General features: G+C 38.3%; 2 protein-coding genes across 3 annotated transcripts; one reads left to right on the forward strand and one right to left on the reverse strand.

Moving 5' to 3' along the window:
* The first annotated feature begins 1,584 nt into the window (after positions 1-1,584).
* REV3L (REV3 like, DNA directed polymerase zeta catalytic subunit) lies at positions 1,585-84,881 on the forward strand. Of its 2 annotated transcripts, XM_087718638.1 has the most exons (33): positions 1,585-1,825; positions 16,328-16,517; positions 19,635-19,709; positions 21,382-21,542; positions 24,019-24,109; positions 25,216-25,310; positions 25,720-25,824; positions 27,108-27,192; positions 27,276-27,415; positions 29,070-29,174; positions 32,131-32,365; positions 33,203-33,339; positions 34,939-39,034; positions 39,834-40,720; positions 50,142-50,230; positions 51,085-51,210; positions 51,499-51,697; positions 54,398-54,489; positions 55,153-55,280; positions 62,975-63,090; positions 63,700-63,818; positions 65,963-66,081; positions 67,380-67,521; positions 68,021-68,265; positions 69,604-69,712; positions 70,759-70,965; positions 74,561-74,670; positions 75,146-75,260; positions 77,974-78,111; positions 78,303-78,493; positions 80,274-80,520; positions 81,165-81,374; positions 83,800-84,881. In XM_087718638.1, exons 1-33 carry the CDS (start codon positions 1,687-1,689, stop codon positions 83,938-83,940), a joined length of 9,384 nt encoding a protein of 3,127 aa, XP_087574764.1. In that variant the 5' UTR covers positions 1,585-1,686; the 3' UTR covers positions 83,941-84,881. The 2 variants fall into 2 exon arrangements, with proteins under 2 accessions (XP_087574764.1, XP_013910613.2); XM_014055138.2 differs by lacking the exon at positions 55,153-55,280 and having other exon boundaries at positions 54,398-54,509.
* Positions 84,882-86,628: 1,747 nt separating this feature from the next.
* On the reverse strand, positions 86,629-99,280 carry SLC60A2 (solute carrier family 60 member 2). The gene is made up of 4 exons (XM_014055139.2): positions 98,861-99,280; positions 95,026-95,194; positions 92,512-92,628; positions 86,629-90,138 (listed from the first exon to the last, which is right to left on the reverse strand). The coding sequence occupies exons 1-4, from the start codon at positions 99,170-99,172 to the stop codon at positions 88,925-88,927; spliced, it is 1,812 nt and encodes a 603-aa protein (XP_013910614.2). The 5' UTR covers positions 99,173-99,280; the 3' UTR covers positions 86,629-88,924.
* Between the last annotated feature and the right edge of the window lie 5,122 nt (positions 99,281-104,402).

The raw sequence follows: 104,402 nt of genomic DNA on the forward strand, positions 1-104,402 counted from the left end.
AAGTGACAATAAAGTTATTCAACAATACCTTACAAAAGCATTGGCAGTTCCTAAATTTTTTTTAAAAGCCAGAGAGCCTTCAGCTTGTATATATTAGTGGAAGATACCAAATACCAAATTAAGGTATTGGTTGCATAAGCAAAAAAATTAATACATTATTCCAAACTAGAGAAACGTAATATTGTTCTGTACAATGCCTTGGTTATCACAGAATGTTCCTTTTCTTAAACAAAGGCAGAATATCTGTATAGGTGTACATTAAGTGAAAAAGAGTCAAGAAAGAAAAATAGATATAATTTGTGGTGAATATTTTTTTCCTTATAGCAGTAGAACAGATTTATTATGGAATCACTAAGAATTATACAGCCAGATGTTTCATTCTAAATTCCGATAAATGGCTGTAGTTCGACGGTCGTTGTGCCAAAGGGGAAGCCAGATGGCACTTGACCCTTTCTAAATCCTCAGGGTACTTGGCTCCGTAATGTAGCGGAATTGGAAAAACCATTTGTGCAGGCACGCGTCGCTTTGTTGTAGAGAAGATATTCAGCGCGCGCGCACCCTCCCATGAAAAGCCGATCGCCCCGCTGATCTGTCACCCCAAATGGCAGGTTTCAGACAACCCCCAGATCAGCGTAGGCTCTAACAACTGTACCGCCACCTGGCTGGCGGCCCCCAGTCTAAGTTCCCGCGCCACCGCAGAACAGCTGTCAGCGCCCAACTCCGCAGCTGGGGGGGGGAAAAACGGGCAGCACGTTCCTCTTCCGCAGCGCGCGGCTGAAGCGCCGCCCTTCTTGCCACTCCCGCCTTTTGCGCGAGCCGCCGTTTAACAAGGCTGCGCTCCATTCATCTTTCTCTTCTCCGGCAGCAAGAGTTAAAAGGGAGGGAGGGGCGGGGGAGAAAGAGAAACGCGCGCAGGAAACGTTGCCCGGTCTTATTCTCCCCCCCCCACCGTGCCGCTCCTCACACAATTTCCCTCTAACGCCTTTCCAAGGAAGGCACACCTTCCTTCCTTCTGAGCTAAAGGGGCTCGACGTCTGAAATGGCGGCTGAATAGCATCTCTTATAAGTTACCAGTCCCGTCCCTAATCGCGACTGCGCTCTCCGTATAACTTTTCCCAGCCCTTGGAGTTCGAAAGCCGAACTATCGATAGCAATGATTCTCTCTCTTTAAACCCAAGCATACGCGCCAGTTATAAAGTCGCCTTGGAGCTGAAGCTCGTACGCAAGTAAGAAGAGTCCAATCTTTTTCCCTCCCCAGCACCCCCACCCCGTCTATAACCCTCCACAAGGTGGCCGTCACGTGACGTCATCATCATGGCAACAACAACCGCAGCCGAGAAAGCTCCAGTTCTGGCGCTGTTCCGCATACAGTGGTGTTTGCTCACGACGAGCCGCGCGTTCTAAAGAACCTCATCCTGGTTGGCGCTCAATCCTGGTGACAGGAGAGAGTTGGGGAAAGCAAGAAAAAGCGGAGACCCGGCGTCGCGCGTGCGCGTCTCGCTCTCCCCTCCCCGAGGATTGCCCGGCCATTGGTTCGGCCGAGCGCGGGAGCGCGCGCGCGGCGGGCGTGTTGAGGAAAGAAGGCGGGAGTTGCGCTCTCGCGCTGCGGACGGGTGCGCCGAGCCCCAGCCTCGGGGTGCGCCCAGTGGTCGCCCTCAGCGGCGCCTCTCCTTCGTGGCGGCGAACATGTTCTCAGTGAGGGTCGTGACCGCCGATTACTACATGAGCAGCCCGCTCCCCGGCCTCGACCCCTGCCAGTCCTCCTTTAGGGAGGCCCCCGTGAAGAAGGTGCCCGTGGTGAGAGTCTTCGGTGCCACTCCATCGGGTAAGGACGGGCGCCCGCTCGCTCCGGGCAACGCCGAGGCGAAGGAGGCTTTGTTGGCTCTGGGGACCCTGCTTGCCTTCTACCCTTTCTTTTCGGGAGCAGTTCTGATTTGGGGGAGAGGGGCGGATGGACTAGGGTTTCCCGACCTCCCTTCTCTTTCTCTCTTCGCCTTCCACCTCGCGACGTTGACGCGCTGCAGCGGGAGCCTCCCCTACTTGATCCCGCCGTCGCTACTGCGGTTGAGCAAACTCGGTGGTTCCCGGGTGCCCCGCCTGGGAATCGCGGGGAAAGGAATGGCAGCCCCTTTGCACGACTGAGTGTTGTGCCGGGGAGCTGACATGTGAACCGCGCAAAACGCGTTTCCCTGGTTAGGGACTGCGCCGTGTGACCCCCAGTGGTGCAGCCGGGAGATGGGTTGAGTGGGAGGGGGGAATCTCGGCGTGTTTCTGTGTAAAGAGCACACACTCCGTCTGTATGCGTTGTTGGAAGCGAGTGATCGCCCTCCACTCCCGCCTCCGTGTATTATAATCATAATGAAATCCAGCTGTATAAATACTGCTTTTGTCTGATGGCAGTACTAAGCTATAACTCACCTTGGCTGTCGTCTCCCCCCCCTTTCCCCCCTTCTTCAAACATAACATTCGGAGCTACAGTGTAGAGTTTCTGTTTCTGGCAAAGCCTATAGTGTTGAATGTGCTTTAAAATGTATTATTAATCCCAGACAATAGGAAGGAGATTCTTAATAACTGATAAAAAAACATATTTAAATTGCTATCCTAGAAAGATCATAAAATTATCAGGAATATATATGTCTGCTCTAAGAATGATTTTAACACCTAGGCACATAGGTTTTTTTAAAAAAAATATTTTGCTCTTTAATAAAATCTATATAAGACCAATATTATTTTGGTTAATAATATGCTCGTATGCTTTTAGCCAACTATGTTTAGCAAATGTCATGTAAATCTTCAAAAAAACCAGACAAATATTCTCTCTCTATCTGTGTGTATGTGCCCACATGCATGTGTGCGTGCATGTAAATACTGCTGGGCCAAATTTGTGACATAAATGGAAACTGCAAAAGAGACATGCATCAAGGCACTCAATGTAAATATAAAAAAACTAATACTGATAATAGTGACAGTTTTTAATAGCACATTGCCTATATTTGGTTATTTATTTGCTGCTTACTTCACTGTGGGACTACTCTAGGCAGTTCTAATAATTACTATTTTGCAATTTCATTCCTTAGTTCTTGTAAATGGAAAATATTTGCATAGTATATAATACTCAGTATATTATTCCTAATCTTAAAAAGTGATAATTTTATAAAAGCAGGCTGGTTTTTTTGCATCTAATTGTAGTTTCTTATAAAGCATTCATTTTTTGAAGTCCTGCAGTTGGTTCTGATATTTCCCTTTGGGTAAATTGTATTTGTCACAAATCCACTTAACAATAGCAGCAAGTGTTAATTCCACAGGTGGGGATTGCTTATGTTTTATTCACCAGGGCACAGAAAAGGGGGGGGGGGGTTGTAACAGGAGGAACAGAAGATATTCTGCAAAATAACAACAGCCATCAAAGGTAGCGATAACATTATCTCATACAGCCCATTGGTTGCTTTGGGAATAAATATATTTATCCCCTTTCTCTCACTCTTGTTTTTTTTTTTAAATCAAAGGAAAAAAGTATCTTAATGCTTCCCAGGAGAAAAAAGTACAAAAGCAAAAATACCTCTCTCTTCCATACCTCTGCAATAAGTATAGACAGATCTGTGCCATGTATGAACTGGCCAGTAGCATAAGTTTTGACAAGTAAGTCAAGATAAAATGATCCTTATCCTGGAGTGTATTGTTAAGATGCAGGAGGGAGTGTATCAGTAAGATGCAAGGGGAGGGGGATTTAGTAATAAATTGTAGTCTGAAAAACATGAACTGTGAAACAAAATCAAATAAGTATATCAAAATATTTAGATAAAACTTACACAAATAGTATTGTAGAATAAAAAAAATTAATATCTTTCATTGTAATTCTATTTATGCATACTTGAAAAAATATTTAACTATTCAGCCAGATGTACTCCTAGGAATTTTTTTAAAGTTTATAAAAATCCAAAAGGTTTATTCTGAGAAGAATTTGGTTTTCTTAAAACTACATGAAGAGGTAACACAGTAAGTCATAGTTCCAAATAAATATATCTAAAATTGTCATAAAGAGAGTTAACCTGGACAGTATATTTATCATGGGGAGGATGGTGTTATTACCCTATATATGATATGCAATCAGTATATCTCTTCTATATATTTTCATCATCTTTGCTTCTTACTACTGTATTTAAATAGTGATTTATAATTTATGAATTAATATACACTTTACATATTGTCCAGTAAGTACCATGGGACCAAAAGACATTTAACTAGATTTTATTTTTAGTTACCTGCCAGATGTGATTAGTCGGTATTTTTTTACTATCCAATTTTGGAACAGATTTAGTATCTAACTAAAATTGCCTACACTCATTCTAGTTAATGTTATTAATAATCCTGAAGCGTATGCATTCCATTCATTTAAACTGATTTTATTTTATTTGGGCAGAAGAGAAAATTACCAGTCGTGTTAACAGAAAATGATAAATGAACTATATATACTATTATCAATTGTTCAGAATATTTAATCAATAAAAATGACACTAAATCATTTTTTAAAAGTTTATGCAGTTGAAATAAATTGCCCGAATGAGATTTAGCAATGATTTTTATATTTAAATAAAGGTCCAGAAATAAACTGAACCGTATGTGAAAATTCAAAATTAGTTCATTGAATTTATACTGTGTAAAACTGGAATTGAATTTGACTAGAAATTAACCCTAACAAATAAATGTAATTCTTCAGGTTTTCCTCTTTTTTAAAAAATGTATTTCAGATATTTTATATATAATGTGTAGTGGTCTAACAATGTATAGTGCTTCTGAAAAATTTGGGTTAAAACTTGAATTTCTATAAAAGTGTTTATGTCACTATGGCAAATATAATCATGATGTGCAAGATTAACCTGAACTTCTGGGACCTTATCCTCACTATATTTGAAATGTTTATACATTGACTAAGAATAAAACAATAAATATTTGGCATAGATTTTTAAAAAACTCAGATCAACTTTATCATTATATCTTTTCTGGCAGCCTCTTTCTTTGACCTACCTTTGGTAATAAAGCATTTACCTTGTCTAAATACAACTTATACCTGTGCTTCTAGAAGACCAATTTAATAGTACTTCCACAGAAATGCTTCTATCTTGCCTGCTTAAGGAAATAGAATTAATCTATATTCTTATATTGCCCTTTTTACCTGCAGAGCAGCAGTCTTACCTCCCATCTTTCCAGTTTGTCATAAAACATAGGAAATATATGCTCACCCTCCATCTGAGCCAGTCAGGAATAATCTTAATCAATTTTAAGATCAATTCACAGGTAATCCTTAGATTATGACTCTAATTGGGACTGGAATTTCTGTCACTAAGCAAAGCAGTCATTCAGCAAAATATCACATGACCACAAAGCAGTTTCAGCACTTCCAGTTGTCATTAGGGCCTCACATGACCAGGGCTTGTAACCTGCTGCCAGCTTCCCCATTGATTTTGCTTGTCAGAAACTGGCTGGGAACATTGCAAATGGCAATTAACCCTTAACAGCATGGCCAAGATGAAGATGATACTACATTCCATCTCCCCAGTAGACTATCCTCCCTGTCATACTCAATGGTATCCTTGGCTTCCTTCTCCTTGGTGTTGCCTTGCATTTCTTTCTGTGGAAGAACTTCAAGCCCTACAGTACAGGTGCTCTGTCAACACAGTCAGAGGTGGCAGTGAGAGGGAGGGCCAACTCCTCTGACGTGTACGAAGTGCCTCCACTTCAACTCTGCCACCCACCTATCTCTCCCCTCTCGTCAATTTCTGCCCTTTTGATCACCATGCATAGCATGGCAGAGATGAAGACACTGCTATATTTTGGTACCACTTGTCTTTGCTCCCATACTGCCCCTCAGTGTTGCCTCTGAGCCCAGCATTGACAGAATCCCCGTATCATGGGGTCTAAGGGTGGCTAGCATTGATGAGCGAATTGGAGACAAGGCAAGGGGATGGCAGAAAAAAAAAGACAACAATAACAAGGAGGAGAGGAATCAAGTTTTTGCAGCATTAGGAGCAGAATACAGCGGCATATTTATTCTGCCATTCTGTGCAGGGTGGCCAAAAGGCAATGATTGGGGGGGGGGAGACAGGTGTGTGTGAAGTTGAAGTGGAGACAGTCACACAGGACAGAAGAATGTGACCATGGGATACTGTGATAGTTGTAAATATGGGCCAATGGCCAAGTTCCCAAAGTTTTATTGTGTGTCCATGGGAACCCTGACATAGTTGTAAGTGTTAGGAGTGGTTGTAAGTCCGTTTTTACAGTGCTGTAACTTCGAACAGTTGCTGAACAAATGGTTGCCTTCTGAGGAGTGCTTGTATTTCTTTATCATTTAAGGCTGTAGCGGTTGTTAAATCAATATTTTAATATCTCAGCCTTTTACATAGCAATATTGGATTGCATTCACTTAATAGTTAAGTATTTTTGCAAGTTTATTTTTATATCCTTTAGATTTACTCCTATATTTCAGTTTTTTAATTCATTGTCTTTTACTTTGCAATTAGCTTAGACACTTTTAATATCATCCTTTTTATCTCTGTAACATTTGTCATTGAACTTAGTTCAGTTTTTGTCACCAGTCATAACAATTGTTGTCATTTGAAGAAGATAGGAAATGTATTATTCTTGCTTTTGTTATAGCAATGGACTATTACATAATGTATCCTCCATAAAATAGTGATAATTTCTTCCACAAAAAAAAAAAAAGCAAAATCCTCCCTCTTCCTTCCCAAGCTTTCACATCACTAAATATTTTGCAACCTTTTAAGGAAGATAATGGTTATATTTTTGGAATTTTATCCTTCTCTTAAACATATTAACTGACTGATCTGCTGATAGAAGTCAATAAGCTAAATAGCATATCCAGACTAGTCATATAAAAAAGTAATATGAACAATAAAAGTATTAGAATTTGAAAAATTCATTTCAGTGGGTAATAGCCAGAATTGAGATAGCGTAAAAAAATGTTACAAGGTCAAGGTACCAAAATTGAAAATCATCTTATGTGATCCTATAACATGTTGAAAATCGACCGGAAGTCACCATTCCCGAACTTCCGGGTTCCCCATAGGGCTGTTTTTCGCCCTCCAGAGGCTTCAGGGAAGCTCCTGAAGCTGCCGGGGGGCTGTTTTCGCCGTCCCCAGGCTCTTAGAAAACCTCTTGAATCTGGGGAAGGCAAACAAATCATGCCAAAAGCGGGTGCTATGGTGCACACATGCTCACTGGGTCATGTGCGCATGTGCACTGAGTCGCACGCATAGCATTATGGGCATGGCACACCCACACATGACCCCCTGCTCTCCCCTCGCTTTTGGCACGGGAGTCAAAAAAGGTTAGCCATCACTGCCATATAGCATTTAAGCAGAAGAATGCTTACTGTGTTATAAATGGTGAATTAAAATTTAAGTTTATTTTCAGAAAAATATGTGACTTTTTTGACAGTATAATAAATGAAGTTTGTTACTGCCTCCTTCCAGGTTGTTGTTTTTTTATTGACAATGTTGCCAAGAGTGGCATTCCAAAACCCACTCCCCATCAAAAACATTAACCAAGGCCATCCCTATTACATTCAGCCAGAATCAACATTATCATTTACTGAGGCTTGAATTCAAAAGCTGATCAACAAAACTTTTTATGGTTGCTGTATCACTATTAACTGTTTTAGGTTAATTGGTCTTTAATTACATAGTACTAATTTTGCTGAAAGGGATGTTGTGGCTCAGTGGCTAAGATGCTCTGCTTGTCAATCAGAAAGTTCGGCAGTTTGTTGATTCGAATCCCTAGCACTGCGTAATGGAGTGAGCTCTGGTTACTTGTCCCAGTTTCTGCCAACCTAGCAGCTCGAAAGCATGTAAAAATGCAAGTAGAAAAATAGGGACCACTTTTGGTTGGAAGGTAACAGCATTCCTTGCGCCTTCAGCGTCTAGTCATGTCGGCCACATGACCATGGAGACTCTTCGGACAGCATTGGCTCTTCGGCTTTGAAACGGAGATGAGCACCCCCTCCTAGAATCGAGAATGACTAGCACATATGCGCCAGGAGAACCTTTACCTTAATTTCGCTGAGATCTTTTCCCTTTCCATTTTTCAGAGGTTCATGTGGTGTTACAATACCTACTTTTCCTTCATTTCTAATAGGCAGTTTATTCTTACCAGCTTTACATTTTGAATTTCTTTTTATGAAATCTTTATTGAGAAAATTGGATTGTTAATATTGACTCTTTTTTATAGGGCAGATGGACTGTGATGCTCTATTCACAGCATTACATCAATTCTTCTTCAGGAGAGTTCTAATAGTAATTAAGCTGCCATAAAAGAAGTGAATGCAATTTTAAAACGGTTGCAGTGTCCTAGGGTCATCTTTTTGCGACATTCTGAGAAACAAAGACAATGCGGAAGCCAGATTCACTTAACAACTGTGTTACTAACTTAACAACTGCAGTGATTCACTTAACTGACGAGAAGACATAAAATGGGGTAAAATTCATGTACAAATTCTTGCTTAACAATGGAAATTTTGAGCTCCATTGTAGTTGCAAGTTGAGGACTACTTGTATTTAGAGAGGAATCTATAGAAACAGTTTCTTCATGAAAACTACTACAACATCAGCATATAATCATTTTTTAAAACAATGATAAATACAGGATACCTTCTCTCCATCATTTATAGGTAACTGCAGTTGTTATGTTAATTAACATGGTTTTTAAATGAATGTGTTCTCCATTGACTTTGCTTGTCAGAAACTCACAAAAGGTGATCACGACCCCCCACATGACACTGCAATCATTATAAATATGAGTCAGTTTCCAAGTGTCTGAATTTTGATAACATGACTGTGATGCTGCAATGATCATAAGCTGAAAAATGGTTGTGTCACTTTTTCAGTGCTGTTGTAACTTCGAATGGTCACTAAATGAACTATTGTAAATCGAAGAGTACCTGTATATCTTAATAACTTCCATGCAACCTAGTATAAACCTAATCATTTCATTTTCTTAAGAAAGTTAGTAGTAGCAGAGAAGAAAAACAAATCGTAAGAAAGTAGAAAGGGATTTACATTCTTGGCTAAAGGCAAGGAGCGTGCTTTTGTTTTAGAGTTCTGTTAACAGTTTTGAAAAGAATAGATCTGTCAATTAGGAGAGTTAGATACAAAGAGTAGAGATGCAAAACCTGAATTCATAAGATTGCATGTTGCCTGTGAAAAACTTAGGTGTAATCTCCAGGTCTCTTTAAAAGTTTACCTCAAGTTGCTTTCTTGCTCCAGATGAGTTAGGCCCCAAACTCCACCTGTTTACTACTACAGAGAAAAGAGCTACATTTGAATTACCTCTACAATCAGGTGTAGTCAGAAAAATTCAGTATAGCCACAAAAAGTAATCTTAACAAATACTTCACTTAAGTACCCACAAGAATCCTGTCACTCCTGTTACCAGCAAAACAAATATAAAAATATTGCATGTTTTTTTTAAAAAAATGGTTTAAGATTTCTTAGAACCTAGGTTTTTTTACTAGTAATATAAAAAGAATCTAAAGCAACTGTATACATTTAAATAGAAGAACTTATGAATGCTATGATTTTAATATTCTTGATACATTTGTATAATATCTCCCTTTCTGCTTTACCTCATGTTTCAAGTATCTGTTGATATTTTAACATTATCTAGATACAATGCAGTATCACAATAAAATGAAGGAATTATATGGCATTCCCCATCATGAGAAAGTGCTTAAATCTGTGGATTTAATTTCCTAAAATTTCCTAAATAGCAGTGTTGAATATATGGAAGTTGAAATCCACTTATCCAGTTGACCAAGCTGTTAAAACTGGTTTCTTTGGGCCTTTTAATTTAACGTTTAACATGACAGTGTGTTTGCTGTTGCCTTAATCTTGGGGGGAAAAGTTAAAAGCTAATTTTTTTCTTTTTCGACAGAATAAAATTTTATTTCTAGAATTACTATACCTGTAGCAGAGTTAATATATAATAATAAAAATACTAACAATATTAAACTGCTGTTTCTACAATGTGTATATAAAATATTTCAGATATGCATGTAAAAAATTAGTGTTCAGCAAGGGCTTGTGCTGTATAGCAATCCATATTTGAAGAGCAGAATGTGACTCAGAGCTCCCACAAATATACATGTAGCAACTGTTGGGAACATTTTAAACCAAATGCATATGTTCACAACAACAATTGTGCATGGCCAGAAAGAGATACAGATATTTTAAGGTGTTTTTGACAGATAAGTCCATGTATATTCTGAATCATATTTTGTTATTTGAATTCAAATCTCTACACAGTTCTAGCAGTTGTTTGTTTTCCTTTGAGCCATGATATAGTAGCCAAAAAGTTGCTGGGATTGTCTGCAGCTGATTTCTTTCTCATCTTTGTATACATATTTGTTACACTATATTTATTGTTAGATAGTATAAATGAAGCCCTTATGATTATGTTTATAGATTTAGCATTCATTCATGATAGAAAAAGATTTTTTTGTCCCAAGTAAAAGATGGTAGAATGTTTTTGGATATTTCAGTTAATTGAAATGAACAACGTTTACTTTTCTATAATTTCTATGCTTCTCATTTTATCAGTAAAAAGTGCCTAAATTAACAATTAAAGCCTGTACATATCAAACATTAAAGCTCTAAACAGGCCAGATTACTCAAAGCAAAGTGAGGAACTTGTAGTTTATCAAGTGTGGCTTTATTGCTGTGGCATAGGATAGCATTTTGTTTATAACCAAGGTGGTGCAGTGGTTAGAGTACAGTACTGCAGGCTACTTCTGCAGTCTGCAATTTGGCAGTTCAAATCTCACCAGGCTCAAGGTTGACTCAGCCTTCCATTCTTCCGAGGTGGGTAAAACGAGGACCTAAATTGTTGGGGGCAATATGCTGACTCTGTAAACTGCTTAGAGCTGTAAAAGCACTGTAAACCGGTATATAAGTCTAAGTGCTATTGCTATAACTATCCTCAGTTTAAAATCTTGTTTGATAATATACCTGTTTTGTAAAATATTTACATTTTATAAAGAATTACATTTGGGGTATTATATCTAAGAATCCAGGGGATGGGGGCAGGCATCAAATAATACAATAAATCCTCAACAGTATTTCAGATGGAATTACCAATATAATTTCTTTCTTTGATTAAGATGCTCTTTTGAATTTTTTTGTAAATTTCCCAATATTAATTTTGCTTTTCTTGCTATGTGTGCTTTAGAACAAAAAAATTAGAGATTCTCACTACATTATCATTGTGTACATATGAAGTGCTCTTGAATTGCAGTCTAGAGGAGAATCAAAATTATCAGTATTTACTAGGAGTTATCCCCTTTGGAATACACTTAATAATTGTTTGCTCGTGGGAAAGAATGATCCCTTGATATTAAGAAACAGATAACACAAGAAAATGCAGTACTATTTGGTTTAAGGTAAGCACCTTACCTTACGTATCTTAATGTTTAAATCTATTCAGATCTAGTTTTGTCACTTTTAAAATATATACACAATAATCATATAGATGTTTCACTTAAATTGAAAGTGATCTTTTTCAGTAAAAATTTCCTCAGATTGAACAAAAGGCAGCCAAATTAATGTCTATGGTTGAACCTTACAAAGGGCAATCACATGACTGCAGGATGCTACAACTATCACAATTGCAAGCTCTGATTCTAGTCATGACAATGACATGCTGCAATAGCTGCATCTATGAGGGCCAGCTGTAGGTGCTGTCATAACTGCAAATCATTGCTAACCAAGTGGTTGTTAAGGGAGGACAACCTGTAGATCAGAGGTGGGTTCCTACCTGTTTAGGCGAACTGGTAGTGGAAATTGGGTGCACCCCACGTTTCCCTCCCTGTCTGCCCACCGCTCAGTCGCCCCACCCATCCAATGCTTGCCCCACCCACACGACGCTCACTCGCTTGCTTGATGTTTGCCCCACCCATCTGAGCCCTATATAGGCCTTTGCCACATGGCCCATTCTCCAGCTATGTGCCTCGCCCACTCTGCTCAGCTCACCAAAGGTAAGTAAGCATGCTGCCTGACTGTCTTAGGTTGAGGACTGGGGCCCCAGAGACACGCTATTCCCTGAGGCCCTGGAGCCACCGCCCACTTTGGTCAGGTCAGGGAATGTGCAATTCCCGGCTCCAGCCTTGCCCCCTTGCCACTGCCTTCTTGTGGCTCGCCTCAGCCAGCTTGGGGACTGCGCCATTCCCCGGCTCTGGCCTTGTCCTGGAGCTGCCTCCCTCGCTGCCCCTCCCTCCCTGTGGCCCTGGTCCTAGTCCCACTTCTGAGCCACCGCCTCTTTCTTCAGAGCAGGCTACTTATCTTCTGCAGTGGCTGGTCCAGAGTCCATCGGATGGCAAGCTGGTTGGAGCTGGGAATTGGCTGGCTGGCAAAGAAGCCTCCCAGCTGCCCCCTTTGAGAGCCATTCACTTCCAAACCAGCCGCTGACTGCTCTGCTCCCACCACTGTCATAGAAGCCACTCTCCACCTCCCCAGGCTAGGCCCGCATCTCATGCCAGACCGAGACCGCAGCTGCTGTCCATTTCCTTTTTCTGCCCGGCCAGCGGGAGAGGTGGCAGCACCGGTCAGGCCGCTGGTTCTCAAAGAGGTGGCTGAAAGGGTTCTTTTCCACCCAGTCCCTTGCTGCAGGGCGACGAAAAGTCCTCCGGTCGCTGCCACCATCTTCGTGTATGTGCATCCTTCTTACCTGTTGCAGGACTTTTCAGCGCTCTGCGGTCAGCGGCTGGCTTGAAATGAACTCTCTCAGCTGCCTCTTTCAAAGCTGATGGGCTAGACAAAGGGAGCGGACAGCAGCAGCCTTGGTCTGGTGCAAACTGCAGGCCTGGTCTAGGGAGGCGGGGAGTGGCTCGCCTGGGGGGCTTCTGCAGTGGACACGGGAGTGCCCCTTCTCACCTCTGACGGCTGCCCCCCCAAAAAAAACCTTGTCAAAAAGTCCCCAAAATTTTCCCCACTTGTTTGGTGGGTGTGGTTCGGTGGTGGTAGCCATGTGATTGCCTGTGCGTGAGTGACATCAAGTTGGCCACGCCCACTCAGTCCCATGCCCCCTAGCCACGGCCGCCGAACCAGTGGCAAAAATTTTTGAAACCCACCACTGCTGTAGATGAGTTGCAGTTACAATAAAATTTAAGGTACAAGAAACTAGTGTACAGTATTGTTTTTACCAAACTGATGCAGTGGCTCATTGAATAATTTTTGTTAGGGCCTAAGATTGCAATACTTACTTTTTAATGCTTTCAGGAATACCAGCAACTAAATAAGCCATATGTGGTAGGCAAATGTTAGTGCCACTACTGAAAATAGATGGGCATGGCCTGGTCCATGTGTGGCCAGCTCGATGTCGCTCACATGGGCCGGGTGGTGTTGGGGAGGAAATCCAGAGGTCTCTAATGGGTGAGGCGGTTGGTGGGAGTCTCATCCCACAGATGAGGTGAGGTGAGGCAATGCAGGGGGTCGGATGGGGGTGGGGTGCTGCAACCATGAGGCAACGCAAGGTGCGGGGCAGGAAGTGCCAGAAACTGTCTCTCATCACGCATTCACTGCCCTTTGTGTGCGGGGGCCGATGTTTTCTGGCAGCACTGGCAGCCTGCTAGCCACTTAGCAAGCATATTCTATGGCTTCGGAACCTGCTCCACTGGACTGGCTGTCCCAGCAGTACACACGGCAGCAGGCAGAGGCAATGAGGAGGTATGCGATGGGGACTGCTGGAACGCTTACTCTATCCCACTCTGTTTTTGCTTGCGTTTGGAAAGCAGGTCACTGCTGGTCAACTCCCCCCCCCCCTTTTGCAGGTCTTGCCTTTGACAGGTCTTGCCCCTGCTTCTGGAGATTCCACACACACACACCCGGGCATGCACACAACACAAATACATGCACAGAGGCAACAATGGGGCGGGGTCAAAATGGGAAGTCTCTGGCAAGTTCAAAACTAAAACCTGCGGAGCAGTGGCTTAACTTTTTGTCCACCCTCCCCTCAGTTGCCTCCACACCTGCTGCCAAGAAGACAGTTGTGCTTCTGCCTTCCCCCACAATGCCAGAAGTCACATGCCACCGCCGCTCGCCTGTTGTGTCCCCCACCACAGTCTCTGTGATCTGCCATCGCACCTGAATGGCTCCATTGGATGTCTGAAAACAGTCCATTTCTGGCCTCCGGAGGGCCTCCAGAGGGTGCAGGGGAGGCCATTTTTGCCCTCCCCAGGCTCCAAAAAAGGCATGCACGCATACACAGGGCTGTGTGTCACACATGCATGTGCAGGGGCATGGCCCAGGATGGCATTAAATTATGGGGGTGGGCATGTGAGCGCACACACATGCTTTTGGCACCCGAGGTGAAAAAGGTTCGCCATCACTGTTCTAGTGCAGTGATGGCGAACCTATGGCACACGTGCCAAAAGTGGCATGCAGAGCCATTTGTCCGGGCATGTGAGGCGCTGCCCTATCAGCTGGCCAGCGTGCATGCGCACGCTGACCAGCTGAGTTTACCCTTTTTTAAAGGCATTTTTCTCCCTCCCCAGGCTCCAGAGGCTTTATAGGAGCCTGGGGAGGGCGAAAAGAGTCTCCCCGCCCTCCCTGGAGGTCCTCCGGAGGCTTCATGAGCTTCCGTGAAGCCTCTGGAGCGCAAAAAACTGGCCCTATGGGCAAACTGGAATTTTGGCAACGGACTTCCGGTTTGCTTAGAGGGTCGTTTTGACTGCTCCAGAGACTTCAGGGAAGCCTCTTGGAAGTCCCTGAAGTCTCTGGAGCAGTCAAAACGACCCTCTAAGCAAACCGGAAGTCCGTTCCTGAAATTCCGGTTTGCCCGTAGGGCCGGTTTTTTGCACTCCGGAGGCTTCACGGAAGCTCATGAAGCCTTCGGAGGGCCTCCGGGGAGGGTGGGGAGAGTCTTTTCACCCTCCCCAGGCTCCTATAAAGCCTCTGGAGCCTGGGGAGAGCAAAAAAAGCATGCAAAAAATGGGTTGCGCCTGTAGTGCGCGCATGCACACTGGGGGGGGGGTGTCACACATTGCATTATGGGTGTGGCACGCCTGCACACGATCCCCCCTGCGCTCCCCCCACTTATGGCACATGAGCCAAAAAAGGTTCGCCATCGCTGTTCTAGTGCATAAGTAAACTGGCGATAAACATATATAACTTTTTATTTATGAAGTAAGGCAATATTTCACAACCTAGAATTATAGAATTGAAATACAGTATATCTTTAAGCATTAAATTGAAGAAAGCTCAATCTTAGTCATATTCTAAATAAATTCTGTTTATGACTTCTGCCTAAATTAACTGATACTTCTTAAAATTTTCCTGTACTAGATTTTGTGTAAGAAATCTGTTTATATTTGTTTGATATTTCACTATGGCATTTAAGGCAGAGTTCGCCAACCTTTCTGGCTTTGAGGACCAGTTGGAGTGGGTAGTAGGGATGGTTCCGTATGAGGGGCGGGCAAGCATGCACAGCTCCATTTACTGCTTATGCAAGTTGGGAAGTGCACACATGCATGGTCACCCACTGATTTGGGTGGCCCAGTTTAAACAGCTCACAGCCCGGTAGAAGCCCAGGTGTTGGGGACCCCGATTTAAGTCCTCCCTCCCTTTTTATTTTATGATCTTCTAAGAGAGAATCCATGTCCTTGTTTCTTTTTTTCTTATGGGAAGTATTGTATCTGTTTACATTTATTACTTACCCAGAATCTATGGGAATAGGGTAGTGCAAATATAATAAATAAATAAAAAATATTTATGCATGCTGTTTTAAGAATCAGAGTACTTTAATTATTTAATATACTACATTAATAATTTAACATTATTATATTATTGCTTTAACTCTGATTTTTAAACTGTTTCAAAGCTTTTATGGAAAGCAAAATATATCATACATTGGCAAAAAGAGAGGCTTCTTTAATAAATGGCAGAGGAGTTAGTGACATTCTACATTAGTAACAAGTGTAATACTTTTGCTATTTATTAAAGAAGCTTCACTTTTTGAGGCATCTTTTGAACTCTGGATTCTTAAAGGAATTGCATTTTAATAGTGTCCTTTAAAGCAGCCTTATTCTTTAAAAAAAAAAGAAATGGACTGCTTTAATAAATATCTGAGAACTGCTGTTCCTGTGTAAAGTCTTAAGTACCCATTTGGAATCATTTGCAAAGGGTAAATAACTGCAGTCTGTAATGTAGCATAAATAAATAGTATATTTATATGTGGATATTTCAAACCTGCTTTAAGCACTTATTTGAAAGTTATATCTTTCTGAATTTTCAGAATTATTTTGAACAATTTGTTTCTTCTTCAGGTCAGAAGACTTGTCTCCATTTACATGGTATTTTCCCTTACTTGTATGTGCCATACGATGGTTATGGACATTTGCCAGATAATTATCTGCGTAGTTTGGCATTCAGCATTGACCGGGCACTCAATGTCACTTTAGGAAATCCATCTTCTTCTGTTCAGCATGTGTTTAAGGTGTCACTAGTATATGGAATGTAAGTATTGATTTATTTTTTAAACGTTGTTAAATAATACAATTATTTTTGAGAATAGTTAATCTATATACTACTAAAACTCTTTTGCTTGTTTGTATGTAACTTTCAGTTGGGCAAAATGGCGTAGGGCAACAATTTTTGAATTGAGGTACCTCAAATGGACTAATTTAAAGAATACACCCTCAATTGTCCTCATCAGATTGAGATTTCAAGAATCTCCAGACCTTTTGTAATGGCAAAATTGTGAATGCTATAGTATTATCTGTTGTACCTCCACAATCACAGGATTGTGATTTCTGACACTGCCTGCTAGCTTCACACCAATAAAGTCAATGGGGGAAGCCAGCTGGAAGTCAGAAATAGCTCCCACTAAGTTTTTGCCCCCTTGTGGTCATTCTGATATTAGATAAGGAAATATTTCTGAAAGCATGTTTCAGTGGGTCATGGGTTGTCTGTTATTTGTATCTGCATATACAAAACAGACTCCCACTCTCCTCATAGTATTCTGTACTCTTCCTGGATGCTATCTCCACCATATGAGATAGGTAAGACCAACACTCCTTTACTGTAGCCATACCTGCTTTTTAATTTTCACAATGAACCAACTCCATTATTTTTTTTCTAACAAAATTGGCTGCAGTGTTTTTTGGTATAGGTTGGAATTTAACTTTTTAAAAAGCAGCAACTGAATAAACGATCTTAATTACTTTTTTGCCCTTGTTTTTAAATTGAGGATTTTAGAGGTGGAGAGAGAGTAGGAAAGATAATAGCTGAAAGATTACAATTAAAATACAGAAGAAACATGGTAAATGTCATTTTTGCATTGATATGCATATCAGAATTTGAGCCTCTTAGATCTCTAAAACCTAGAAGAAAAAACAGAAACTAAGAAACCCATAATTGCAAGCTGGGAATGTGAATGCACATTTCTCCACAACATGATAAATCTTGAATTAGTAACATTTTTGAGCTAAGAAGTAAAACTAACATATGTATTAGGCTATGTATTAGGACTATGCAATACTTCAGAATTGATTCTGAAAATATATTTTGGAGCACAGAGAGGAACAAATGTAATTGCAGAGACCATCCTGAGGAAAGATATGTCTGCTTTCTGTGAATTATGCTGTATTATTTTCTGCTGTTTCTAAAATTGATTGTGTAAAGATATGTTTAATTAATTGATTCTGTTGCTTCAGATGATAACTTTTGAAGCATTTTTTAAACGTTTAACCCAGTTCTTCCTAAGAGAAGGCATATGTAATTATACCCTTCACCACTGTCATCTATTGTTGTAACCTTAGAATAAAAATACAGGGATTACCAAGGGTTTTCTTTGTGTTCTAATTGTTCCTTGTAGCAAAATATTTTAAGTGTTTCAAGCTTTCTTCAGTCTGGAATATAGAGCACTCTGGACATTCTGAGTTTTGTTTTGAAAGAAAGTTCTGATGAAAGTTGTTTGTCCTTTATGCAAAAAAGCAGCTTGTGTACACTCCTTTAAGTGTTTTGATGCATGTCTTGATCTGTTCTCTCTTGAGAGATTATGAGATGAATAGGTTTTTTTTAGGGTATTTCAGCTCCTTTCTTCTGTATTTCTTGTGATACCGGTGTAAGAACTGCACAACTGAAGAAAAAAATAAAGCTTTCTTGAAGTTGAGCCCCTCATGCCTGGTGATTTTATGGATAGATTTTCAGTTTTGCAATATTATAGAAATATTGTAATGTGTCATTGCCTTCTTCCAAGCTTCCTTATGTAGCTTAAGGGTTCTTATATTCCTGCTTAGCTTTTAAGTCCAGGCAAGGTTAGTCAGGGGTTGGCAGCTACAATGGCTGAGCAATTGAAAGAAATTGTGAAAAAATAATTTAATGTGAGAATTAGTGGAACAAATATTTTTGTTCATCTGTTTGAGCCAAGACATTATGGAAGGATCGTGATGTGGTTTTGGTTGGTGTCCCTGCCAGTGTTAAAAGTAGCTGATATTTCAGCCTTTTCCCTTCCCCCTCAGTCCTTACATTAGTAAAGATATCTCATATCTCTTAATGGAGACAAACTATGTTTCTTAATCTTTCCATGTAGCTTAATAGTGGTTTTAAAGCTATAGTTTAAAGATTTCTTAACTCTTAAATGAGAGTGCACTTTATACTTCAAAATTTCCATAGTTTGTATAGAAGATACATTGATTTATGTTGTCAGAGTTGATCAACAGTTTAGGTAGGTTAACTTTGGAAGAATGTTATTAAATTTATACATTTATGAAACACCAGTATTTAAAAGTAGAAATATTTCTTTTGTAGGGCAAAATAAACCTGGGTAGAAATTTCAAGTTGCTTCAAATTAGCAGGGCTGTCATTTATGGCATTCCCATAATATGCCATACTTGATCATTTATTTCAATTGTTTTATTTGCATGTGAATAATCTTGGGAATTAATGTGTAGATTTATTCTAAAAGCCTTAATTAATAATTTGGAATTTAAGTAAAAAAAATGTGGTTGCCATTCCCTACCTTATTATTAGGGCTACTATGTAATTGCCCTTAGCTGCACGATAAGCAAAAAAAGTATCCCGTCATCTGTATTTTTGGAAAGGCAATAAAAAAGTATGCTGATCTAGCTGCCACAGTGTTCCAAAATAAAGAGCTTGGGGTGGGCCATTAGCATAGTTGTGTATGATAGTATTCGTGTACTATGGCAATGTAATAGCCAACTAATCCATGTTCTCTCTCAAACTTGGAATTTCAAAGGGTACAGAGATCATTATTTAAGTGTCGGAATGATGTCTCCTCACTTGTGCAAGCACTATAAAAAGCTTTATTTCAGATCATCCATTAGTAGTTCTCACTTCAGATTGAAAGATGATTAATACACACTCAAATTGTTTCTGAGAAATGAAATAATAATTGATCTTTCATTCTGTGTTACTTCGTATCTGACTTGCAATAAAAAAAAACCTATAAATAATATGTACAGGTGAATCTCAATCCTAGATTGGGCTGTGATGGGAAAGGTTCCTATTACTCTGCTGATAATTATTTAAGGCATAAGGCATGACTTCATCAAAGTGATTATTTGGAGCAGGACAAACCAGAATATAATATACTGGATTTTTGTTTTCCAGGCCTTTTTATGGATATCATGAAAAAGAAAGGCAATTTATGAAGATCTATCTTTACAATCCTGCTATGGTAAAAAGGTAAATATTTCTTTTGTTAGTACTTCCATGGTATATCTTTTTATACAGAGACTGGAATGAGGGCTGACACATCATAATTTTGAATGGTTGCTGAACAAATGATTGTAAGTTGAGGCCTATTTGTACAGGCTGAAGATTACCTGTACAGATAATATTTGACTTTTGACAATAGTTTGGATTTACGATGGCTTCGGAAAGACTGTATTATCACCTGTAAAACATTTCTGGCAATTGTAAAATGTTTTATGATTTGTTCAACAACTATGATTTCAACTAATGACCATGTGATTCATTTAATGACCATTGTAAAAATGGTCTTAAAAATCATGTGATCTGGTGGATGCCTTAACTTAAAACTTGCCCAATTTTCCACCAAAATTCTGATCCCAATTACACTTGTAAGTCAAAGACTACCTGTATGCACAGGGCTACTGTGAACTGTAGATAAATTCTTAGTACTTATATACTACTCCATATTGCTTAATAGCACTCTCTGAGCAGTTTACAAATATCACCCTATTGCCCGCAACAATCTGGGTCCTCATTTTACCTGTCTTGGAAGGATGGAAGGCTAAACTGGTCAGAATTGAATCCTGGGTATGGGCAGAATACTGCATTCTAATCTCTGCACCATTACGGCTCCTAGCATGTAATACAGATATCAAATTTGTTGCCCCTCTTTTACCCGCGCTCATCCCCAGGTAGTTGGTTTTTGCTAACATTCAGTAGCAAAATATGGGAAGGCTTAATTTGCATAATTAATAGATAATCTTAATCTCCAAAAGGATAAATGCAATGAAAAATTCTGCTTTCATCAATGCAGTAGCATCATTGCTGTGCTTCTTGCACCCCTTGGCCAATAGAAAAAAAAAAGCTTTAAAAAGTGCCGTAATGCTGAATGCTGTTATAACAATAACTATAATCTATGATTTATTAAGATATACACTATTGCAAAATTTGCGCTTATTTATTATTTTTCCACAGATTAATCTGCTTCAGTCACAAAGAAGGCATCTCTACTTGTTTCTGCTTTTAATTAAACATGGCTTTAATTATGATGAACTCAACAAAAGTCACAACCTGTCCTTGAAGTTATGACTGCCACAAACACAGGCCCTCAGTAGACACATGACAGCAGTTCAGAGGCTTGACAACTGGTTCTCATTTACAACCAGTTGCAGCCTCCCACTGCCACATGACTGTGATTTGCGATGGTTTTGTCATTTTGCAGCAAAAATACCCACCCATTAGATACATTGAATTTGCTTAATGAACATGTGATTTGGTTAATGATTGCAGTTACTCACTTTACGAATGTTGTAAAAGTGGTTGTAAAATCAGACTAAGTCACTGCTGATGACTGCAACAATGTAGACCAAAAATCTGGGCCCAGTTGTGGTGGTTAAGTGAGATCTACCTGTATGCAATTTCTTTTTGCTCAAAACAAATATTTTGAACAGCTAGACACAGACATCTGTAGATGCCTCAAACACATGTGTTTAGGTTCATCATATCTTGTTTTTACTATCTAAAATGTTATATGTGTAGGTGAAATTCTTGGTACAGATATCAGAAAACTGCTATATTCCATTTATGTTCAGTAATGTTCCCATGTTTAAATATTTCTTTAAAAATAATTTTGAAATACTACTGATGATTTTTTTTTATTTAGAGTATGCGAGCTTCTACAAGGTGGCGCTATAATGAATAAAATTTACCAACCTCATGAAGCTCATATTCCCTACCTCCTTCAGCTCTTTATAGATTATAACTTATATGGAATGAACTTAATCAATCTGGCTGCAGTCAAGTTTAGAAAAATAAAGAAAAAAGGTATGCAAGTTATCTCAAACATATTCAGACAATTTAGCCTCTAGAATAAACTGTAAATTATGGATGGTAATTTAAAGAAAATAATGGTTGCCTTTGTATTAATTGCTTACGTTCCACACTATGCTCACCATTAATATCTGCTGGGTGCATAATCCAAGAGTCTGTTTTCAGAATAAGAAATTACAGCTATAATGTCTGAGTATTACTTCTCCATGCTTCTTTTTAACTTTGTATCCCTCTTGCTGTTTTAATGAATGACACAACAGCAATACCTCATGCATAAAACATAAGCACATGACTTCCTGAACGTAGTCGTTGTGATTACTTAATCAACCATGGTGTACAATAGATAAATGTAAAACATAGATACAATACATTAGTCCAGTCTGTGTTTAGTTGTCATTTGAAAGTGAAATAAAGAATTATTACTTTGGGTCATTTTCTAGGGATCCCATAATGTACATAGTTGTTTAGGCTCCTTTCCCTTTGCTTTCCTAGGAATAGTTGTCAGGTACAAACAACCACGCTTGAAGAGTTCAATCCCTGTGATATCTCAGTACTGGAGTCAGACTGGGCTCTGCTGTTCTTCTGCAGGGTGCAATCCTCCTTTCTCCATTCTCCATCACTTTCATTGTACTGTGGCTATTGTGTACTATTTTGTAAGATTATATAGAAATTAATATAGTGCTATCTTCTAATTTGAGGAAAGAGCTGAGTCTTTATTTCTGCTGTTTGACTGTTTTCTTTCTTTTGGATCTGCAGTTTGTTTTTCTGTTACACCTATCTTGCAATAGTTCTTCATCTGATGTCTATAATTATTAAAGTATTCTCTAATAGATGCTTCAGGTACAACAATGTTTTTTTCATAATCACTATTCCATTCAGTGTGTTTTGGACTTAGATAACAACCACATTTATTGTTAAGAGATTTCTCAAAATAATTTTTTTATGTGTGAAATCACTGATGAAAATGGGCATTTCATTCTTCTGTCAGAAGCCAATAGTGGGGAAAAAATATTGAAGAGCACTTTATAGGTTTCTGCAGTTGGTTGAAAAATGGATTTAGAATCTGTTATCTCTTTAAAAAATATAAATATATCCTCAAGTCATATTGCACTTCTGGTGACTTCATTAATGTAATTTATTTGGTTACATAAGAGAGGTTTTCTACAGGTTTCTCGGTCTGTCATAATGGACACTACAGCTAGATTTAAGGCCTGGAAATGAATATATACATAATTCTAAGGGTGCTGTGGGTGAGAAAGAAAGTGATTTTTTGTAAGATATATATTATACCTGAATATTGCCAATTTCTTAAAAGCCATTTCCTGCCAGAATTTTCAAATCAGTTATATATAGGTTTGTGATGCAGTCATAACAGATATGGCCAGTGCTGTACTTCGGCTTGTGAAGAAATACATTAATTAATTATAGCTAGTCCTCACTTAATTATCACAGCTGGAACTGGAAACTCTGTCCTTAAGTGACACAGTCCTTAAGTGAAAAATAACTTGACTGTACCAGATTTATGATGCCACTTCTGCCACAGACAAGCAAAGTACTTATGATCATTAAACAAAATATCATGATTGTGACTTGTAATTTTACTGCCAACTTCGCCATTGACTCTGCTTATCAGAAGCTGGCTGTGAGGTGCACAAATATTGGTCATATTTATGCAGGACACTGCAATGGTCATAAATACCTGCTGATTGTAAAATGCCTGAATTTTGATCGTGACCATGGGGAGGCTACGATGGTCATACATGCAAGGGCAAGTCACAAAGTTAACCTTTTCAGTGTCATCCTAATTTCGAATGGTCACTAAATAGGGCAGTTGTTAAGCAAGGACTGCCTGTCATAGTACATTTGCATAAAATATGCTAATCATTGGATGTAGGAATAAGTTACATAAAACTTGTTCCACTCTTGCAAATTATTCTCATGTTTCTTATATTCCTGCCATAATATCAATTATTCCCTTTGGGATCTTCTGTAACATAAGGAAGGTTGTTTTTCTGCTCTTATTTGGCTGTCAATTGCTTGCTTCTTTATAGAAGTTAGGCATCATCGTAAATATGTACTCTAATAGTAATGTATGATGGCATCTATGATGAGCGGCTATGTTATTACATATACAAAGACTTGTTTTGTTAAGTAACTCAAAGGCATCTCAATCCCTGAGAGTTAAGAATTCATAACTTTTTCTGAAAATGAGATAATTTCCTAGATATATTTTTGCACTTCCAATTTAAAAGACTTTTAGATAAAGTTACATGTAGCAAACAAAATGCAGATGGGGATTAATTTAAACTGTTATTTAATTCCATGCTTATTTTATTGCAGTGTTTTGCCAATAAATGATCTGTAATAAACTTCTTGTTAAATAAACAGTATTTCAAATGTTTAATATATAAAGTTTCAAATAAAGTGGCATGTTTTCTAATACAACATATTGGCTATGTTTTATATATAGGTGATGCATTTGAAGAAATTGCAAGTTGCGGAGATAATTGGACAAAATCTGCTACCAGACCCCATCAGTGGGAAGATAATCAGATTCCTAGGTTAGCATATCTGGATACATATTTGCCTTAGCAAGTATCCTAACCCAAGGGATATCTACATACATATATTACTACTAAATATAGCGGCAGGTTTAACTAGGTTTAATCAAATTAAACTTGTATATTGACTGGTAGGACCACAAATCTAAATCAACGGGCTACAATCAAAGTTCTTCCTTTAATTTTGAATTTATTTTGCTTTATATACTAGGTTAGAGATAGCCTTCTGAGAACATGCTAGCACCCATGTATTATTTATTTAGAATGTGTTAATGGGAGAATTGTCCTCTGTCCTCGACTTGAGGATCGCTTAAATAATTGAAACTACTTTGAAATATTATGACATTTGACCCAATTTTCTCCTATATTTTATGGCTGCTGACACATTTTTCCAGTAATGTAACTGAAATAAACATTTGTCTCTAATACTTCTAGTTAGCCTACATACATGCTAGTACACAATCACATCTAATAGTCTCCAGATGTTTGAAATTGCTTCTTCTTTAGCCCTTGGCTTTTAGCCATTTTAGCAGGAATTATGACAAGCGTGACCCTCAACATTTGAAGAGTACCTGCATTGTAAATATGGTTAGGTTAGGTTTATTTGATTTATAAACCGCCCTTCTCCTAAGGACTCAGGGCGGCATACAACATTAAAAGAAACACACAATACAAAAATTAAAAAGAAATTAAATAGGATAACCCAAACCCAATAGAATCAGACTTTTCATATTCAACAATCCCTTCTCTAATCTTGTTCTTGAATTCCATTGACCTGATTGTGACATGTCAGTCGGTTTTTTCCCCATATATATCTTGTTCTACAGGACTTACAAATACCTTTAGCCACAACTTTTGTGTTGTTATGCAAGATTGGGGGAATCTCACTTTTAGCCCTGGTAGAATAGGAAGAATATTATCATTTGCACATATCTAATGCTTCTCATTCTTTAGTTGAACTAAGGTTAAAACCATTGTAAATCTGTGATTATTTATGTATTTTGATACAAAACTTTACATATAATTTCTATGTTTATTATAATACATTTAATATATATATATATATATATAACATAATACTCTTTTTAACTTTAATTTAAATGCAGCTCTTTGATATTGGAAGGTATAGAGCCACAGAGTACCTGTGAATTGGAAGTGGATGCAGTAGCTGCTGATATTTTAAATAGATTGGATATTGAAGGTAAAGTATTTTTCTTTGTGTGATCACATGGTATATTTGTAGGTTTGTTTGTTGTTTTTTCAGTTCAGTGTATAATTCCTTCACTTAAAATATTTGTGTTCTGTTAAGCAATAATATATTTTAATAGAAAAAGATAAATAACTTTTTTGATAGCCAGTAGGAAAGGTGCTAAACTGTACCCAGTAAAGTCCACCCTCAACCATTAAAGTTTACAAAATCATAGTGGGTGATTTTAGGTCAGTTATTATCTCTTGAGCTTCTGAGTAAAAGGTGAAATATAAGCCTAACATGATAAACATGAGGGAGGGCAGATTTTTCTTACTATTGCTATTCAAGATGACCTCTTGTAAAGCTATGTCTTAATAAGCTTCATGCTGCCATTGATTCTGCTGCATCTTTTCTGATCTAGCCCAGATTGGTCAGAATCCAGGGTTACAAGCAATATGGGAGGATGAGAAACAGCGTCGTCGGCAGAACAAAGAGTCATCCCAAATTACTCCTCCTAACTCACAAGGTAGAATTGTTGGACTAAAATGTCTAATTTTGATTGGATACTGCTATTGTGAACTCCTAAATAAAATGTGGGATATAAAAATTTTGGAATGTATATAATATAACATCATAACATTTTCTGAATTTCTTCTTTTTACCTGTTGCTTTTATATGTTCTCACTGGATTATATTTCATTTTATTTTAAACTCCATTTTCATTTTCTATTACCAGTATAGTCTTAGGTCCAAAAAAGCAGAAATAGTGAGGAAAAAGCATTTGTTCTTAAAGTTAGAATAATATGAATGCAGTGCCATAATTTGCAAAGTGTTGTATCTAAGAAGTGATATATAAGTAAATTGCATATGTTTTTTTACCATCTGGAAGATGCTAAAAATTCAGGAATGCATTAGTTTAATATCTTACAGCAGACCTGGGCATTTTATGGTCCCACATCAGGCCCTTCGGCTGTCCCCACATCCGGCCCTTTCCAGCCCACGTGAGCTTAATCGGAAATTAGAAATTAAATGCAAATAAGTATATGTCATGCATGCAATACGATTGCATTGTTTTTATTTTGAAGGTGACTGCTACTTTTTTCCCATTTATCTATGTGTGTATCCATGCACGCCTATGCACTTTCACAGCCCTATTAGTTTAGTCCTCCACAACAGTCCCAGTTTCTCATGTAGCCTTTGGGGAAATCAATTGCCCATCTTTGTCTTACAGTTACACTGATAAGAATTACTCTGAAATTCATGGCTAAAATTCATTGCCTAGTTTGAGTATATTTTGCTTCATTTCTTCATTTTATGTTACCTTCCTCAAATAATTCAAAATCTTGCACCATTTTGTGTCAGTATTGTTGTTCCTGTTTAGTGTAACAGTTAATGCCTCAAATTAGAAGTGCGGCAACAGCCATACTTTTGCACATGAGTCATAAGTCATTTTTCAACACTGTTGTGACTTAGGTTACTTTTGTGATATAATATATATCAATACATATTAATATATTAAAATAATATATAACTATTTGTAATAGTCATAAGTCGAGGACTACCAATACGTCATGTTTTATGGATATTTCAAGAGAAGTTCTATTCCGAAGTTCAATTCCGAAGTTCTGAATAGATCGAAATAGAATCTACATAGGTGTAGATCCAGATTCTTTTTTTTTAATGGGCATGGCCATTTACAGATGATATATTGCTTTATTTTCAGTTAAAATATTTAGTAACAATTCTTAAGGGGGGGAGAATATTAATATAGTGACTCTAAATTCCTTATATTTTTTTCATGAAAAAAAGATCGTGGATTTGTGGCCCCAACAGAAAGTGAAAGAATCTTTCAGAAGAGACTTAAAGAAATACTCAAACAAAGTGATTTTTCTGTGTAAGTATTAATTTATATGTTAATCTTTATCTTTTTACCTCTGAATTCAACAATCACATTAATTTTTTTTTATTATTAATTAGGACATCTGGCTCAATAGACAGCAATAATGAATCTCAAGAATTCTCTGCTGAATTGACATTACATTCTGAGATACCTAAAATTGTTTCATGCTCACCAGCAAATATGATAGAAGTACACAGTGATAAGGAACTGCACAGAGGTTAGTATTAATACAGCAGTTGTTTTCTTCAATTACAAGACTTGTCCTATTAGAACTGATTTATTCAGAATGGAAGATATTGAAATGAACACAAGAACTTTTCTATTGAACAGACTATCTTCATGCTCATCTGCATTTTATTTTATCCTTTATTACCAATTTGTTGATACACTTTGTGTGAATATTATGAGTGTCTATAATCCTATTTAATGTTAATATGCATTTTTATTATTGGTAAGTATCTTGACTATTTAACTTTGGCTTAAGATGAACTTTTAAGACATATATATACATGGCATGCTATAACTACATGTATTATTAGGAATATTGGTAATATTTGTAATATTAACATAATTAGGATGGAACATTATAATGTATTGTATTTGTTAAATTTTCAACAGATTCTGGTAAGATTTATATATAAGATGTATTGATTAATTCCAGTCTGCTGAAGAAATTAACAAATTCACATTTATTGCTTACTCAGTATTTGGAGATAAAGGAAATTTAGTACATATATTTAAGTCTATATAATATGTAATATGTATTACATATGTATATGTAGTATGTATATGTAATATATAATATGAAAAGCTGCTTGGTTTAGTGGTTAAGATACCAGGCTAGAAACCAAAATATTGTCAGTTCTAGTTCTACCTTAGGCACAAAGCCAGCAGGGTGACTTTGGCTACTTGTCTGGGCAATCTCCAAGAGTTGGGGCCAGTTGAACAAGAGAAAACAAATGTACCTTATTTTTCGGAGTATAAGACGCTCCAGAATATAAGACTCATCTTAGTTTTTGGGGGGGAAAATACGAAAAAAAATTCTGCCTCTGCCTACCAGCATCCATGGTATTCATCTGGCTAGCGTCCTGTCAGTATGTAAGAGAGTTGAGGGCTGTTTGGAAACAAACAGTATTTGCTGTGTGAGCAATAAGGAAGGAAACAGCAAGAAGCCTGGGTGTGGCTTGTACTGTACTAAAACCATGCTGTGCTGATATCTGAAATTAAAACGGAAAGTGAAACTTCTCTGCTGAACTACTACGTTGGAAAACCTGCTTTGGGTATTGTATATTTACTTAATATGTTATATTATACATAAGGAGAAGTTATTGAATCCTGCTAAATCAGTTACTTCTGTGTACTTTCTGAATGTGATTGCTGCTGCAAACTCTGGCACATCCCTGCAGCAAATAGTGAACGGCCAGGTCAGCTTCAGCACATTGCAGCCTGATTCTGCATGAGCAGCTGATTGGCGGGTGGATCAGTCTCCTGGAATACCTCCAATCAGCTGTTCCAGGCTGCAGGGATTGCCACAGACCATTGCCTCCTTCATGCCTCACGTTTTTTGCTACATTCTGTGTATAAGACGCACCCAAATTTTCACCCTCTTTGGGGGGGGGGGGAGTACGTCTTATACTCCGAAAAATACGGTATATACAAAAAAAACCAGTAGATAAGAAAAAGAAAGCTGCTTTATGTATCATTTTATTAAAATAAAGTATAAAGACATCTTACTTCTCTTGAACCACAAGCATGTTCCCAGTATATTATATCTTCACAAAATGTAAATGCACATTTTAAGAATTTAATAGTCTTGTGATATTTGTAAAACAGTATTGGCAGCTAACCCAGAATCCTTGTTCATTTTTTAGAAGATTCCGAAAGCAAATACAAAGAGGATGCACTTATAAATGAAGAAGCCATTTTGAATATAATGGAAAATAGTCAATATTTCCAACCCGTATCTCAGAGATTTAGTAAGTATAATTCATAAAGACTTTTCTAAGTAAGGATTAAGAATATTTAGGTATAGATATTAAAGTGTTTTAATTACTTTGGTAAGAATTTATGTGGCTTTATTATATTAATCACCCTGTTTGTCTTGCTTGTTTAAAACAGCAGGAAATCAGATAATTAAAAAGTATCTAAGAATTATTAGTGGGTTCCGTTTTTATTACTTACAGTATATCCATGCATTTGGTTTATTTTTTTACATACTCATCGTATACACATATCTAAAATGTGTGGAAAGTATAAGAATTATTAAGCAAGAGAAATTAAAGGCAAAAGGTAGTAGAAAAGGAAATTATTTTTTACAATACTATGCCTCTCTATTCTTCTCTGACCTTGCAAATTATCATTGCTTCTATCCACCCAGTTAAACTTGTTCACACACTTCTGATTGTTCTTTAAAGTTCTCATCAGCTCTATCCAAACTTAACTCTTTTGATTTTCATTTAAAAATTTTAACTCTTTGACATTTTAATTTTTACATACTGTTTTAGATTTTGATGTTTTACTGTACACTGCCCAGAGTGTTTTTTTGAGGGAGTCAGGCAGTTTAGAAATGTGAAATATAAATGAATAAACTTAAAACATGTGTCCAAAATCTGAGACCTATGACTCGGAAAGGAATGAAATTTGGGAAGGTTGTGGCTGTTTCAGTGCTACTTGCTGCTGCTAGGTTGCTACTGTGGTCATTTGATCTTCATTTGCAATGTTCCATGATAATTTCCCAACCATTCTTGCAATCCCTTGCTGTCAGGGTGAACAACCAGATCTACATGTAAAGAGTTCAGTTAGCTGTTTATTTCTCAAGCTTATACACAGGAATTTTCTCAGACTGAAAGTTTCTACCTGGATTAGACTAAATAACGTTCAGTGGCTTTAAGGAGAAGGTCAGCCTTTGCCTTCTTGTGCCCATATAGGGATTCCAGACTAATTACCCATTTGACCCCTCCCCCTGGCATGGCCAGTTTCTCTCTAATATTTCCCCCCTCCCCTACCCAGCAGCAGGCACTTACCTGCTCGAAAGGGAGAAGGAAAGAAGGGAGGAACAGGGAGGAAGAAACCTCTATGCATCATTCTCAATCTACGCCACTGTGTATTTCCCCAGGCGGCTATCTTCCTTGACCTGTTCTGCCCACATGCTTTTCCCAACCCATGTAGCACTTCTTGTATATTCTCATACACCGTCCCCAACCCATGCTAGTCACATGTGCTTCCCTGATCCAACTCATACCACCTCCACATGCCATCCTTGACCCATCATGGTGCTTTCATGCACCATTCTTGATATTTGTTATCCTTCTGTGGACCCTACCTGACTCCCATGGCTGGCTTCCAAATCCACACAACATCAATCACTCATTCCTCGGTACCTTTCCCAACCATATAATCTTACCATTTTTCAGCATTTTCACTGTGTTTTCATCCACTTCTTTCCTGGACCCTAACATTTTGTAGTACTTGTTTCAATAGCATTCTTCAACATATCACTAACATTTCTTTGCAAGTTGCTAAAATATTTCTTCCCCTATTCTTTCTCTTCAGTTTCCTCCCAAATAAGTCCATCATTTCTGTACACTCTTCTAAAGACTCTGTGTTTAAACCCTTTTCACCCACTTCTAATATAATTTTTATTTCCATCAACATCATATTTGTCTTCCTCTCACCTTTGTTCTCTTTGATAGCATTCTTTAAAACCATATTTTTAACACTAATTCAAGTACTTACCACAACTTTTTCTTTAGCTTCATTTTTCATGTACTCTCTTGGAGTTTATCTTGTACTATTTATCATACAAAACTTACACATTTATTCAGTCATTCTTTCACTTTATTTTCCTTCATTTCTCTTCTTCCATATCTACTCCTCCCCAAATCCATTATTAGCACATTCAGATGTGGCTGTCCCACTTTAAATAACTCTTCTTCACTAATTCCCTCAATCGTTTATAACAAATAATGCCTTAGATTCCTTCCTTTGCTATATGTATGTATACATATATTGAAGGCAAAATTTTGAAATAAATGGGCCTTTTTCTGAAAAATACTTATATAATTACTTTTCTGCATTTTCTTTTCTGGTTTCCATCAGTCCATTCATATCACCTAACATATGTTTTTCATCTAGGTTGCATTCATTCAGAAGGTGGTCCCGTTTCCCCCCAACTCATAGCTGTATTTTTTCCTCCCATTGTCACCATTCATTTGTAAAAAGGTGTATTAGCTTAGTGGCTTAAAATCTTGGAGGTGGTCTTTGCTCCAGCAGTTCAAGTCCTAGCACTACATGACGAAGTGAGCTCATATCACTTGCCTCATCTTCTGCCAACCTAGCAGTTCAAAAGCATGTTACATGGAAATAAATAAATAGATACCACTTCAGTGGGAAAAATAATGGTACTTTGTATGGAAGTACAATCTCAACTGGTGCAGGACTTGCCCAAATGCAGTCCCCAATTGCGAGGCAACATCAGAGGGAAACACCCCGGATGACACTGAAGAACACTGTTAACCATTCTGAATACGGAGCTAGTTCACCCTCTGTGGTACACACCTTGGATAGCATGCAAGTGTGAACCAAATGGACTAGCAGCCTTAGGCAGCCAAACCACTACTCTGTACCAACCATGTAGTGTCCTAGCTAATGTACCATCACCATATGCTAAATAAATAAATAAACCATTGATTTGTGCTCAACGTGGAATATGTAAGCCAACATAATGTTGATCATATCTGACCAATCAGTAAACACATGTTAAGATACATGAGAGAAATGATAATAAAAATGAAAAATCTAGTATATTTTCATTCATCTATGGCATTGAGATGAGGAGGTTTTTAGGTTTTATTAAAACAAAAACCAATGCAGAGATTGTTTTTAACAGTGATTTCTTTAAAAAATACAAAAATACATTCTTTTTTCCTGTAGTGAATAACAGTGCTGATCAAGCCATGATAGATCTTTTAGCTGAATTGGAGGATGATGGGTATGAGATTGTACAACAAAATGCATCATCACAGCATTATTCTTCTGGACACCATAGAAATCTTCAGAACAGTGATGATGAAGAAAATGAGCCACAGATTGAAAAAGAAGAAATGGAGCTCAGTTTGCTAATGTCCCAACAATGGGACAGCAGCTCAAATGATGATGCAAAGAGAAGGTATATTCTTTTTTAGTACATTTGGGCATCTGATAAAAGTACTGATCAAGTACTGAATCAAAGTTCAATGTATTGAACCTTCCATGCTACTGAAGAAAATCTATATAATCTATATATTATCCATGATCTAATATAATATCAAAACATATCTGTAGGACAATGTATAGGAATAAATGTAAGCTCAGTCAGCCTAATGTGCAGTAGATACGACTTTAAGCAAGGTAATCTAGAAGCCTTAATTAAAACATAGTCATACTAGTTTAGCCCTAATTGTCATATTTTTGAAAACTGTAGTAAGATTGGAAAGGATTTTGATAGAGAAGAGATTAGACGTATTGATAGAGGAAAGAAATAAGCCTATGTAGTGCTTCATTTGAAAGAGAATTGAAAGTGTTAGAAGACACATATAGCATCTATTTGCAACTCACTAAAACAGGTCCAAATTTAAAATGTGTCTATAGTATGCCATGATAAATTGTATCAAAAATTATAGAGAATCAACTCTGCCTACCTATGTCTCAGCAAAAGCCATCTAATAGGATGGACAATTCAAACAAGACTTAAACCCTAGTTGAAATTTATCTAGAAATTTAGTTTCATCCAATCTGAACAGCTATTTCACCTCAATAACTTTGCTCAGGAAGGGGATACAGTTTTAGATCTGAGCAGAAAGTGATCTCATCACAACAATAATACTCATCAGACTGTCATCGACCTGGAAAGTGAATTTTACAGATTTATTTGTCTTTTCTGTCCAAGATTAAATGTGTCATAATTGAACTACCAGATTATAATCAGAAGTTTTCAAATGTGTAAAATAGGTTGTATTTCTTATAGGTCAATGGGCAGAAGTAGAAATCAAAGTTCAGGTGAAGATGATAGTTCTTCTGAAGATGATATGGACTGGAATGATAATGTGCTTCTAGCAAGCCTTTCTATACCTCAATTAGATGGAACTGCAGATGAAAATGGTGGTAAGTATACTTAAAGGATTTTACAGTTGCATTTCCCCCAGAAACAATAGTTCTTCATTACAATCTCTGTGTCACATATGTGGATTAGGTGCTTTGCAGAAGCATTTGATAGGAATCTTGCCCCACATATATCATAAAGTTAAATTTTAGGTGAAATTGTTGAGTTTATTTTCAACCACCCCAATCATAACATTGAGCCAATATTTTCAAGTGGTTCACCATCAAAAAACTAAGTACTCAAAATTAAGTGTAATTGTCAAAACTTAGGGGCTTTCCATAATATATATGTGTGTGTGTGTGTGTGTTTTGTGCTGATAAATAAATAAAGGGAGACTAGTATAGATCTATTTCAAGCTATTTAGCTCTCATCAGCTAGCCATACCCTTACTGGGATTCGAACCTGGGCTATATTACATATTAGGCAGACGTCTTAGCCATTAAGCCAATCGGCTCGTCACAAGAGTCCATCACGACAGAAACCCAATATTTTTACTGTTGCCTTTGTTATATTTGTGTTTTATTTGTGCTGATAAATAAATAAAGGGAGACTAGTATAGATCTATTTCAAGCTATTTAGCTCTCATCAGCTAGCCATACCCTTACTGGGATTCGAATGGCTAAGACGTCTGCCTAATATGTAATATAGCCCAGGTTCAAATCCCAGTGAGGGTATGGCTAGCTGATGAGAGCTATATAGCTTGAAATAGATCTATATTAGTCTCCCTTTATTTATTTATTCAGCACAAATAAAACACAAATATAACAAAGGCAACAGTAAAAATATTGGGTTTCTGCCGTGATGGACTCTTGTGACGAGCCGATTGACAGAGAATGGAAGCAGTTAGCTTCCTCCCATAATTGGGGCATACCAGGGGTTGTGACTTTAAATACATATATACATACATACATATATGCATATATACATACATACATACATACATACATACATACATACATACATGGCAACTCCACTGCTCCACTCCTCTGGAATGCCTTGAGCAATTTCAACCAAACTTGGTACACCAATGACTTACTCTCTGAAAACAAATACTGTGGGGCTAAAACACCGCCAAGACCCCTTGGGGTGTGTGTTCTGTTAAGATACAGCCTGTTGTGCCTTAAAATGGCTTCTACTGCAGTGGAGTTGCCATGGTAACTGCTTCACAGTACTCCACAAGGGGACTCCCTCTGGTAAGGGGGAAAATCCAACAGTAAAAATTACATTTGGTCCTGACATTTTCAACAAGGCTTTGATTATGCTAAACATCTGTAAATAAAATTACTTTGATTTGATACTATGCATATAATTCATTTCTTTTCCTGTCTAATACATGATTGGGATAAATAAATTCCCTGGCAACACAAGGTTATCAGCTAGTCTTTTTATAAATATTGTGAAATTCTATGAATGTTATCTAAAATATCTCTCATACCACATTATGGTCTTGTACTGCTTGATGCTCTTAGAATTTCTTTAACTATATTCTTTTATCATCAAGAATTATTATTTGGCCAAACAACATCTGTATACTTGCTGATAGTTTAAACAATATAACCTCAGGGGAAAAATAGTTTTAAAAATCATCTGTTCTGTTCTAGACAATCCTTTGAACAATGAAGGTTCTCGGACTCACACCTCTGCAATTGCAACAAGTAAAACTGTAAAGACTACAATTTTTCATAAAGATGCTGCTACTCTGGAACCCCCATCATCTGCCAAAATAACTTTTCAATGTAAACACACAAGTGCCCTTTCTTCTCATGTTTTGAATACTGATGACTTAGAAGGTCTTACTCAACCAAGCATGATAGATATAAGACCTGACTTATCAATCCATTCTCTTTCAAATGAAAGTATTTACAACATGAAATACCCAGCATCCTTCAACAATATCCTTCATTCTGAAAAGCCACATCAGGAAAATAATAAAAGTGAAAAAGGCCCTGTTTTGTGTGAAGACATCTCTTCTGTAAACAGACACTTGCCTAGCAGAAAGTATGCTGGAATTAGAAAGGTTGCAAAGGATGTATCTCAGCATATGAACCACCAAATTAGTGAAAATATTCTAACAAAGAAGTCTAACTTTGTAGATTTAGTTTATTCCAAAAATAAAACATCTTCTGAAATAAATATAAAAGCAAACACCACCGATTTAAATAGCCTTTTCCCAGCACCAGAAAACTGTGAAACTATGTCTTGCTCAGAGACTCAGACTCTTATTCTTTCTTCTGAAAAAAGCACTGACGGAGATAGCCTTAATAACTTTAAACTTAGATACGAAGAATTTGAGGAACACAAGACTGAAAAAACAAATGTAAATCAACAGGCAGCACACTATATGTTCTTTCCTAGTGTAGTTCTTTCTAATTGCCTCAATCAGCCGCAGAAATTGGGCCCTGTGACATACAAACTACAACACTGCAAAAAACAGTCTAAGCTAAAACGAAGTAAAAAGAAAATGGTTCTTAGCAATCAGCAGTCTTCAAGTGCCATGGATACTTTATCTACAAAAGAAAGCTGCTATGTACAAGATAATGCAAGTAGCAATATTTCTGATAGAGACATTTTGTTACCCAATGATACTCAAATTCATCATACGGTTTTTGAAAACAAAATGTCCAAAGACACTAGGAACTATACTGATTGTCATTTTGAAGATTTTGCTCAAGAATCTGAGCAAACATTTGGGCTGTGTAGTAATAAATATACACTCCGAGCTAAACGTAAAATAAATTATGAAACTGAAGACAGTGAATCTAGTTTGGGCATACATAATTCAAAAATCATGCTACCTCATTCTACTGTAGAAAATGATGAAGATGTTGATGGTTCTAAAAAATTTAGAAAACGAAGGCGACTTTCTAGAAAATTGCCACCTGTTATTATAAAATACATTATTATTAATAGGTTCAGGGGGCGGAAAAATATGCTTGTTAAGCTGGGGAAAATAGATTCTAGTGAGGAACAAGTGTTACTTACTGAAGAGAGAATGAATCTATATAAGAAGCTTGCACCTTTGAAGGACTTCTGGCCAAAAGTTCCTGATTCACCTGCAACCAAATATCCTATTTATCCATTAACACCAAAGAAAAGTAACAAAAGAAAAGCAAAATGTAAGTCCACCAAGAAAAGGCTGGGTGGGAAGCCACAAAATATAAAAAGTAAAACTATTAGAAGAACCCTGTATTTCAGAAAAAGGACTCATGCCTTTCTTTCCACTCCTCTGCCATCATACAATGCTGAAACTGAAGATTGTGACATGAATTATAGTGATGTTATGTCTAAATTAGGTTTTCTGTCAGAAAGAAGTGCAAGTCCAGTTAATGTATCCCCACCCCGGTGCTGGTCTCCCACTGATCCAAATGCTGAAGAAATTGCGTGTAATCTAGAAAAAGAAACATTAGTGTTTAAAAATACTAATACGTTCAGCAGTAAAACTGTTAATTCCAATGTAGGAAAACACGTTCAGTCAAAAACTCAGGTTAAAAAATGTAGAAAGCAATTTGCTAATGCTACTATAAGAAGCAAAAAAAGCAATCAGTCTAATAAACCTAGAAATAATTTGAAGAAAAAGCCAAGATCAAAACAAAAACAAAAATTTAAAAAAGTTTCAACATTGGTGACAGTTGCAGATGGTCAAAATAGTATTCCTCCTGTAACAGAACGTAAACCACCACCACACCCCTGGGATTTACCTGAGAATGTTCACAACCTGGGAAATTCACAACCATTTACAAAAGAGCTTGCATCCACTAGCTGTACTACAGGACATCCATCTTCAGCACAGCTTTCATTAACAGCTAATGCCCAAGTAAATCCATTGATTTATTTCCAGTCATTGTTGGAAAATGAAAAGCCTATTGGACACCAAGGTTTCAGTTTGACAGAGGATCTTCATCCAGACATAGCTTCTCTGATATCTGGAAGGGAAAAAGCCAAAATAAATTTCCAAAGATCTAACAGTCAGAGTGGTATATTTAGGATGGAAGAATCCTCAGTTCAAAATAATGTATATGACCAGTGTAACTGTATATCTCAGGTAGCACTGAAGGCGTATAGTTCTAAGGATGCACTTAAAAAGACAGAAGAAGTTACAAATTCACAAAACAAACTTTTATCCTCTGTGGGAAAAGTAAATGAAAACTGTATTTCTTCTGATGTGATCAATACTGATCAGATTCATCCTGGTAACCTCCTGCATTGTAAAGATAATCAGCAGCAAATAGTTCATTTGTCAGAAGCAACAAAGCAGGCTGATCATATTTCTTCTTTTTTAAAAACTTCTGGGGAAAGCCATGGATCTTTTCAGTTACCAAAAAAATGCTTTATAGCTTCTTTAAGAAGTCCGATGAACAAATTAGAATGGGAACAGAAACAGAAGGGATTTATTTTGGATGTGGCACATTTTAGCCCTGAAAAAAATACAAAACAAAAAGTAGTGTCGGAAACAATATCTCAAGCCCAAACAGATTCTCAATGTAAGAGCAAGGGTCTGGTAACTCCTTCAGCATTCAATGAAGGGCAATCTGGCTTAGCAGTTCTGAAAGAATTGCTCCAAAAGAGACAACAGAAAATGCATATGAACAACATTCATGAACAAGCATCAGTTAAATCTCAGTCAAACATAGATGCATCCTTGTTTGCTGATTCAAATAAACCAGCAAAAAAACCTGGTTCTGTTGCATCCTCAAGAAAGCCTCGTATTCCCAGGGATAAAAAATCTAAAGAAAAGGTGGTAAAGCTTTTAAAAGACTCAGCCAAACAACTAAGTAATAAAACTGGCCATGTTACACTTACTGATACTTCTATTCTTTATTCAGATGCAGGTTTTGAAAGCTGTTACTCACTTGAAGATAGTCTGTCACCTGATCATAATTACAATTTTGATATTAATGCTATAGGGCAGACTGGATTTTGTAGTTTGTATTCTGCAAGTCAGTTTGTCCCAGCAGATCAAAATTTACCACAGAAGTTTCTGAGTGATGTAGCTCAGGACCATTATCCAGGTCAAACAGCAGAAACTGAATTTTTGAATCATAATAAAGTATCAAAGGAAGAAAATATGCATAATACAGATACTCAATCTTGGTTAAGATCTGGCCAACATAGTCCTCAACGTTTTGATAAAAGATGTCTGGAAAACAATGAAAATCTTCTCCACAATCAGTGGAAAACCATTCTTCCATCTACGTCTCAACCTGGTTCACCAGCAGTTGGTCAGCAGGCTGAAATGTGTCATAAAGAACAACTTCAGTTGGATAGAAATATTATGAAGAAAGCAATTTTTCTTAATCTTTCATCTCCAAATGGTGATTGGAGTCAAAATCCCTTTAGAAAGGAAGTCATTTCTGAATCTGGGCAATTGCTTGATTCAGCTGGTATTTCTTTTTCTTCTATTTTATCTTCCCCCGATGGTGAACTTATGGATGCTGCTTCTGAAGATTTAGAGTTGTATATTTCAAGAAACAATGAGGGATTAACACCAACCCCTGACAGTTCACCTAGATCTACAAGCTCTCCATCACAGTCAAAAAATGGAAGCTCTACAGTTCGTGCTGCTCACATCCTTAAACCTCTAATGTCACCTCCCAGTCGTGAAGAAATCATGTCAACTTTATTAGATCATGATCTGGCAGAAACAATTTATCAAGAACCTTTTTGCAGCAACCCCTCTGATGTACCTGAAAAGCCAAGGTAATGTGGTTATATAGATAGTCAATAGGACTTTCTGTAGTCATATTTCTCTTTATCAATAGAAAAGTTTAAATTTTTACATAAGATTTAAAAAGTTGGATACAATTTAATATAGCCTTCCTTTCTGGACCCATTACACAGTGAATGCCTACAAGGTGAAAGTTAGAGCTACATAGAATCACAAATAAATTTCAGCTATAAAAGTAAAACACTTTGGTTGATTTGTATCGTTAAATAATCCTTGTGAATGTGACATGTAGGAATGATTGGGTATTACTCGGAAGTATTTAAATGAAACTAGATAAATTACCATTTTAATATTCCTGGGTCTCAACAAAGTTATTCATAGTCAATTATTTAATTTATTACCTTGGGGCCTTATCTTAGACCCTAAAGGGTTTTGACTTAAGTTTATTCTTTTGCTTAGGTAATTTAACCACATTTTATTATTTACTGTATATTTTATTGTATGCAGTAGTTTTGTATTGAAGATAATATTTTTTCCTGGTAAATCAGATTATCTGTTCTTCATCTCTCTGTTCTTTCCAAATCTGAGTTGGAAGTTGAAGACCTTCTAGAATATGAACCAATTTCGTTGTATTTAAGTACAATGACAATAAAGATTATACTTATAGAATAGATTTGAGGGCTTCAATAGAAGATAGGAAAGTTTCCATTATACAATAAATGTATACTTATATTTAACTATTAGATGGATGAAAACAGTAAGGACAAATAAGACTACTAATAAAATCAATTCTGTTTATGAGAAAAATAATGAAAGTAATTATTTTTACAGAGAGATTGGAGGACGAGTACTTACAGTAGAATCTAGACTTCCAAATGATCTACTTGAATTTGAAGGAGATTTCTCTTTGGAGGGACTACAACTCTGGAAGACTGCATTTTTGGCAATGGCACAGAGTCCTAGGCCAGGTTCTCCCCTTCGAAATAGCCAATTTTCTACTGATAAAAAACAAAGGAACACCCGTAAAATTAATGACAAAAAGATAGTGATCATGCCTTGCAAATGTGCACCAAGCTATCAGCAAATTCAGTCATGGCTTCAAGCCAAAGAAGATTACGAATATTTTAAAAAAAGAGCTGTCATCAAATCAATTGAAATAGAAAAGATTGATGAGAGTTTGAACAATATGTCTTTGCCTAAGAATCTGTGTGATCAGATAGTCAAGGTTGCTGTGAGTTCTGGTATACCAAGCAAACCTGCTGTACAATCAGAAGATCTGTGCTTTTCATCTTCAAATCCCACATCACCTCAAACTATGGAAAAGTTTGGTGTAAATGTCTCTGAAATGAGTAAGTCTACTGTTAAAGTAAAGACAATTCCACTTGTCCCTGCAGCAATAGATAAGGATAAAAAAGAGGAAGATTGTACCAATTACAGTTCTCCTGATTCACCAGGACTTCCTCCCTGGCAACAAGTTGTACCCACTGATTCTAAGCAATCTAATTTAGAAGACTCAGAGGGTATATTGTCTTCTCTAGAAGAAAATAAATCTGTAGCTGAGAAAGAACAGAAATCTGTCAAAAAGGAAAGCAAAATACCATTTTGTGTCTCCCCATTGAGCAAAGAACCAGATGGCAATTCTGATATTTGCTTTCATAGTACACCTATCAGGGAACATATGTCTAAAGAAGAAGCACTTGGATGTACTCCGTTATCAGGTAAGCTTATGACCAAAGAAATACAGCACTTAAAACTAAATTCAGTTAGTTATCGCATTACTTACTTGTATTAAGTTTATTATGATTGCCCACCCCACAACACCTGAATGGCTTACAGTATCCAGATTTAAAAAGTTAAAAGCACGAAACAAAAAGTGGCAGCCCAGACCAAAAATAACCAAACCAATAAAAATCTGGTGAGTTCCACAGAGGCACTAACTCCAGACTTGGTCTATAGAGCCTGGAGTCCCAAGAAAGTTAACACTATACTTCTCTTGGGAGTGCTGTTCCATGGGGCAGAGAAGACACTTCTTCCATCCCCCCAAATGACAATGCTTAATTGAGGGGATTTGGGGCATAGCTATTCTGCCTGAATGTACCAAATAGGCATAAACTATTATAGACAGGCGGTCCCTAAGAAAATGAGCCCCTATGCCATAAAGGACTATATAGGTAATGGCCAATATTTCAGATTTCACCCTGAAGCCAACTGACAGCCACTGCTGTTTGTGTAGTAACACATGGGCAAAATGAGATACCCATAATTGCTCAGGCCATTGCATTTTGACATAGCTGTACCTTTCAGATTGCCTTCAAGGGCAGCCCCATGTAGAACACATTTCAAATTCCAGTCATTAGATGAGTAGGGCATGAGTAACTATCTATAGGATCTCCTAGTTGAGAAAAAGAGACAACTGGCACACAAGAGGTGTCAGCTGCCATCTGCTCAAGTCCAGAAAGACCAGAGAGTTGCTTACTAATCAAGCTATCCAAGACCAACAGTGAAAACCTACCCAACACAGGGAAACCCAATACTACAGCAGCTCAGTCTTGTCAGGCTTGAGCCAAAGTCTGTTTCTCTCCATTCAGACCTAAATGGCCTCCAGACACTGATTTAGTAACTGACCATTTCACCTGTGCAGCCTGGAGTTGAGATGCAAAATTGGGTATTACTAGAGTATTCATGATACCAAAACCTGAACTGATGGATAATCTCAGCTAACAGTTTAGTTAGATGTTACCGAGGAAAGGACACCCGAGGTATCTGTAATAGGATGTGGGAATAACTTTGAGAGGTATCAGCCCATAGAAGCAAGAAGAGTATGGAAGTGTCTTAGAAGGGACCTTCGCAGTTTTCTGGAAAGTAAAAGTATAGAAGGAGAAAAATGCTTTCAGACTTGCAAGATTCTTTTACTGTAGCCTTACAATAAAAATAGTATTAGTATTCTCCAGTGCACTGCTTGGAGAGTCCAATACTGGGTTAACACAGCCTATCTGCCCTTGGACTGAGTGATGTTTTTAGTTGACCACGCTTCCCTTTGCCTCTGCATGCTCAGTTCGAAAACTCAGTCCGCCCGTTAGGACTGTTTTGGGAGAGCTCCAGTCTAAGGTCAGATAGGCTGGAAAGTTTCCCACTTTGGACCACGTTTGGATTCTCATATTAGAGAAAATTATCTCTGTTGCAAAAACTGTCAAAGATTTGAGGTTTGTGTCGCTTTAAGAGGGCACCCGGGCTTCCCTGCAGCTGCTGGTCGCAAGCGCTCCAGGGGACTATCACCCTCGCCCAGCGGAGGCTGGCGAGTGGCAGGAGCGGCAGGGGCGGTGGCAGACCTTCCTCAACTAAGCCCCTGAGGAAAATTCTCTCAAACGGAGGTTTGGGAGCCTGCAGGCCTTCCAGCTAGGGGCCATTCAGCCGCTCAATTCTGCCCGGCAACAGCAGCGACGGTTGGATCCTTCGCGCGCTTTTTGGGCTGTCAGGCTAAAAAGAGCGGGAGGAGGCTGCGCGCGCAGCCGCCGCTGTAGCCTTACAATAAAAATAGTATTAGTATTCATGGTTGGTGCTTCTTGTTTGGACTACCTCAAAGAGTTGACATCACTCATGCAAGTTTCATGTTCCTAAGAGAAGCAGAAAATTTCACTTGGAGTTTTAGAAATGGCCTCCAATACCCAGGGACCACTTCTTTTTTTCCTGAATTGCAGGAATGCTGCAAAACCAACAGTAAGTAGATATACAAGTAAGCCGTTTGAGAAACACCATGATACAACTAACACAACAACTGGGACGGAATTTGCCTCAACCAATATAGCAGCACCACAACCTGTAGCTTTTCCTCCTATTTCTCAAGGTTATTCCCACATACCTTTAAGGTACTCTACAAGTGAGAGGCTGTCAACATGATCTCCCACTTCCCATCAATGCCAACTGAAAACAATCACTGAGGAAGTAGGTGAGCTGCTGCAACAAGGTGTCTCCCACTCCCAACCCTGCAGCTGGTTAAGGATACAGTGTCAGTGGTATCAAAAGCTGCTGAGAGATCAAGGAGCACAAGGATAGATGCACCATTCCCATCCCAGCTCCACAAAAATCACTGACAGACACAACTGTCATTACTCCTACTATATCCCTGTCTGAAACAAAGATAATTTCTCAAAGATTTGTAGCTGCCACCTAAATACTCCACAGTCTTCCTCACAAAGAGAAGATTGGATTGCAAACTAGATGATAATTGTCCAAAATGGAGACATTTAGTGATGGTCTCTTGAAAAGAGGGCATTCTACCATATCCTTCAAGACTAGAGTGACTACCTATACTTCAAAAATAGAATATAATAGTAAATATGACTTTAAACATAAAGGATAGCCATTTAATATTTACTCATTTAAAATAGTCATAATATTTGAATATATAAAGACATTGGCATCATAAATATAACCAAGTAAATAAACCATTAATGAATTTGCAACATTTTCCTAATTTGCATAAGATCAAAATAAAATGTGATCAAATGTCATTCTGTGATTCAGTATTGGGTTAATATTTGCTTGTTTCATGTACAACATGTATTCTATCTGGAAAATGCTCTTTATTTTTACTCAGTATTTGCAGTGATTGAACCAGTAGCTTTCTGAATGCAAAGCATGTGCTCTGCAACTTTTTAATTAAAATAAACCTTCAAAGTTTTTATACATAATTTAATCCATTGTACAGAATACAGAGTTGGAAGGGACCTTTGATCATCATTGTAATATTCCTGACAAAAAACTATACAGTTTTCCAGAGGAATTTTGCAGGATTAGCCAGGATTGGGTATTGTGATGTCCAATTGGCCTCGAGACAGAGTTAATTTGAAGCCACGCCTCTGTGTTCCTTGCTTCTGGTTCCCAGTTTCAACTCTGTCTGGCCGAAGAAAGACAGGTTGCTTTTGGTTCCTGATTCTTCCAAAAACAATCCAATGCCATCCTGCAAATTCCTTCTCCCTGACTTCTTTCCCTTGCCTCCATCTGATACCTGGAAGCCTCCCCTTGGTGTGGCTTGCTCCCGGCCGCCGGTAAGGGATTTAAAAGTTGCTTCTTGGGGCTTTAGAGGCAGAACGCCATTACGGCGGCCATTTGGGGGCCTCAATTCCTGCGGGCCGCAAGGGCTGGTGCAAAGGCTACTACGAAGCCTCATTTTCATCCCTGCCTTACTGGGTGGCCATCTTTTCTGAAGCGGTGGCAGCGGCAAGCCTCTGGAGGCCTAGATCGATGCCAGGAGGCCTGGAGTGGTGTGGGACAGAAAAACAGGCAGGAAAGGTCTACCAGAGGCTGATTTCGTCACGTGGAAGCCGTAAGTGATTGGGGGAAGCTGTTTTTTGGTCGCTGCTGTTTCTGATGGGCTGGGCCTGGTGGAGCCCTGACCTGGTGCCCTGGCAGATGCAGAGGAGAGGCTGGATTTCCCCCCCCCCCATTGTCCCCTGGGGAGGGGACCTCCAGTGGGGCCCGAGTGAGGCCCACAGCCTCTGTGAGACTGCGAAAAACTTCAGCAGCTGGAAAATCCTCCAAGGCCTTGCAGAAGGATGAGGAAAGGAGGCACAGGGCCTTGGAAAAGCAGATGTCAAGGGCTGAACAGAGGGGTAGGCCTAGTTCTCCCTTGAGGTCTAGATCGCCCATTAGATCCAGGTCTAGGTCTCCTCATGGGGGATTCTCCAGTGTATCTCAGGGACATTCACCTTCCTCCCCCCACACTCTCCATGGTGGAACAGGGCCCCTATCTAAGGGATCCTTTTCAGTGCAGGGAGGATAGTCCCATCAGGCCATCATTGGCTCCACAGTCTGAAGGCTGTGCACAAGAGGAGGAGGAGGATTCCTTTGTTAGGGACATGGAGCAGCTTCCAGCAAGCAGAGGTTTATCTCCTCTGCAATTTCACATGGAATTTCTGCTGGGTTACAGAAGGGATCTGTGTGACCCGCAATGGTGGCAAAGGTCCCTGGGGGGGGGGGTTGCTACTGCTCAGGCCAGGCTAAGGCCTTCCTCCTTGGAGGTGCGCTGGCCTGTTTCTTCTTCTCTGGCTAACAAGGGTTCCATGGTGGGGAATCGGGTTCAGAGAGAGGTAGATATGTCTGATGATGAGGATCCCTCAAAATCTGAGGCTTATCTCCGTGAGTGCTCTGTCAGGGTCCAATGCTATCTCGATGACATCTTAGTCTAAGCAGCATCGTTTGAGCGGGTGAGGGAGGATCTTTCGTTGGTGGTATTCACACTACAGCAGTTAGGTTTTTTGGTTAACCTAGATAAGAGTTCCCTCATTCCCACCACCAGGATTACTCACCTGGGGACCATCATAGACTCTAAGCTGGGGAAGGTGTTCCTGTCCCACGACCGTAAAGTTAGTTTGTTAGCCTTAGTTAGACAAGGTAGAAGTCAACATTTTGTTCCTGTAATAGTGCTCTCCAGCTTGCTGGAGAAATTCATTTCTTGCATAGACATTGTGCCTTGGGCTCATCTACACACGAGGCCGCTCCAGTGGCGTCTCCTGCCACATCAGAGGTCAAACTCCAGCAATTCCAAGGAAAAGGTTCCAGTGACACCACAGGTGCAGCTCTCATTGGCTCTCCCTCATTGGCTGGGAGTTCAGGGAGCCGAAGCACCTCATCCTGACAACAGACGCCAGCTTGTATGGTGGGGAGCTCTCTTGGAATCCCGGATGGCGCAGGGGCGTTGGACCTGGTTGGATCTCCAACATAATATAAATTGGCTGGAACTGCGAGCGATTCACTTGGCATTGCGGCACTTCAAGGACCATGTTCAGGATCAAGACGTCTTGGTGCTGACCGACAACATGGCGGCGAAGGCCCACGTCAACCGACAGGGCAACACACACTCCAAGACTCTTTGGACCGAGGCGATGGCTCTCGGCACCTGGGCTGAAAGCCATCTTCGATCGCTCAGGGCAGAGCACATCACAGGAGTGAACAACCATCAAGCTGACTGGCTCAGTCGGGCCACGGTCGAACACGGGGAGTGGAGCCTTTCTCCGAAACTGTTCTGGGCCATCTGCTCCAGGTTTGGCCATCCGGAGGTGGACCTATTTGCCACACTGCAGAACGCTGAGGTGGATCGGTTCTTCTCTCGGTTCCCGACTCAGGGAACGGAGGTAGTCAACGTGCTTCGGATTCAGTGGCTGGAGGGCCTGCTGTACACCTTCCCTCCTCTTCCCCTTCTCCTTGGGGTAGTTCGGAAAGTGATATCAGAGACGGCGGAACTCGTCTTAGTGGCGTCCTACTGGTCGCGCCGGGCGTGGGGTTTTTTTAATATAATTTTTTTTTTCGAAACAAACAACACATAAAATCTTCCTTCTTTACATACTGTAGAAAGTGTATCAGTTGGTTACAAAAGGCTTTCATGCATCTCTTCCACAGTCATCAAGCATAATTCATATTAGCTCAAGTATTTTAATTCAGATATTTATACATGTTACCCTTATACCTCAATTTTTATTTGACTATAATTGTTTAAACGTCCATAATAAAATATGCCAAGATTTAATACATAACCACATACTGGCATTTCATTTAATATTTCTAAAATCCTCCAATAACACTGAATCCTTATGTCCTATTCTAGCTAAACATCCATAATATTTAATAACAAACTTTTCTAACCCTCCTTTCCAAATCACTGTTTTCAATTTTCATCCAGTTTCCTTATATTGTACCCGTACATGTACATGTACATATACATGTACATATACATATACATATACATATACATATACATATATTATCATCATTATCCCTCCTTTATTTGACTATATCCTGTATCATATCATTTTCCCCCTAATAATCAAAACTTAACTGTATCTAACTTAGTTATTTTTTATTAACCTTTGTTTATAATCCAAAAGGATTTCTAATCTTCTTTTCATGCGTACCATTCAATATTCATATCCAATTATTACTTATCATAACACTACACATTGTATACATTATTATCATTATCAATTATTCATTTAACTATATTATCACTAAATTTCACTAGGTTTAACTAGTGTTAAGTTATATTCTTCCATCTATCAACCTGTATCTTTCCAATAACAAAACAATCTCATATCTTCTGCCATTTGTGGTACCAATCCTCTAATCATCTTCTTGATCAGCTTTGTATGGACTTCTCTTAACAACTCCTTGCTTATAAGATCTCTCAAAAAATCTTGATATCCTCTTTCTGTTTCCTTATTCAATTTGTCTTTGATTGTCAGTTGTGTTATCAATACTTTTGCTAATGGAATTTCTTTAAGTCCATAGATTCTTTAATTTTATCTTCTTCTATATCTTGACCTTTGGAATAGATTTCCTCTCCATTTAATTCCTCTTTCTGTATTCCATTCTTTCCATTTTCAGGAACAAACCAATTACTATAGATATCAGCAGGTTTAGTTTCCTTATATTCATTTTTCCACTTCATTTTTTTGAGTTTCAATCACCCTGTTTTGCATTTGATGAACATTTTCAATTTTTTCATCATATTTTCTTGTTATGTGTTCTAGGTATTCCATATTCCATTTAGTTCTGAAAATATATTTTGCAAAGTTAAGACCTCTATTTTTTTCTTGATGTTGAGTCATTCTAACAAACACAGCTGCTCTAGCTTGGAAGATTAATAAAATTAAAGCATAGATTCACAAAGAACGTTATTTTCACTTTTCTCTGGTTGAAAATACCCTTCAAAGGGACATCTGTGTGCTCTTATCAGTCTGTAGCCAAACAGTAAAACCTTGTGCCAAGTCAAAGCAATCCATGAAAGAAAGAAAAAAGTTCTGTTTTGAATACACAAAACTCCGATCAACAAAACCTCCCATCCTCCTTGTATTTCAAATTAGAAAAAGAGGTCCAATCTTTAAATGAATTAGAAAAATACCCACAGCAATAAAAGAGGAAAACTTTAGTCTGTAAATTACAGAGTCACAAGGAGAAGGTAGCAGAAGAAAACTTAATCCATCCGTTTCAAAAAGTTTGCATAGATTCGATCCATGAAAATAACATTTAAAAAGATAACCACTGTCCAAAACCATTCCAAATTTAATTCCGCCGCTTGATTCTTCTATTTTTCAATTTAAATTGATTTTTGAGTTTTTATAGGCAGTCTCTTTTTTAAAACAATAAAAATTCCTCACCAGCTGGAAACACTTTCTCTTTCCATGTCTTTCCGTTTTGGAGCTGCCCCGACTTTGTCAGCCTTGGCTGGATTTTTTGCCGCTGGCTTGAAAAACTTCTCTTGCTTTTTTCAGGGATTTTGCGGTATCCCCGAGATCAGCAAGATGCATTCTTCCTGTTCACCGTCACTTTGGGACGGTTTAGGTCCGTTTGGACCACCCACTGGCAAAAGTGTTGGCTGTGGTCTCAGAGCATTGAGACCGCACAACCATATCGTTGCGACATTGGCTCCTCCCTCCCACGCCAGGCGTGGTTTGTAGACCTAATGTGCCTATCAGTGTCACACCTGTGGAGGATCCCGGAGAGGGATGTGGACTTCAGATAGGGAAACCTGGTGCATCCTGAGCCACAGTGGCTGCAGCTAACCATGTGGCGATTGAGCAGGAGCACCTAAGGGCCGCCCAGCTTTCACAGAGGGTAATCTCCACAATTGAGGCTTCATGCAAGAGTTCCACCACTTTATGATTTATGATTCCACCTGGCGGGTCTTTGCAGAGTGGTGCCTGGGAGCAAATCCTTGTGAGGCTTCGGTATCGCACGTCTTGGAGTTCCTCCAAGATGGATTGGACAAGGGGCTCTCACATGGCACCCTCAGGAGACAGGTGGTGGCCCTCTCCACAATTATTGGGACTTTCCCAGGTCCCGTTAATTAAGAGGTTTTTGAAGGGTGCGGGGAATCTCTGTCCCCCGGTAGTCCACAGGTTTCCAACATGGAGCCTCACTACGGTTCTCCAAGCAATGACAGGAGCACCATTCGAACCTCTGAGGACGGTTGACCTGAAGTTCGTAACCCTTAAGGTAGTGTTCCTTGTGGCGGTCACCTCAGCAAGTTTCATCTCTGAACTGGGGGCGTCCTCCAGGTCGAATTTTTGTACATTCCACAATAATCGGGTCGTCCTGCGACTGGATCCTATTTTTGTTCCCAAGGTTAACTCCCTTTTCCACAGGTCGCAGGAGGTGGTATTACCGGATTTTTGTCCGGACCCGTGTCATGATAGGGAGCGCCTTTGGCACCAACTGGATGTCAGGCGTGCCTTGCGAATTTACCTGAGGCGCATGGAGAGTCTCAGGAAGTCTGAGGTGCTCTTCATTTCCTTTTATCCATCTTCCCTGAGGAAGAAGGTGTCCTCCTTGGCTATAGGAGGTGGATCAAAATGGACATCGCATTGGTCTATGAGGTTCAGCACCTTCCAGTGCCCCAGGGCATCACAGCACACTCCACCAGGAGTGTGGCTACCTCGGCGGCCTGGGCCACACAGGTGCCTATTGTGGAGATTTGCAGGGCAGCTATGTGGGCATCCCCGTCTCCCTTTATCAGGCACTACAGGTTTGACGCGTTTGCATCGGCTGATGCAGCCTTTGGTCGTAGGGTGTTACAACAGGTGGTAGCGCATGAGGGGCCCAGGACCAATAGTGCCCCCCCTAAGAGACGTTAACTTGGGTATGTCCCAATCCTGACTAATCCTGCAAAATTCCTCCAGAAAATGACAGTTGGTCTTACCTGAATTGTTGTTTCAGGAGGTTTTGCAGGATTAGCCAGGTTCCCGCCCTAGAGTTAGTCCAGGGGTTGGGGGAGTTCAGGGGTAGGATGTGTTCCCTTATGATTTGTTTTCAGGTGTTTTGCAGTGGTCTTGACTCATTGAAACTGGGAACCAGAAGCAAGGAGCACAGAGGCGTGGCTTCATATTAACTCTGTCTCAAGGCCAATTGCACATCACAATAGCCAATCCTGGCTAATCCTGCAAAACCTCCTAAAACAACAGTTCAGGTAAGACCAACTGTCATTCTGTCTTGAATTGAAGTTAATTCAGAGTTGTATTAATGTAATTTGGTCTTATAGTTTACTTGTTTTGTTGGTGTGCATGCTCATTATATTTTAAGCTGCGTAGAGCTGTGTAACTGAAATGCATAGAAATTTTTACAATGCAAATTAATATTTTTTTTCAGCCATAGGACGAGATATTCAAAAATTTAGTTCTAGACGAGGAAGAAATGTTGATGCACTTCGTAAAGTACTTTTAACAACACAAATTAAAGTAAGAAAAAAATGAAACGTTATGCTAACTTGGGTTTTGATTTTTGTCTTTTAAGTTTTGTTTTAAGGTAGTCCAGCTTCATTTCATTCTAGATTAACTTCTTTGTAGAAGTTTATATGATAGGGCATTCTGAAATGAGCCTAGTAGAGTAAAATAAATACCTTTGAATACTGAAATTTCTTAGGAATTATTTGTAAAATGACTTTCTGTGATCATATCAGAAATCACTTTTAGGTTCATTTCTGCTGACTTAATATGAAAACTTGTTGCTAGCTGTTACACATAAAAGTATGCATTTGAAAATTCCTTTAAAGATTACACTGATGGTGAACATTTAATGCTTTTTGGGGAACTTAAACGTTCCATGTTTGAAGAACACCTTTGACATATTGAGTTTGACCTTTTTGATTGAAGGATGTGCTAATAAGCATTAGCAACAACCTAGGAAACAGTATGTGGTATAGGTTGCAATTATGTGGCTATAACTATGGCTTTAAATGCTAAAACCACAGTATTACTGATGCCGTCAGTATTAGCTGTGCAGCTTCCCAGTCTTTTGTAATCAACTATAATTGAGTGCAGCATATTGAAGAGGGAAGTGTACAAGCTTTCCTTAGCCATGTGGTTATTTCAGAGATATTTTCCAGGTGTAAGTCTTGTTTTAGCAGAAAGGTGCCCATTGGAATTGTAAAAAAAGCATTAGAAATTATAACAATATGACCATGATTTTCTGCCTGGAACATGACCTGAGTATTTATTTATACACACTAGTGAATAAGATTTTGAGAATTAAATTATTTAAATTATCAAAAAATTACCCTTAATTATTAAAAGTTTGTTGTTTTATTTAACAGAACCAGTTCACTACTATAAATACTCAAAAGAAAGAAACTTCTCAGATTGAAGGACCATCTTTGAACAATTCTTATGGTTTTAAAATAAGTGTACAAAACCTGCAAGAAGCAAAGGCTTTACATGAGGTAAATCATTGTTTAATTGAAAATGCTTTACATATCCAATAAATGTTTCTCAGATCATTTTTGAAATTTTCAAAATGAAAGTACTTAAATCAAGATTGGTGAATATTCCTAGGCACTCACTAATTTATCCATTACCACTAAATTACATGATTTTATTGATTCCTGAAAAAGTTCACATTAATCACCTAAAGGATAAACTCAAGCTTGATTGTTGAAAAAGGCTTTGCTTATAGTGTTTTATTTTAAATTGTTTTGACAAGAGATAATAATGTAAACTTTTCTGTGTAGGTACAGTATCTTACACTGCTAAGTATGGAATTGCATGCTCGAACCAGAAGAGATTTGGAGGCGGATCCTGAATTTGATCCTATCTGTGCTTTATTCTACTGCATCTCATCTGACACACCATTGCCAGATACTGAGAAAATGGAAATCACTGGTGCTATAGTGATTGATAAAGACAGAGCAAGAACTATCTCAAGCCAAGGTCCTTATTTCATTTTATTTTCTTTAAAATGATTGCCAATATTTTCAATTTATTGTATTTAGATATTAATAAACATAATAAATAAAAATGTGGTTTTGAACAATGTTTGCTAGTGTTTAAATTCATGTCATCTCATTGTAGAATCATGGACTTATAGTAGATGGTTTCCACCTTATATCTTTTTATGAACATTTGCAAGGGCTATAATGCTTAACACTTACCTAAGTATATATTAAACAGTGTTTAATATCTTGTAGCATGCTCCTGCAGAAGTCCTGAAGATATATAAAGAGGAAAGCATATCCTAGATGGCAGGCCTCAAAACTCTTGTACTGAACTAGTCCTTTTTAATTTCCTGGGACTGTTCAATTTTGGTAATCTGTCTTAATTGGTTTGAGTAAAGATAGAACATGGAATATGTTATATGTTGCATAAGGGTTGTTGTGTGGTTTTCTCTGATCTTTGTAGGGTCTAAAGAGGGCCCTTATTGTATTGTACCTTTTTGGCTTTGTTTAGACCAGTGATACTCAACCTGTGGCTCTAGAGCTGGATGCTCTTGAGGCCCTACAGGCGGCTCTCGCAGTGTAGGCATCTGATCGGCGCTCCACTCTATCAGGCAGCGCGGGGAGCACTGACCAAAGGACCGGCAGTGTGGGAGTCACTGAAGTACCTCCTCCCATAGGAGGAAAGCGAAGGAGCTGCTGGGATCCCCCTGCCAGGTAAGAATAGAAATCACTCCAGCCCAGCAGCCATGAGAAAGAATGGGAATCCTCCCTTTTTTTCCCAGCAACCAATAAGAAACAAGGATAACAGCAATGGGGAAAATGATATGCCATGACATGTTTCAGTAAATATTGTATGTGGTGACAAATACCACCAAAAATTAGGTAGCACCATGAGGAAAAGATTGCAATATTCACGTTTGATGTTATGCTCTGCAACAGTTAATGGTGAAGTGGCTCTCCAGCTGTTAAAGGTTGAGTACCACTGGTTTAGGCTAGTGAAAAAAAAAACTAAACTTAATTACAAGAATAAAGTAATAAACTCTTAGATTTATATTCAGTAATTATGCTATTATTAAGGTTCTGAATAACATAATGTAACATGATAAAATATATATTTCATCCACTTTTATTTCTGGGTATTAAGTAATTCCTATTCTTACCTTTAGCATCCTTTGATAGCATTTTTCTTTAAAATATTTAATTTTAAAGCAATAGATTGATTTTACTAAATTATGTCTTTCTAGAGGCTGCCTTCAGAAACTGAAAAGAATACATATAGACTGAATTCAACAATAATAGGTTTAGCATATTTTCTTTAAAAAACAGAAGTTGTATTTAATGTTGCAGAGTTATTAATACTGATTTTTTAAAGATACTATTGGCTGACAAAGTAAAATCTTATTTGTGATTATTCTACCATAAACTTTTTAAATTCTAAAAACACATTGACTAATGTTGGACCATTACAACAAAAATCATGATCAAATTGAAATAGAAACATCTATGAAAGTGTTTCAACCTCAACTTGATTTGGGCCATGTATGAGTTGTGTAGCTATTTAAAAATAATTTACTTGAAACTAGAAGTAATAAATGTGTTTTTAATTGTTTTGATGTGATTATCAATTAATTTCTAACAATACTGAATATTTTTCCATTTGTCCTATGGGCAGGCCTTAGGTTACATAATAGTTGCCTGAAAAGCCATGTTTCATAATGCTCACTGATCATTCCTAATCTCACTTGATTATCCTAGTCCTGCATTGTCCTCAAGGAGAGTCTACCCTATCTTTACCTTGAAATGTTCATTAGCCACTTCTATCTAGAATCATCCCCATCAGTTTTGTTTCCTGCCTAAGTGAAGAATACGTGGGTAAAAGATAGTCCATGAACTTTTGTATAAGAGAAAGTAAGGTGCTCTCTGCATAGAAAGTTTAGTACTTGGATACCAAGGCAGTTTTGTTAATAAGATCTATATTGATTAATATTCTACCTCTTTGTCATGTGTAAGACCAACAATATTTAAATGGTGCTTATTGATAAGAGATTAATGTAGCTTGGTTTTCTTCCTCTGAATCAAGTATATTCGTAATGTAGAATAACAAAGATTGGTAGCAGGAATTAAAATCTAAGGAATTTTTTTACTATCATTATAGTACATTTTTCTAGTATAGATTAATGAAATGGTGCATATGAGGATTTATTGTGATTCATGTTTGTGAAATTTTATAGCATTTGAATGTTAGAAAAATCAGTGGTATAGCATTTTAAAAAAATCAAAAATGTGTATGCTTTTCAATATAATAGAATCAAATAAAATGTTTGACATGAACTTGAAGAGCCGAGGTGGCGCAGTGGTTAAATGCAGCACTGCAGGCTACTTCAGCTGACTGCAGTTCGGCTGTTCAAATCTCACCGGCTCAGGGTTGACTCAGCCTTCCATCCTTCCGAGGTGGGTAAAATGAGGACCCGGATTGTTGTTGGGGGCAATATGTTGACTCTGTAAACCGCTTAGAGGGGGCTGAAAGCCCTATGAAGCGGTATATAAGTCTAACTGCTATTGCTATTGTTCATGCTTTGTCTGCAGCAGGTGGATGAAGGGGGAGTGCCTGGAGCACAATTTGTACTGCTCACTGTCAAAACTGAAATGATCAAGTTTTTCTTAAGAAATAAATGCATTTCAATTTGTTTTTCAGGTAATAGAGAACATGCCCCTTTGCTTGCAAGATCTGGTATCTCAGGGTTGGAAGTCACATATGCTACTGATGAGAGAGCACTTTTCCAGGAGGTAGTGAATATTGTTAAAAGGTAGTATTCTGTTTTTATTTTCAGCTTATACATTTCTGATTAATTTTGTTCAACTTTTGGTCTCCCTTCTCTTTTTTATGTGCCCATATTTTAACAGTTTTATTTTTTGTAAAAGTTTGTTTTAGGTCTTCATAACATATTTATCTTTTAAGGTATGTTTATTCAGGTCTCTAAACCAGAATTCACATCAGTAGTACTGAAGTTGTAATATCCCTAAGATGCATGTGAAATCTAGAAAACTTCTTACTGTCTTACGAAACAACTTTTAAAAAATCTACCAATAGGCAGGAAAGGGGTGGTTTTTATGACAACTTCATAGCAAAACTCATTGCTCCTTGTGATACAGGCAAAAATAAATAGGTAGGCATGAATTTTTTTACGTATGTCTTCTCCAAAGCGAAACCTCTCCGTTTCCAAATTCCGTTTGGTGTATCATTTTCAAGTTCCTCACATGCTCTTATAGCATCCTCTGATCATGCACTTATAGAAGTTCAGATGTGTCTTTCTTCAAATCAACTGCCAAAGCTTTGAAGTCTTATTGTTATCCAGAAAGCTAAACTTTGAAACTTCTGGCTGGAATACATTCTCAAGGAAAATGTGTACTAGGCAGAGTACATTTGCAATTCTCTCTCTCTCCAACTAGAAAACTTCTGATGAGAATGGCATTGACCAAATCCAGGAAACCAGAATACTAGAGTTGCTGAAAGCAACCAGCAAAGGGTGGGTCCTGACGAAGCAGCGGATTCCTGTTCAGAGAAGACAAAATTGCAGGTAAGGAAATTAATTTTATCTTTCTCTTTTTTGGGAATCCGCTGCTCCGTCTGACTTACAAAACAACTTGGAAATAGCAAACCAATTCTGTTCTTTTAATTTTTTAAAACCTTCCACCGTTTTGGAAGTATAGGAAAAAATATCACTTGTCTGCATAAAAAAATCATTCCAAACAATAGAACATTACAATTTTTCTTTATCTCTGAAGATCAACAAATGAAGACTTGACCGCTGAAGGCTTCACTGAATGAAGAAAGCACACTGATTTCTCTATCATGAAAAAGGCAAACCAAACATCTGGGTTGTTACCTGGTAAACGCTTCTTGAAATGCTGCATATCAGCTTCTAGGGCTGGCCAATGACTGGACTATGATGTGTACCTTCAGATAGTTTTGATTCAATATTTTTACTGTTTGAGGGATAAAAGTTACACCCCCTCTAAAATTGAATTAATGCAAGATTTTGTCAGTGGTTTCATTTAGCAAAATAATAATTCTATGTTGAAATGTATGAAATTATATTTCAAATAAATAACCTCCTGGATTTGAGTATATTTGAATTATTATTTTCCCCAACCCATTATTTTTGGCTACGACATTAATTTCATTAAATATTGGACAAAACAGTGTTCAAAATAGCTTTTGTTGCTATAGTTATGAATTATTATCATTACTGCAAATTCAATTTTGTTCGATTTAGTAGAAATTAGAGAACTCTTTTGAATGAGGCAAAGACACAACTTAGAATATGTTGATTTTTACTTCCTTGTTCCAGTCAGCTTCCTATAAAGATCATTCTATATTGTTTTGCAGATAAAATAAACCATTTGTTAATGGTTTAAACTATCTGTAGTTTGAAGGCTAGGTAATTTTTGAACGTGTATGTTTTCATTCCTTTGAAACAACTTCGGGTCTGACCTATTAAGTGTGGCTTATGTTGCTCAACCTAACAACAATAGTTCATTTTAATATTGGTTAGTGAAGCAAGCTATTTTAACCTATAGTTTACAAAGCTTTCTTGTTCCCTCCTATTATTGCTAAAAATATGATATTTTTTATTTGGGTAACACATTAAATTGTGATTAGTGGAAATGAAAATTTCATAGCTTTACTAGAACAGCAGAGAGGAGAAGAAATGATCAAAATTCACTACAAGCGTATAATTCTAATATACAATATAATCTTTGATGGCTATGAACTGCATGTGGAGGTCGTCTAGTCCAACCCCCTGCCTAGGCAGGAAACTAAGACATTTCAGACAAATGGCTATCCAACATCTTAAAGACATCCAGTGTTGGGACATTCACAACTTCTGGAGCCAAGCTGTTCCACTGATTAATTGTTCTAACTGTCAGGAAATTTCTCCTCAGTTCTAAGTTACATGTCTTCTTGATTAGTTTCCACCCATTGCTTCTTGTTCTACCCTCAGGTGCCTTGGAAAATAGTTTGACTCCCTCGTCTTTGTGGCAACCCCTGAGATATCGGAACACTGCTATCATGTCTCCCCTAGTCCTTTTCATTAAACTAGACATCCCCAGTTCCTGCAACCGTTCCTCATATGTTTAGCCTCCAGTACCCTAGTCATCTTTGTTGCTCTTCTCTGCACTCTTTCTAGAGTCTCCACATCTTTTTTACATTGTGGCAGCCAAAACTGAATGCAATATTCCAAGTGTGGCCTTACCAAGGCATTATAAAGTGTATTAACACTTCACATAATCTTGATTCTATCCCTCTGTTTATGCAGCCTAGAACTGTGTTGGCTTTTTTGGCAGCTGCTGCACACTGCTGGCTCATATTTGAATGGTTGTCAACTAAGATTCCAAGATCCCTCTCACAATTACTACTATTGAGCAAGGTACCACCTATACTGTACCTGTGCATTTTGTTTTTCTTGCCTAAATGTAGAACCTTACTTTGTTCACCATTGAATTTCATTTTGTTAGATAGTGCCCAAAGTTCAAGTTTGTCAAGATCCTTCTGTACCTTAAACCTGTCTTCTGGGGTGTTGGCTATTACCTGCCAGCTTGGTGTCATCTGCAAATTTGATGAGTTCCCCATTTATTCCTTCATCCAGATCATAGATGAAGATGTTGAAGAGTATTGGGCCTAAAACAGAGCCTTGGGGTACTCCACTGCATACTTCCCTCCATGAAGATGCAGTTCCATTGAGGACTACACGTTGAGTGCGGTTGGTCAGCCAGTTACGAATGCATCCGGTGGTGATGCTGTCTAACCCACATTTTTCTACTTGTATCTAGTAGTAGGTTATGGTCTACTTTATCAAATGTCTTACTGAAGTCCAAGTAAATTATATTGATGACATTCCTCTGGTCCACTAATTTTGTCACTTTGTCAAAGAATGCAATAAGATTAGTCTGGCATGATCTGTTTTTGACAAACCCATGTTGGCTTTTGGATATTACTTTGTTTATTTCTAGGTGTTCGCTAATTCGTTGCTTGATTATCTTTTCCAGAATCTTCCCTGGTATTGAGGTCAGGCTGATAGGTCAGTAGTTTCCTGGATCTATTTTTTCCCCCTTTTTTGAAGATGGGAACCACGTCAGCTCTTTTCCAGTCCTCTGGCAGTTCCCCGGTTCTCCAGGATCTCTGAAAGATATCGTTCAATGGTTCTGAGATCTCATCTGCCAGTTCCTTCAGAACCCAGGGGTGTAATCCATCCGGTCCTGGTGATTTGAACTTGTCTAGGGTAGACAGGTTCTCACTTACCATTTTCTTCCCTATTTCAATTTGTGTTCCTAATCTGATTTTTGTGGTGTTATTTTTGGTAGGTTGGACTGTTTTTTTCCCTTTGTGTAAAGGCAGATGCAAAACATGAGTTAAATAGTTCTGCTTTGTCCCTGTTGCTTGTCACCTTGTTGCCATTTTCTCCCAACAATGGACCAATTGTTTCCTTAACTTTTTTCTTGTTTTTAACATGTTGGAAGAAGTGTTTTTTGTTATTTTTTACTTTTGTGGCAAGCCTTTCTTCATTGTGAGCCTTAGCTTTCCTCACTTCATCTTTACAGGCTCGGGCTATTTGCTGATATTCTGCCTTAGTTATGTCCCCCTGTTTCCACTTTTTATAATTAACTTTTTTGTCTTTCAATTTGTCAGAGAGTTCTTTATGCAGCCATGCTGGTCTCTTTTGGGAGCTGTTATTTTTCTTCTTCATTGTTATTGTATACTGGGCTTTTATAATCTCATTTTTCAAAATTTCTCAAGCTTCTTGAGTTGTTTTCCCCTTGAGGATTCTCATCCATGGAATTCTTCCCAAGCTCTCTCTAACTTTATTAAAATTAGCTCTCTTAAAATCCAATACTCTAGTTTGACTTTGTTCTACTGCTTGTGTTTGGATAATGTTGAATTCCAATATTGCATGGTCACTTGCCCCCAGGGTTCTTATGGCTTCAACACCTTCTATCATTTCTTCTTTGTTAGTGAGAATTAAGTCTAATATGGCCGATCCCCTTGTTCCCTTCTCTACCTTTTGGGAAACAAAGTTCTCTGCTAGGTTTGTTAGGAACCGGTTGGATCTTCCACTTGGTGCAGAGTTTGTTTCCCAGTTGATATCAGGGTAGTTAAAATCCCCCATTACTATTGTGGTGTGCTTCCTACATACCTTAGTTAGCTGACTAGCAAAAAGTTCATCTACTTCCTCTGCTTGGTTGGGTGGCCTGTAGTATAGACCTATGGCAATGTCATTCCCCCCTCCCTTTAATATTGACCCAAATGCATTCAAGATAGTTCTCATCATTGTTGTGCTCTATTTCTGTAGAGATATAGTTATTTCTTATATATAGTGCAACTCCACATACTCTTTTATTTGGTCTATTTCTATTTCTAAGACCTACATCCTACTTTAAATAAATATCTTAGAATTTCTGAGAAAGAAATTTCCCTCCCTTTTATTTGGTCTATTTCTTTTAAATAACTTAAATCCTTCTAGCTGTATGTTCCAATTGTGGGTTTCGTCCCACCAGGTTTCTGTAATGGCAACAATATCATATTTGCCCTCGTTTACTTGAATTTCTAATTCACCCTGTTTATTTCTAATACTCTGTGCATTGGTGTATTGACATTTGAGTCCATTTAGTTAAGTTAAGTTATTTAGTTAAACTGCAGTGGCTTTCTCCATGAAGGTTTTTAGTTTGTAAACTCAGTTTCTGTGAATTCTGTACCAAGTAGAACTGAAAATGGAATTTAAAAGCTAATAGCTACTTCAGTAGTGACCTTTTTAATGTGAAATAATATTAGCAATAAACATGTAGCATTTCTGTAGTCAAACAAGTTACATATCTTAATTTTAAATTCTATTAAAATTTAATGAGAACTTTGCTTGTCTTATAAGGATGTTGAAATAATTCAGTGAATCCATCATCACATTAATGCAGATAAGATTTTCAAATAATAAAGTTGGACAAATGTGTATGACATGATTTAAATTTCATATAAACTTCTTCTGACCTGTGTCTTAGTGAAATTTTGGCAAAGTTTGCAAACAAATAAGTAAAACTATTTTACTTTAACTGTTTATTTACTTATATATATCAGTCTTATTTACTCATTTAGACTATGGCTCATCAACATGTCAGTTGGGAATCTTTTATATGATTGGTACAACATAATTGGAGAAACAGTCTCGTACATGATGGCACGTGGAGCCCTCAGCTCCGGTGCGCCAGCTGATTTTTGGCCTTCCGGAGGGCCGGGGGAGGTCACCCTCCCCAGGTTTCAGGAAAGCCTTCGGAGTCTAGAGAGGGCGAAAAAAAAAGGCCCAACGGGCCTGAACTTCCTATTGGGCTGTTTTTCACCCTCCCTAGGCGCCGGGGGCTTTCCTGAAGCCTGGAGAGGATGAAAATGGCCTCCCCCGGAGGCCATCCAGAAGGCGGAAACTTTATCATTTCCAAACTTCCATTGGGCCCGTTTTTTGCCCTCCCCAGGCTCCAGAGGGTGAGAAATTTGGAAACGATCTGTTTTCGCCTTCTGGGAGGCCGTTTTTGCCCTCCTCAGGCTTCAGAAAATCCTCCAGAGCCTGGGGAGGGTATAAATCCCCCCATGGAGAGTCATGTGCTCATGCGCAGAGGGGCGCACACATATGTGCTTGTGGGTGGGGCACACACGCACAATTTTGGCACGCCTTTAGAAAAAAATTAGCCATCACTGGTCTAGTATATTTGTTGAAAGGTTGATTGGCACCAAGGAATACCAGATTCAATTCCACTCTAAACCATGATGATTTGAGATCATTGGGAAAAATTGTAAGAAATAATTTATGTAGACTGCCTTGAACTTCTGGAAGAAAGTGCATGCTATAAATTTTATTTTATTGAAAATACTGGATTTGAATTTGGAAATGTGCACAAAAATATTATCTATCCAATTAGTAATATCTATCATAAACATTAGGGCAGTAATAGATGCCATACTTTTAACTGTGGAAGACATCATCTTCTATTTTTATGACTACATTGAAGAAAAGCTGATAATAAAGAGTTCATATTGTTTTATATTGTTATACACACACACACACTCACACACTTTTTGCCGTTACAAAACTAGAATGTAAGTAACTGAAATGTTACTGAACATACGCACCCAATTATTGCTATTTATTCAAAGTACACCTATTATTTCAGTGTATCAGCTAGATAGATTTCTGAACCAGAGAGCTGTATTGTATCAATTACATTAAGGTCTCCATTTCTACATACCAAAGAGACCTCCACACAAAAGAGATGTAACTAAAGACACACAGAAAAATACTTTATAAAAGCTGCTATAATTTCCAGCATCCAGGGATATTTTTTTTAATTTCTTTTTACAAAAATGCCCCTCTGAATTCATTTATCCTAATTTTTGTGTAGAAAAAAGCCTTCAAAAACTTGTTGAACTAAAAAAATCCTTGACACTCTGCTTTATGTTACATAGTGCACATAGTGTAGTCCCACTGAGCTAGTCAATATTTTTAGGTCTAATTTCCCATATAGAGAAAATATTTTGTAAGAAGAAGCATTCATTCATGTATGAATCCCCCAGCAGACGCTTTGATATGCTACAATTCAGGCACAGAATTAATGTCTTGATAAGAATGAAATTATTATTCTGAATATAAATATTCATCAATTTCTTCACAAGGCAAGGGTAAGCAAAATAGTTTTTGATATATGTATATATATATATATTTAGCCAATGTTTCTGTTAAATGGATTCTTGATTATTTTTAATTGGTAATTAATTAGCATTAGAATAGTCATCTATCATGTGGATCAACAATTTTTTTCTCTCTGAATGGAACATTACAGATTTCTAGGCATGCTCAGAATTGATAGAAATTTTCATTTTATTTGAACTAAGACCATTAGGAATCTTACCAGCATTCATCTGAATACATTATTTATGAGAATTAAATCTTTCAGACTCTTTTTATTCATTAGAAACCAAAATGTTATATACATCTAGTTTGCCATGGCTAACAATCTACATTGGCATATTTCAAATACTAACACAAAGCTACTTGCCTTTTTTATTTTTAGGGGAAAGGTACAAAATAAGTTAAACAATATAATGATCTATCAATGTAAAGAAAAGCAAGTCAAATTTTTCTGAATATTTTTTGAAGAAAATAATCATTGCAAATAACTGTCAGCTTCACTTTTCCAACTGAAATGCATATAAATTTACCTTTGATTACTCAGTTTCTGTGGAAACTAATTTGTAGAATACTAACACATTAAAATGAAGTTTAATAGCCGTAAAAATTACTCTATTTTATAGCATAACCTAAAATAAGATATTTAATGTTTTTGATCTTATAAAACTGGTTTCTCTGAATAAAAACTCATAATAATTTTTTGAAAAAACATGCTGTCTTGAGTAATAAAACAGAATGTTTTTTAGACCAAGTTATAAATTCAGATATTGAAATCTATGAAATTAATGAATTCAGTGATAACACTGTGTACTTTTTCCCTTTTAACTATAAATTCAATCCATTTTATTAAAAAAAGATTCAACACTCTCTAGCTCCATGATGGCTTTAGACTGGCCGGAGCATTTCTTAGAATTCAAAAACTCCAGGTTCCAAATTAATTTGTCATCTTCACTTGAGTCCCAATCCAATTATTTGACAAATAATGACAATACAGGTAGTTCTTGATTTACAACAGTTCATTTAGTGACCATTCAAAGTTATAACGGCACTTTAAAAAGTGACTTATGACCGTTTTTCACATGATCGTTGCAGTATCCCCAGGGTGACACAACAATCAAAATTCAGACACTAGGTATCTGGTTCATATTTATGATGGTTGCAGTGTCCTGGTGTCATGTAATCACCTTTTGCAACATTCTAACAAGCAAATTCAAAGGAGAGCCAGATTCACTTAACTATGTTACTAACTTAATTGCAGTGATTCACTCAACAACTGAGGCAAGAAAAGTCATAAAATGGGGCAAAATTCACTTAATAACTGTTTAACTTAGCAGCAGAAATTTTGGGCTCAATTGTGGTCAAAAGTCAAGGACTATCTGTACACAGTACTTAAGATTAAATTTGTGTACCCCTTTCCACACAGTACCTCACAGGAAATTAAACTTCACCAAACAACTATATTTAATTTAGTGGCATTTGCAGCTTTAATGAATAAATTTAAATTAAATAATTGGTTATATGAAGACATATCTTTCTCTTTTTAGGTATGATCCAGATATTATGTTAGGCTATGAAGTCCAAATGCATTCTTGGGGATACCTCTTACAGAGAGCTGCTGCTCTGGATGTTGATTTATGTCAGATGATCTCTCGTGTTCCAGGTGTGTTTGTGAACCATGTGTTAGTTATGAGTCTTCTGTCCAATTTTTTGAAATGACCATTGGCTGAGTGCATTCTGCCCTTCTAGCAAGCTGTTAATTCATCAGTTTCATAGAGAAATTTGAATTACTAAATGTGTGGTGTTAGGTAGCTGTATCCATATTCTACTGATATTTCTAACCTTATTTCTGGTAAGGGACAGAAATAGGACATGCAGCTATCAAAATAAGCAGCATATGAATGTGATTAAATTAAGGTCACCTCGTTACTCCATACTTACTTTGCAACCTGATGTTTGCCAGCAGATATGAAGTATAATTGCCACAGAGGGATAAACAATAAGATTTTTATTACCTGTGAAGCCAACTTTATATATGACATAAATTCAGACATGCAGGTCTGTTTCTTAAAGTGTTATGTTTTCTTCTCCTGACTCAGTAGTGCAAGGGAAAACTGAGAATTGTGTTTGTATTCTTAAATTGTGATACAGCATACAACTTGTCAGGATGGTTTATTACCATTATAATAAACTTAGATTTAAGCATGAATGATTTGTTCTGATACTTGCACATTTAGTATTTGTCATTAATTTTTTTTATTTTTTATTCTAGACGATAAGAAAGAGAACAGATTTGCTTCAGATCTAGATGAATATGGAGCAGATACAATGAGTGAAATAAACATTGTTGGAAGAGTTATATTAAATATCTGGAGAATTATGAGACATGAGGTAACATCTGGCAAAATTATTAAACTAGGAAAAGGGCAATAAGATTATTAGGGGTATATAAATTCAAATTATTATAAAATAATATTTCTAATGGGCTTATTCTGAAATTACTCATCTTGTTTTTAGAATGGTAGAAATATGCTTATGGAGTTTTCTTTACCAAAATACCAATCAAATTGCATGGTTTGAGTTATTGCATTGTGGAGGAAATGAGGAAATAGCAAAGGTTGGATAGAGCAAAATAGTACTAAATACCTATTGTTGGATAATTCAGTAGTATATCCTGGTTAATCTTTTGGCAGTATTCTGTTTAAAGACCAGATGCTTACTAACCTAGTGTTATTTTGCTTGAGATATATTAATTAAACTTGTCGGTGTAGTGTTAGTCTAAGTCATACTCCTCTAATGTAAGTCATTCTTCTCCAGCCTCATTTGTCTGAAGTGTGAGTATAATTTGAATATAATAATTTATTCAAAGAAGTTGTTGAAGGATGAATTGGTCGTCAATCGATGCATAGAACACATTATACAAAATAGACAATAAAAAACCTAAGAAAGGCTACACATCCCTCCAGCAGCCTGCATAAGGGTAAGCAGGAACAATCACACAGCCTGCAAGAAAACCACCAACCTCAGAGAACACAAAGGACTCCACAATCATGTAGAAAACTAGTCAAATCAAGGAATCACCAATGAGAAAACCACTTCTCCACCAAAGTGGCAGAGCAAGTACTACATATAAATAGGCAGCAAACCCCACACTCACTTGCATTGATGTCAGTTGGATAATGAAATGTCTTCAAGCAAGCATCCAAGCTCAGCAGTAAGATCTCCCAACCGTTCAATCCTGAACTATCGGTATTCTCTTCCATTGAATATAAAGTCCCAGAATTCCCTAGCAGTGTCCTATGGGTAACCACCAGTTTCTAAATATTTTGACTTTAGAATCAACTCTGTTTCTGTAATCATGCTGTACCGTATTTTTTGGAGTATAAGATGCACCAAGATTTTGAAGAGGCAAATTTTTGCACTGCAAACCTCCCAAAAATGGCCCGTTTTTTTGCGAAAACAGGCCCGTTTCTCTCCCCCCCCCAAAAAAGGCATAAATAGCCTATAGAGGGCTTGCAGAGTGTTCCTGGGGGCTGGGGACCCATTTTTTACTCATTTCTGCCTTCTCCAGCCCCCAGGAGCTCTCTGAAAGCCTTCTACAGGATCTGCATGGCCATTTTGGTGAAGGGGCAGGGTTTCGGGAGGGAAAAAATGCTGTATAAGACGCAGTGTATAAGACGCACCCAGATTTGGGTGTATAAGACGCACCCAGATTTTCAGCCTCTTTTTTGAGGGAAAAAGGTGCATCTTATATTCTGAAAAATACGGTAATTAGTTTTATAGTCTAATTTGTTTTTCTGTGCTTAGAATTGATTTCCTGCGCTTTGTAATGATTAGGTAGTAACTATCATTCACGTAAAAAGTAGTTTTTCCATATTCTTTGAGGAAAAGCAAATGGTCCCTGCTTCTTGAATGGAGGAGGGGCAATTATGCTAGTGAGAGATACTGGATCAGGGATATTTTTTAAATTGTAATGTCGCCTTAATATCTGACTACAGCTGAGGCATCCAAGGCTGATGACTGCCCAGATTGGCTTCATAGAAGGACAAGTCCGTTGTGCGAACTAAGATAGAAATAATCAGAGATAGATATAATATAGAGCCTATTTGTCTTGAAGCACATTTTTTGCTGATTTTTCTCCCATCTAGTTTTTCTTGCAATGCTCATTAGATTGTAGCAATAATATATTAGTTATTGGTTGATAGAGATGGGAAGTATTTTTAGCTGCATTTCTGATTATCTTAGTGATGCAAAGATCACTAAGCTCAAGATCACTGTGAGAGCCCAAAGTATCTCTCTGTGGTATAAAGGGTTTGTCTTGACTTCGTCCAACATTTTGCTGGTATATGTTCTGAGTTTTTGGTCAGTATTTAGTGTTTGAAATCTGAATCCTTGCCTGTTCTGTACCAAATTCTTTGTAAAATGAAACTATTAAATGTTGGGTCAGTTTTCAACCTATTTCTGTGTAATTCCATTCCATATTCTGGATATAAACTATAGAAAAAATATAATCATCCAAATTTTCTATTTTTTAGGTGGCTTTGACCAACTATACATTTGAAAATGTGAGCTTTCATATACTTCATCAGCGTTTCCCACTCTTCACTTCTCGAGTTCTGTCTGATTGGTTTGACAACAAGGCAGACATCTATCGGTAATTGTAATAAACATTTTAATTGCCTGGTACTGAATGCAATTATATGTTAAAAAAGAGAAATTATAATTGTAAGTTCCAATCTGAAGTTGTAAATCAACAGGTCAGCATTATAGATCAGACCTCCAAATTCATTTTCCTGATGTCATCAGCACATTTTGTAGATCAAGTTGCTTGCAGTCTTTTTCTCTTCTTTTGGAGGTGTGAAAAGGAGAACAGAAGGTTATACTTGCATTCTAGATTAATTGCTGCTTGGAATGTCATTCTGGACCTTGAACAATATTTAATTGTGATTTGTTTAGGAAAGATATTGCATGACTGGTAGAATAATGGTGTTCTATATTAACATAACAAGTCTCAGGGTTTTTTTTTAAAGGAAGAAGTGGACCGTTTCAGTTTGTTGAAAATATGAGGCTTCCTGCTGCTTGTTTTCATAGTGTTTTAGCTCTGTTATAAGTCTATTCACTGAATAGAAAGATGTCGTGCTATCTAAAAAATACATTGGCTATACAACTAATTAAGAATGCAGTAAGCTTGATAAACCACTCTACTTTATATTTAAAATACAATTCCCATGGAATTGGCTGAAATGCATGAAAATTACATGATATGAATTAACAGGGCAATGCTATTGTAAGCAAATAAAATTAATCTATTCAACTTTAGTTAGTTAGTTAGTTAGTTAGTTAGTTAGTTAGTTAGTTAGTTAGTTAGTTAAGTTTATTTATAGGCCGCCCTTTTCCCTGAGGGGACTCAGGGCGGCTTAAAACTTATATAGGAAGGGGAAACATACAAAGACATATAGGACAGTACATAATTAAAAAAGTAAAGCAACATTCATTCAACATTCGGGCGGGGATGGAATATAATCTTTAACCTCAGGCCTGACGGGAAAGCCAGGTCTTGAGGGCTGTGCGGAAGGTCTGGAGGGTGGTGAGGGTATGAATCTCCACGGGGAGATCGTTCCAAGGGTCGGAGCTGCAACTGAAAAGGCTCTCCTCCGCGTAGTTGCCAGTCGACACTGACTGGCAGATGGAACTCGGAGGAGACCCAATCTATGCGATCTAATGGGTCGTGAGGAGGTAATTGGCAGGAGGCGGTCTCTCAAGTAGACCGCCTCAACTTGCAATTATTTTACATTGTCTCAAAGCTTCACAAGACAATTTGTATTCTGTATCAGGTGAACACTTAAAATAGCATTGACCTGATAATATATATCAAATTCTTGGCATTTTTTTTCAAAATACTCTTCTGATTTAGTTTTGAATGTTTTACATATTAATGCTTTTATTTTAAAGGTGGAAAATCGTAGATTATTATATTAGTCGTGTTCGTGGGAATATACAGCTATTAGAACAAGTGGATTTGATTGGCAGAACAAGTGAAATGGCAAGGCTGTTTGGAATTCAGTTCTTGCATGTATTGACAAGAGGATCACAGGTAACCTTTAATTGCTTTGATTTAATTGTTTAAAAATGAACATATCCTTTTTAATTTGTGGAGAATTATAGTAAACATAAATAATTACTTTATGTTACAGACGAGCTGTAGATTGCTTTAGCCAATCATTTATTTTGATTCAGGTCTATCCTTCCTCTTTGAAAAGAGAGATAACTAGCCACAAATATCTTTGGTTCCTGAATTAGTTCTAGGATAGATTATATTTTTTGTTGTCTTATCTCTGGCACTTGCCATTGGTCTCAGAATTGTGTTGTTGAATAGATAGGTGTTCCTTTGAAAAATAACATGGGATGCTGCTTTAGTTTCCTGATTAATGTCTTATACCAGCCATTGATGCTGGGATCTCCCCATTGTATCCTTTAATTATTAATATTTGTGAATAAACTGAGTTGTTGGACTTTTGTTCATCATAACGTTGATAAAGATGCATTCAATTTCTAGGTTGGATTGCTAATTACTGAGTTTTTGTTTTATTTAGTATCGTGTGGAATCAATGATGCTACGAATTGCCAAACCAATGAATTACATTGCTGTGACACCTGCCGTTCAACAGCGAGCTCAAATGAGAGCCCCTCAATGCATTCCTTTAATAATGGAGCCAGAATCTCGTTTCTACAGTAATACTGTCCTTGTGCTAGATTTTCAGTCTCTATACCCATCCATAGTGATAGCATACAATTACTGCTTTTCCACATGCTTGGGACATATTGAAAACTTGGGGAAGTAAGTATTAATCATTTAAATCTCTGTGCATGGTTGTACTACTAATAGAATAAATGATTAGCACTCTTTTTCAGATTACATAAGAAACTATAGGATTCCAGGCTACTTCAAAATTCTCTTTTAAGACACTGTCTTGCCTATAGACAGATAATACAGGTAGTCCTTGCTTAAGAAGTAGTTGTTTAACAAGTGTTCAAATTTACAATGACTTCAGAAAGGGTGCTTTTTGGCCTGAGAAGCAGTTAAGACCAGTCACAAAATGTCTTCTCCCTCCCTCCCTCTCTCCCTCTCTCTCTCTCTCTCTCTCTCTCTCTCTCTCTCTCTCACACACACACACACACACACACACACACACACACACACGTACATAGAGTGAGTCACTGTTGAAGGGCTGCCTGCTGTGAGGGAATCTCGGCTCTTGGCTAAGAACTCTCACCTATCAAAGGGCTGCTGATCACAGTGTGGAGCAAATCTCGGCTCCATATGGAGTTAAGATGTCCTCCCAGCAGGCAGCTCTCTTGGTCTGTCTCCTTAACAACTGGGAGTGCTGGGATTGTGTTGATCACATGGGAATCTCAATGACTGCTTTACTGATCAAGATTCCAGTCGCAGTTGTGATCATAAGTCAGTGACAACCTCTATATATGCAAGTTTTAAAATGCAATATAATTAGTTGATATAATTGGCAATCTGGATACAGCATTTGCTTACACAAAAAGAAAGAAAAAAACATGGTGACTGTGCAGATTCAAATATATCATATTTTGCTAATTGTATTAATTTATGACATGATTCATATAAATAGGCTAAAAGGGTATCCTACATAACTGCTGACTGAATCACAATTATTACATGAATAAAGAAGTATTTTTATTTTTATCTAAAAAAAGATTAGTAATCTGAATTTATTGAGAGAAATAAGTGAAACAAGTGAGGAGATTTCAGCAACAGAATAGAAACTGGTATTTTTCTCTAGAGAAATTTATGAGTACAACTCTATGTTCTGTTGCTAATAGATTAAAAGCATCCTTTTCCCCAAAAAACTTGTAATTAATAGCACAGCTTTTATCTGTTCATTTTATTTTGTAGTGTTATTACTGAGGATGTTTTAGTCTGTTGTAAGAAGTTTGGTATTTTTGCTCAGTTGAAAAGAGGCAAAATGTATTTATATTTAACTGAAACTAGACAAAAAAGATTATAAGATAGATAAGGAGAAAATAGTAGGCAAAGAAGTGAGTGAATGAGTATAGAGGTTGCAAGCAGGAAAAGCTGGATCATGAGAAGGACTGAAAAGATGGACTGTTTAGAACAATTTATTCTTACTTTTTTTTTTTTTAGAAATGATGAATTTAAATTTGGATGCACATCTCTGAAAGTGTCTCCTGATCTACTATACCAGCTTCGACATGATATCACAATCTCACCCAGTGGAATAGCTTTTGTTAAGGTACTTTATTTTATTTAGCAAATAATGTTGTGTTTATAAAAGTGAGTTTTTGTTTATATTTTGTCTTTAATTGTAAATAAATTCAGTTTCATACTCTAATAGTTATGGGAAATAAATTATAGAATTTTAAAGAATAATAGGTATTGATAAACAGTATTAAACTTTAAAAAATTAGTCTTCCTTTCAGCATTCAAAAGTGTGATGAGCAGCATTATCTATGGGAACACTCAAGTGTGTTTGGCTTCAGAATGATGTGACACCCAAAGAAGAGATTCAGTCCTGGTCACTCACCCTTAGGAAGAAAAACAAGGGAGAAGGTTCTCTCTGATTCTGATTCTTATTGAGTCATAGAATTTTTTTAAAAAATTAAAGTAAGAAACTCAGTTTTAACCAGAAATTGGATATAGAATTGAAAAAGAAATAACATAAAATTCTCCTGCTTTGACTTTGTTGGATCCCTTTCCTGTTATTAACCACGTTAATCTTCTCCCTCTAAGAAAAGTAACAGGCAGAGGAGAGCTATAGTGAAATGAAAGGACTGCTTAAGGGCTGTCATATGAGGCTATCATAATCTCAAAGGGCAAATTGACCAGATAAGAAATTGAGTAGGAAGTGGACATTGTATTTGAACTCCCAAATTCCAACCACAAAATTCAACCCCAAGGCACAATTAATTACTCATTTCACAAAAAAGGAAAATTTAATACTCAGATATTAGCTCGTTCACCCATATTGCTGCAGAATTGCAAGTAACATATCCCTACCCCAAAGAAAGAAATGAAAATAATACATCATTTCCATAGCTACCCTACTTATAAGTGGTCCTAAACTATCCTAAAGAAAGAGGATGGAGACAAGCTGTGTATGTATAAATAAATGGAAAAGTTGATTGGAAACCATGAAGGGTGTCAATTAAAGTATTAGAGACATTTGGGGACAGTTTGCCTCAACATATCACTAAAAAAAAGATTTTTTTTTTTATTTACATGAGGATTAATAGTGCTATGACTATCAACCTTTCAATTATTGCTTTTGTTTTGCAACAGCCTTCTGTAAGAAAGGGTGTACTGCCAAAAATGCTGGAAGAAATTTTAAAGACTAGAATAATGGTGAAGCAATCAATGAAAGCTTACAAGCTTGACAAAACTATCACTCGAATGCTTGACGCACGTCAGCTTGGCCTTAAACTTATAGCAAACGTCACTTTTGGTTATACTGCTGCTAATTTTTCTGGAAGGATGCCATGTAGTGAAGTAAGTAATTGAAAGCACTATATTAACTTGTTAACAATAATGGAGGTTCATTTTTATATAGTGCTTAAGGCACTGGAAACCTATCAGATCTACTTCTGCATGAAGCCAAAAGGTGACCTTGAGTCAATCACTCTCAGCCCTAGGGAGAGAATGATCCTAGGAAAAGGCAAAAACTTTCAGAAAAGGTTTGGAAGGTTTTTGGAAGGTTTTATTAATATTTGTAGGCCGCCCTTTTCCCTGAGGGGACTCAGGGCGGCTCACAGAAAACCAAGGGAGGGGGAATACAACATTAAGACGACAACATATAATAAAATCAACACCATACATTCAATATTCGGGCGGGGTAACGGTCCTTATCCCCAGGCCTGACGGGCGAGCCAGTTCTTCAAGGCTGTGCGGAAGGCTTGGACGGTGGAGAGGGTACGAATCTCCACGGGGAGCTCGTTCCAAAGGGTCGGGGCGACTGCTGAAAAGGCCCTCCTCCTTGTAGTTGCCAGCCGACACTGGCTGGCCGATGGAATGCGGAGGAGGCCCAGTCTATGCGATCTTATAGGTCGTAGGGAGGTAATCGGCAGAAGGCGGTCTCTCAAGTATCCAGATCCACTGCCATGTAGGGCTTTATGGGTGAGTAAAAGCACCTTGAAGCGCATCCGGAGATCGACAGGTAGCCAGCGCAGCTCGCGGAGGATAGGTGTTATGCGGGTGAATCGGGGTGCACCCGCGATCACTCGCGCGGCCGCGTTCTGCACTAACTGAAGTCGCCGGATGCTCCTCAAGGGCAGCCCCATGTAGAGCACATTGCAGTATTCCAGCCTAGAGATCACAAGGGCCCGAGTGACTGTTGTGAGTGCCTCCCGGTTCAGGTAGGGTCGCAACTGGCGCACCAGGCGTACCTGGGCGAATGCCCTGCTAAGAAAACTACAGGGACTTGTCCAGGCAGTCATAAGGAGTCAAAAAGGCTTGGTTTACTAACTGTAGTACAGGAATGCTGATTTAGTTCAGCTAATTCTGAGAACACCTAGAACACAGAATAACAGGACAGTAAGTGGGTTGGTGGTCTTTTAGTCAAACCCTTTGTTCATGCAGGAGTCGCTATACCAGTGATGGCGAACCTTTTTTGGCTTGTGTGCAAAAAGCGGGGTGTGTGCAGGGGGCCATACGCGGGCCTGTCATACCCGTAATGGTATGTGCATGACCGCTGCGCATTAGCACACGACCAGAGGGCCCCCCCCCCATTTTTGAAGTGCTTTTTTCTCTCCCCAGGCTCCAGAGCTTTATAGGAGCCTGGGGAGGGCAAAAACAGCCTCCCCACCCCACACCTGGAGGCCCTCCGGAGACTTCAGGAGCTTCCCTGAAGCCTCCAGAGTGCAAAAAAACAGCCCTACGGGCAAAACGGAAGTTTGTTCCCGAACTTCCAGTTTACCCGTACGGCCGGTTTTCCGCCCTCCGGAGGCTTCAGGGAAGCTCCTGAAGCCTCAGGAGGGCAAAAAATGGCCTCAAAAGAAGGCCAAAGTCAGCTGGCCAGCATGCATGCGCGCTGGCCAGCTGACAGGGCAAGCCTCGCGTGCCCTGACAAATAGCTCCAGGTGCCACCTGTGGCACGCGTGCCATAGGTTTGCCATCACGGCTCTATACCATTCAGACAAATGGTTATCCAATCTCTTTTTGAAAACCTCCAGTGATGGAGCATCCACAACTTCTGGAGGCAAGCCGTTCTGATTAATTGTTCTATCTGTCAGAAATTCTTTGCTTAATTCTAGGTTGTAGAATAAGTTGACCTCACTCTTCTATCTGACAGCCCCTGAAATATAGGAAAACTGCTGTCATGTCACTCAAGTCCTTCTCTTCATTAGACTAGACGAGCCTAATTCCCACAACCGTCCATCATATAGTTTAGTCTCCAGATCCCTTATCTTATGTTCCTCTTTTCTGCACAAACTACACAAAACCATGGGTATAGAATAGGTGATATCTGACTCAATAGTAGCAATTGTGAGGGACAATCATTTAAATATGAACCAGGAGTGTGCTGCAGCTGCCAAAAAAGCCAACTCATTCCTAGGCTGCATTAACAGAGGGATAGAATCAAGATCAGATGAAGTGCTAGTACCACAGACCTTGGTAAGAGCACACTTGGAATATTGCATCTAGTTTTGGTCACCATGATATAAAAGTTAGTTTAGTTAGTTAGTTAGTTTATTGGTCTTGTATGCCGCCCACTCCCAAAGGACTCCGGGCGGCTTACAATAAAAAGGGGAAGGGGATAAATAGACAAAACAACAATTTAAAATACACAACATTCATAGTTACCGTGGGGCTGGATACTTCAACAGCCCCCCGGCCTGCCAGAGCAGCCAGGATTTAATGGCTTTGCGGAATATCTTAACTCTAAAAAGACTTCAGAGAAGAGCAACAAAAATGATCAGGTAACTGGAAGCTAAAACTTTGGAACAGTTGCAGGAATTGTGTATGTCTAGTTCAATGAAAAGAAGGACTAGGGGTGACATCATAGCAGTGTTCCAATATCTAAGGGCTACCACAAAGAAGAGTGGGTGTCAACCTATTAGCCAAAGCAAATGAAGGCAGAACTAGAAACGATAGAAACTAATTGAGAGAAACAGTCTAGAACTAAGGAGAAATTTCCTGGAAGTTAGAACAATTAATCAGTGGAACTACTTGCCTTCAAAACTCTAACACTGGAGATTTTTAAGAAGAGATAGTACAGCCTTTCGTCTGGAAAGGTATACTATATAGGGCCGTGATGGTGAACCTCTGGCACGTGTGTCCAAAGTGGCACGCGAAGCCATGTTGCCCAGCACGGGCAGCCTTGCCTTTTGTCTTCCAGGTTTCTGGTGAGCGTGCATGTGTGACAATTAGCTCTCCTTTGCATGCAAAGCAGTGCCAAAAACCAGCCTGCACATGCATGTTGGCCAGCTGATTGTTGGGTGCATGCTAGAACCTGGAGGTTAGGCTTTTCGGAGTGCAGCTCTGATGAATGCACAAGCACGACATTTCCGCGCAACCTTTTTGGCATCACTGATATAGGATCTCCTGCTTGAGCAACGGTGGTCCCTTTTAACTCTGCTATTCTGTAATTCTTTTAAGTAAATTAGAAATTGTTACGAGGCATATAAACTGTTATAAACCTTTCCAGCTATTGAGATCTGCAGCAGAGGTGTTATGAAATTGTTATTGTCACCCTGTGGGTATTTGCCATAGAGGAGAGAATTTTTCACTTTGTCCTCAAAAGAGCAATTAAAACTACTTGGGTAGCACTGTTAAACCCATAGATCCAAGGAGTGCAAATTGATGGAAGTAAGAGAAAGGTTCTCTTATCTGTGTAATTTCTGGCTCCAAGGAATAAGTATGTATATTTTGCTAATGTGTTTTGAATGTAATGATCAGAAAGCTAATTTGTATGTATGTTAACAGATTTGTTTAATCATCCATCTTTATTTTTACTTTGCTATAAAGATTTTACAGGATGTGTACAACAAATCATATAATTTTATAAACAGTAGTAAGTATTGTAAATGCATGTTTAGGTAAAAGAAAATATTCTAAGATTATTGTAATATGTCTTTTTAATCTCCAGATTGCTGATAGTATTGTGCACAAAGCCAGAGAGACCTTGGAACGTGCAATAAAATTAGTGAATGATACAAAGAAATGGGGAGCACGGGTTGTGTATGGGGACACAGACAGGTAATTAAGAAGTTTGCCAGCCAGTATTGTGTTTAGTTGTTTTTGTTCTTTTAATCACATCACATCAGACAGATTCATATGAAACATACAATGTTAAAAAGTTATATTTATGTACTTATTTACCAAGCACATCAAAATTATATTAAAGTAAGCAAAATATCTTTACAATCTCCAAGGCATGTCACAACGTTTGAGCACCCCTAACGTTTGGAAATTGAAAGTTAAAAAATTTGACACACCATATAAGAACTTTTGAATCTGTATAAGAATTTAGTTCAAACAGTAAAATAGAAAGTTGGCAGAATTTCTTCTCCAGGAAAAGCAAAATTAGAACTAAAGGACTAAAGTAAGCAGAAACACTCTGGGTATCGAGGACTGTAATTTGTGCAAAAGTTCCCGTATGCCTTTTGCCATGTTATAAACTCTTGCTGTGCTGCTTATGGGGAAAATTAAATAGCTAATTCTCTTGTTTTAGCATGTTTGTACTACTGAAAGGAGCTACCAAGGAACAGTCATTTAAAATTGGTCAAGAAATTGCTGAAGCGGTAACAGCTACCAATCCCAAACCAGTCAAATTGAAGTTTGAAAAGGTAAGACAAGGTTGAAAATGTATTTTGGCACTCAAGATAGTTTTACTATTCATTTCCTTATGTAACATTACGAAGTATTTTAATTTTATAACAATTTCACTGTGCTTATACCATGTTTCCCCGAAAATACTACCTGTCCTGAAACTGAAGCCTTGCCACATTTTTTGTGTGGGCAAAAATATAAGCTAGATCGGTCAGTAGCTGGGGATTGCCGGGCAGCTGCTCGCAAGCGTGGCCACCTCATGGCTGCTGTGTTGCTGCTGCAACAGCCCAAGACAGTCATTCGACCCTGAGGCTGTGCCCAGCTCTTCTGGAGCCCGGTTGCAAGGGAGCAGCCGCCAACCCAAAAACAATAAGCCCTCCCCTTTAATAAGCCCAAGGCCATATTTCGTGGGTCAAAAAAATATAAGACCCTGTCGTATTTTCAGGGAAACACGGTATTTATTAGACTAAAGTAGGAGTCTTTCACATGTTCAGAGCATATGAAATAGGTATTTCACCATTGACTTCTACAGGTAGAACTTGACTTAACAATCATTCATTCAGTGATCATTTGATAGGCCTTAAATTGGTGCCTGAAGTTATGGCCTTTGTTGGGAAGGTTGTTGAGAAAGTGGTGGCCTCTCAGCTCTGGCGGTCCTTGGATGAAACCGATTATCTGGACTCCTTTCAGTCTGGATTCAGGCCTGGCTACAGCACGGAAACTGCTTTGCACTGATTGATGGTCTCTGGAGAGCCAGGGATGGGGGCCATGCCTCCATCCTAGTGCTCCTTGACCTCTCAGCGGCCTTCGATACCATCAACCATGGTATCCTTCTGCGGTGGTTACATGAGGTGGGAATGGGAGGCACCATTCTTCGGTGGTTCTCCTCCTACCTCTCTGACAGGTCGCAGTCAGTGTTGGTTGGAGGGCACAGGTCGACCCCTAGGCCCCTCAAGTATGGGGTGCTGCAGGGCTCGGTCCTGTCCCCCCTCCTGTTTAACATCTACATGAAGCCACTGGGTGAGATCATTCATCGGCATGCGATAAAGTACCATCAATACGCGGACGATACACAGTTGTATCTGTCCGCCCCATGCCAACTCAGTGAAGCGGTTGAAGTGATGTGTCAGTGGCTTGTGTTTTTCCCTCCCAAAGATTGGCCCTGTATTCCATCTCTCAGGCTGGGGGGTGAAATTATACGCCCCCTCAGACAGGGTTTGCAATTTGGGAGTCCTCCTGGACCCACAGCTGACTTTAGAACACCATCTGTCGGCTGTGACCAGGGGGACATTTGCCCAGGTTCGCCTGGTGCACCAATTGCGTCCCTACCTGAACCAGGAGGCTCTCAGAACAGTCACTCACGCCCTTGTGACCTCAAGACTGGACTACTGTAATGCGCTCTACATGGGGCAGCCCTTGAAGAGCATTCGGAGACTTCAGCTTGCAGCCGCGCGAGCGATTGTGGGTGCACCTCGGTACACCCACGTTACACCTATCCTCCGCCAGCTGCACTGGCTACTGTTGGACTCCGGACGTGCTTCAAGGTGCTAGTCGTTACTTTTAAAGCCCTACATGGTATCGGACCTGGGTACTTGAGAGACCGCCTCCTGCCAATTACCTCTCTACGACCAATTAGATCCCACAGATTAGGCCTCCTCCAAATACCATCAGCTAGCCAATATCGACTGTCGACCCCTAAGGGGAGGGCCTTCTCTGTGGCTGCTCCGGCCTTCTGGAACGATCTCCCCATGGAGATTCGGACCCTCACCACCCTTCAGGCTTTCCGCAAAGCCGTCAAGACCTGGTTGTTCCAGCAGGCTTGGGGCTGATGAGTTCCCAGCCCCACTTGAATTGTTGCGATTGTTGTGTAGCTTTTAATCTGTTTTTTGTATCTTGTTTTTGTCTTGTTTGTTTTTTGTATCTCCCCCTTCCCCACTTGTTTGTTAGCCGCCCTGAGTCCCTCGGGAATAGGGCGGCATACAAGTATAATAATAATAAACATGGCCATTGAAATGTCCCCACAGCCATGCAGTCAGAAGTCAGGGACTTTGTAGCCTGCCCTCGCTTATGACTGGAAGAATGCTTCAACTCCCCCCACCAGTCTATCTCCCCTTCTGTCTATAACCTTTTGGCTTCCTGCATTCCATGGCCTCTGCTGCCCTAGCTGCCCTAAACATGCTTAGCTTTGCCCTTCCTAAGGCAGCAACTGACCTCATGAAACTCTTCTTTTCAAGGTTGCATGTGGCAGTTTCTTTGTAAGACCTTGTGAAGGGCCAGGATGGGCATGTATTGTGGGAGCAAATAGATGGCGAAGGTTAGCCTGGGCAACAGAGTCCTGGAGGACAAAAGTCTTTTCAGGGCAGGGTGGCAAGGGCAACTGAGGCTGGAGTTGGGCTTCACACAGCACAAAGGGACTTTCTGGTGCAGTGCAGCACTGTGGTGCTTTCCTTAGCTTCAGAGCTGTGACACACACCAGAAAGCTCTTTCAGACTTTGCGAAGCCGGGCCTGGCCCAGCCCAGTAGCATGGCAAAAGGGCAGTCTTCAAGGTACTACAGCAACTAATTTTGCAAATAGAATTCTAAGCCTGCCACATATGGACTACTATGTCACTCAGATTCTAAATTAAATACTTTGTTGGAAGATTACATTAATGAAGGGTATATAGTTTTAGAAACATTTGCCTTTTTGATACAAGTTTGCAATTTCTAACATTTCTTTCCCTATTATAGGTTTATTTGCCATGTATATTGCAAACCAAAAAGAGATATGTTGGTTATATGTATGAAACGTTGGATCAAAAAGATCCAGTATTTGATGCAAAAGGCATAGAAACTGTCAGAAGAGATGCTTGTCCTGCTGTTTCCAAGGTAAAATAGACATGAAATATGCATTTTTGTTAGCGGGTTGACAAAAGTACCAATTGTAAAAGGAAGGATGACTTCCTTGTAAATTGCCCAGAGCATTTGATACGCAAGTGCAGTAATGTTGCCAAATTTCAAGTATCTTTAAATTAATTTTGAAAGGACAACTGAAAACATGATTTCTTTTTCTTTTCCAGATACTTGAGCGTTCCATTAAGCTACTATTTGAAACACGTGATATAAGTCATATCAAGCAATATGTGCAAAATCAGTGCATGAAATTATTAGAAGGGAAGGCTAGCATGCAAGACTTTATCTTTGCAAAGGAGTACCGAGGAAGTTCTGCATACAGACCTGGTGCTTGTGTTCCAGCTCTAGAGATCACAAGGTAGTAACAATAAGTAACAGGTTGTTAATATTCCATTTGATATTAAATTTCCATTTGATATTAAAGGACATGGTGGCTCAGTGACTAAGATGCTGAGCTTGTCGATCAGAAAGGTTGGCAGTTTGGTGGTTCGAATTCCTAGTGTCGCATAACAGAGTGAACTCCCGTTACTTATCCCAACTTCTGCCAACCTAGCAATTCGAAAGCATGTAAAGATGCATGTAGAAAAATATGGACCACGTTTGGTGGGAAGGTTATAGCATTCCATGCTCCTTCGGTGTTTAGTCATGCCGTCCACATGACCACGGAGACGTCTTTGGACAGCGCTGGATCTTGGCTTTGAAATGGAGATGAGCACCACCCCCTAGAATTCGGAAGGACTAGCACACGTGCAAGGGAAACTTTTACATTTACCTTTTAGGAAGAAATACTTGGATATTATGCTGGAATATGGAAAGGTTTCATTTTATTAAGATATTAAAAATAGAGGGTTTTTTTGTAGATTCACATTTTTACCATCAGCCAGGTCTTAATTCGAATGAATGATCTTCAACTTATAACAGTTCATTTAGTGATCATTCAGAGTTGCTGTGAAAAAAAATGGCTTATTACCATTTTTCACCTTTAACAACCACTGCAACATCTCTGTGGTCATGTGATCAATATCCAGATATTTGGCAATTAGCCTATATTTATGACAATTACAGTGCCCTGGGGTCATGGGATCACCTTTTGTAACCTTTTGACAAGCAAAGACAATGGGGAAGCCAGATTCATTCAACAAACGTGTTACTAACTTAACAAGTGCAGTGATTCATTTAACAACCACGGCAAGAAAGGTTATAAAAACTCAATAACTATCTCACATAGCAACATAAAGTTTGGGCTTAATTGTCGTAAGTCAAGGACTAGTTGTGTTTTTATAAATAATTCAAAATGGCGAACATACCGAATACTCCTTCAGCCTCCTATTTTTCCCACAACAACATTCTTTAAGGTGGGTTGGACTGAGAGAGAATGACTGGTCTAAAGTCACTCATCCAGCTTTTATGCCTAAGGTTGGACTACAATTCACAGTCTCCTGATTTCTAGATAGGAGCATTAACTCCCAAATCAGAGTGGCTCTTATAGCTTTATCTTGTTTTAGTTTTCTTATCTTAGTTTTAAAGTATGGTTCTTTCATTTTCTACATTTTACATACCGGTAGCAATAATTGGTAGAAGTGATGTAAAGGAACTGCAAGAAATAAATTTAAATTGTCAGATAAAATTACGTGACCCGTCAAAACCGCGGTCGACAAAACCGCGCTCGACGAAATCGCGTACCTGACGTCATCAGCAGCGCGACGAAAAAAATTAAAAAATAAATTAAAATAAAATTAAAGCAAGCCGATTCACATAAAGGTAAGGGTTAGGGTTAGGGTTAGGTTAAGGGTTAGGGTTACGTTAAGCGTTAGGGTTAGGCTTAGCGTTAGGTTAAGGGTTACCGTTAGGTTTAGCGTTAGGTTAAGGGTTAGGTTTAGGGTTAGGTTTAGGGTTAGGTTTAGGGTTAGGTTTGGGGGGGTTAGGGTAAGGTTTTCGCTTTAATTTTATATTTACCGATCACAGCGCGATGTTTTCGTCACGCTGTGATGACGTCACATGCGTGCTTTCGTCGAGCGCGCTTTTGTCCACCGCGGTTTTGTGCTGGAACCTAAAATTAAAGTCTCTTTGAATTTTGGGGTTTCTGTCACTTCTAAATGCAGCAGATGGATTTTGAAACCTAATGTATCTCCCCACAGAAAGATGCTTGCTTATGACCGACGGTCTGAACCACGTGTTGGTGAAAGAGTTCCATATGTCATTGTTTATGGCATGCCAGGATTGCCTCTCATACAGTTGGTTAGACGGCCCATTGATGTTTTGCAAGACCCAAATCTGAGGCTGAATGCAACCTACTATATAACGAAGCAGATTCTTCCTCCCCTGGCTAGGATCTTATCTCTCATTGGCATAGATGTTTTCGGTTGGTATAATGAATTACCAAGGGTGAGTAAGTAAAATAGTAAATATAATATAATGCATGATTGTAACAGTGGAAGTGAAAAAATGAGGTATATTTACAATATACCAATTTTAAAATGTATCAAATTACCTGGCTTTCAAATTGAATTTAATATTTAAGAATGGCAAGATTTGAGCTGAATTATTCAACTTTGTTACTTTTACTGCTTCACATGTCAGATGATTTTTTAAAGAATTTTTTTCAATACATCTAGTATTGAATTATTCAATGCTACCTGTATTAAAGAAGCGTCAAATTTCCAGCAGCTGCTTCATTGTGTTAATAGCAAAAATTATGGACCTTTTAGAGAACATCACCATCCTCAAAGCTTCCACCACAATAAATGTTTGAAATATTATTCCTGTGGCTCTTTGATTTAATTTAACACTTTGGAGATTCCATTGGCTCTCCCTTAAATCAAATCATAACTTCAAAACTGTGAAACTCTCAAAGATAAAATAAATTGGTTGAACTTTGCGAACAGTTCTTGATATGTATTAAGGAACGTAGAATGACAAGACATAGTGAGGAAAATATAAATGAAGATAAAGTGATGCTGGCGGAGGAAAAGCTTTTGTACATATGTATCCTACAAAATATATTTTACTTTGTTTGATGTGCCATATAGATCCAGAAAGTGTCCACAATTTCTCGCACTGAGCAAGAATGCCGAAAAGGAACAATTTCCCAATATTTCACTACCCTACATTGCCCTGTGTGTGATGAATTGACACAGCATGGAATCTGCAATAAATGTAGGAGCCAACCACAGCATGTTATTGTGATGCTAAATCAGGAAATCAGAGAGTTGGAGCGTAAACATGAACAAATAACCAAGGTGGGAATAAAATTGGTAGAGAATAATAGTCTGTTTAACTTTTTGCAATTGGAACACATTACTTGAAACAAATAATTTATGAATTTTCACAAAAGGTGTTCTGAAAGATTGAGCAGATACTCAGATAAACTAACATGCTAATTGTAACTATTATACAGTTTTCTAGATCCAAGTAGTAGGGAGGCTAGAACTCTTAAAAATATTTTAAATACTTTCTAAAAAAATAAGAAGAAAAATATAACATACTTTTTGCATACTTTTTATGTGGAAGGACTAGGAACTTTGTTTAGTGCCTTTAATCAAAGAGAATTTGGGGGATACGGTTTTTTTAAATATTTCACATTTTTCTGACTTGTACTATAATATCTGCAGTAAACAGTGATAATGACAAAGTGTCAACATGTAAAAATTATATTGTCACTTAAAACATTATGTAATTGTATCTCAATGTCTGATGGATACAAAAATATGGCATTTTTGTGATAATGTCAAACTGCACCCTCCCGAGGACAGGAATTGTATAGGATTATGAGAAAGTACGTAAAAATCATTGTGCTCTTCATGGCACTTTATTACAGAGACTCCTTTTTTTTTTTTTTTTTTTTGCTCTTAATTTCTATCCAGAGAGCATTTAAATAAGTAAGAGGCATTTTACATTCAGTCAGAAGCTGGGACGTGTTGATCAGCCTAAATGTGGTCTATATCATTGTTGTATGCTATTCCTTCCTCCATTCTGTCAGATTTCTTTTTAAAAATTTTGCTCTAAAAGGGGGAGGCTTAGAAGAATTTTAACTAAAATATAGTTTCCTGTGATTTAAAAAAAAATGGAAGGAAACCCATAATCATTACGTGCATTTTTTTTAAATACAAATTTCAAAGTACCCAAATTACACCATAGTGAATAGTTTCTAAAAATCACATTTTTCAGAAACATATGTTTTGCATATATCTTTCCCAACTATATTGTTCTGTACCAAATATCAAAGCATACAGAATGTACCCTAGTGGATGTCTGTACACTGCTCCTGGTTATGCTATAATTAGGTCCAGATTGGTAAGATTATAATATGTCACTTCAAAGGAAAACAGTGGCAGATTTTTTTCCATTCCATTTTTCCCAATTCCCGCTCTCATTGCAACATCCAATGAGCTACATAGAGGCTACAAGGCTGAAAGTTAGACTGGATAGAGAGAAAGAATCTCAGACAACTGTTGCCAAGAAAACATTCCAGGTAGTCTTCAACCATTACAACCATTTGCTTAGAGACTGTCCAAAGTTACAACCACAGCAGGAAAAAAAGACTTTATGACTGTTTTTCATACTTATGACCAGTGCAGCAACTCCAGAGTCACATGGCACTGGGGCACTTGGCAACTGTCATATATTTATGACAGTTGCACTGTCTGTCTGTCTCAGGATCATGTGATCACCATTTGTAACTTTTTCCAGCCAGCTTCTGTCAGACAGTCAGTGAAGGAGGCCAGATTCACTTAATGACTGCATGATTCACTTAACAACATTGGCAAAAGATCATAAAATGGAGCAAAACTCACTTAACAACTGCCTTGCTTAGCAATGGAAATGTTGAATTCAATTGTGGTCTAAGGCAAGGACTACCTGTAATATATTAATGTAATTATTACAATTTGGCATTGGGAGACTTCATATTTTAGCATATTAAAAGATTTGATTTATCCAGTAAGGTTGGATCATTCATAGTCCTTGGATACTGACAAGCATTTTAGGCATGCAGTATTTTTCAGTAAAGAAAATTATGTCAGTATTTTGAAAATTATAGACTTAACGAATGATTGAATCCAGTATAAATTTTGTTTCAATTTTTAAAATAATGGCATTCACCCAATGGACCATAAGTTCCACTTACCATTATGCATCCTTAGCAATCTTCAACACTATTTTTTGTTCTGATTTTCAGAGTCCACAGATCTACAGGGTCTGTGCAAGACCATAGGTTTGAAATGAGTCGGTAAGGATTTGGCGGAAATCATGTGTTTTCAGAACCGCCTTGTGTCAATCCTTAGAGGAGTAGACACTTTAGCGCCCCTTCCCCCCTGGGGCATGCAATACTTACAAATCAAGAACTAGAAACTTGAAAGATTGTATAATTTCATGGATTATCAGCATATTAACATTTTCATTATTTTTTGATGACCACATTACTGTTTGGCCTGCTTTATGATCATTTGAGATGTTCCTAATCAATGGCCATCTTAGTTTTCCCAGCCTCCTTTTATTATTATTTATTTTCTCAGAGGCTGAGAAAATGTAAATGTCCTTTTCTATCTAGTCTTGCGCATAATTACTTTGAACAGAAATAGCCATGTACTTGGCTAATTGTGCTAATTATGTATTTTTTTTCCCAGTTAAGTGTATTTTGCACTAATTAATTATATATTCCTCTAGATATGCAAGAATTGTACAAGTTGCTTTGATCGACAGATACCATGTGTTTCATTGAACTGTCCGGTGCTTTTCAAAGTCTCCAGAGTGACCCGAGAATTATCTAAGGCACCATATCTTCGCCAACTACTTGATCAGTTTTAGATTACCTAATGTCACAGGATTCCAGGTGCTATTTTTGTTTTCAATGTTTACCACTCTAAAACTGTCCTGCATGGTCCTTCAATTTCATCTTGTCCAGGATTTTCATACATTGTTGACGTGTTCTAAAAATAATGAATGTTTGTTCTAAGTAAATTAAAAATACATTTGATAATCTGTTAATAATTCATTTTTAATGATGCCATTCTTTTGCCTTTTTAACATTGTTTATAATACAAATGTTGAAATAACCGTGTTAACATCTTGTAAACCCATTTCAGAATTAAAAAAAATTCCCTGTGGATTTCTGTAGTAATACTGAAAATCTTTGGGAAACTGCTATTGTGTTTTATTGAACTATCAGGATGTGTGTTACTGGTATCTCATCAACTTTAAATTTTGACTGCAAAATATTTTGTAAATACACTTTTTTACTTTTCAAATAACTGACTAAAATAATGTGCAATGGATTTTATACAATTTTAAAGTTGATTGGGATATTTCTTCATTTTGCTTGATTCCAAGTAGATTTGTTGTTTTGATGAAACTGCAAACAGTAGTAAGTGTAGCATTTTTGAAACATTTTCTAAAATCACTGTCTTGCTTTGGCTATTAATGGGGGCATTGTGAGGAACTGTGCAAAGACATTTTTGTTATAAACTGTGGGATTGTTGCAATACTTTAAATAAAAAATCCATTTTTGCTTTTGTATAGACATTTCTATTGCTTCTAAATATGCTTAAATATTTCATTATGTACTGTACAGTTAAAATTTATTTGCCATCATAAAGAAATGTGTATTTAGAATATTTGTAAAACTGTATAAAATAAGAAATTATGTGGTCACAGTACATTTTTTTAATTGGAAATCATTTTGTTTTTAAAAATTATTGCAACCATAGTAAATTTAATAAAATCAAATAAATGTGCATTTTTAAATCTCATTGTAGTTGAACTGGAATGTTTTAAACAATGTTACTAAATTGACATGGATTAGAGTTCTCTTTAATGAGCAGAAATTGCTCAGTGTTGCTATTTAAAAAGCCTATAATTAATATATAAAATACCAAAGAGTATTTTGATCTTCTTCTGAATTTTACTGAAGAATTTACTGAAGGAATATGGCCCTTGAAAATATGAGCTGGCAAATGCTATAGCCTACTGATCTTTGGAGGAGACAAATGGCCACAGAAATAGCTAGATGATTCAAGCAACTATACAGTGAATATAAAATCTCATGAATTGCACCATAGAATTCTGTCAATAATTGTGTTTATATGATTTGGGGGGGGGGGATATTAGTATCACATTTTTCCAACATATTTTTAAAGCAAAAAATCATTATAAAATTTTTATAGTGTTTATCCCAAACTAATCAGTCCAAGTGTCTTATGAAATAAATAGCTTTTTAAGTGGTTTTTTAAGGTCAAGAGGATTGAGACACACTATACACCAGGAAAGCAATGTATTTCAGTTATGGGGGCATACATAGATAATATCTAGCTTGTAGGAAAGGGGATGGGAGGGTCCACAGCTCATGATATTAGGGCTTGGGGCTTATTTATGCAATTGGTCAGGAAAGTTAGTCCCAAAAGTATCCTGGAGTGACTGTAGGATTGAATTGGATCTAGAACCAAACCACCAGTCAGTACAGCAAATGTAGCAAAGTTGTCAATACTGTTAAAGTGGACCTACCAGTAGGTAGACAAGTTTCATATTATGGACTCATTACAACTTCATGATTGTTCCAAAAGCTGCCCCGTGTAAAGTGTGCTACATCTGATGTGATGAATGCCTCAGTCACTTTTGTCAAGACCTCCCAATAAAAAAGGGCTTGAAATGACACCAGCAAAAACTGGTCATGGTCTCCACCTGATGCTATCTGTCCTCTAACAATGGTGCCTTCCCCAATCAACAGCTTCATTTAAATGTTAACAGGGAAGAAAGCTGAACCCTGTGAAACAACCCCAGATGCAACCATTTATTCCCATTGCACAAGCAGGAATCAATCCATGCTTAGTTCACAAGTGTTATAGCAAAGAAGAATGCTATTAGAAAGAAATTCCTAAAGAGAGACAAGCACTCATTGCTTTTCCTTTTGGTGAACTCCATGGTCAACACATTCAGTATCATACTTATATTGTACCATCTAAAACTTCTCCAGGCTTCAAGCAAAACATGAATATTTGTTACTATCTGTATAGTAATTAGTGTCTAAGCTTTGTCCTTGTAACTGTCTGTTCATCGTGCACCAACTATTCAATTATTACTTGCAGTCTTTCTCAGTGGCTTCCTGATATCATTGTGAAGAGAAGAAGCAAAACACAATAGTAAAACGCCAAGGTGCTTTTTCAAGAGGCAACTGGACTTTCTAGGTTTTTTTTTTCCTTTGAAGATGTTTCGCTTCTCATCCAAGAAGCTTCTTCAGCTGTGAATGAGATGAGAAGTGAAACATCTTCAGAGAAGAAAAAACCCAGAAAGTCCAGTTGCCTCTTGAAAAAGCACCCTTGCAACAACCATGACCTGGATGACTGAGAATCTGCATAGACAATAGTAAGAAACTTTATAAATGGTGGGGAAAAAAACAAGTCTCTAATAATGCTTATTTCAGCATATTTGTAATTGATTCCCTACTAAGGAGGTATATTATTATTATTCAAGAAAAATAACATTTTCCAATTCCCCAGTAAATACACTCCCTATTTCAATTTTATTACAAAATTATTGTAACATTGGGAACACACAAGAAAACAAAATCATATCCAAGCAATAATTGCAATACTTAGGGGCAAATAACATACTGTAGAATAGAACAAAGTATCAAAAGGTATAAGTCAAAGCGATTCATAGTTTTTTGTACTATTAACTTCAACATGCACACATCCAAAAAGATGTAATATATACACTGTTGGGAGACATGATCTCCCCCAGTGATATTAAGGGTTACATTTAACAACAGGTAAAACAACGGCCACTCATAGCCATCAAGTTCCCTTGGTCTACTTTCCCCACAATTTGATCTGCACCCAAAGTGCCCTCAGAACAACTTCAGTCATGTTTATTGGTGTACAGAGAAAAGAAAGATTCCAAACTCTCAAAAGTGTCTATTCCACATATAAATTAATATTCAGTAACTTCAGGCAGCCTACTACAGAAGCTGCAGTAGTTACCATAATTATCTAATAAGAATAAGAATCGTTCAAATGATCCTCCTCATCACAACTCAATCTTCATTTACAGTGGTATAGAAACACTAACACTATTGCATTTTAATCACATCTGGTGTTCATTTTACACTTACAAGCATCTAATTTTAGCAGTTAAAATATCAGTGAATATATTTTGATCAATAATTTTAAAAAAATGATCACAATTTCAACATTTCTCCAACACTAGCCACAATAAGGCTTTCTGAATTCAACACACGGGTACTGTAGAGATAATTAGCACTGATTTTTCTTTTCACAATGACAATTTTTAATTGTTAAGAAAGTCACTTTTTCAACTAGCCTCCCCAACCTGATTATGTTTAAATATAATGGTTCTAAATTCCTTTAATCTTTACCCAACACAAAAATCCTACTGATTAGGAATTATGAATGCTGCAGTCAAACACATCTAGAAGGCACAAAGGTGGGAAAGGTGGCTTCAGTGCATATCACCAGCTCTTGATAGATTTTGAATTTTCAATTATAGTTATGTCCACAATATCTTTAACAATTTGCTGAAAGATGGTTTTTGAAAAATACCAACAGATTTTTACTGATTTATATTTTATAATATAACATCTCTGATGGGAAGTTTCTTAGATTTTAATTTTAAAACTCAACTATCCAAGAAGTTACATGAACATATCAAGTACCACAGTATCCTACTATTTAAATATAAGGTCACTTAATAGTGTGGCTGAGATGACAACAAATTATACTTCTGTACTTGAAAATGCAGGTAGAGAAAAAAACAACCCAGTTTACATTTTGAAATGATCAAATTTCTGGGAAACAAATTCATCCTCTTTACCCCTTAAAAGTCTGCAATGGACTACAAGATTTATTTCAGAAATCCCAAAGCAGCCATAGGATTCCTCTTGGTATTGCAGGTGATCTGCTTTGCGAGCATGACCTGAGATTATGCTGCATTGTTGCTAAACTCAATGAGCAATCTTAACTCCAGTTTATTCAATTCCCAGAGTTACTGTAGCTATTATATCAGTATAAACTTAAATCCTTTTCAGCAATTATTTCCATTATAAAAGTGCTTCTGAGCAAAATTTTAAAATATGTATTTGCTAATTTAACCATAACTGTGGCCATGTACTTATTTTTTCAAAAAGAATTCTTTTTGTTAAATAGGATAGAATATATTTAGGATTCAATCTAAACACATGGAACTGTTGAGTTAGAAATGCAGAGGTTTTCAAGGATTGATTTTCCAGATTTATCTTGTTTCCAGAGATGACCTCAATGAATTGAAGATTCTTATTCTTCAGCCTCTTGTAGCACAGTACACAGATTATAAACATCATTTTATAAGACAACACTGAGGAAAACAAGAGTCCACAACCCCTGGTCCACAACCTGGAGCCAGACTGTGGCCCATTGGTAACTGGGCTGCACAAGCAGTGGGCGAGCGTGCGCATGCACAAAGCTGCATTGGTGGAAAGTGGCACACAAACGAAATCATCCCCTCTCTCCACCTGCCGTCCCTTCTGATCCGGAAAGTTTGGGGACTGCTAGAGTAGAAAACAAGTTCTGTTTATTTATTCTAATTAGTGTTTTCATTTTCCTGAAAAAAATATTACAAGAAGAAATTTAGGAAACATTCTACTTTGTCTTTCAGTCATTCTCATGGTTAAACAAAGAGTTCAACTCCTTTCAGAGTTACCGCTTCCCTCAGACTTTACAATAAAAAGGCCTTGCTTAGAATTCAGCAAACTTCCCACCAATATTGAAATAATATATGATCTTAAAGTTGAAATTAAGATAACTTAATCGTTCTTATTCAGTTTTGGGGATCTGACGGCAAGTACAGGAGAAGAATTAAATGACAAATTCTCTGAAGGAAGCTGGCCAGAGTTGGTGGTAGTAAATTCTTCTTGGATCTTCTTGGAGGTCTCTATGACAGAGTTCCGGGGTGTGTCATTCATCTCAATTATTTCAAAGTCTACTTCATTCCATTCTCTGATTTCATTATCCTCCTCATCGTCTTCCGGATAAGTGCTGGACAGTAACGCTTCTTGAACTTCCCTGTCTCCAGCATCCTTCACTTTAGCATCAGCAGCTGATGCCGCTAATTTACACATCACAGGGAACAGTACAGCTGTCATGACAGATGCTCCCAATGCAGTGTACATGAGCACTGGGAGAGTGGGAAAATATCCTTGAAGGAAGCCAACCGCCGCAGGAATACACATTTCTCCTAGAGCTGCACCCATGACAAACATTGCTGCAGATTTCCCTTGAATGGTGGTGTACTGCTCTATCCAAGATATACCACTGGGAAAGATAGTAGCCATTGAGGCACCATACACTGCGGAACCAACCCACAGAGTGACTGTGTGTACATTGAAGAGGACCAGGAAGAGTGATGACACAGTAGAGCCTATGATACTTATCAGGATCATAGATTCAGGATAAGAGCAGGCTGCAAAACAGATTGCCAATCCTCTGCAAGCTGCAAAGGTGCCCCAAAAGAGAGAGTTCAATCCTGCTGCTTCCTTTTCTTCCATATGGGCGTAAGTTTTTGCGTAAGTAAAAATGTAGGAGCCATAGGTTACCTCTGCTCCAACGTACCAAAAAAAAAACACAGAAAGAAGCACTATGAGAGCATGGTGATATTTCGCAATTTGGTATTTCTGCACGGAAAGTTTTGTTCTACCTCGAACAGGAATGCTCCTCAAATATAAAGTAAAGAAAAACAATGCGACGAGTAAGAGGTAAGTGCCAATCACAGCATAAGACCACACAAAATTCCAGTTTAAATAAAGCTTCGGCAACAACGTAGCTCCAGGAGGAGAATTCGTAGCTGACTGGTTACCAACACTGCTACCCGGATGGATCTGCAATTCAAGGGCAGAACCACCCAGGGCCATCTTCGCCAGGATGGGAGCTACAAAAGCTCCAAGGGCAAAACTGAAATGCAAGGCCTGTATGTGAGGACCAGCTTCTGCTTGCCATGTGTCCAAAGCCAGAACATTCCCACCTGAAAGATAAAGATTCAGGGTCAAATTTTCACATTAAAAAGTTTCATAGACTTATATGACATCTTCACCTAACACTGTGATGGCAAACCTATGGTACGCGTGCCAGAAGTGGCATGCAGAGCCATCCGAGTACGCCAGCTGTCGCCCATTGCTCTTCTGGATTCCGGTATGCACATGCGCACTAGCCAGTTGTTCTTCACGCGAGCGGGAGTGCCAGAAACTGGAAGAGCAGGCACGCAGGCACACACCGGGAACCTGAACTTCTGGTTTCCGGTGCACGCATGTGTGCTAGCCAGTTGATCTTTACGCACACATTCACACCAGAAACCAGAAGACTGATGCGCATGCATACATCGTAAGCTCAGCTTCCCAGCTCGCGCATACTCTTCCGGTTTCCGGCGCTCCCGCACTTGCGCACTGGGGAGCTGCTTTTCCAGTTTCTGGTGCTTCCCCACATGCATGTGCATGCTACCATTTTGGCACTTGGTGCCAAAAAGGTTCACCAACATTGACCTAATGTATGCCATTCCCTTCATATTCCAACTTTCATCTTTTCAAGGTAGGTACTAACTTTTGCAATTTTGTCATTATGAAAGCAATTTTCTCCCTCACTGTCTTGTTTCTTTATCATTACAGTTCATTCCTGATTTCAACTTTGTGAAATGACCTCAAACGCAACAGAGGAGAGGGAGTCATAGTATCCTCCCGATGTTGCTAGACTCCAATTCCAACAGTCCAAATTAATGTGGACAGGAGTAAAATGAACTGGAATCGCTAGAAGCCAAAGCTGTCTATTATTATGATGTACAAGCACTAGGTAGATCCAAACTCAACTTTATCCTCAGCCATGGAAGTTCAGTGGATGAATTGGGACTAGTTATTCTTTTTTAGTCCAACTTAGTTTCCAGGACTGCTGTGGAGAAACAACTGAAGCTGCTCTAAGAAAAACAGAATGTAAATCTAACCAAAAGTAATAAAATAAGTCCCAAGAACACTGTCATTCATCTGATACTCTTATCTTTTGATTTCTTTAAATTACTTTTTCTTATGGCTACATCTACACTTTCCTATATATTATATTTCAATGAAGCCCAACTTAGGAAGTGGCCATTTAAAAAGTCAATTCCAACTACTGCTAAGGGCCAGAATCCAAATTAAAACAACATGGCCATGTAAATACACCCAATGAACAGAAACCCAAAGCCACCATTTTTCTGGACAATTGGTTCTACTATGCTACTAACTGCTCTTACAGCTCAAGAAGTTATTTCAAACTTTCAGTTGGAATTTTCCTTGTTGTAACTTCAACGTAATATTCTATGTCCTGAATTCTGGAATATTAGAAAACAGGCTTTGATTTGCCAATTACTCTACTCTTCTAGTATTTGAAAAGTATTATCATATCCTCTATCAGTCTTCTGAAGGACAAACATTCATAATTTCTTCAAAACTAATATATTTGTTTCTCTAAAACCTTAAATATGGTCTTCAGAACTGTACACAATATACAAATTAAAGGTTGTATGAATATAGATTAAAGTGGAATTATTACTTTCTATGATTTCCAAAGTATACATCTGTTCATTTAATATCCACTTAGCATGATCAGACCAACTTAATACTTAGACTACCAGAGAACTATAGGGCTGTATGTTATTTGGCAAGCCAATTCCATGCGGCTGTTATGAAAACTGCATGAAGGTGTCCAATAGGCTTACTCTTTTAAACAATCTTTTGGCTTTCTTTCTTCCTTTCTCACTCAGTCCTGGTCTGAGTCATCTTTTCATGTCCCTACCATGGAACTGTAGCATTTCTCTTGATGCCCTCAGCAAGAACAATGATCTCCTGTAACCATCAGCCAGAACATTACTGAAATATTTAAAGCACCAATAATTGAAAGTTGGATTTATCAGATAGCCGAACTGTATTTTCAGTCCACAGAATATCCTGACACAACTGTACCACATCAACTGGGTTTGACAACATCCATGTAGACAAAATTTTACACATCACGTTCTTTTCAATGAATACATCCCATCTACATGTGCAGATATGTGAAGAAAACTTTCTATATACAAATCAACTTAGAGCTAAAGTACATACAATTCTCAATCTCTTAATGTTTACCCACTCCACCAGAAAAGCCTGCAAACAGGAAAAGGCAAGTATAACCAAGTGGTGAAATTTAGTTTGGCCTTTGGTCAAGTAAGGAAATTTGCAGGTTCAACCATTTTGTGCACATGATACACATTTAGCAATGTATTACGAACAAAATAATTTATTATAAAGGAATGCAACACAGTCCCATTGAATGATCGCAACATGATGGAAGGAAAAAAATACATTATGTGTAGTAAGTTGTTGTTTTTTACCTGTATCCAGAATTCCCATTGCAAAACCAATGACAGCCATCACGGTCGTTAACAAGATGGCTTTCTTACACCATGGAATAGCATATAGACCTAGTGTTGTACCCAGCATGGATAAGCCTATAAATATAATTTAAAAATTTCAAATAGAACATTTTAAGAATTAAAATTCCTCATATTTCATTTTAAATCCAGTAAATTCAAAGCCAGTAATTTTTTATTTGTATTTAGAATTATTATTACTATTATTACTACATCATGTCGCATATTTAATGTAGCAGTCTTATATCAAATGTAGTCACATTTTAGGCTGCAATCATAAGCATTTATAATTTGGAATAATGCTCTCTATGGGGCTGTCTTCTGAATAGTATATTTTGGATTGTGTTATTAGTTTCCAGAAGGTTGCTCAATGGTTAAAAAGCCTTGCTTCAATAGTTTAGAAATACTGCAGCATGGAAAACAATTTCCTTCACAATTTAAAATGGCTTATTATCCTTCCCCAAACTTTGACTCCTTTAGAATTCTGAAGAATTTGTTTATTAATATGCTGTCCAATCCTAAAGGCATGAATTGGCTAACAACCACAAACTTCATAAAAAAAACCTCCAACAACTACACCAATAATTCCACCCAAATGAATTAAAAATCCTATCATAAGAGATGAAGCATATGAAGACATCTGACCACCACCACTTGCAAATTCCTAACATGCTTTCCTCCTGAGCTACCAGGAAAAGCTGGGTTTTTTCTGCTCTCCAAAACCCAGGAGAGAAGGGACTGACCAGATCCAAGGCATAACAGCAGCAAATGCCTGTTTCCTAGGCATCTTTCAGATGGCATTCTTGAACCAGATGAGACCTGGCCAGAAATTACTTTATTTCATCTGACTGGGTGGGCAGATGAACATGGAGAAGGTAGTCTCTCAGAATAACTGAGTTTGGAGCCATGAGACTTTAAAGGTGACAAGAAGCACCTTCAGCTCCATCCTTAAGTCATCTGGCAACCAATGGAACCCCCAAAGCAGTGGGATCACCCAAGTATAATGAAAAATACTCATCCCTAGACCAGCCTGCCATGTTTTAGACTAGCTGTCACATCCAAATGCAGCCCCATATACAGTCTGCTACAGTAATTGAAATAGGAGGTAGCAATAGCAATAAGACTTATATACCACTTCATAGTGCTCTACAGCCCTCTCTAAGCGGTTTACAGAGTCAGCATATTGCCCCCAACAATCTGGATCCTCATTTTACCGATCTTGGAAGGATGGAAGGCTAAGTCAACCTTGAGCCAGGTGAGATTCAATCTGCCAAACTGCAGGCAGCCGGTGATCAGCAGAAGTAGCCTGCAGTACTGCACTCTAACCACTGCGCCACCGTGGCTCAGGTAAGCAAGGCTTCCTGTTTCAGGAATGGGGCACAAAATGGAGCTCTGGAAAAGCTAGTTCCAAATACAACTGAAAGCCTCTAGACTGCAAAAGGAAGTCTTCCATGGAGATTAGGAAGGTAGTCTCACATAGAAATGCCATTAAACTTACATTACAGTTCAGTGGCATTTCTATGTGATACATCTTTATATGTAATGTATTTAAAAGTCCTAAAACCCATTTGTTACTAAAGAATTATGATACTGAAACAAATCTGAAGCAAAAGGATTGAGAACACTTGAGCAAGTGAGATTAAAAAGAGCCTGAAGTAATATTCTAAATAACTAATGCAAATAAGGAAGCTATCAATAAAAAAGCACTTCCTTGACCATGTTAAAAAGGGAATGACTTTTCTAGTAGACGGGACTGCTGAACAGGAAGTATCAAAATATTTCAGTTCTCTAGGCTCCTTATTTTGATATAAATTGCTTATGAATCATAGCCTAAAGTCACTGGCCTAAGACTATAAGAATTCACTCCTGATATTTTTCCAAAGAATACAGCATATTACAAGTGATGCAAGTGTTCGGTTTTGTTGAGGCTTTCCACTGCAAAAACGGGATGCAGTAGAAATTTGACTAAATACAGCTAAAGCCCAGAGCAAAAATAACCTGATTTATTGGTTGGTAGATAGCAGTCATAATATTAAATTCTGAGCATTACATTTTAGAATGAGCACCAACTAGGGCACATGTAGAAGACAAACACCAAGAAAACTAAGGGTTTGCAAGAAGAGATTTATGAGTTGATAGAATCTACTCTTCTGAAAGTTCTGCAGAGAGCTGAACTACATGATTCCAAGGTCCCTCCAATACTTTTGTTCATCCCTGTAATAGATACACATTTGGACGAAGCTAAAATAACTTCACAAAAAGATTAGAGGGAAAGAACTGATACAATTACTATCCCATTTCTGACCAGCCAAGTAGAAGGATTTTCAACGTTGTATATTGCCTGTGTCTAATTCTCATTATAGTGTAATGTAGTATATCCACAAACACAATTATTACTTGCTTAGGGATAGATATGCAACACCTCTTCTACTACAAGGTCTACTGTATTATTCATATTCATTTTTGTTCACTTACCCAAAAGTAACTTGGAGTTCATGCAGTCAAAAAGTATTCCACCAATTAGAGAACCACTAAAGTATCCCGCTGAACGGCCCACGAAGATATATGAAATTTGACTGACATTTTTGTTCACATTTGCAGCCAAGTCTTGAAATGTTGGTCCTAGAATAGCAATAGCCATCCCCTAGAAATAAATAAAATCAATAGGAAACAAAAATAGCTGTTCTTAATAAAGCTTTGCAAAATTGTTCAAATAATTCAATCGTTAACTTACCACCTTTAGAATCCTAAGCATGATTATTTGCAAATAAGGCTGATTGAACTTAATGGACTACATCTATCCTCACTGTTCTGTGCAGTACAATACAGAATAACACCCTTTCTCCAGTTACCAACAGGGTATTTCCAAGAAACCTATAAACAAGGCCAGGCGGCAGCAGTAGTTCCATTTGTAGCTCCTTCCAAGTTATATTGCTTAAAGTTTCTTTGTCTTTTGGTGTCTTTAGGTCAATCTTGATTCCTGGCAACTTCCTAAACAAGTCTCTGCAGTTTCCTTGGCAAGGTTTTTCAGGAGTGGTTTGCCGCTGTGTGCATATGTATCAGTTTGTTCACACACTCAAATTCTGCACGCCAGTTGAAATATCCATGATTTCCCAGAATAGAGAAATTTCTACAGAATCCTGGACAGGTTTATTTGCCTTCATTGGAGGGAAATTTCTTTCTCAGAAATTCTAAGATATTTATTTAAAGTAGGATGTAGGTCTTAGAAATAGAAATAGACCAAATAAAAGAGGCGGTGGAGTTGCACTATATATAAGAAATAACTATATCTACAGAAATAGAGCACAACAATGATGAGAACTATTTTGAATGCATTTGGATCAATATTAAAGGTTGGGGGGGGGGGAACGACATTGCCATAGGTTTATACAGGCCACCTAACCAAGCAGAGGAAGTAGATGAACTTTTTGCTAGTCAGCTAACTAAGGTATGTAGGAAGCACACCACAATAGTAATGGAGAATTTTAACTACCCTGACATCAACTGGAAAACAAACTCTGCACCAAGTGGAAGATCCAACCAGTTCCTAACAAACGTGGCAGACAACTTTGTTTCCCAAAAGGTAGAGAAGGGAACAAGGGGATCGGCCATACTAGACTTAATTCTCATTAACAGAGAAGAAATGATAGAAGGTGTTAAAGCCACAGGAACCCTGGGGGCAAGTGACCATGCAATATTGGAATTCAACATTATGCAAACACAAGTAGTAGAACAATGTCAAACTAGAGTCTTGGATTTTAAGAGAGCTAATTTCAATAAACTTAGAGAGAGCTTGGGGAGAATTCCATGGATGAGAATCCTCAAGGGGAAAACAACTCAAGAAGCTTGGGAAATTTTGAAAAATGAGATTACAAAAGCTCAGTCTAGCACAATACCAATGAAGAAGAAAAATAACAGCTCCCAAAAGAAACCAGCATGGCTGCATAAAGAAGTCTCGGACAAATTGAAAGACAAAAAAGTTAAGTATAAAAAGTGGAAAGAGGGGTACATAACTAAGGCAGAATATCAGCAAATAGCCCGAGCCTGTAAAGATGAAGTAAGGAAAGCTAAGGCTCACAATGAAGAAAGGCTTGCCACAAAAGTAAAAAATAACAAAAAGAAGCTTCTTCCAACATGTTAAAAATAAGAAAAAGGTTAAGGAAACAATTGGTCCATTGCTAGGAGAAAGTGGCAAGAAGATGACAAGCAACAGGGAGAAAGCATAACTAACTCATTTTTTGCATCTGTTTTTACACAAAGGGATAAAACAGTCCAACCTATCAAAAACAGCACCACAAAAATCAGATTAGGAACACAAGTTGAAATAGGGAAGAAAATGGTAAGTGAGCACCTGTCTACCCTAGACGAGTTCAAATCACCAGGACCGGATGGATTACACCCCAGGGTTCTGAAGGAACTGGCAAACGAGATCTCAGAACCACTGAACTATATCTTTCAGAGATCCTGGAGCACCGGGAAACTGCCAGAGGACTGGAAAAGAGCTGATATAGTTCCCATCTTCAAAAAAAAAAGGGGGGGGGAAAGATCCAGGAAACTACTGACCTATCAGCCTGACCTCAATACCAGGGAAGATTCTGGAAAAGATAATCAAGCAACGAATTAGCGAACACCTAGAAATAAACAAAGTAATAGCCAAAAGCTAACATGGGTTTGTCAAAAACAGATCATGCCAATCTTATTGCATTCTTTGACAAAGTGACAAAATTAGTGGACCAGAGGAATGCTGTCGATATAGTTTACTTGGACTTCAGTAAGGCATTTGATAAGGTAGACCATAACCTATTACTAGATAAAGTAGAAGAATATGGGTTAGAGAGCATCACCACCAGATGGATTCGTAACTGGTTGACCAACCGCATTCAACGTGTAGTCCTCAATGGAACTGCATCTACATGGAAGGAAGTATGCAGTAGAGTACTCTGTTTTGGGCCCAGTACTCTTCAACATCTTCATCAATGATTTGGATGAGGAAATAAATGGGGAACTCATAAAATTTGCAGATGACACCAAGCTGGCAGGAATAGCCAACACTCCAGAAGATAGGCTTAAGATACAGAAGGATCTTGACAAACTTGAACATTGGGCACTATCTAATAAAATGAATTTCAATGGTGAAAAGAGTAAAGTTCTACATTTAGGCAAGAAAAACGAAATGCACAGGTAAAGTATAGGTAGTAACTGTGAGAGGGATCTTGGAGTCCTAGTGGACAACCATTTAAATGTGAGCCAGCAGTGTGCAGCAGCTGCCAAAAAAGCCAACACAGTTCTAGGCTTCATAAACAGAGGGATAGAATCAAGATCACATGAAGCGTTAATGCCACTTTATAATGCCTTGGTAAGGCCACACTTGGAATACGGCATTCAGTTTTGGTCGCCACGATGTAAAGAAGATATGGAGACTCTAGAAAGAGTGCAGAGAAGAGCAACAAAGATGACTAGGGTACTGGAGACTAAAACATATGAGGAACGGTTGCAGGAACTGGGTATGTCTAGTTTAATGAAAAGAAGGACTAGGGGAGACATGATAGCAATTTTCCAATATCTCAGGGGTTGCCACAAAGAAGAGGGAGTCAAACTATTCTCCAAGGCACCTGAGGGTAGAACAAGAAGCAATGGGTGGAAACTAATCAAGGAGAGAAACAACTTAGAATTGAGGAGAAATTCCTGACAGTTAGAACAATTAATCAGTGGAACAGTATAGGGTTTCCTGCCTAGGCAGGGGGTTGGACTAGAAGACGTCCAAGGTCCCTTCCAACTCTGCTATTGTATTGTATTATTATTTCTTCCAGTTTCATTTTTGCAACAGCCATATAGGTTGGTATGAGAGACAGTATCTGGCTCAAAAGCACTTTATGAACACTGTGGTCATCTTGAAGCTGGGTAACCTTGACTTCAAACCAGCATCCACGAATTTGAATTCAATAAAAGACAAAAGTCTGACTAAAATTAAAAACCTGAAACTTAGCTTAGGTTGATGAAGAGCTTAGCTTCTAATAGCAGATTTTTTGGGAGAGGTACTGGTAAATGACCATAATAAAGTTTGATTAGTTATGGTAAATTTATTTTGGATAGGGTTGGAATAATTCCTTATGGAGGTCTTGATCCATATAGACAACTAGAACCAGAGATCTGGAGTACCTTTCCCCAGTCCTGGGTATTTGACACTTTGCCTGTTTTCATACTGACATACCTGTTTTCAAAAGACATCCTTGTGTGAGTCTCCTACCAGATACAATTTGATAGATGATGATTTGGCAAATAAATCTCTTAGAGAAACAAGTCTCCTTACCAGGCCCAGGAAAGCGGCGCAAAGAGCAGCCGAAATGCACCACTTCAGTGCCCGCCGGGAAGCCGCCACCGCCGCCGCCGCCGCCAGCTTTCCAGCGCCAAGGCCGCCACCTGCCCGGCTTCTTCGCCCGCTGCCATCAGCCACCTTTACGACCGGCTGAAGGGCGAGCGGCGCCGAGCTTCCAGGCGGCGACTCTCCGGCGGCCGCATCCTCCCCAACGGCGTCCCTGAGGGCTCCCGCTTCTTCTCGCGCTCCCTCCTCTTCTTCCAACCGGGCAAAGCGGACCTGCTTCTTCGCGCCCCCCGCCGCCATATGTCTCCTACACCCGAGGGCCGCCGCTGCAGAGCCGGACAGGCGACATGTGACCGATTAATCCCGGAACCGGCGGCATTTTGGCAGGCGAAGGAGTGCCTTAAGACTGCAATTCCCAGAAAGCACCGCAAACGGCGCGGAGGCTGTCGCTGCAAAACGCCTCGCTTTCCACCCCGAGGTTCAGAAAATATATTTTTTCAAAATCCCAAACGAAATGACAAGTGAATGAGTAGTGAATGGACTCGATGACCTCCAAGATCCCTTCCAACTCTGTTATTCTGAGTAAGACTCAGGTCTTACTTGTAAAGGAAAAAAGCAAACCCCAACTGGTGAATCGTTGGATTAGTTGTTTGCAGGAAAGCCCGCTGCTGTCGACGGTCTGGTTGATAATTGATGACACGCATCTTAAGATTGTCAAGAGTCGCCGTTGCAAGCAACTCTCATTTCCCGGAGTACGGGATTAAAAGGAAAAGGCTGAAAAACAAAAGGGAAAATATGTTACAGCGCGAGTCAAGACTTGCCACATGTACGTGACAGCAGGAGGAACGTCCGAAGCGGGACTCGGATCCTGCGGCCGCTGATATCCAGAGCGGTCCATGGGACGAAGGTCAGCCAGACTTCGGAGCCCTGGAGAATGGAGGCTAGCCGCCTCGTGTTAATAAAGAGTATAGGCAATGCAGCCGCGGCTTCAAATAAGGAAATGCTCCGAAAACTAAGTTTATTTTACTCCTGGCAGGTGCAGCTGAATTGCAGCCATTATCTACCTTGCCTTGGGCACCTGTAACAAACTTAGTTCCCCTTCAATCTAATAAGTGACCGAGGCAAGCAGAGGTGCACCGGCCGCGCCTTCTGATCCATAATTTGTGAATTTTCTTTGAACTGACCACCGCACAGAAAAATAGGGTTATTTGAAAGCAAAATAGAATTTGGCCCTTGAATTAAAATATCATTTCCAAAAAAGGGTTTGCCCTCCAGGGACATTGGTAATTGATGAGTGTGATGTTAATGTGGTTAACAGCGGGGACACATAACTTTGCAACTTTACCTACCTGTGGAAAATGAAGCCTTTTATGTGTATTGAGTTGGGCTATAAGGTTGCAGTTAGTAAGTTCTAAATTATAACACGTGAATATTTTTCAAAAGCAGAGTGGTCTATGGGGGCTGATGGAAATCCCTACACCAGTCTGTCTGTTGGTTAGCTGGCTCATTTCATTTCTTTTTATTTTCTAGTGCAATCAGTTGCAGCTGCCCTTGGAATAGAGAGTGAAAAGAAGCTGTGCTCCGACTAAACTATTCCATTCCTCCTTTACTGAAAGTTAGTCTGGAATCAGGAATCAGTCTTTATTATACACAGCAAATCAGAAAAAAACTAGAAAAAAAGTTGAAACAAAAACAGGTGAAAAAAGTAATTTTGATTGTGAACAGTTGCTCCATCAATCTAGAGTCTCCCACAACATGCACACACAACAGACACAACAATCTAGATCAGACTCTTTAAAATAAGGCAACGCTCCCAAACCAAGTTTATACTGCATTAAATTTAATAATCCTAACTAATGATTCCATTTTCCTGCCCTGCTATCCTGCTTCATCATGGCAGGGAGAGTTTTCTATCAGGAACAAGTGAAGTATTCTGGGAGTGTACCTTAATATATATATATATATATATATATATATATATATATATATATATGTGTGTGTGTGTGTGTGTGTGTGTGTGTGTGTGTGTGTGTGTGTGTGTGTGTGTGTATATGTGTATATATATATATACACACACACACACACACACACACACACACACACACGGTACTCAGCAATGTCACAGAGGTATGAAGATCATCCCAGCTGCTCAGCTAAAGCAAGCAAGTAATATATTGGGCAGCAATTATGGTGGGTTTTATGGTTATTTTAAATCTAAAATTGACAAAATATTAAAGCCAATTTGGTTGAGTGGTTAAGGCACCAGATTAGAAAGACCATGCATTCAACTTACCCATGAAAGCCAGCTGGGTGACTAATATAGGCCAATCAATCTGTCTCAGCCCAAGACACTTCACAGCTTTGTTGTGGGAAAAATAGAAGGAAGTTGTGTTGGATAAGTTCACTGCCTTGAGTTATTTGTAAAAATAATAAAGATGGGATACAAATAAATAAAAATATCCAAGCAAGTTGCTTCCAAGTTGGAAACATTAAAAAGGTAATTGGATATGTGGCCTATAAGCTGAAATAAAGCGGACAAGCAGCTTAGAATAATAAGCTATTCAGTCCAATTATTTCTTCATTGCAGTCTTAGGACAACTAAAATGATGCCAACACACATGAGTATATCCAGGTGGAGTTCATAAAAATCAAACTTGTATTGGTACAAAAGGATGGAAGAATGCAGTCATATTGTAATTGGAAAAGTATGGCCAGGGACTAACTACAGCAGATCACAAACTGCTGAAATGCATGTTCCAACTCAAGCTAAAGTGGAATAGAAGAAATCAAATTACATGTCAACAAATGGTGGAAATTGCCAAGAAGAGAAGCAAAACTCAAGAAAAATAAAGCTCTTAGAAAGACACTTAGCAAAGAATTTCTGGAAGCTGTTGACAAAAAGAGGTTATTACGAAATCTTTTAAGGACATCAAAAATAGAAACAGGAACACGCACAAAAAGGGAACATTTTCCAACTGGCTACATGTTAGCAAGCATCCTTAGAACTGACAATGAAGTAATAATAGCTTTTGCCTTTTAGAATAACTACAAAGGAACTAACAATCAAATGAGCTAAAACTAGCACTACAATACATAGCAATGAAGGCTCTGGAAAATATATTCCAATCAGAGGTGGTATTCAGCTGGTTCTGACTGGTCTGCGGAATTGGTAGCGGAAATTTTGAGTAGTTCTGAGAACTGGCAAATACTACCTCTCCTTGACCCCACCCCTATCTATTCACTGCCCGCTGAGTCCCAGATCTGCTGGGTCTTCTTTTGGTGTCCTGCACAGGAGAACAGAGCTGGAAAGCAGGTTAGTGGGATGGGAATGGATATTTTGCAGTCTCCTTCCCCTGGAGTGGAGTGGGAATGGAGATTTTGCAGTATCCTTCCCCTGGAGCGGGGTAGGAATGGAGATTTTGCAGTATCTTTCCCCCGGAGTGGGGTGGGAATGGGGATTTTGCTGTATCCTTCCCCTGCCATGCCCACCAAACCACACCCACCAAGCCTACAAAGCCATGCCCACAAAACCGGTAGTAAAATTTTTTGAATCCCACCACTGATTCAGATGCCATGATGTATTTATACCGGAGCACAAAGATCACAGAATCATGCAGAAAATTTCAAGAAACTGGATAAAAAGAGTATTGATATGAAAACTCCCAAGAATACCATAGATTGTCAGAAAACAAACAAATTAATTAAAATTTATTTTAAGGTACAAATTATTAGGCTGAAATTCATATAATGGACATGCTATGCAAAAATCTAGTTCTCTTGAGAAAAATCCATAATGCCAGAAAAGATTGAAGTAGAAAGGTGAAAAGGATTTTATTAGCGCAGTGATGGAAGCCATCAGATCTGAATGGTTAGGATAAGGGCAGATCATCCCGAAGATGATCCACCTGTGCATTTACTAAGATTTCACAATGACTTGATAATACAATATTTACTTGTTAGAAGCTTTTAGAAATTAGTGATATCATTTCCTGACTTCCAATCAAGATCGCTTCTTTTCTGGGGGTTGGGTCTAGGTGGGGAGGGTGGGGGGAGGTGAGGTAAATATTTGTAAAAGCCTTTTTTTTCCCCAAAAATTTTCAATTAAAAAAAAAGATTGCTTCTTTTCTAAATTTCAAGATGTTCCTAACTACCCTGAGACAGAGAGAGACAAAGGTAGAAAAAATGCTTTCAGTTAAAAGCCCATATGGTCAGCTCTTTAGCATTAAGGGTAGTCATTGACTTATGACCCATAACTGAGCCCAACATTTCTCTGGTTGAGACATTTGTTGAGTTTAGACCCATTTTATGACTTTTTTGCCTCCGTTTTTAAGTGAATCGCTGCAATTGATAAGTTAGTAACGGTTGTTAAGTGAATCTGGCTTCCCCATTGACTTTGCTTATCAGAAGGTCACAAAAAGTGATCACATGACCTTGGGACACAACAACGGTCATAAATATGAACCAATTGCCAAACATCTGAATTTTGATCACATGATAATGGGAATACTGCAAAGGTATTTTTTCAAAACAGTCAAAAGTCACTTATTTCAGTGCCGTTTTAATTTTGAGCGCTCATTAACTGTTGTAAGTCGAACTGTTGTAAGGCGTTCTGTTTATTCAGTACCTGGAATGACAAGTCAGCTTGTGTTTCTCAAACATCTTCAGCTTCTGAAGCCTTAGAAATGGATTTTTTTTTCTACATGGGATGCACATGCTAAACTGCATGGAAATGCAATTTATTTTCTCCCATTAGTGATAATTATTCCATATGTATATATATCAAAATGCTAAGATCTGCTCTGCTAATAAGACTAATGCAGACAAGGCAGGATTGTTTCCTTCCGGCCCTTTGGAACGAGCTCCCCACAGAGATTCGGACCCTCACCTCTCTCCAGGCCTTCCGAAAAGCCGTTAAAACCTGGCTGTGTCTGCAGGCCTCGGGTCGATGAGTTCCCTTCCTCCCTCGAATCGTGTGGCTGTTGGTTGTTTTAAATTCCCTGTACTTTTTGTTGTAGTTCTTGTCTTTCCCTTCCCCTCCTTGGGTTTGTGCGCCGCCCTGAGTCCCCCCGGGAATATGGCGGCAGATAAATAAAATGAACCTTGAACCTTGAACCATCCTTGGTTTTCCTGCAGAGAAAACTCATAAGGCTAAATAGAAGAGGCTCCTTCCATTTCTCTTTGCTCAGGGATGGCACCTGTAGCAGCCATGGAAATGTCCCTTTTCTTTATAGCCCCCCTCCTATCTGGCATTCAGAAAGCCTGGAAAGGACCAGTTATTGATGCATATTTGGGAGTGCGGGGGGAAGAAAGAATTATATTTTGTTTTGAACAATTCACTGTGTTTTACACCAAGGATCTTATCAATGTGATGTTTTAAATGTATTTATGTCATATTTTGTATTTTGGTTTTAGTCCATATTACAAAGGGGGAGTTGAGTTATCTCTGAATTGGTAGTGACTACAGCAGCCTGTAAAATAAATATCCAGCTAAGCAAACAGATTGTTTCTTCATCATCTGACTAATAAATTC

This window comes from Thamnophis sirtalis, unplaced genomic scaffold, assembly GCF_051295495.1.
Source record: "Thamnophis sirtalis isolate CommonGarterSnake01/CBP01778 unplaced genomic scaffold, rThaSir2_p1.2 scaffold_6, whole genome shotgun sequence".
In the NCBI taxonomy this organism is placed as follows: domain Eukaryota; kingdom Metazoa; phylum Chordata; class Lepidosauria; order Squamata; family Natricidae; genus Thamnophis; species Thamnophis sirtalis.

What these genes read in the sequence shown, in the direction of transcription:
- SLC60A2 (XM_014055139.2), bottom strand. Translation starts at nt 99,172, where the DNA reads ATGGCGGCGGGGGGCGCGAAGAAGCAGGTCCGCTTTGCCCGGTTGGAA. An exon ending in GCGCCGCTTTCCTGGGCCTG is followed by an intron (nt 95,195 to 98,860) that starts GTAAGGAGACTT and finishes ATTTATTTCTAG; the next exon opens with GGGATGGCTATTGCTATTCT. An exon ending in GAACTCCAAGTTACTTTTGG is followed by an intron (nt 92,629 to 95,025) that starts GTAAGTGAACAA and finishes TTATATTTATAG; the next exon opens with GCTTATCCATGCTGGGTACA.
- REV3L (XM_087718638.1), top strand. Translation starts at nt 1,687, where the DNA reads ATGTTCTCAGTGAGGGTCGTGACCGCCGATTACTACATGAGCAGCCCG. An exon ending in AAACAAAGTGATTTTTCTGT is followed by an intron (nt 27,193 to 27,275) that starts GTAAGTATTAAT and finishes ATTATTAATTAG; the next exon opens with GACATCTGGCTCAATAGACA. An exon ending in AAGCAAAGGCTTTACATGAG is followed by an intron (nt 51,211 to 51,498) that starts GTAAATCATTGT and finishes TTTTCTGTGTAG; the next exon opens with GTACAGTATCTTACACTGCT.